Source organism: Coregonus lavaretus (assembly GCF_964263955.1).
Source record: "Coregonus lavaretus genome assembly, chromosome: 4".
Classification (NCBI taxonomy): Eukaryota; Metazoa; Chordata; class Actinopteri; order Salmoniformes; family Salmonidae; genus Coregonus; species Coregonus lavaretus.
Genome location: NC_139991.1, coordinates 19,572,719 through 19,716,897, shown reverse-complemented (window position 1 = coordinate 19,716,897; position 144,179 = coordinate 19,572,719). Strand labels below are relative to the sequence as shown.

Here is a 144,179-nt window from a genome sequence, read left to right as displayed (position 1 = left end):
ACCTTGATAGCAGGACAATAGCGACAGACTCTTCCGCCAGAGGAGAGAATAGGAGGAAGACATGAAAAGATAAAGAAATAAATAACTGAAATAGACTGAGAGAGGAAGGCTGGGTTTTACTACGCTTGTTTTATTATTCATAAAGAGGATGAGGTTTCCTGGATTCAGTCACTGTTGGCTGGAATCCTAAAAGCAAGCACATTCATTCTCAGAGACACACACGCACACACAACCAGACACAGCGCTTCACACCCAGACACAGAGTTCACAGCGCGTGTGTGTGTGCGTGCATGTTTGTGTGTGCGTCCGTTCATGTGTGTGCCATTTCTCCACTTCAAGCAGTGTTCACACCTCCAAACCCTTCTCCCAAAAATTCCATCCCTCCTGTGTTCCTCCATAGGGGTGATAAAACCTGTGGTTTGATACCTCATGTCATCATATTTTAGGGCCTAATACGGACGATAGCCTAATATTTTATTAGCCTCATCCGCCTCTCTGACCCACCAATCAATAGTCAGACAGAGCAGGACAAACGAGCGACAAAGTGTCTGCTGGATATTTTTACAGGACAGATCAGAGAAAACTAATCCGCCCGGCGATAAGCCAGTCCACTGCTAGAGGATGTTATAGTGTACCAGGTGTGTGTGTGTGTGTGTGTGTGTGTGTGTGTGTGTGTGGACACGTTTTACTATACTTGTGAGTAACAGAAGTCCTCACAAGAATAGTAAACCAACTAAAATTCAGAGAAGTGAGGACATTTTGCCACTCGTAAAAAGGCTATTAGACTTAGGGGTTAGGTTTAGGGTTAGAATTACAGGTTAGGGGTTAGTGGTTAAGTTGAAGGTTAGGAGTTAGGGTTAAGGTTAGGGGTTATGGAAAATAGGATTTTGAATGGGAATCAATTGTTGGTCCTCAAAAAGTCGTCACATGTATAGTAAGACATAGCTGTGTGTGTATGTGTGTGTGCCACTGTTTTGTGTTCGTGGTGTGTGTGTGGGATGTCCAGCTCGAAGCCGTGTGGTTATGATGAACCCACAGGCAGCTTCTCATTTGCTCCTCTGCTCTTATGAATCATAACAATGTCCATATGGGCCGTATGGTGCTTTATCCCTTCTAATCACCTCTATTCTCCCTTCCTCCCCCTCTCTTTCTGTCTCCCTATCTCACATTGACACACACTCGGTTCACCTGGTGCACACATTCTGTTTTTATTGCACCCCTCACTCTCTCGAAGTCTCGATATTCATATTATGTAGCATATGGTATTTTCTAACGCATTTCACTCTCTTTTTCTTTATCTTTCTCTCTCACTCTTCCTAACACTCTACATTCTCACTCCATTCCACCCTGGCTAGATCCAGGCGGCACGGCGTGCCCCTTTTCTCCCTGTAATTGAGTGTGTGTGTGTTGGTGTGGTGTGGTGTATGTTGTATTCAGAAGCAGGTGTGTGATTGGTGATGCCACATAGCTGACTGACAAGGAGCTTGCTGTAGTTCCCCCATGCAACACTAGAGCACTCCTTCACCTTTCTCTCTCACCTCTCTCTTTTTCTCCTTCTCTCTTTCCCTTCGATATCTCACTCTCTTTCTCCCACTTCTATCCCCCCACTTTCTCACCCCCTCCCTGTCTCTTCTTCTCTTCCCTCTGTTCAGTGTGATGGAGAGAATGTAAATTAATGTAAATGTTCTGGGGTGTCTCAGAGCTATTCCCAGACACAGAGCTGGGAGATAGATAGCAGCAGTATGTTAATAAAGCAGAGAGGAGCATGTTAGTGTGTAAGTCTTTTGATTGCTTTCTCCATCCTTGTTTATAAGTGAACAAAAGGCTGTTGATATGGAATATCGAGCTCACTGTCTCCCTTTGATTTCATTACAATGATAGGCGCTCCCTGATGTGTAGTAGAAGTGTGTGCATAGAACTGTGTTTTTGCGTGTGCATGTTTTTGCCTGTGTTTGTGTGTGTTTATCAATAGCATTCCTAAAGTGTGTGTGTGCGTGCGTACGTATGTTTGTGCTTGCATATGTATTCACATGTGCTTGAAGCTCATCCCACCTCATCCATCATGCTCGCTCTCTCTCTCTCTCTCTGTCCCTCCCCATTCCCTCATTCTTACTCACATGGTCTTTCTCCCCTTCACCCTTCTCATTTTCTCTCCCTCTCTCATTTTTCTTATCTTCCCCTTCTCATTCGCAGTCTCCCACCGTCTCTTCTCCCCTTTGTTATATTCTCCTTTTCCGTCCCTCTCTCTCATTTTCTCTCTCTGCTCTGTCGTGCTTCTCTAGCCGCAGGGCCTTCTCTGAAGAGGTTTCCTTCTCTTCTCATATCGGTTTCCCATGACCCCCTGGCAGTGAGAGACACTCCAGCCCCCCACCCACTGGGTTGCTTTACTTTCCCAGTAATAACATAATGGCTGTGCCCCCCCCCCCCTTGGCCATCTTGGTTCACTGTAGCGGGCCCCTAATAGCGACTTGGCATGGAGCAGACTGAGACACCTGTGATGGGTATTCACCATGGCCAGACCTCCTACCTCTGGCTTAAATAAACCACAGCATGGAGGGTTGTGTAAAGCATGCACGCACACACACATCCACATGCGTGAACAAACACACACATACACACTAAAATACTATTTCTCTATCTCATCAAAGGACTCCCGTTGTAGGGTAAAGTGGTCTGTTTCATGTTAAATCTCTGTCTGTCTCTGTTGGAGGAGAGATGAGGGTTCAGCCATTGTTCCAGCACCGGTGAATGGTCCTTCTGTCAGCTTTGGTAAGCTTCATTGAGCTTTGAATAGGTTAACCCTGGGGTAATGTTAAAACTATTTGTCCATTAAAGTAACACTCAGTTGTTACTTTTATGTTGCGTGTAAGAGAAGTATACAGTGTACTGCAAAGTGCTCTTTTTTTTATGTACATTATATTTACTCTTTCACAAATTAAATGTATGTGTGCAATAACAAATAATAAATACATACTCATACACAGAAAATACACAAACTATAGGAAGGCACACACATACGTCATCCTCTTTTTTTCCCCCCTGGCTGTCACTCTCTCTCTCCAGAGTAATCCTGTACAGCCAGACAGCTAGGCACAAACAGTGCAACCTCTGCAGAATGTCAACCCCACTGTTAATATTATCTCACTGTGTGTCTCTCTGGAGAGAGGGGGAGGGAGAGGGAGTGAGAGAAAGGAAGACGGTGGAGAAAGATTTGAGATGAAGATGGAGAGATGCAGAGGAGAAGGTCAGAAGAGACAAAGAGGAAATGAGAAAGAGAGGTGGAGAGAGAGAGAATTGTATAGTAAGAGAGACCTTTGGGTTCCTCGAGCACCACTTTTCCTTCCTCTTTCCCCTCCCTTCTTCCTCCTCATTCGTCTCCTCCTCCCTTACACCTGCATCATCTCCTCTTACTATAACCTTTTCTCCTTTATTAGCCCTTTATTAGTGTTGTATACAGCTTTTTTCAGCTGGTAGCTAGCTGTATGGGGTCAGGTCAGCTAAGTGTTATTGATCCTGTTGTTCAGATCAGTTGTTTATCGTTTCTCACTGGCCCTCCCTCTCGCCTCGCCTGGCCAAACACACCCCAGCCATTAAGACACACACCCAGGGAGACTACAATAGGATTACAGTGTTTTATCTATTTTTCTTTCTTTCTTTCGGTATTCCTTGTGAATAGAGCTAAAGACTAGCCATTATTCAGCTACGTGTCGAGGGCTTTAAACAACAACAAATTGCAGTTGTATTTGCTAATCATACGCTCGCATGCATGCACACACGCACGCTCACACATGTGTACACACACACACACACACACACCAGGGTTTCCGTTAGCCGATAAATAAAAATGTTGCCGGCCAAAATGACCGGGAGAAAAAAATACTATTGCAAAATAATGCTTTTTATTCATTGATGGAAATACCAGTCGATGGAAATACATCTGACCGTCATGCTTAAAAATGGCCTGTGTGTATTTTCGTTAGTCATCATGTGTCTTATTTATCCAACACAAATATCACATTCGGACAGCTTACAGAGCATATTTTGAGCAGGATTTTTCCTGCAGCTCCTCAGCTGGTTGCTGCTGGAGTAAAACATGTGCATGATTAAAAATTAACTACTATTTTTACTTCTCAACTAGTAATTGAAGCACGTCTCCCATTCACCATTCAAGTGCAGGCAACAGGCTATCAGCGCGTCACCCACCACTTTACAATGTGAGCTGGAGGCAGTTTGCATTTTGAAAACATATTTAATTGTTTGAAACATGAATGTTTTAGTTTCATATTATGAGGCATGTCTTATCTTGCTTTAAAGTAGCCTATAGGCAAAATCCTATATATATATATGTTTTATACCTAAAGAGCAGCAGTAAAATAAAATAACAGTAGGGAGGCTATATACAGGGGGGTACCAGTGCAGAGTCAATGTGTGGGGGCACCGGCTAGTCGAGGTAATTGAGGTAATATGTACATGTGGGTAGAGTTCTCAGGCACGTGCGCGCTAACTCAACATTATCAGGACAGAGAAACCAGACATGCTCTTTGCTCACATGGAGCACTTCAAACTAAAGACAATGAAAAAGTTTACAAATCTCATAAATGATGGTTATGAAATAAACCAAAACTTGTTTCTCACAAGTGTAGCAGGTTGTTAACTCCGCAAACAACGTTTCCACTCCGAGAATGAGAACGGTAAATGACTGTAATTAATACATGCATTAACAGAAATGAATGTAACCAAATGGCAGGGATTAATTGGCGGCTAAAGAATATGTAATGGGGAATTGATCCAAACATTTAATAAAAGGCAAACAATTCACACAATGAAACAATGAATGTGCAAGAATTGGCGTGAGACAGCTGAGCCATTCTGGAGAGAGACTCGCCTAATACCTTCACCACACACCCCTCCCCTTCTTCTTGTCTCAATATTTAAAATTATACTCAAGACACATGATCTTCACACATATTTTAGATGCTTTTCACTGACAGCCGCAATTCAATAATCAGCTAGGCCTATTGCCACGAACGCTGCCCAAATTGCAGGCTTCCCAAAATCATAGACCTACGAGCTTGTGATTTGAAACAATCCACAGCTATTTTTTAAAAGAAGCTAATGATCCTCGATTCCTCTGTGGCTAAGTCATGCTTTCTGGTGAAGTATTTTAAATTATTTAAATTATTTCTGTATAGACACAAGTAATTATATATTTTGGGAAATGCATTTCCATTTACTTCTCTATTGGACCCACCGCTATGCCATTTATATCCTGTTCTATTGGTTTTCATATCAACAATCCTAGTCATATTAGCAACCCATCCTAGTTGTTGCCGCTTTAGATTCCCCCTCTTTCTAAGTTTCTAACAGAGATTTTCAACTCTGTCACATATGGAACTGCTATCATGTGCGCTGTTTAGAATTGTGTTTTCCCAGGTGCGCTGTTTAGAATGGTGTTTTCCCACTAATTGCATTTTGGCAAATGTTTGAAAATGACGTTTTATTGGCTGCTTCATTACATGAGTTGCATGTTTTGTTAAGGTACATTACCATAACCTAAATATGATTTCTGTCATTCTGAGCACCGTGAGTGGACGCCCTAATGGGTTATGCAGCCAATGCATATGGGTCCGGTACATTTCTCAAATGGCCGGTAAATTAAAATCTTCCTGGTCACATTGTCCGGTGCCACATTTTCCTAACGGAATCCCTGACACGCACACTCTTTCTCTTTTGTTTGATTCTCATTATTCTTCCCCTCCCTAAATGCTCATCTATCAGGGTCTCAGAGTGTCTGTGTGTGTGTGTGTGTGTGTGTGTGTGTGAGAGCGTGGGCGAGTATATAAGGACGTAGTGTTTGCAGAACTAATTAGCTTGAGCCATGGTCGCTAATGAACGCTTTGAGCCCTGAGCCGTGGCCTACCAATGAGGACCACTTTCTCTCTCGAACCCTTCCTCCTCTTCAATCCTTTTCTTCTTCCTCCACTTCTCTGTTGTCATGTCTGATGGGTAGAGGGGGCGGTAGTTGGTGTGTTCATCCAACATGTATTCCCTTGACCCCCCCTCTCCTTCTCTGCCTCCTTGCCCTCTCCTCCTCTCCTCTCTTCTGCCCCTTCACCATTCCTCCTCTTCCTTCTTCCTCCCCCGCTCCCTATTCCCCCAGTGTCCCAACCTCTGTGTGTCACAGCCTTTACCTTTGTTAATGAGGATAGAGAGGACATGAGTAGATGTGGAGAGGAGGCTACAGGGGGGAGAGGAAGATAGAGGGATTGAGGGATGGGATTGGAAGTTAAAGGAGGGGGGAGGGATGGATGAGAAGGGAATGGCATTCTGACAGGGAGGCCCTCTCTGTGTTTCACTCCAGGTGTAGAAAGTCTCTTTGAAGATTCAGTCTCCAGATTCCACTGTATTATCTCTCTCCCTCTCTTCCTCTATAACTGTTTCTCTCCCAAACACTTCCATGCATACTCCTCTGTGTCACACATGCTAGTTCTCTCTCTACTTCTGTCTTCCTCGTTGCTCACCTTATGACACTCACTTCACCAATCCTCTTCCCCTCTCCTCGTTCTCTCCTTCCTCCCCTCTCTCTCTCCCACTGGGCTGAGCAAGTCTATCTAATAAATGAAGAATTTCAACACATTCAAATTCATAAGCCCCAACGGTGCCTCTTTGTGTGTGTCTGCTCTCACCTCTCTGCTGGCAAACTCTCTGCGTGTATGTGTGTGTGCAATCTCACCCACGTCTTTGCTTGTGTGTGTGTGGTTAAAGGTGAGTGCAGGAGATATTTCTCCTTATTAGATTTCCAAAGCTGCCTCTTGGGAATGTGAAGTCATCATTTCCCAACCAAGGCATGTACACATCTGAATATATGAGTACAGTAGCTAGAGTGTATATCTAAATACCCGGCGGCCCCTGTGGCCTTATCTAAGGGCTGGAGAGATTGCAGCTGGAGGGATTGCTTTCTGCTGATGGATGCAGGTGCAGTTATAGTTTTCTAGTGAATGTGTTGCCATAGAGGGAGGCCCACCGCTCAGGATTTGGATGAGGCATACACAGGCACATTTACACACAGCTACAGTGAAGGAAAAAAGTATTTGATTCCCTGCTGATTTTGTATGTTTGCCCACTGACAAAGAAATGATCAGTCTATAATTTTAATAGTAGGTTTATTTGAACAGTGAAAGACAGAATAACAACAAAAAATTCCAGAAAAATGCATGTAAAAAATGTTATAAATTGATTTGCATTTTAATGAGGGAAATAAGTATTTGACCCCTCTGCAAAACATGACTTAGTACTTGGTGGCAAAACCCTTGTTGGCAATCACAGAGGTCAGACGTTTCTTGTAGTTGGCCACCATGTTTGCACACATCTCAGGAGGGATTTTGTCCCACTCCTCTTTGCAGATCTTCTCCAAGTCATTAAGGTTTCGAGGCTGACGTTTGGCAACTCGAACCTTCAGCTCCCTCCACAGATTTTCTGTGGGATTAAGGTCTGGAGACTGGCTAGGCCACTCCAGGACCTTAATGTTCTTCTTCTTGAGCCACTCCTTTGTTGCCTTGGCCGTGTGTTTTGGGTCATTGTCATGCTGGAATACCCATCCACGACCCATTTTCAATGCCCTGGCTGAGGGAAGGAGGTTCTCACCCAAGATTTGACGGTACATGGCCCTGTCCATCATCCCTTTGATGCGGTGAAGTTGTCCTGTCCCCTTAGCAGAAAAACACCCCCAAAGCATAATGTTTCCACCTCCATGTTTGACGGTGGGGATGGTGTTCTTGGGGTCATAGGCAGCATTCTTCCTCCTCCAAACACGGCGAGTTGAGTTGATGCCAAAGAGCTCCATTTTGGTCTCATCTGACCACAACACTTTCACCCAGTTCTCCTCTGAATCATTCAGATGTTCATTGGCAAACTTCAGATGGGCATGTATATGTGCTTTCTTGAGCAGGGGGACCTTGCGGGCGCTGCAGGATTTCAGTCCTTCACGGCGTAGTGTGTTACCAATTGTTTTCTTGGTGACTATGGTCCCAGCTGCCTTGAGATCATTGACAAGATCCTCCCGTGTAGTTCTGGGCTGATTCCTCACCGTTCTCATGATCATTGCAACTCCACGAGGTGAGATCTTGCATGGAGCCCCAGGCCGAGGGAGATTGACAGTTATTTTGTGTTTCTTCCATTTGCGAATAATCGCACCAACTGTTGTCACCTTCTCACCAAGCTGCTTGGCGATGGTCTTGTAGCCCATTCCAGCCTTGTGTAGGTCTACAGTCTTGTCCCTGACATCCTTGGAGAGCTCTTTGGTCTTGGCCATGGTGGAGAGTTTGGAATCTGATTGATTTATTGCTTTTGTGGACAGGTGTCTTTTATACAGGTAACAAGCTGAGATTAGGAGCACTCCCCTTAAGAGTGTGCTCCTAATCTCAGCTCGTTACCTGTATAAAAGACACCTGGGAGCCAGAAATCTTTCTGATTGAGAGGGGGTCAAATACTTATTTCCCTCATTAAAATGCAAATCAATTTATAACATTTTTGACATGTTTTTTTCTGGATTTTGTTGTTGTTATTCTGTCTCTCACTGTTCAAAGGAACCTACCATTACAATTATAGACTGATCATTTCTTTGTCAGTGGGCAAACGTACAAAATCAGCAGGGGATCAAATACTTTTTTCCCTCACTGTAGGCAGAAGCACATGCACATTAGCATGCACCTATGCATTACACACACAATACATACCGGTACACACACACTCACACACAGTAACATCCCATACACATGTAACATGTGTTGAATTCCATGTTGTATAATTACACAAAATCTGAATAGCTCCCATCCCTGATAATGGTGTACATTGCTTTTGTAAGTTCCCTTCTTAATATAGCACATTTCCTTCTCCTTCTGCATGCCCCCTCATAAACATCCCCTGCCCCCCTTACCTCTTCCCTTTCTACTGTACCCATGTGGAAGAGGTAGGTTACAGTAAAATAGTCCCATGAAAATCATAATCTATCCTATGTGTAAAAACACTGATATTTTGTTTATATGGTCACTTACATTATATTATAATGGTCTCCCACCAATATATTGTGATATATAAGCATTTCACTAATTTATTAACTTCTTATCTGATGTTTTGTGACTGTTGTACATGCTAGCTAGTTACTGTACTTTTGTCTGTACATGTCGTCATTGGACTAGCATGGCTATTCATGCCCCCTTTTGTTGTTGATTTGTACTTTGCAGAGGAGTTGGCATATAAGGGCAGCACAGCATTTGTTTATGGAAGATTTTTCCTGTCATTATCAGAGAATAAAAGATCAACACCAACCCTGGTCCTTTGGTCATAAGTAAGCCGATCAAAACACAACGCACCGGTCACACACTCCAGTAACACTAACAACCCACACACGTCCACCGAGACCAAGCCCTCAAAAGTGTTTTTAATATCCTCAAGCAGAGCTAATGTTCCTGATAAGAATGTCCCAGCATAAATACATACATTGTAAAACCAATATAGCTCTCCATTGATCCACTGTATCTATTAAGTTTGTGGAAGAATCAAAATAATCCACTGATATGGGAGGGATTTTACCATGGTAACACACTCCAGGTGTTATTGTAGGCTACATAGAGAGTGTTGATAGTGAACGTGGTCCTGAGGCTAAGCAGTGGTAAGGTATGGAGGTAAAGTATCTCACAAAGACCGAGTTCTGCACTGAGAGACTAGGATAAATAAGGGAGACGGTTGTAACCGCAAGGAGCTTAGGAGACAATCAAGTACAGTGTGTATCACCACCCTCTCTCATGGAGTGTGTGCATCGTCTACAAAATGGAATGGACAGTGGTTATCCTTTCTTAGACAAGAGTGTGTGTTGTGTCTGATGATGTGTGTATGGTTGACGACGGTGTGTGTTAGGGTTGGGCGGTATCCAGATTTTCATACCGTCATACCGTTTCTGTACCATACCAGGGTATACGGTGTTACCGGAAGTGCACACAAGGGGCGCCATTTCTGTTTTGACGCTCAAAACAATTTAGGCAATTTAGGGATGTTGATCCAGGAGGGGATTGAATGTCTCTGCTGTAACCAAGAAGCTTGATCTTGACATCAGCAAACCAGATGCATAGCTGGAGCCCTGAGCTGGATTTAATATATTTGACACATCTTCGATTTCCTATAGTTATACTTAACTTACATTACCAGTCAAAAGTTTGGACACACCGACTCATTCAAGGGTTGTTCTTTAGTTGTACTACTTTCTACATTGTAGAATAATAGTGAAGACATCAAAACTATGAAATAACACATATGGAATCATGTTTCCCAAACTCGGCCCCAGGACCGAGTTTGGGAAACCCTGATCTAGGCTAGACGTAAGATCATGGTACTTGCCTACAGAGCAGCAAAAGGCACTGCCCCTTAATACCTTCAGGCTATGCTCAAACCCTACACCCCAACCCGAGTACTCCGTTCTGCCACCTCTGGTCTTTTGGTCCTCCCACCCCTACGGGAGGGCAGCTCCTGCTCAGCCCAGTCAAAGCTCTTCTCTGTCCTGGCACCCTAATGGTGGAACCAGCTTCCCACTGAAGCCATGACAGCAGAGTCCCTGCCCATCTTCTGAAAACATCTGAAACCCTACTTCTTCAAAGAGTATCTTAAATAATCACACAGCACCCCCCTTGCACCCCCTCCTCACCCCTCCCTTGAAAGTATAATAATTGTATTTGAAAAGCAGCTTGCCCCTTTGTAACTATTCCATAGGTTCTATTGTTCCAGGCAAATTAAACCAAGCCCAGCACTTATCACAAGTGATTTTAGGCTATATATACAAATGTTTCTCTGGTGGATATTTAGACATTTTTTACCAATGACATACTGTTGATGTACCAGATTTGATTAGTAAACCCATAGTCATAAAATTAATTTCGGATTATTTATCCTTTTAGGAACTACATGATGTCCACAAGGCATACCACTGTTCTCTGTGCTCTTCCTGTGTTGCTGCGTGAGGAAGTCTTATGATTTTTTTTAACCATTTAAGGTAGGTTTCTTGTCATTCTGGTTACTGTTGATAATTGTGTCCATTCCCAATTAACCCACCCCTAGCCGCTATACACCTGTGGTTATCTGAGAACATTAGAAGGGTGAGTATGGTGTTAACTTTATCTAGCCAACCATCGGTCAGGGTGGATATATTGCTATTTAACATGTCCGTCTAGTATTCTCATCTAAAGTTCATTTGTGTATTTCAGGTGGAGGATTGTGATGAGCAGAGCTTGGTGATGCACCGGTAGCCTTACTTACAACCGTTAGTGACAACACCGAAAATCAAGTCCACTACAATCCGGTCAAGATCTCAGTAGTCCTGGAGAGTGAAGTTGTGGTGACCGACCTTCACAGACTGGCTGACGTTTAACTGGTAATGTTCGGTCTGATCTATGCTCTACATCTATTATTCCAAAAAACTGTCCAACACTTTCGAGTTCATTCAGAAAATCCATCTTGGTTTAGAAGATGGGAAACCGAAGCCAAGGATAAAGGGTCTGAAGAATGATTTGATTATACATGTGAAGACAAACACTGGCTGAAAACACACTTTGTCCTTGTTTCTACATTACGAATGTGGCTTAAGGCTGGAGTTCTTTTTTTTCCTTCTCCACGAGACATTGGGTTTGATTCAGTAAGAACTGTTATGTTGAGCTGTATCTAGAATACAGTACAAATGATACAATTGTCAAGAGTATTTGGTTTGAAGTAGGAACAGAAAATGTCTGTCATAAATACACATTTACATTTTAGTAATTTAGCAGACACTCTTATCCAGAGCGACTTTCAAAGGCACATCATTAGATTTTTTCCACCTAATCGGCTTTTCGGTTACTGGCCCAACGCTCTTAACCGCTAGGCTACGTGCCACCCCGTGAATGAATGTCTACACCTATATTTTTATGAGTGCCTATAGGGAGGAGAGCCTAGGGGAGAAACTCAATTTCAGTTTCTTGTCTCCATGTCTTTTTCTCAAAACCCATTGGATGATAAGGTCAGAGGGGAGGGACCTCTCACCATCTCATCCAATGGGTTTTGAGAAGGAGGCGAGGCGAGAGGACACAATGAATCAAGGAAATGCAATTGAGATTCTTCCAAGAAGTTGATTTGGGATTCAGAGGATCGACCATATTTCTTTGCTTTGTAATAACCTGTTCTTTTTTTCTTTTTTTTTTGCCAATGGCAGAATCTCAATTGCATTTCCTTGATTCCTTGTGTCCTCTCTCCTCGCTTCCTTCTCAAAATCCATTGGAGGACACGAGGAATCAAGGAGAGAGGCTGCGAGGAATCTAGGAAATGAAATTGAGATTCTCCCAATGAATACTGTCTGTGCTCGTATTACACCGATTCTATGCAAGCTTCTGTAGAACAATAGGAGCATGTCACCATTATATTTTATTCTGCACAGAATCTATTATCTTGATGACCACTGACCTTTTACTGTGGGGGTCAACTTTACTTTTTAGATAATTTTCATGATTACTGATTCATTGACATGTTGTCCATGTTTGTAAAACATGGCACTTGGATAGGCCTACCACTGCCAAGTTGATTTTGGGGCTTACATGTGGGGCAATGTATCAGTGGAGGTCAGGGTTGGGGTCAATTCCATTTCAATTCAGTCAATTCAGGAAGTAAACTCAAAGTCCAATTTTTGTAAATTCTCATAGGAGGCAATGAGGAAATGTTTTATTCATATTGGAATTTCAGTTTACTTTCTTTATTGACTGAATTGAAAAGGAATTGACCCCAACCCAGGTGATGTTCTCATTAAATGTGAACCTTAACACTCTACGCTTGTTCAGGAAACACTGTTTCTTATTTGATATTTTCTTATTGTTACTGAAACAAAACATTGATATTATTCAAGTTCAGAAACATGTTTAAGAAGACATTTCTTAAAAATATAAAAATATAATATTGTTTCCTAATAAACTGTTTTAATTCATTAACACCATGTTTTTGTGCCATCTCCCCATTATGCGTGTGTTTATGTAATTTTGTATGAAATTACTGTATATTGAGTTGCAACAACTTATTAGGATTAGTATATTCGGTTTCCTTAAACCACTTGAGTAGCACATTTTCATGTTTAAGTAAGCTTAACTCATTTGTGTGTAAGTCAACTTCACTCAAAAGGGTTGTTACAATAACATAGTATATTTAAGTAAAGTCAACAACATAATTTAAGTTAGTTTCACTCAATAGTGTTATGTTATATTTACATTGTTTATTTAAGTACAGTTAACAATAAAAAAAATTGTGCTTACTTAAACATTGACAGTACAGCATACTCAAATTATTCATTTTTCAAACTCAAAATGGTTCAATGCATTCGGTTTCCTTAAACCATTTGAGTAAACCAAACTCAGGTTTTACAGTGTGTAGTCAATTAAACACAAACACACATGCACACATGCATACACACCTACCCTTATACCCGCCAGAGAAGAAAACCAATTATGAGCTAAGAGGAGACACCATCAAAGTGAAGTTATGACTGAGAATAAGGCTGATTTCCCTGTCTAGCAGATTAACAGACAACTGGAAAACATACACATATATTTACACATTGTCTACACACACCAAAAACAAACTACTACGCTGGACAGTAGGGTTGGCCCGATAATTACTATACTCAGGGTTTCTTAGTAATGAGATACGAAGCAAACACACGCGCACGCACAAACACTTCTTAGGCTTCATATAAGATATTCCCACAGAAATTAGTTAAAGAGCAGAGGCAGAAACCAATTGGGAGCATACACTATTCATGCCTCTGCAGTCTTCACATCTCCCCTCCTATTTATCCCTACATTTACTTGTTTATTTTTGGTAGGAGAGAGGCAGAGCACAAAGCAGAGGCTGATAAATGCTGGATGTGAATTTCGTCATTAATATTCAAAACTGCCTGTTTTACACAGTCTGAATTAAACTACATCATAAAATGGGGGATGAGGATATGTGGGAGGGCAAAACAAAATACAATATTACATTTTCATTTTAGTCATTTAGCAGACGCTCTTATCCAGAGCGACTTACAGTTAGTGAGTGCATACCTTTTTTCATACTGGCCCCCCGTGGGAAACGAACCCACAACCCTGGCGTTACAAGCGCCATGCTCTACCAACTGAGCTACACAGGGCCTATTAATCAGGAATGCTTTTATATTGCAAAAATAAACTGTCACATACACCACACAAGCATACATATAGACTACAGTATGTATACTACAGGAAAGCAAAGGGACATACAAGCCCAGGTCTCGCATGGATCACATACATGTGTGGTGACCTCAGCTGCATGGGAATAAACAAGACAGCACTGCTGATATGGTCAACATCTAAATGAAGTGTGTGTTTCTGTATGGCTTGACATGTTAGCGTATCAGCTCTTTCCCCTCCTCTAGGTCTCATGGCATGTCAGTCTAATTTAGCCCTGTGTCCTGTACACACTCCCAACACTAGCCTGACCCCTTCTCTACACTCGTAACACCACATACACGCTGCACACGCACACACACACACACACACACACACACACACACACACACACACACACACACACTCCATTCTGCAGCGCAGAACCCTAGTTTCCTTGGATACCAGCATTTTACACACACAAGCATGATGGGTCGTTCCACTACAAAAAGCATAAGAAAGATGATTTCGACACCCACCATCTCAGATTGTTCTGAAATCGGTTCTGTAATTAGTCAAAGATACGATTAGCATTCCTGAAACATTATTTTGTTCTCTGAGAAATTAAGCTAATTGATTGCACCCAAATTGGCCATCCTAATTTATAGGATTCAGATAATATTCAATAAATATAGTACCCAATATCCGATTTGGGCCAAACGTCTTCCTACCTATGAGTAAGACATGAGGAATCCCCCCAAAATTGTCAAAAGCCACCTACGGACCCCCCACACCCCAGACTAATCCCACCCCAACAACCAGTATACAGTATCAGTTCTCTATGTCTGACAAGTAGTATGAAGATGTGGTTTGGAGTATTCCCTGTGAATCTGGTGATGTTCTCCCCTCCTTCAGAGAAATTAGTAATTGAAGTCACTTGCATTGTTTACCATAAAGGAGTGTGAAAGTATCATGTTTTGACCACTCGATTCTGCTGTTCCTGCTATAGCGCCTTACTATTTTAAACATTTTGCTGGTCTCTTGTGTTTATTAAATAGATCGCAACGTTTCCTTTGCCACTTTAGGTAGAGAACCAATAGATTTGGCTCATGATGAAAATAAATTGTGCGCTCACCCTCACAATTCAAGTCCTCCATGAAAGCAATTCAGTTTAACCTTCTCTTACGCTTAATCTGTGTCCAAGTAACGGCCCCTTTGTGTATGGTTTATTCCCTTCAAAAAAGGTCTGGATTAGTTACTGTTAGATCATTCCTGGTGAACAAGCAAACCATTAGGCTACAGCAGTTCTAACGGTTTCAATGTTTTGGTCTTCAATGAGAAAAGTCCCAAACACACACTGTATAGTGTTTTGCAATGTTAACGGTATTGGTTTGGGTTGGGTTTAATGGTAAATATCACTCGTCACAATAAATATAGAGCTGTTTCCTGATACAGTCTTTTTTTACACAAGAGTCCCATGCAATGTACCATTTTGTTAGGGTTGTCACAACATTTTAATCCCTAGCCCATTTCTCCATCAAGTTTTAGGCCTGTAGGAAAAGTCTTCATATGTGACCGACCGTCTCGATTCAGACTTATTGGATAAAAGTAGAGACTCAGAGATAGAAAATGGTTTATCATACACCGCAGTAGAGGAACAATGGGAAAGTAATTCTGCTTTGAAAGTTGATAAACTTTCTCGACTTTTGAGAAAATGTTCCTTGAATGTTTTGGTACACCTACTGGAGAGCTCTTCTTTGTCTACACCCATTCAGCATCGTTCACACCCTCTTAAGCCTTAGATCTACCCATCTCTTTAAGGATTCACATGAGGCCATGTGGTAAACACACGCTATATCAAATAAAATCTAAGTTTATTTGTCACATGCACAGGATACAGAAGGTGTAAACAGTACAGTGAAGTGGTTAGTCCCGTGTAGCTCAGTTGGTAGAGCATGGCGCTTGCAACGCCAGGGTTGTGGGTTTGATTCCCATGGGGGACCAGTATGAAAATAATAATAATAATAATAATAATAATAATATGCCATTTAGCAGACGCTTTTATCCAAAGCGACTTACAGTCATGCGTGCATACATTTTTGTGTATGGGTGGTCCCGGGGATCGAACCCACTACCTTGGCGTTTCAAGCGCCGTGCTCTACCAGCTGAGCTACAGTGGACCACAAATGTATGCACTCACTAACTGTAAGTCGCTCTGGATAAGAGCGTCTGCTAAATGACTTAAATGTAAATGTTACTTGCAATATCCAAAACAGAAAGTGTCCAGATAAAATATATTGTATAAATATTTTATCATTATTAGATGACGTTTACCTGACACACTTGTCTAAATTGATGGGTCAAGTGAAGGAAATGCTATAACCACCCCCCAGCCACATCTAGCTAAGTGGATGGGTCACTATTGTCTAGACATATACACATGTTCATGAAATACAATAGATGGTCTTAATCACCCCCAGACACACCTGGATAATATGATGGGTTATGTAATAATCTGGCCGAAGTCTTTTGTTTAGACATGTAGCTAGCTAGGTAGCTAAACAATGAACCGGCATAATCCCAACTCACACTACTACCAATACAATCATTGTCATAGCTGTAGTATGAATCTGCATGTAGCTAAAGCTAACAAACTAGGTTCAATGTTAGCTAGCTAACATTAGGCAATTACTAGCAATGCAAATGGATTTCTGATTCGAATAATATAACTACACAGATCATACACCTAACGTTAGCTAGCGAGCCAGCATGCTAACATTTGCTAACTAACTAATAGTACGCTTTAACTTGCAATAAAAACTACTTTCTGACAAAATTAGAAACTTATCTGAAAATGTAGCTAGACTCTTACCCGTATACATGGATGAACGCTTCACAGCAGACTGTAACCATTTAACTCAGATTTGTTTGTAGCTACATCTTGTTTGGCCAGCGTTGTGTCAAATCACTCCGGTTCACACTGACCGTGGCGTGTGCAGAAAGTAGCCCATCACTTTTTCCAACTGATCTGTCGATAGCGCCTGCTAAATTCAGGGCATCAATGTTGTTGAGAAAAGTAGCAAAACATTTGTAGTTCTCGATGGCTAATGTTACATCTTTCAAAAACGGTGCGGTAGAAAGGACTGTCAACACATACTGAACAGCTCACGTTAGACAGAAGCTTGCTACATGGCAGACCAATCCAAACTCATCTCCCGGCATGTCCAGCCCATCCATTATCTCAGCTAATTATGACAAGCAGGAAGGTTCCTGTCTTTTTCTGTGGCTAAACCAACTAGGCTCGTAATTTAACAATTGTATTAGTATTTATGGATGGAATACAAGTTTATTATTAAGGCACATGAAAGTTCACATGTTCCAGAAGGCATTTCTGCAAAAAAAAACGCATTTTGATATAAAATAAATGTATCTCCTGTGAAGTAGTAACATGCGACATACGCCTAGTTTCCTGAAAACGAGTCACATATGACAATTGCAACATAGGATCGAATCCCCGAGCTGACAGGGTAAAAATCTGTCATTCTGACCCTGAGCAAGGCAGTTAACCCACTGCTCCCCGGGCGCCGATGACGTGGATGTTGATTAAGGCAGCCCCCCACACCGCTCTGATTCAGAGGGGTTGGGTTAAATGCGGAAGATACATTTCAGTTGAATGCATTCAGTTGTACAACTGACTAGGTATCCCCTTTTCCCTTTCCCTCTCAGAGAGCTACCACTTGTTGGACTATTAAAGGAGTTGGTTGAAGCATTACGTTGCTAAGAGAAGAGAATTGCTTTCATGGTGGTCTGGCTTGAATTGTGAGGATGACCACACAATTTATTTTCATCATGGGAAAAATCTATTGGTTTCTACCCAAAGTTGCAAGGGAAGCGTTGTGATCTATTTAATAAACACTTAAGAGCCCAGCAAAGACTGTAGCAGTATAGCAGGGACAGCGGCATCTAGGTTAAAATCTGGTACTTCCACACTTCTTTATGGTAAATAATGCAAGCGACTTCAATTACTAATTTCTCTGAACAAGGGGGAAAAAAACATCATCAGATTCACATGGAATAAATACATAACATAGTATGAAGAAGCAATGCTCCAAACCGCATCTTTATACTACTTGTCAAACATAGATAACTGATACTGTATGCTGGTAGTTGGGGTGGGATTGGCGTGGGATGTGGGTGGCTTTTTACCATTTCTTTTGATTCGTCATGTCTAGCTCATTGGTAGGACGAAGTTTGGTCGGATGTTGGGTACTATATTTATTGAATATTATCTAAATCCTATCAATTAAAATTGCCAATTTGGGTGCAATCAATTGGCTAATTTCTCCTAAATCAAATTACATTTCAACAAAATAATTTCCGGAATGCCGATCTTACCTGTTTCTAACTACAGAAACGATTTCAGAACAATCTGAGATGGTGTGTGTCATGGCTTACTGAAATTACATGGAATGACTGGAATGAGAGATTATGTGTTTAGGATGTGGGGATGGAGAGCGGGATAGAGAGAGGGAGAGAGAGAGGGTGATGTGTGTCCTCGGATGGAGGGATGATGAAGAGAGAGAAGTGTCCCAGGACGGAGGAGTAATCTGGCCCTGCGATGATGAACACCCCTCTCATACATCATCAGGATGCGACAGGGCCTCTGGACTCTAGTCGATATCATTTGAGTGTGACAGGGACTCCCCTCACATACATTACACACAGACAAGCTCCATAGAGTGCCAGGCAGTGAAACGCTTAGTGGTTTCAATGGCCCAGTTGGTTGGAGGTTGGAGCATGGGCCATTGGGTTGGGGATTGGAGTCAATGATACAATGAGGATAAAATTACTATTATAACTATAATAAAGCTTCAATGAAGCTTCTGGATAAGAGTGTCTGCCCAGACTAAAATAGGCATGTTTTTTTTTTTTACTATTAAAATAGCAGATATTGTGGGGATGTTGAGGTGAATAAAAACCAGCACATACAGTCAGACCATGATTGAACCCTGCTTCAGACCACAGAACAAGACCCCTTAGCTAACTGACCTCCAGGTCTTTAAATGTGGGGAATGAGGGAGTTAAATTTAGCTTGGTTAGCAAATCAGGCCAGTGTCCTCACTGATCTGCTGACAAAGTCCTATTACGGTCAAATAAGGAAATAAAAGAGAAAAAAATACGTAATAAGTTTTTGGCATGAGCTAACACTATGGCTGAACAGACCAGCGTCCTTGACAATTATTCTCTATGACGGTCACCTTGGCATTCTTAAGAGGAGGAAAAACCAGTCTATATCTAAAACATATAGAGAAGAAAATAAACCCAATGTTGCAATTTCCAAGTTTCTCAAATGTTCCTCAAACGCTCCAGTGTAGCAATATCTCAGGTTATTTATAGAGATATTCTTTATTACATTTTATAACTTTACTATATTTGCATAAATATAGGCCTACACTATACATACAGGGTCCTACACTATACATACAGGCTCTCCACTATAGAGTTATCATATGCTAAGATTTTTCTTTAGTGCATTTCCATTCAGCTTGGTGGTACATCCAGGCTCCATAGTGTATTCAGTCACAAGCTGACTATGGTGAGTTTCTATTCAAGGCAAGCTACCACATTTCCATTGAGCTCAATACAGACTGGCAGGCTCCACTATAAAGATATTACTGGTGAGAATCTGATGAGATAGATGCCGTTCAGGCTTTATTACATTTCCATAGAGCGTAATATTGCCGGGCTCCAATATAGTTTTATCTCCTTCTGCATTAGGTGATCCTTCAGGAGGAATTAGCACTTTCATCAATTCTACCCATCGCTGCGCCCAGGAAGAGTTGTGTGATTGGCTACCAGTTGGGGCTGCCTCACTGGAGGCAGGCTGTGATTGGCTAGAGAGGGATGTTCATTGGAAAACACTTGGACACGTGCTGACCCCTAGAAGGTTCCAGAGCATGTGGTGATAAATTAGCAATTTTTCTCTGTCATACACATACTACACACACACACACACACACACACACACACACACACACACACACACTTAGACGCGCTCACACACATGCATGAAGGCTACTGTATATTCGCACGGAAACAAGCATCTTCCACACTAACAGAGGTGTGCGCACCCACCCACACACAAATACGACCTCCTCCCCCACTTTTCAGAATCCTGCCTCGCTTCCAACTAAAATTAAAGAGAGAAAAAAATAAAATAATGCATTGCCTGCAGGCTTCAACTACATGTCTGTATTAACCCCTTATTGAAGCTTTAGAAATGCTTATTGAAGCTCAAATTAAGATCCCAAAACAGCCAAACTGCTTCATTTGCATTCTGGATGAAGCCTCTGTTGTAGGCAGAGCTGAGAGCTGACCTTGATGGAGAAATCCAACCCCATAAGAAGTGAGCTGTATGACTATTTTTTTATTTTAGGAGTGGGGCAGTCCCATTCCATTATTATTTTTTTTAGTTTTCGTATTTGTATTAGATAGGACAGTGAAAGAGAGGGGAGAGTGTGGGTCGGATTCGAACCCACACTTGCACCGGTGGAGGCAGCGGCTTAGACCACTAGACCACCCCAGGCCACTGTATGACTATTTCTTACAAATATTTAGAAAGCTTCTCTATTTAGTGAGCTTTTTTTTACATTAGACTGGAAAATAGCAGAGATAATACAAAGAAAGGAGATTACCCACCACAGAGTGCTGTTTAGATGCTGTCAAAACAGTGTATAGGTATTCTCCATTTATCACAGGATATTTCATATATCCTGAACCTGTCAAATTAACTGGATATGTGTACATTACCTTCAAGCGCAGAGTGAATACATATTAACAGCTGAACATCAAATATGTATTGATGATGCCCTACAGTATCTAGGCCCAGAAAATGTTACGTCTCCAGAAATTGCAAAGCCGAGAGTTCCATTCCCCTAGGTGCCTAAGTGTCCCTAAAAGCCATTCTTAACCATTGGATTACGATTTTCAGTACATACACACGCACGCACATGGACACGCACAGACACACACACACACAGGACCTACTATATTCACAGTGTAGCGCTGCATGAAAATGTGTGTGAGCCTTGGTTAAAATTACCTCTGAGAAGTGAACACAGGTCTATTTCACATTACACAGACTGTAAATGGAACTTAACTGAAGATAAACATGTTTTAGAAATATTGGTCCTAGAGGGTAAAGATGGAACTCTTCCACCTCTAAGCATCTTGGGAACAAAAAAAGGAAAGCACAGAGAGAGTGTAAGAGACTGTGTGGGATTCCAGCAAACGCGTGAGAGACTGGCAGAAATAGAATAATGCACTGCAGAGAAGACTGGGAGAAAGAAGGGAGAAATAGAGATGACGGGTGCTCTGATTTGACAGGATCAGCATACCACCTTCCATCCTCTTTCCTCTGCCTCCTGACTGCTCCTAACTGTCCAGCCATTCAATAAGAAGGTGGGAGTTGGAGCTACACTACCCTACCCCTCTACCCCTCCCCAGCTAGATAGTATTTAGAGGAATCCCCAGGTAACCCCATGGTGCCTATTTTTTATTTTAAAAAATATTTTACCTTTATTTAACTAGGCAAGTCAGTTAAGAACAAATTATTATTTACAATGACGGTCTACACCGGCCAAACCCGGACGACGCTGGGCCAATTGTGCGCCGCCCTATGGAACTCCCAATCACGGCCAGTTGTGATACAGCCTGGAATCGAACCAGGGGGTCTGTAGTGACGCCTCAAGCACTGAGATGCAGTGCCTTAGACCGCTGCGCCACATGTCTGTGGCTGTGAGAGAAAGAAGGATGGAAGAATGGAAAGGAGAGAAGCATGAGGGGAAGAATAGAAGGAGGCGGGGGGAGGTCTGTACTGGACGCTGTCCCAGTGAGAGGTGCTGCAGACCGGGGCTTGAAGGTGACCTCCCTAGGCTCTACTGTGTGTGTGTGTCTGTGTCTGTGTGCATGCATCCCTGTGTGTGAGTGTGTGTATGTCCCTAGCTCTTATCTCCCTCTCTCCACAGTACATCCAGCTGCCTGGGTCCTAGGCTGGAGTCACACACACACTGTCATTAACTTATCATCAAGGCCACAGGGGGTCTTTTACCGGAACTCCCTCTCCTCCTAACCCTCACCACCCATCACCTCCCCTCGCTCTCTTTGCCAACTCCTTGGTTCAGTGAGCAAAACAGCAGGTGTGACGTAAGAGGTTGCATGCTGCCAAGCCCATTGCCCACAAGACTGTTAGGATAAGCTCAATAGGAGAGCAGTAAATTAACCCCTGGTCCTAACACCACTATCACCACTAACAGTTACTGCACTCTTAGAAAAAAATGGTCACAAAAGTATTCTTCGGCTGTCCCTATAGGAAAACCATTTTTGGTTCCATGTAGAACCCTTTTTGGTTCCATGTAGAACCTTTTTGGGTTCCATGTAGAACCCTCTGTAGTAAAGGTTCTCCATGGAACCCAAAAGGGTTCTTCAAAGGGTTCTCCTATGGGTACAGCCAAAGAGCCCTTTAAGGTTCTAGATAGCACCATTTTTTCCTAACAGTGTGGAGCCGAGAGAACGAACCTGACAAAAAAAAAAAAACACACACACACACACACACACACACACACACATATACACACACACACACACACACACACACACACGAATGAAAGGTTAAATCGTTTAGAGCAGCAGCTACACTAAAGTGATTTCTAGAGATGATAGTGATATGAAGGGAATTAAATGTAGATTTCACTGTACCGCCAAACCACTGCAGAGGCTCCCACTGGGCACAGACGTCAGTTTAACGTAACATTTTCTATTTACATTTGGTTGAGTTGTCAACTAACGTGAATTCAACGTGAAATTAAAAAAATGTTTAGTGCTGAACGATTAAACGAAATGTTGGTTATTTTTCGGTTTTAAACAACTAATTGATTGGACATCAGTTCAATTATTTGAATTCCATATTGTTCGTTTTTTTCTGTGAGCTCAATGTGCACCTTGCGCTGCATTTAAAAAAATAGATACATCAGATCATGCCCAAACTCTGTGATGTAGTAGGGAGTTGCTGTTTCCAACAGGCCAATGTTCTACATAGTTTAGCGCAGAAAATAAGATAATTAACTACAATGGCCATAATCAATTGCGCGCCTACTTGTCCGGTCTGTGTTTCTTTTACGCCTGCTACGTAAGAGACAGAAGTGTACGCGATCAAGAGGGATACATAGAAAACAGTTGCTTCACGAGGTATCTTTACCTGAAATACATAATCTAAGTGATTGATAGTTGGTATTCAGCAGTCATAAAAGTATAGTGATTTTGTCAGACAGCATAGGCAGCTGATCTATAGCGATAAGACAATGACTTGGAATAAAATAATAAAGTCATCAAATAAAAGGTTTAGGTTACAAATTGGGTGAAAAAAATACTAAATTCCCTTACTTTGATGACTTTTTGCAAATCCAATCAGTTTTCCACGTTGATCAACGTTATCACATTGAATATTTTGTTGAAATTACATGGAAACGACATTGATTCAACCAGTTTTTGCCCAGTGGGCTGAGGTCTGTGTGTGTGTGTGTGTGTAACGTTGGATCGTGTTACAGTGCTCTCCCTGTCTTATGCTATCGGACCCTGCTTCAGAGGCCTATTAACGGCTGAGATTACATTACTGCAATGTCCTTGAGCCACCACGACCCCTTGCTTCCTGCTTACACAAGCACTTCTCCCGCCGAGAAATGACCAAGATTACCTATGCAAAGTGTGTGGGAGTGTGTAAGTTTTGGGAGTGTGTGTGTGTGCGTGTGTAATGTGTGCGTGTGTGTGTATAGGGGATGAGAGGTGGCTTGTTCTCCAGATTGGGGTTGTCCAGGCCTTATTGTAATAGCTTGACGTAGGGCTAGAGACACAATGGGAGAACATGGGGAAATCCACTTAGCCTGTGACCCAGAAGGAGGGAGATATATATATATATATATATATATATATATATATATATATATATATATATATATATATAGAGAGAGAGAGAGAGAGAGAGAGAGAGAGAGAGAGAGAGAGAGAGAGAGAGAGAGAGAGAGAGAGAGAGAGAGAGAGAGAGAGAGAGAGAGAGAGAGAGGAGAGAGAGAGAGAGAGAGAGAGAGAGAGAGAGAGCTGCACTGAGTATCATCATAGAGGCTAGTCAAGCATGAGCCTAGGCACAGCTCTCCTCTACTGTACATCATATGTATGATGACTAAGCGCATGCAAAAACACTGACGGTAGGCTATTTCCTACAGTCTATCTATGGGGTATATTTATACAGTATAACACCGTGTGACAAAGCTAGGCTAGCATTGGCTTTCATTGGACTGGGAATGCAGGCAGGCAGTGTGATGCAGTACAGTGATACAGGCGGAGGCTGCAGGATGTTGGGGCTATCAGATATAACATGGCTACAGTGCACTGAGCTGTGGGAGCAGCACAGTCGTATTTCTTCTCTGATTGGTGTTTGGTGGGTAAGTGGAGTCTTGCTGTGAGAGCTGAGGATGGGTCTGTGAGCATGCTAGGGGGAGGGGAGGGGAGGAGACACAATGCCCCTGGCAACTCCACCAACCAACCACCACTACCAGTGATATCCATCACCCCCTGGGCATGATTACCAGTGCAGGCATCATACACCACTGGCACAGTGCATGATACTCATACAAACACACACACACACACACACACACACACACACACCTGCACGTTCAAGTACAAAAACACATACATCCCAGAAGTGATGAGGAAGTTCTGCTTGATTCAGCCTACACACACACAGGGTAGGCCCTACACACTCACTGCCCCTGTAGCCGCTCAATTAAAGACACATTTCAAAGGGAACTCCCCAAACTAACCTGACCTGTCCATTCCTTTGAGGCACATGGTAACAAGTATTTCATTGATTTCTTTACTTCTGGCTTGGATGCCTGATTCTACTACAGTGACATAAGAGGAGATTGACTCCTCTCTTAACCTCTTAAGGATCAGACCCTTTTTTTCAATTTTCGCCTAAAATGACATACCCAAATCTAACTGCCTGTAGCTCAGGACCTGAAGCAAGGATATGCATATTCTTGATACCATTTCAAAGGAAACACTTTGAAGTTAGTGGAAATGTGAAATTAATGTAGGAGAATATATCACATTAGATCTGGTAAAAGATAATACAAACAAAACAACATGCGTTTTCTATTAATTATTTTGTTCCATCATCTTTGAAATGCAAGAGAAAGGCCACAACATAATATTGCAGTTTAGGCGCAATTTAGATTTTGGCAACTAGATGGGAGCAGTGTGTGTGCAAAGTTTCAGATTTATCCAGTGAAGCATTGTAATACTGGACTATTTTGTATCAAGTCTGCCCAAATGTGCCGAATTGGTCAATTGATACATTTTCAAGTACATAACTATAGAGAACATACAAAAATGATATGGTAATACAAAATGTAAGTTTACACACTCCCAGGAATGTCATACATGATGGATCATTAGCTTATACACTAACTTTCACATATCTAGATGGCCGGGCGGGGTGGGTGTGGAGCCAGAGACAGCAGGGGTTCAAACTGTAGAACCCAGTTCCTACATTTGAATATAAAAATGGATTCTATCAAACAAAACTATGCTACATTTTATATCTGGGACCCTTAGGATGACAAATCAGAGCAAGATTACTGAATGTAAGTACATTATTTACCTTTAGAGGTGTCACGCCCTGGCTCTGGGGACGCTTGTATGTTGAGCCAGGGTGTGAGTGTTCTTTGTTTATTCTAGTTCATGTATATCTATGTTGGCCAGAGTGGTTCTCAATCAGAGGCAACGAGTGTCAGCTGTTGCTGGTTGTCTCTGATTGGGAACCATATTTAGACAGGCTGTTTTCCCACAGTGTTTGTGGGATCTTGTTCCTGTGTAGGTTTGTGTTTTGCACCTTTGGACGTCACGTATTGATTTGTTGTTTTGTTCGTGTAATCATTTAATAAATAAGTATGTTCACCTTCCACGCTGCGCCTTGGTCCTCCTCCTTCAGCGAACGTGACAGAAGATCCCACCTAGACTGGACCAAGCAGCGTGTCCAGGAGCCAACGCCAGAGGTATCGCTAAAGGACATCAACCTCGACTGGGTCAAGCCGCGGGAGGAGGAGAGAGGCTGGACTTGGAAGCAGAGGAGCGAAAGTCTGGCAAGAGCTATGGAGGCCTGGCCCACGGGGAGGAGAGACCCCCAGAAAATGTTTAGGGGGGGGCTCACGCCGTAGACGACGGGGCAGCAGGAGGCCGCGATAGAGCGGTCCAGCGGGTTTGCAGAGGAGGCCGCCAGGTTAAGGGGGCCACTGGTCACAGAGGGGAGGGAAAGTGTAGAGGCACGGCGAGAGGTACTGGGGTGTGTTACCAGTCCGGTCCGGCCCGTTCCTGAGCCCCGCGTAGGGCCAGTGGTGTGTGTCCCCAGTACGGTCCGGCCTGTTCCTGTTCCTCGCATCGAGCCTGTGGTGCGCGTCGTCAGCCCGGCCCGGCCTGTTCCTGCTCCACGCACCAAGCCTATGGTGCGCATCGTCAGCCCGGTTCGGCCCATTCCTGCTCCCCGCACCAAGCCAGTGGTGCGCGTCGTCAGCCCGGTCCGGCCCGTTCCTGCTCCCCGCACCAAGTCGGTGGTGCGCGTCGCCAGCCCGGTCCGGCCTGTTCCTGCTCCCCACACCAAGCCAGTGGTGTGCGTCGTCAGTCCGGCACAGGCCGTGCCTGTTCCACCGGTGCCTGGTCCGGCACCGGTCAGCTGCTCCACGCCGGAGCTAGAGCAATCCACTCCACCGGTGTTCAGTCCAGCTCTGGCCAGCAGGGCCAGACCGGACCAGGGGTACTTTGGGGGGTTAGAGAGGGAGTGGGAATCATGCCCAGAGCCGGATCCGCCGCCAAGGCGGAGTGCCCACCCGGTCCCTCCCCTGTGGTATTTGGTTGGCGCGGTCGGAGTCCGCGCCTTTGGGAGGGGGGGGGGTACTGTCACGCCCTAGCTCTGGGGACGCTTGTATGTTGAGCCAGGGTGTGAGTGTTGTTTGATTATTCTAGTTCATGTATATCTATGTTGGCCAGAGTGGTTCTCAATCAGAGGCAACGAGTGTCAGCTGTTGCTGGTTGTCTCTGATTGGGAACCATATTTAGACAGGCTGTTTTCCCACAGTGTTTGTGGGATCTTGTTCCTGTGTAGGTTTGTGGTTTGCACCTTTGGACGTCACGTATCGATTTGTTGTTTTGTTCGTGTAATCATTTAATAAATAAGTATGTTCACCTTCCACGCTGCGCCTTGGTCCTCCTCCTTCAGCGAACGTGTCAAGAGGTGAATGTATCACACCAGTTGCCGTGATACGTTTTTTGTTGTTGTGCACTCTCCTCAAACAATAGCATGGTATTTTTTCACTGTAATAGCTACTGTTAATTGGACAGTGCAGTTAGATTAACAAGAATGTAAGCTTTCTGCCCATATAAGACATGTCTATGTCCTGGAAAGTTTGCTGTTACTTACAACAGTCATGCTAATCACATTAGCACAGGTTAGCTCAACAGTCCCGTATACGGGACACCGATCCCTTAGATGTTTAAGAACCCTAACTTGAGGCGGTAACTATAGCCTACTCAGCCAATACTAAAACTAGCCAGCTGTATGCACCATAGAGAATACATACAAGTCACTTCCCGGGCAGTGATGTTGAGTCCAATTCTATTATTATGACATCAAACGGTGGTGAGAAAATAGAAGCAGCTCTATAGTGGGTAATAACACCTTTTATTTAATACATTTTTTATCATGTTATCGAATGGTTTTCATTTGCAGCAAAACTCTCCAAGGACCATGTATAAGACACCCCACTATAAAACCCTCTCCTTACGACGATGATGACTACAATTCAATTACTGAAAGGTGGTGAGCCATTTCAATGTGAATTAATAGATTCAAATGTATTTCATTAGATTATACTGATTGCTTTTGATTGGTTCTGACTGGGGATAATATGACCAACTGGAGAGGGTGAAATCGGGGGTAATTTAATTTCCTAGCTTCAGTAAAGACCTGGGCCCGAGCGCCTTTTAGATCATAATGAATAAGATTTTATGGAAAGGGGGGACCTGATCCTATATTAGCACTCCTACTCTGAGACGTTTTGAGAGTACAGGCCCAGCTCTCATCATATATCATTCCCATCTGACTCTATGATGTTCGTTGGGAAAGACAGGCACGCATCTGAGATATGGAGAAGAAATAGTGGTGATTGTTTTTATGAGCATACAGTGGGGAAAAAAAGTATTTAGTCAGCCACCAATTGTGCAAGTACTCCCACTTAAAAAGATGAGAGAGGCCTGTAAATTTCATCATAGGTACACGTCAACTATGACAGACAAATTGAGATTTTTTTTCTCCAGAAAATCACATTGTAGGATTTTTTATGAATTTATTTGCAAATTATGGTGAAAAATAAGTATTTGGTCACCTACAAACAAGCAAGATTTCTGGCTCTCACAGACCTGTAACTTCTTCTTTAAGAGGCTCCTCTGTCCTCCACTCGTTACCTGTATTAATGGCACCTGTTTGAACTTGTTATCAGTATAAAAGACACCTGTCCACAACCTCAAACAGTCACACTCCAAACTCCACTATGGCCAAGACCAAAGAGCTGTCAAAGGACACCAGAAACAAAATTGTAGACCTGCACCAGGCTGGGAAGACTGAATCTGCAATAGGTAAGCAGCTTGGTTTGAAGAAATCAACTGTGGGAGCAATTATTAGGAAATGGAAGACATACAAGACCACTGATAATCTCCCTCGATCTGGGGCTCCACGCAAGATCTCACCCGTGGGGTCAAAATGATCACAAGAACGGTCAGCAAAAATCCCAGAACCACACGGGGGGACCTAGTGAATGACCTGCAGAGAGCTGGGACCAAAGTAACAAAGCCTACCATCAGTAACACACTACACCGCCAGGGACTCAAATCCTGCAGTGCCAGACGTGTCCCCCTGCTTAAGCCAGTACATGTCCAGGCCCGTCTGAAGTTTGCTAGAGTGCATTTGGATGATCCAGAAGAGGATTGGGAGAATATCATATGGTCAGATGAAACCAAAATATAACTTTTTGGTAAAAACTCAACTCGTCGTGTTTGGAGGACAAAGAATGCTGAGTTGCATCCAAAGAACACCATACCTACTGTGAAGCATGGGGGTGGAAACATCATGCTTTGGGGTTGTTTTTCTGCAAAGGGACCAGGACGACTGATCCGTGTAAAGGAAAGAATGAATGGGGCCATGTATCGTGAGATTTTGAGTGAAAACCTCCTTCCATCAGCAAGGGCATTGAAGATAAAACGTGACTGGGTCTTTCAGCATGACAATGATCCCAAACACACCGCCCGGGCAACGAAGGAGTGGCTTTGCAAGAAGCATTTCAAGGTCCTGGAGAGGCCTAGCCAGTCTCCAGATCTCAACCCCATAGAAAATCTTTGGAGGGAGTCGAAAGTCCGTGTTGCCCAGCGACAGCCCCAAAACATCACTGCTCTAGAGGAGATCTGCATGGAGGAATGGGCCAAAATACCAGCAACAGTGTGTGAAAACCTTGTGAAGACTTACAGAAAACGTTTGACCTGTGTCATTGCCAACAAAGGGTATATAACAAAGTATTGAGAAACTTTTGTTATTGACCAAATACTTATTTTCCACCATAATTTGCAAATAAATAAATTAAAAATCCTACAATGTGATTTTCTGGATTTTTTTCCCTCATTTTGTCTGTCATAGTTGACGTGTACCTATGATGAAAATTACAGGCCTCTCTCATCTTTTTAAGTGGGAGAACTTGCACAATTGGTGGCTGACTAAATACTTTTTTTCCCCACTGTATATACAATGTGTACAAAACATTAGGAACACCTTCCTAATATTGAGTTGCACCCCCTTTTGCCCTCACAACAGCCTCAATTCGTCGGGGCATGGACTCTACAAGGTGTCCAAAGCGTTCCACAAGGATGCTGGCCCATGTTGACTCCAATGCTTCCCACAGTTGTGTCAAGTTGGCTGGATGTCCTTTGGGTGGTGGACCATTCTTGATACACACGGGAAACTGGGGAGCGTGAAAAACCCAGCAGCATTGCAGTTCTTGACACACTCAAACCGGCCTTGCACCTACAACCATACCCCATTCAAAGGCACTTAAATATTTTGTCTTGCCCATTCCCCCTCTGAATGGCACACATACACGATCCATGTCTCAATTGTCTCAAGGCTTAAAAATCCTTATTTAACCTGTCTCCTCCCCTTCATCTACACTGATTGAAGTGGATTTAACAAGTGACATCAATAAGGGATCATATCTTTCACCTGGATTCACCTGGTCAGTCTATGTCATAGAAAGAGCAATGTTTTGTACACTCAATGTATATAAGCACAGTTTATTATGTTTTGTCTGCATGACAATAGATGTTGATCGTTATCAGTATTCTGAACAACAGAGGAGAATTACCTTAATAAGAGAAGAGGGTGATGAATTCTAGACGAATGTCATTTCCATTTATGTGCATAGGAAGCCCCAATGACTGTCACATGAGGACAGAACCAGGTGTCTAAGCTCTAAGGGAGCTGGGATGGGACCGCGACCCCTGGCAGGAGCTTCTCGTCGGTGTACAGCAGCTCAGCACACAGCCTGGATCAATATCAGGAGAGCGTGTGTATTGATTATGTGTGTAAGTGATATGAGAGGGGGGTCGTTATACTGGGGGGTGAGGGGAGGTGGGCCAGGGGCAAGGTAATGGGAATATAGTTGTGATCCTGATGAAGTGTGCTGCAGGTTAAAGAAGGATTTTAAAGCCTTGAGACAATTGAGACATGGATTGTGCATTTGTGCCATTTGTAGTTCTTCAAAGTAAATAAGGCATACTTTTATGACTGCTGAATACCAACTATTAATTACTTAGATCATGTATTTTCAGGTAGCGATACCTTGCGAAGCAACAGCTGCTCTCTATATCACTTCATGATGGGGCATTCTTCTCTCTTCCGTAGCAGGCGTAAAAGAAACACAGACCGAACAAGTAGATGCGCAACGGATTATGGTCATTGTAGGTAATTACCACATTCTATGCGCTAAACTATGTAGAATATTGGCCTTTGGAAACTACAACTCCCTACTACATCACACAGTTCAGGCTGGTTCTGAATTTTTCTCTAGAGAAACTGTGCAATGAAAAAACAATGAAATTGAATTCAAATAATTGAACCGACTTCGGTCAATTAGTTGTTTAAAAACTGAAAAATAACCGTCATTTTGGTTAATCGCTCAGCACTAGCGCCAGGCGCACCAGTTTGAGTGTGTCAAGAACTTCAATGCTGCTGGGTTTTTCAAGCTCAACAGTTTCCCATGTGTATCAAGAATGGTCCACCACCCAAAGGACATCCAGCCAACTTGACACAACTGTGGGAAGCATTGGAGTCGACATGGGCCAGCATCCCTGTGAAACGCTTGACACCTTGTAGAGTCCATGCCCCGACGAATTGAGGCTGTTCTGAGGGCAAAAGGGGGTGCAACTCAATATTAGGAAGGTGTTCCTAATGTTTTGTATACTCAGTGTATGTGATCATATACAAATGTAAGCAAGGTTTGAAATGATTATGTTTTAGTCAAATATAGTTATATCTGTTTGGCCTTCTTGTGGTCAATTTGCAGTCTACAAATTGTAATTATGTTCCAGCCCCCTGACCATCTGCTCATGAAAGAAATTGGCCCGTGGTTGAATCTAGTTGATGATCCCTACTCTACCGTAACCCAACTCAGAGACCTGCTACCTAGCCTGTCATCAGCTGCCATTCATCTGCATTGATTGTGACCTTGCTTCAGGCAGAGATACATGGGGAACATCTGTTTTAACAAAACCCAATTACTCTCCATGGCTTTTAATGGGCCAATTACAGCAGTACGGTGGGGAGCTAGCTACCTCGCTCAGTGCAGCCCTGTGATTGAGATCAGCGCCTTCAAAGTCCCATCAGAGACTCACACAGTGTCCCTTAGGGTCTTGGAAATGGATGTCTTGATCTCCTTTCTTACCACATTGGTAGCTCATTGGGAGCTGCACTCTAGAGAGCATATACTGTCGAGTATGTATTGCTGAGGGAGGAGTGAGGAAGAGGGAAAGGTGAGGGGTGAGTGGGGGAGGGGAGACGTGCCATGTGAAATACTGTAAGGCCTGGTACCTAGCACTATAAGGCCTGGTACCTAGTACCTAGCACTATAGGACTATAGTGTGCTGACCCCTGCAAACTATGAGATTTGGATTGGGATAAATCTTCGGAAGAATACAATCCTGTAAAATTCCCACCCCCACATTCCCACCTGGAATCCCCATACTTCTACACCTGAAATAATCCAAAGACCCCCTCCTCCCAACAAACACAAACCCCTGGCTGATCTCCTCCAGCACAGAGGTCATTGAGATGCAGAACCATCATTGTGGTCATCGAGTCTACCTGCTCACACCATGGCGATTGGGTTGGAGTGTAGGTCGAGAGACAGGAAATCATTGTCTGATTCATCACCTCATTTTCAGGAGATTACATGGTGAGAAAGGCAGGGGTGAAAATCCATGCAGGGAATAGCGGGTTATTTATTCAAGTGCTAAAGGTAGCGCTACGTCCCTAGCCTGTAGATTTCTCCGGCTCTATATGTGAGGATATCTGATGGCAAGCATAGGAGTTCGGACGTTTATTGATCCATGACAAAGTCCAGTGGTCCTTAGGTTTTTTAACAGCAGTACAGACCTTTTGTGATGAAGAGTGTGTTATGGACCAAAGTCATCAAAGGAAAGTGAAAACAGAAACAGTGGATTTATGAGTGAACTAGGCCACACGATCAATGGTTGTAGCCACTACAGAAAATCTATACCGGTCCGGCAAAAAGAAAGCGAGCAGAAAAAAAGAAAGAAAAAAGAAACACCTCCCTTTCCTGAGTGCCATCGCTCATTGTCACCATGCCGATTCCATTTACTGCTGCCCCGGGCAACCGGCATCAGACAATTTTTCACGGGACTACCCAGCACAAAAACATACATTTCATATGACAAAGGCCCCAGATTATTATGGAGCTCCTCTCCATGTTCCTCTCCTCACTCTTCCACCCCTCTTTGTCTGGAGCCCATGTCTGGTGCCTGGGCAATTAGGATTCCCCTCCTAACGTGCCGGATTTACACCGGGGGGTGTCTGGTAGAGGTAGCCAGGGTGTGTGTGTGTGTGTGGCAGCGGGGGGGGGACGACACGGGGAACCTCTAGCTCCTCACTCCAGGGTGCGGATTTAAAAAATAACAATTTTCATCCTTATCACTGTTGAAAATTCCTGGAGTGTAAAATTGAATTGCGTTTTTACTCAGGAAAAGATAAGAAGGACGGGAAATTTCTACAAGGCAATTCCACGTTAACGGAATTACACTCTGACTCAGATCTTTCACTTTAAAATGTATGCCAAACAAAAACCATTTATTTCAAAGTTTAACAAACTATAAAACTATGAACAAGGACTACTTTGAACAATAATAATTATTTAGACATTTTTTTAACACAGAAAATAAATAAATAAACATTTACTGGAAGAACTGTGCAGATGCAAAGTTTGGTAACAGAATTACGGTAAAATCTCCCTTAGTTTTTTATGCGACCACGTTTTCCAAAAACTCTTAAATATCTGCTCCGAATTAAGATTTAAAGATGTCTGAAGAAAGAATGGGGTGTCAGCTACATTATGACATGACACCTTGCGTTATATTAGAATTTATTTGGTTATTGAACTACAGTAGGTGAAGTGGATTTACATCCGGTAAAGGAATTACGGTAACGGAATTATATCATGGGTCTCTGATCTGTACTATACAGAAATTCATAATTATGGATATGAATATAATCATCTTCATTTTCATCAGCTGTCCGGTTGGCTGGTCTCGCAGGTGAAGAAGCCGGATGTGGAGGTCCTGGGCTGGAGTGGTTACAAGTGGTCTGCGGTTGTGAGGCCGGTTGGACGTACTGCCAAATTCTAAAATGACGTTGGAGGCGGCTTATGGTAGAGAAATTAACATTTCATTCTCTCGCAACAGCTCTGGTGGACATTCCTGCAGTCAGCATGCCAATTGCACGCTCCCTCAATACTTTTATTTCAGCTCATGAAACATGGGACCAACATTTGTTGCGTTTATATTAACAATTATATTTAGTTTTGGAGATATTATTTGCCTTCTGTAAGTTTAAGAAAAATTACTGCATCGCAGTGCTAGAGGCGTCACTACAGACCCGGCTTCGATCCCGGGCTGTATCACAACCAGCCGTGATCGGGAGTCCCATAGGGGGGCGCACAATTGGCCCAGCATCGTCCGGGTTAGGGGAGGGTTTGGCCGGGGGGGCTTTACTTGGCTCATTGCGCTCTATCGACTCCTTTTGGCGGGCAGGGCGCCTGCAGGCTGACCTCGGTCGTCAGTTGAACGGTGTTTCCTCCGACACATTGGTGTGTCTGGCTTCCGGGTTAAGCGGGCAGGTGTTAAGAAGCGCGGTTTGGCGGGTCATGTTTCGGAGGACGCATGACTCAACTTTCGCCTCCCGAGCCCATTAGTCTGTTGGCGAGATGCTGTGATGAGACAAGATCAATTTTTTTTTTTTTATATAAACATTACCTTGTGCCTTGTAATTCTGTTACCAAAAACCCCCATATCTTTAAGTTATTTTATAATTTCTCTCCCTCATGAGGAGGAAGGCTAATGAAACTTCATAGAAGTAACAAGTAAAGGCAGGCCTACCAATACTTAGTGTTTTTACTGATATTTAGTTTGTTTACGAATTATTAAGTGAGTTAAACTTGTACTTCTGTTACCAAATTGCAATTGAATTGGTTACAATGGGAAATCTTAGGGGTTGGGTCACCTGCTACTGTCCTCCCGTCCACTGGCAGTGTTTCCCCTACAGTGGCTTGCGAAAATATTCACCCCCCTTGGCATTTTTCCTATTTTGTTGCCTTACAACCTGTAATTAAAATTGATTTTGGGGGGGTTTGTATCATTAGATTTACACAACATGCCTACGACTTTGAAGATGCAAAATATTTTTTTTTGTGGAACAAACAAGAAATAAGACAAAAAAACTGAAAACTTAAGTGTGCATAACTATTCACCCTTTGGGGGACAAAGTCAATACTTTGTAGAGCCACCTTTTGCAGCAATTACAGCTGCAACTCTCTTGGGATATGTCTCTATAAGCTTGGCACATCTAGCCACTGGGATTTTTGCCCATTCTTCAAGGCAAAACTGCTCCAGCCCCTTCAAGTTGGATGGGTTCCGCTGGTGTACAGCAATCTTTAAGTCATACCTCATCCCTATATTGTTATTTATTTTGCTCTTTTGCACCCCAGTATCTCTATTTGCACATAATCTCTTGCACATCTAGCATTCCAGTGTTAATACTATTGTAATTATTCTGCACTATAGCCTATTTATTGCCTTACCTCCATAACTTGCTACATTTGCACACACTGTATATATATTTTCTGTTGTATTTTTGACTTTATGTTTTTTTACCCCATATGTAACTCTGTGTTGTTTTTATTGCACTGCTTTGCTTTATCTTGGCCAGGTCGCAGTTGTAAATGAGAACCTGTTCTCAACTGGTTTACCTGGTTAAATAAAGGTGAAATAAAAAATAAAATAAAAAGATTCTCAATTGTAGAGTTCAGTAGAGCACACTAGAGTAGAGTACAGTACAATGTACTGTACTCTACTGTACAAATCTACTTTACTGTACTCTACTGTACAATGCTGTACTCCATTCTACTCTACTGTGGTGTACTGAACATATCTACTTTACTGTACTCTACTGTGCTGTACTGTACTCTGCTGTGCTGTACTGTGATGTCCAAACTTGTAAAACATAGATGTCTATGATTGGTTCAGACTTGGTCTGGTCCGGATCAGAGCTCATTAGAATAATAAATAGCAAGTGTGTAGAATTACATTTTAGTCATTTAGCAGACACTCTTATCCAGAGCGACTTACAGTTAAGTGCATACATTTTCATACTGGCCCCCCGTGGGAAACGAACCCACAACCCAGGCGTTGCAAACGCCATGCTCTACCACGGTACTACACGGTACTAGAATAATACCCAAATATGCAAAATCACCATTAAGATAATGATATTCATATCCATAATTATGCATTTCTGTATAGTACAGATCAGAGACCCATGATGTAATTCCGTGACCGTAATTCTGTTTCAGGATGTAAATCCACTTCACGTACTGTAGTCCAGTAAGCAGATTTGTATTAGCATTTTACTCATAGCTGACATCCCATTCTTTCTGCAGATATCTTTTTATCTTAATTCGGAGCAGCTAGTTAACAGAAAACGTGGTCGCATAAAAAAACTGACAGAGATTTTACTGTAATTCTATTACAGTTCTTCAATAAATGTGTCTTCATGAAATTTGCTGTGTAAATTGTTCAAAGTTGTCCTTGTGCATAGAGTTGTATGGTTTGTTCAACTTTGAAATCAATAGTTTTTGTTTGTCTACATTTTAAAATCGGAGTCAAAGCATAATTCCGTTACCTACCATAGGCTACAACTCTCTCTCTCAGACACGCATACGCAGGGGCGCACACACACATGGTGCATGCAAACACACACACACAAACAAACACACACTGAGGACAAGTGATAACAGGTCCTCTATCTCTGCAGAACCAGGGGCAAAGTGGGTCCTCATTTTGCATGCAGAGCGGTAGGCCTATAATAGGTGGAGATGAGGATCTGGCAAGGTGCGTTCACCAGCGGCGTTGTGTTGAGGTGTGTTCACACTCCTAATAACAAACAATGGACAGAGTGTCCATTTGTCATTCAAGTCAAGGCTGATTCTTATTCAGTGATTTATTTATTTACATTATTTATTTATTGACTTATTCAAACCCCCTCAGTTATAGCTGTCACGCCCTGGCTCTGGGGACTCTAGTATGTTGAGCCAGGGTGTGAGTTTTAATTTGTTTTTCGTTCTAGTTTTGTAGTTCTATGTTGGCCAGTGTGGTTCTCAATCAGAGGCAACGTGTATCAGCTATTGCTTGTTGTCTCTGATTGGGAACCATACTTAAGCAGCCAGTTTTCCCACAGTGGGTGTGGGATCTTGTTCCGTGTTGGTTTGTGTTTTGCACCTGTGGATGTCAAGTATCGATTTGTTGTTTTGTTCGTGTATCATTTAATAAATAAGTATGTTCACCTTCCACGCTGCGCCTTGGTCCTCTATATCCGACGATCGTGACAGAAGTTCGCACCAACACTGGACCAAGCAGCGTGTCCAGGAGCCAGCGCCAGAGGTATCGCTAAAGGACATCAACCTCGACTGGGCCTGGCCCACGGGGAGGAGAGACCCCCAGAAAATGTTTAGGGGGGGGCTCACGCCGTGGACGACGGGGCAGCAGGAGGCCGCGATAGAGCGGTCCAGCGGGTTTGCAGAGGAGGCCGCCAGGTTAAGGGGGCCACTGGTCACAGAGGAGAGGGAAAGTGTAGAGGCACGGCGAGAGGTACTGGGGTGTGTTACCAGTCCGGTCCGGCCCGTTCCTGATCCCTGCGTAGGGCCAGTGGTGTGTGTCCCCAGTACGGTCCGGCCTGTTCCTGTTCCTCGCATCGAGCCTGTGGTGCGCGTCGTCATCCCGGCCCGGCCTGTTCCTGCTCCACGCACCAAGCCTATGGTGCGCATCGTCAGCCTGGCCCGGCCTGTTCCTGCTCCACGCACCAAGCCTATGGTGCGCATCGTCAGCCCGGTTCGGCCTGTTCCTGCTCCCCACACCAAGCCAGTGGTGTGCGTCGTCAGTCCGGCACAGCCCGTGCCTGTTCCACCGGTGCCTGGTCCGGCACCGGTCAGCTGCTCCACGCCGGAGCTAGAGCAATCCGCTCCACCGGTGTTCAGTCCAGCTCCGGCCAGCAGGGTCAGACCGGACCAGGGGTACTTTGGGGGGTTGGAGAGGGAGTGGGAATCATGCCCGGAGCCGGATCCGCCGCCAAGGCGGAGTGCCCACCCGGTCCCTCCCCTGTGGTGTTTGGTTGGCGCGGCCGGAGTCCGCGCCTTTGGGGGGGGGTACTGTCACGCCCTGGCTCTGGGGACTCTAGTATGTTGAGCCAGGGTGTGAGTTTTCATTTGTTTTTCGTTCTAGTTTTGTAGTTCTATGTTGGCCAGTGTGGTTCTCAATCAGAGGCAACGTGTATCAGCTGTTGCTTGTTGTCTCTGATTGGGAACCATACTTAAGCAGCCAGTTTTCCCACAGTGTTTGTGGGATCTTGTTCCTGTGTAGGTTTGTGTTTTGCACCTTTGGACGTCACGTATCGATTTGTTGTTTTTGTTCGTGTAATCATTATTTAATAAATATGTTCACCTTCCACGCTGCGCCTTGGTCCTCTGTATCCGACGATCGTGACAATAGTCTAAGGCTATCGTTACAGATGCTAGGTATTCTTAAATTCTCTGCAAGTTAAGACACAAAGGAGCAGTAAACAAATAAACATTTCTACAGGCAAAATGTTATGGAACAAGTAGTCTCTCACATACAGATAGATACCTTTAGCCCAGTTAGGCTTGGTGAGCATCTGTAGAAAAACCAATACAATTTTCCTCAGCTTTTCGGTGTGTTCATTCTTAGTGAGATGAACTCCAGGCCTAGTAGAGTCCTGTGATGAGAATAGAGCTGGTTTACGACTCTCAGTGCCATCTCAGCCACCTGCTGTCGCTGCTCTCTGTGATTCAGAGGTGAAGAGGTGTGAGAAACAGATTTTCAGCACACTGAGGATCATCTCAGAGAATAGCTCAATTCTAGGGCCATTTTGAGCAATTACGGACACAGCTGTGAGACAGGTGTACCTTAGAGAGTCAGTGTGCAGTGTTTCTCCTATATTCATTTAGCAGCAGTGGCAACCGCAGCAAAAAATATGATGTACATTTTTTATATATACACTGAGTATACAAAACATTAAAAACACCTGATCTTTCCATGACATACACAGACCAGGTGAATCCAGATGAAAGCTATGATCCCTTACTGATAACACTTAAATCCACTTCAAATCATTGTAGATGATGGGGAGGAGACAGTTTAAAGAAGGTTAAAAAAGTGCTTTAAGTGACTTTGAACGGGGTATGGTAGTAGGTACCAGGTGCACCGGTTTGTGTCAAGAACTGCAACGCTGCTGGGATTTTCACGCTCAACAGTTTCCTGTGTGTATTAAGAACGGTCCACCACCCAAAGGACATCCAGCCAACTTGACACAACTGTGGGAAGCATTGGCGTTAACAAGGGCCAGTATCCCTGTTGAACGCTTTCAACACCTTGTAGAGTCCATGCCCCAACGAATTGAGGCTGTTCTGAGGGCAAAAGGGGGGGGGGGGGGTTCCTAATGAAGGTGTTCCTAATGTTTGGTATATTCAGTGTATATTTCTGTTAAGACGCTCTTTTAAATGGATAGTCGTTGGCTTAATGACTGGAAATATGGGAACAGCTAACATGTCCATATCCCTGTCTGGGGGTGAGTGTTCAGAGAAATAGAGGGAGAGAGAGTGAGAGAGAGAAATAATGTGTTTGTGTGCGTCCGTACTCCATACATGCATGTGTCTGTAGACAGTGTATTAGCACACAACAACATAGGTTGGTGAGGAAATTCCATCCCTTTACAACAGGACAAGGCTACAGCACCTGTTCATCCCCAGACCACCTCCTCTAATTCAGACTGAACCAGATTCTGAACACTCACCCCCAGACAGGGATAAGGACCTGGTGTGAGTCAGACAGCCTGGTCCTCACACATCCCTCATATACCCTGCTGAGTGTGTTACACACAACAGCAGTGTTGGTTTTAGCCGTATAGGCTAGCAGTGGAAATGGTTGGAAAGATAGTCTGTGGTGCTTTGGTTGGTCAGTAGAAAAGCCACAACCACAATATACTACTCCACCATATGAACAATTGGGAAGTTCCAAGGTAATGGAATTGCAGTCACGGAATCACTTAAAATATATGCCAAACAAAAACCATTGATTTCAAAGTTTAACAAACCAACAACTATATGCACAAGCACTACTTTTAACAATGTTCACTGAACCTATTACAAAACTAAATATTTACTTGAATAACTATGCAAATGCAAAGTTTTGTTAACAGAATTTCGGTACAATCTCTCTCCATTTTTTATGTGACCACGTTTTCCAAATATCTGCTCTGAATTAAGATTCAAAGATGTCTGCAGAAAGAAAGGGGATTAGCTATGACATGACAGCTTGACTATTTTGGTTACTGAACTACAGTAAGTGAAGTGAATTAACACCCAGTAACAGAATTGCAGCAACATTTGTTCAGTGTAGTTGCCAGGGGTCTTTACTTCAACATGATTGTGTTTTGATGTATTTATAATAGCTACCTTTTAAGACTTTTTCTGGAAGATGTTTTTCTAAGACCCCTTTTCCATCAGTTTGACAAGAAGTCTTTGTATATTCCTAATTTGTAGAATGGAAAAGGGTTGAAAAATGTATATATGCCTTAATTTCTCAAAAATATAAACTCTTAGCTTTCATTTGACACCCAATTTGACATGCTCCTATGAACTTCACGTTGTTGCTCATGGGTCCTTTTACATGGAAATGACCAATTACTATTATGCCGTATTTTAATCACACATGTAATTTGACCACTACTGAACCATTGACTGATCGCTACTGAGCTTTTACTGCATTGTGTAAGTGAGTGGTTGAGAAAGACAAGCCTAGGTATAGTGAACAAAAACTCACTGGTCTTCTGGAAGGGACCATTGACACTTCACAGGAACTCAGGAAGTGAAGGAAGGTCATCTGAGCTGTCCTTTCTGTGACAGAGCATGCCCACATGGATGTGTGAGGAGAGGGGATAGGTTGATGAGGCCAACCAGCCAATCTCCTGGTCCAGTACCCAGAGCATCTCACCAGCCCCCGCCACCTGTCCTTCACCCTTCCTAAGGGATGTGGAGAAGGGGCCTGACAGATGGTGCTGAGGGGGCAACCAGCACCAGAGTCCTGACTGGTGCTTCCACTATCACCAATCCCCAGCCCCCCCCCCCACCCAAACCCATGAGCCCCAGAGTTTGTCAGTGCCGCCTGCCTGGTCAAACACAGTCCCTCCCCAAAATGGCTCCCCTGTTTCCTTTCCTCTTTGCTCGGTGCATCAGCAGCTGCCTGGTCTGTTAGCAAATGTTGCTAGCTTAGTGCTAGCGACCTGAAAGGACCTCTGCTCATAGAAATGGATAAAGGATTTCTATGCCACTGTCACAAGGCTGGTCCGTCCAATGACCCACACTCTCTTTGTAATTAATACTCAGATGGGAAAGTTTTTTGGGCTATAGCTGTTTCTGCAATGGTCACGAGAAGAGGAATAGCCTATTCTCAAAGGATCTAGTTTTGTTTGAGTGAAATGTCAATTACCATTTCCCCCCAATGGAGGACACTTCAGCTAAGAAGTAAAGCCTACTGATGATATCCAACCCAATTATGCATTCTCCTCACTTATCTGCACTATCTGCACAGGGGGATGGGTAGATAATGAATGGGTGGATAATGGCTACAGTAGTCTCTAAATAATCACACAAGGTTGGCTGTTTGTCATCATGCCTCCCTGATATTAATGTTCAATTAGTTTCAGATAGGAGAGCTGAGCGCTATTGACACTCGCGATCAATCAAAGCCTGTCAGTGACAAATCGCAGCCCTCTCGACTCGCCTCGCCATATCTGGGCAACAAGCCAACCAGCCAACATTACAGCTATGTAGTAGTGTGCTGTACAGGAAAGTGAAGGGGACCAATCGAGGAAGTGATTACTCGGTCTAATGGATGTCTCAACCTGCGGGTCGAAATGCAGCGTCAAAGGAACATTTCATCAGTTTACTCTGAGAGTCGAGAGAGACAGCTCATCATTCAAATCTGATCATATGCACACCGCAAATTATCACTGAGAGGGGAATATGGCCTAAGAGGTGAAGCATATTTCACTAGCGGCGATACCTCACCTGGGTGCTGAATGACAGAGAGGCTGTTTGCTAGCTGCTGTTAGCTACAGTCTCTGAATGATAATAAGCAGCATTGGCTGTCAGCAGTGATCAGAGTGGTCGTTAGCACAGATGTTGGAGGCTGTATGAACAGGTTGGCGAACCCGGGGAGGATGTGACCGCAGTGACATCAGCCATACAGTGAGGGAAAAAAGTATTTGATCCCCTGCCGATTTTGTACGTTTGCCCACTGACAAAGAAATGATCAGTCTATAATTTTAATGGTAGGTTTATTTGAACAGTGAGAGACAGAATAACAACAACAACATCCAGAAAACGCATGTCAAAAATGTTATAAATTGATTTGCATTTTAATGAGGGAAATAAGTATTTGATCCCCTCTCAATCAGGAAGATTTCTGGCTCCCAGGTGTCTTTTATACAGGTAATGAGCTGAGATTAGGAGCACACTCTTAAAAGGGAGTGCTCCTAATCTCAGTTTGTTACCTGTATAAAAGACACCTGTCCACAGAAGCAATCAATCAGATTCCAAACTCTCCACCATGGCCAAGACCGAAGAGCTCTCCAAGGATGTCAGGGACAAGATTGTAGACCTACACAAGGCTGGAATGGGCTACAAGACCATCGCCAAGCAGCTTGGTGAGAAGGTGACAACAGTTGGTGCGATTATTCGCAAATGGAAGAAACACAAAATAACTAACTGTCAATCTCCCTCGGCCTGGGGCTCCATGCAAGATCTCACCTCGTGGAGTTGCAATGATCATGAGAACGGTGAAGAACTAGCCCAGAACTACACGGGAGGATCTTGTCAATGATCTCAAGGCAGCTGGGACCATAGTCACCAAGAAAACAATTGGTAACACACTACGCCGTGAAGGACTGAAATCCTGCAGCGCCCGCAAGGTCCCCCTGCTCAATAAAAGCACATATACAGGGCCGTCTGAAGTTTGCCAATGAACATCTGAATGATTCAGAGGAGAACTGGGTGAAAGTGGTGGTCAGATGAGACCAAAATCAAGCTCTTTGGCATCAACTCAACTCGCCGTGTTTGGAGGAGGAGGAGGAATGCTGCCTATGACCCCAAGAACACCATCCCCACCGTCAAACATGGAGGTGGAATCATTATGCTTTGGGGGTGTTTTTCTGCTAAGGGGACAGGACAACTTCACTGCATCAAAGGGACGATGGACGGGGCCATGTACCGTCAAATCTTGGGTGAGAGCCTCCTTCCCTCAGCCAGGGCATTGAAAATGGGTCGTTGATGGGTATTCCAGCATGACAATGACCCAAAACACACGGCCAAGGCAACAAAGGAGTGGCTCAAGAAGAAGCACATTAAGGTCCTGGAATGGCCAAGCCAGTCTCCAGACCTTAATCCCATAGAAAATCTGTGGAGGGAGCTGAAGGTTCGAGTTGCCAAACATCAGCCTCGAAACCTTAATGACTTGGAGAAGATCTGCAAAGAGGAGTGGAACAAAATCCCTCCTGAGATGTGTGCAAACCTGGTGGCCAACTACAAGAAACGTCTGACCTCTGTGATTGCCAACAAGGGTTTTGCCACCAAGTACTAAGTCATGTTTTGCAGAGGGGTCAAATACTTATTTCCCTCATTAAAATGCAAATCAATTTATAACATTTTTGACATGCGTTTTTCTGGATTTTTTTGTTGTTATTCTGTCTCTCACTGTTCAAATAAACCTACCATTAAAATTATAGACTGATCATGTCTTTGTCAGTGGGCAAACGTACAAAATCAGCAGGGGATCAAATCCTTTTTTCCCTCACTGTATGTCCAGAACGAGCCACTGGTTCAGCCCTGAGGATATACAGTCATGAGATATTAAGTGATGCGATCCTTACTGACGGTATCTCTTACTGTGTGTGTGCCTATAGCTTACAATAGCATACTACACACTCGTAAAGCAAAGGTAGATCCTTTCACAGATCCTATCCAAAGACTGGATCTTACTGCCTTGTGTCCGTTGTAACATACTGACCCGCTTATTTCTTACAGGATCACTTACCCGACTCTAAAGCACCGTGTAGCTCAGTTGGTAGAGCATGGCGCTTGCAACGCCAGGGTTGTGGGTTCGATATTCCATAAGAGCGTCTGCTAAATTACTCAAATGTAAAATGTTATAGATAGGCATGTTTGCCAATTACCATGCATAACTATTTGGTTGTTCATATAAATTCCTGTGTGCTCTCTAAATTAATCAAAACATTAAGAACAGGCTCTTTAAAAGACCATCTAATAAGAGAATAAACACAAACATGTATGATGTAGCCTTCCCCTCCCACCTCGTTCCATCCCCACCTCTTAGCTCATTAGGCTGCTATTACCATTCACGGTAGACCATACAGAAGCACATACGATCACAACAAACATGTCTCATTATCCTGGAAGAGAACACACACTAAACCCGTCTAAAACATGTTTAATGAGCAGCACAATCTAGCCTACAGAGCAGAGCAGATGCCTTAGCAAACACAACCAAAGGGTTTGATTGGGCAATTAGGCTGTGTCGGAATACCCATACTTTTGGTGAGCAAAAATAGAAGGTTAGCCTTAGAAACCTTGTCTGGACCACCCTTGTAGAGCAAGATCGTTTACACTTTAAAGTATGAGCAAAATTAAATTTTATTACTTTGACACCTGGATTTGTTTAATGGGGATGTTTGGCTTTCCATGCTCCTCCATCAAAACTTCTCACACTAAAGTGCCACCAATATGAAACCATTATACTGTGTCTCGCTTTGCACTATAGGTGAACCAAAGTCAACACCTCAACACCATCTGCGCTTTTTGCCTTGGTATAACATTGATCCTGTAAATCAAACATTTTCCACAGCAACCCTGTGTGAAGTCAGAATGTAAATCAAGAGAGAGAGGTTTTTTAATAACCTTGAAGAAACAGGTTTTGTAGAGCTCTCCTGAGAACTCCATGTGAGGCACAGAGGCAGACATGTTAGAAAATGCCAACGTATACTTCGAACCTCGTTAGTCAAAGATCAGCAAACAGTTCCTTCAACTGCTCTGACGGTTCTCCAATAAATCTGCCAGCGGAGTGCCTTGTTCAAACACTGAGCTCTCACAGGTGTTTGAACCTGCTTTTCAGACCTGAAATCACTCTGACTCAGACTCAACTCACATGGGCTAAAAGCACAGTGAAAAGACCAGGGTGGATGACGCTGAAGTTGAATCTGTGATGACGCAGCTCAACAGGGTTTAGCTCACTGCAGTAGCTGAGTATAGCAGGAAAGGCAGCCTGGCACCATCCATGCTTCTCTGAATAACTTTTAGAAGTCAAAGCGGGTTAAGCAAACAAACTGTATGCTTGGAGTTCCTTAAGTCCCATTCCTTTCAAGGCCAAGCACAACATAAATATTACATTTAAAATCAAACTCTTGCCATGCTGAGGACCACACACAATCACACAACCCACACCGACACGTGTGGGCACCCAAACACACACACGGCACACTTTACCACGGTCTAGTAAAAAAAATGTCTTCCCTATATTACATTACATTACTATATCCCAAGGACTCCCCCCTAATTCAATGAATGCCAATGCACCACATTCCCAACGATCACCCCACAGGATCTCTCTTTGAGCATTGCTTCAGTGGATTAGATCAATGCACTCCCAGTCCTTTCTCATGTAATACTCTGCTTTGCCATGTATCCAATGATTGCCACTCAATGAACATTCATATTCGGAGGGGTGAGACACATACGCCAAGGCAGAATCTACAAAGGGAACAGAATCCAATTACCTCAACCAGGGGGTAAGTATCTGGTTGTGGATCTGGAGCTCACACGGCCCAGGTAATTGGGGGGACACTGAGGCGTGCTACACCGGAACCTGAAGTAATTCCTCAACAATTGGATCCCACCTCTCACATCACTACCTCGGTGCTTTACATTTATTCAAGACCGCTGATGTCCATTAACACAGGCTTGGCTCTATCGTGGCTTTATCTAGCAGGCTCCCAGTCTACCTAGCCTCCCCAGAGATCCAAAGTGTCTCGTCTCATGGCCGTCTCGTCTCGCATTGATGATGTCGCCAGGTTGGTGGCTGAGACAGGCTTAGAGGAAGTATCGGTTTTACAGACAGGACGTGACACAAGTCGATACCTCCACAGGCATTCAGGGGACAAAAACACCCATTATGAGCAGAATCATAGGGTATTGCCATAGCAACAACACAGAAATCTAGACCTCATTTGCTAAAATAGACCAAATTAGTACCTTGTCCAAGGCACTGGTTTTATACACACTAATCCACAGTCCATCAGCGCTATTTTTCTTTTCTTATGTGGTGCTCATTGTGGCACTTAGCATCTGAGAGATGCAGCAGTCTGGAAAATTGGAAAACAGCAGCTGGGATTCCTGTCCCGTCAATTAATATTCATGCTCTAGAAAATCAGAGGTGATGAATTTAACACACCTGATCAAATCAATAATTTAGTGGGCAGAGAGAAAGAGAATAAAGAAGAAAACACAAGAATAGGCCTTCATTTTAACCTAGCCAGTCCTCAGAGTGCTGCAATTCCTCAAATATGAGAGCTTCGAGATCTCTTGCATCCCTATTTCTGGCAAAGAACCAAAAATGCCTGTGGTGGAACTCTTGCATGAAGTACCCTTCCTAGGGCAGCCGTCCTCTCCAGTCTCCACAGCTACTCAGAGTATGTGCCACACATTTAGGAAACCAGCCTTAACCAAATGAGAAAGGAAAAAGGGTTCTCCCAAATGACTTCCTGTTGAAAACAGAGAAGGACAAACACTGAAGAGGGTCTCGAAGCCTCAAGACCATTAGTTCAGCATGCCAGAGCCTGAGTGTCTGAGGGTGGGGGGATGGAATTCAATCCGACTCCACATCCAGATGAAGAGTAATGCGATCTGACTCAACACAGAGATTTATTTTGCCCACACAGGATCAGTGATTGGGGCCTCCCACCCACCCTTCCAGGAGTCATTAGAAGGCGTTGGTGCATGGATACATCACTACATCACAGGAGCTGGTGGTGAGAGACTGACGGGGCTGTAGCAAGGGGTGTTTGGAGTATTCCATCAGTATTACTGAGATAAATACTGGGTCTTATTAGGAGTATTCCATACTGTACGTGACAGGAGGGGGGTTGGATCGACTTGCAAAGCATTGACCCATTTGTCCCGGTCCCACTCTCAACTACATGGTAGATGGAGATTGCTACCAGCTCCATACCCAGTGAGTTCTACCCCCCATCAGCATCACCCTCTGTCAGAGGACAAAACAGATGGAGGATATGTTTCCCTCCCTTTCCCCCTTCTACCTCAAAATGCACACAAAACACACGCACGCACTCACACATCCATGCATACTAATGTCATTGTAGCTATCACAATACAAGTTCCTCTTATTAAACACGGGGGGCCCTTTCCTTGCTCTCGTCGGTTTTTCAAAAAGCACTTATGCAGATGGGAGACCCCTCTGGCTTGGTGAGAAAGTCAATGATGCACCATAAGCATTCAAATGCATTCAGTAACTGGCAGTTATACAGCCACTAATGTCTAATGTAAATTTTTTCTGATGTTGGTGGTGCCCACATGCATTTCCAAGCAGCCATATAAGACACACACGCATCAATACACAAGTCAATTAAGCCCCAGTTACAGCTGATGCCACCATTGGGCCAGATGGTATGGGACATCCGCTGCAACAGCCAATCATAAATCACAGCACTTGGGGTGGGGGTGCCGCCAGAAAGGCTCTGTAAGACACTAACCTTGTCTAAGTATAGTTACATAAGATAAATCTCAGATTGATATGTCATTGGATAGGGCTGGGAATTGCCAGGGACCTCACGATACGATATTATCACGATACTTACATTGCCTTCAGAAACTGACTTTTTCCACATTTTGTTGTGTTACTCAAAGTGGAAGAAAGATTCTAACATTTGTAAATAATTAATCAAATAAAAACACTAATACATCGTGGTTAGATAAGTCTTCAACCCCCTGAGTCAATACATGTTAGAATCACCATTGGCAGTGATTACAGCCGTGAGTCTTTCTGGGTAAGTCTCTGAAAGCTTTCCACACCTGGATAGTGCATAATTTGCCCATTATTATTTTCAAAATTCTTCAACCTCTCAAATTAATTGTTGATCATTGCTAGACAACCATTTTCAGGTCTTGCCATAGATTTTCAAGCAGATTTAAGACAAAACTGTAACTTGGCCACTCAGGAACATTCACTGTCTTCTTGGTAAGCAACTCCAGTGTATATTTCGCCTTGTGTTTTAGGTTATTGTCCTGCTGAAAGGTGAATTCATCTCCCAGTGTCTGGTGGAAAGCAGACTGAACCAGGTTTTCCTCTAGGATTTAGCCTGTGCTTAGCTCCATTCCATTTATTTTTAATCCTGAAAAACTCCCCAGTCCTTAACGATTACAAGCATACCCATAACATGATGCAGCCACCACTATGCTTGAAAATATGGAGAGTGGTGTTGTATTGGATTTGCCCCAAACATAACACTTCATATTCAGGACAAAAAGTTAATTGCTTTGCCAAAGTTTTTGCAGTATTACTTTAGTGCCTTGTTGCAAACAGGATGCATGTTTTGGAATATTTTTTATTCTGTACAGGCTTCCTTCTTTTCACTCAGTCAATTAGGTTAGTATTGTGGAGTAACTGCAATGTTGTTGATCCATTCTCAGTTTTCTCCTATCACAGCCATTAAACTCTAACTATTTTAAAGTCGCCATTGGCATCATCGTGAAATCCCTGAGCGGTTTTCTTCCTCTCCGGCAACTGAGTTAATAAGGACACCTGTATCTTTGTAGTGACTGGATTTATTGTTACACCATCCAAAGTGTAATTAATAACTTCACCATACTCAAAGATATTCCATGTCTGCTTCTTTTTTTTAACCAATCTACCAATAGGGGCCCTTCTTTGCGAGGCATTGGAAAACCTCCCTGGTCTTTGTGGTTGAATCTGTGTTTGAAATTCACTGCTCGACTGAGGGACCTTACAGATAAGTGTATGTGTGGGGTACAGAGATGAGGTAGTCATTCAAAAATCATGTTAAACACTATTATTGCACACATAGTGAGTCCATGCAACTTATTATGTGACTTGTTAAGCACATTTTTACTACTGAACTTATTTAGGCTTGCCATAACAAATGGGTTGAATACTTATTGACCCAAGACATTTCAGCTTTTCATTTTTAATTAATTTGTTAAAAATTCTAACACAATTCCACTTTGACATTATGGGGTATTTGTGTGTAGGCCACTGACAAAAAAAATCAATTTAATCCATTTTAAATGTAGGCTTTTTCCACAAAATGTGGGAAAAGTCAAGGGGTGTGAATATGACTTCCTCTGAGCTCAAGTCAAAGGTACAGACATTTAGCAGAGATCTGAAAGGGAGATTGGGAGGAAAGAGAGGTTTGGTCACTCACCCTTTTCTGGTCTTCCAGGCCGTGCATCACAGGTTTCCTCCTCTGGTGCTGCTGTGGGGATGCCTCTGCTCCTGATTCCATTTTCTCTTCCTTCTACAATATCCAACAGTCCCTTCTTTGTTAAAAAATATCCTATGAAATATCCTCTCCAAGAAACAAAGAGAAAAGCTTATTCCAAAGTCCTTCAAACCCCGCACTCTTTCAACCAAAATCACTATTGGTCCAACAACTTTGTGGGAGATAAAAAAACACCCAACAAGCTATCTCATGGGGGTATGTCCTGGGTGGAGCTAGCTCAGTCAGTTATGTCGTCACTCCATGGCTCTCGGCTGCAGTTTTTAGCCCACTGAGGCTGACCCAGACTGGGCATCAGGGGATAGGCAGGGGCCCTAAGATCCGGATTTCCAGAACCATGGTGGCCCTCTCTCCTCAAGCCTTCACCCAGAGCGAAAACCTCTAATCTTCTCCCTGGATATGATCATGGCTCCCTATTCCCACAGGGCCAACATTCCTCCATTGTAAAATCACTGGAAGGGATCCAGTTTCGAACCCCACAGTTTGTAAAAAATAAAATAAAAAAAGAGAATAGGAGAAACCTGCTGTTTCAAATTCACAGGCCCCTGAAGAGTCTGGTATCCTGATTGTGAGCAGGTGCGTGTGTGTGTTTTAGAAAAAGAAAACAGAGTTAAATTGAAGACACTTGCAGAGGTTACAGTGTCAAGAGGGGGTGAATTTTGGAGGCCAAGGCATCTCAAGAGCCCTGTAAAGTCTGCTGGATTAACCTGTGATATAGTCACTAAACTATTCCCTTTGCACAACTGGATGGGTCAAAAAACAAAAGTTTAACCAGGCTGCCAATTAGACAACAGCATGGAACAATATTCTACAGCAGGGATGGGACTGTCCCCTTATATTTAGGAACTCAGTCGGGGTCTCAGAATAGTAGAATACACAATGTGCCATTTCGAAATGAGGTTATTTTTATGTCCGTCACTGACAGTCACTCAATTAGCACGTAAGCAAAAAAATGTATTGGTAAATTAGTCTAGCCAGCTATATAAACATGTAGTAATCATGGTTGAATTGGCTAAATTAGTAGAAATGCATGAGATTTGTTATAAAATTGCAAAATCTTCTCTCAGCCCCATGGCAAAATGTGTAGAATTGCAGAAAACTTGCTTTAAATTGCAGGAAATTAACTATAAAAATTCAAACATTTTCTCTCTGCATGTGTGGGTATGGATGGGGGTACACAGACCCGCGAGCCACTGTGGACACGCCTGATAAATTCAGATGTTTTTGTGGCCCCCACCTCATCAAAATTGCCCATCCCTGTTCTACAGGGATTATGTTACTTGCAAATGTATAGGCTACATGCAATAAATTACTGATGAAAGTTGTAATTCATCTTGAAGAATACACAATAATCTCAGACAATAAAGTGTCAATGATATGAATACTATACTTATACTACATTGGATGTAACTGCATAAATTGCTGACAAGAAATCAAACAAGGTTGGTAGGCTACTAACTGAGGTCTAGGCTGGCTACCTCAGAATGTTATAGAAAATTAAAAAACATAATGCATGACTTTTCAGAATTTCAGGATGAAATGGCAGGTTCTCGGGCTCGAGCTTCATGAAAACCAACAGCGAGAGTTTTATTGGGCAGGTACATAGTGCGTAGCATGAGCCGAATGCAATAGTTATATAGTGTATTAAACTAACGATTGTAGCTAAATCAGTTATGCAAAGCAAGCCCTCAACAATTTCTGCTCATACATTTCCAAATAATAAACACAAAACATGCTAGAAGAAGCATATGGATGACGGTATATCACCCTGCAGAAATCCTGCTAAGGCAGGTGCAGCATTTCCTTTGCTCTGATATGGGGTTTGTTGAAATAGACGTAACCTTACTTAAAATCATAAAAAATATAGTGAATTTAAGTAAAAGGTGAGAAGTAGCTACTCACCCAACACAGCAGCAGCGAATGTAATGTTTCCCTTCAAGGACGAAATGCTCCCTTCGCTACCCTCCCTTCTTTCCCATTCCTTCTTAAAGCCAGTGCACGCTTCACTTTGCTCGGCAAGGTCCCACTCACTCTTCAATCGATTACATTACGTCACTGGCCCGCCCGCACAGCGTTTTCTCCACAAGCTCCCCTGCGCCATCTGTTTCCATGGATACTTACAGAGAATGATTTTGGTGCCATCTAGCGACATCGCATCGAATGTCTCATGCCTATAGCAAATCTGTGCAAATTGTATCTTGTGCAAATTGTATCTCCCAGTCTCCCTCTCTTGAGTCAACGCACAAAATAAAACACCAATCCCAATTAATTGTTCAAAATTACATTGTTGCAATAAGTTTTTAGTATTTTATGGAGATATATGTATTACATACTTTTTACATCTATTTCATTCATTTTTATCTCCAACGAATTGAAACAGCATGTTACCCGTCTGCTAGTCTGCATGCATTTCATGTTTGCATGATATGATAACATTTTACAGAATGGCTACACCGATATGGTACTAGAAACTGTGGTACTATTATATAAGTCTACTGTGGGTCCTTTATATCAGAGGAGGTTGGTGGGAGCAGCTATAGAAGGACGGGCCCATTGTAATGGCTGGAATGGAATTATGGAACGGAGTCAAACATGTTGTTTCAATATGTCTGAGGTGTTTGACTCAGTTCTAGAACTCCATTCCAGCCATTACAATGAGCCCGTCCTGCTATAGTGCATCCCACCAGCCACCTCTGATGTATATTTGTTTTTTCTTCTTCGCCAAAATGTGTGCAAAATAAACAATGGAAAGCTGTTGAAAAAGACGTAGCCTAATTTAATGGTTGCCAAATAATGCAAATGTTGCCTAAACTTAATTGAGTTTATCCCAAGTTTCTGGCAAGATATCCGTGCAGCGTTTAATGTAAACTCGTAGGATCAAGCACTCCGCCTGTAAGTAGTTTCACCGCCGTGGTTGGCTCTATCCGGTGGGGGAAGTGCAAGGTCGGGGCGGGGGGTTGGTTGAGCATGCTATATGCGTAAAACTAGGCGGGACCTCAAATAAACCTATTTTACTCACTTGGGGAATGACTACATGGCTCTCCTTTTAAACCTTTAGTGTGAATTAGCTGATCGTCTGGTTCCGAAATTGCGTGGGGACATTGACAACATTTCTAATTTTTTCCAGATAATAGGATTGTTTTGTCAGCCAATAGCAAAGTACACTTTTATCACCGATGGCTTTAGCTGCTTGACTTCGCAAGGGGGTGCAAAGAAGAATTTGAGAGGGGCACAAATGTAATCTGTGGGTAAGTAACTACATATAGTTGTATTCTTAATTTATCTTAATGGGACTGTGCTTGTCAGTCAGATCTTATTCACCATCTTTAGCTAGCTACCTACTGTACTTTACACAATTTGTTGGAGTCTAGTGAGCATAGAGTTAACCCGCGCCTTACTGTACGTGGCTAGCTGGTCAGCTAGCTATTGCGATCCAAATTGCATGGGATCTCATGTAAATAAAGGTGCATTTGTAGTTTCTAACATTATATTTAATACACCTCTTATGAAGTATTAAGGCGCTTATTTGTGACTTGTAGCTAGCAAAAAACAGTTGTTTTTGGAAGACATAACTATAGCTAGCGAGCCAGTTTATTAGAAACGGGTGTAGTGGTGACATTAACCCGCGCGCGCAACAGTTCATTAGCTGGCTAACAAACTAATTGGAAAGCGTACAATTTGTTCTGCCAGCCTTTATTAACGTGTAACAATTTTTTTTTACACTAATTAATTAATGCTGACTTGCTTTCGTGCACTATAAGCTATGTAAAGCAGCACAAGTCATCCATGTGTGTCACATTTCAATGTTCCGGGTTGTGTCATTGGACTATGTCTGGACATTCCGCGCCAAGATTTTAAAAAAGATTTGCTTGCGCGGGACCGTCCGAATTTCCTTGAGGTCATCTCCCGCTTTATTCTTACTGGTTACTTTCCGCAAATAGGCGTGTCGTTGAAGCCGTTTTGCTTGATCATTCGATAGAGTGCATGTCAGTTACCGCGAAGCGTCAACTGTGATATTTTGATTAGATTCGATTTTTAACATTCATCTAGGTAATCAACCAAGAGGCACGGTATTATTTGGTAAATGTGATTGAATTAGAAGCAAGGCTGCTAGCTATATCATTAGTATGTTAACACCGAACAAATATAATGCAGTTAAGAAAAGGTAACTAACTAAGCCTATAACATTTTGTGAAACGTGGATTAAATGAATCAAATACATTGATCAGCTTGCTAACGTTAACTGTTATTGTTCTAGCTAGACATTGCTTTTTTGTTAGCTAATATCAGTCTTACATCCTGTGTTTGATTGAAATGCAGGTGGAAAATGTCGAGCACTTTACCCGAGTCCCAGAATCTGAGACATAAAACACAAACCACCACCTCTAACCACAAGGTTAGTCATAGCTGGCTACATGTTTCTGTTATTTAAAAAAAATTATCCAGGTTACTATCTTAGTTTTTATATAGTAGTTCATATGCTGTAAAGCAGATTCTGTTTAGGGTATGTTCAAGGGCATATGACTGATCGTTACATAACTAACTCTAACCATGACATCCAGTGATCCTTAAATCATCATTGCTATTTACTTTGTCCAACAGGGTAATGTCTTTGCAGAGCCACAAGCACTGACAAAAACCCCAAGGAAAGCATCTACCCAAGGCACTGTGCTAACAGAGATTCAATCCAACATGGGACCCCTTACGACCCCAACTAAAGGAAGGGAGACTGGGACTGGTGAGCCTTGGACCCCAACTTCCAATTTGAAAATGCTGATCAGCGCTGCCAGCCCTGAGATCAGGAACCGAGAGAAAGAGCTGTGTATGGACCCTGAGGGAGGGGATGCCATGGTAAAATAATACGCACTCACTTACACACACACATATGAATGAGTCTGCAGCTAATACCTTAGAAATGTATTGATTGCCTGTTTGGTATTTTTCCTTTTCACACGTAGGACTCTGAACTTGGAGAGGAAGGGGAGAAACAGATCAGCAGAAAAGAGAAGAGTCTGGGTTTGCTCTGTCACAAGTTCCTGGCCCGCTACCCAGATTACCCCAACCCTGCCCTCAACAACGACATCAGTCTGGATGATGTTGCCACAGAGCTTAGTATGTCCTGTTTTACTCTCTCTCCACTCTCTTTATTCCCATCTCAGAATAGTCAAGCTATATTACCCTTAGATTTTCTAATTTAGTTTTAAAGAATGCAATACATTCAGCATGTATTCCCTAAGCTTAGGCCTATATGTTGGTGATGTAAATAAGCAGTTAAAAACTATAGACAGACAGTATACAAACAAGACCACTTTACTCCTGTTCATTCAACTCACATTCTCTCTTCTCTGTTCGAACAGACGTGGAGCGCAGGCGCATCTATGACATCATGAACGTGCTAGAGAGCCTGCACATGGTCAGCCGACTGGCCAAGAATCGCTACACGTGGCACGGGCGTGCTAACCTGCCACAGACCCTGGCCAGGTTGCGGCAGGTGGGCGAGGAGCACCGCTACGGGCAACAGATGCAGCAGATCCGCCAGCGCAGCCTGGAAAAGGAGTTTGACTCGGACGGCGAGGAGAAGGAGAACGAGGAGGTGGAGGGAGGAGGAGAACAGGGCCAGAAGGAGATGTTCTTTGTGGAGCTTCCTGGGGTGGAGTTTAAAGCAGGTGAGAGGCCAGGATTAACCTAATTTGATTAAGAGATATTAATACAATCGTTTGTAATATGTAGCATGCAATTGATTGAGTCTGTACTGCAAGGCTTTTGTAGAAAAAAAGTTTTCCCTGTAGATATTTCTTGTTTTAGTGGGCTGAACCGAGTGACCATGGTCTTGGCTATGTAATAACCATGCTATTATTCCCCTGTGTTCTCTCCAGCCTCAGTGAACAGCAGGAAGGACAAGTCTCTGAGGGTAATGAGCCAGAAGTTTGTCATGTTGTTCCTGGTGTCCACACCTCGGGTGGTCAGTTTGGAGGTGGCTGCCAGGATCCTCATTGGAGAGGACCAGGTAGCTGATCAGGACAAGAGCAAGTTCAAGAGTGAGTGTTGAGCCCATAAGGGCAAAACCGTCCTTCATGCCTCTGGCACAGCCTGTGGAAGTCTGTGTATAACAGAATTACTAACTAGTAAATGTGTTCTCTCAGCACATTTCTAGCTAGGATACACAAGATTTATCATAAAAGTGTCGTTGGTGCAATAAGTAAGATTCTGCACACTGAGATGCTCCCCCATGTGTGTTAAGACCTTTATCTGGTGATGATGAGTCTAATGTTTGAGTCTGTGTGTTTGCAGCTAAGGTCCGCAGGCTGTATGATATAGCCAACGTGCTGCGGAGCCTGAAGCTGATAGAGAAGGTCCATGTGACAGAGGAGAGAGGGAGGAAGCCAGCCTTCGAGTGGACCGGCCCTGAGGACTTCCCCAATGTGAAGGGTAGGTACTCATCAGAACACACTGTCTTCCAAATAATACTTCACTTGAAGGGGTTGCCATACATAATAACACTATCACTGTCCTCGATTTCTACATGATATAGAGGTACTCTGTGCCATTGAAGCTATGCTGAACCTTTTCTATACAAGTTAGTGGTTTATATGGACTTTGTAAGTCAGTCGCTATGTTACCATTTAACCTGTAATGGTGTCCAACCTGCCTCTCCCAGTTCACCAGATTAAGTATTGTCTTCTTGTGTTTCAAACATAGAGACCACTGCCAAGAGGACACTTGAGTCTCGTGCCTCCGTAGACAACTGTGCCAAAAATCTCTTCTCCTCTCCGGGGAGCAAACGCAGCTTCACCCGCCACCCCTCCCTCATTAAACTGGCCAAGAGCATCCAGGAAGACCGGCGCAAGATCAACTCAGCTCCCACCAGCCCTGTCAAGAGTAAGTCCTGGGAGATATCTAGACATTAGAGTCGGGGAGATGGAGTATTCAGATGTTTTTCCTGAGAGTTGGTGTCTAAATTAGCTTCTGTTTTTCTTTTCAGATGATTCTTCGGCCAGCGAGTTCTTTCCCACCAAAATGGCCCAACTAGCGGCCATCTGTAAGATCCAGCTTGACCAGCAATCAAACAAGTAAGTGCTGCCTGATTCTCATTGCGGTATCGTATCTTTTAGTCTTCTAAATAAACCAGAAATGTGCTACATTTCCTTGTTAACATCAACTCAGACTGTCAGATGTTACAATGAGTCTTGCCTCGTTCCAGGGTTGTTGACAGGACGTCTAAGCTTGCCGTTAATGTGACTGAGGCAGTGCCAGCTCATCAACAGAAAGCTGCTAAAAAGCCAGGAGCTCCCCAGCCGCCAGTATTAACATCCACAGAATCCCGTGCCAGCACTGTCCACCTCACCCCACAGGCACAGTTCACCCCCCAGCCTACTGGGGCAATGTCCTTCCACCCTGCCCAGTGTTCACCCCTCATCCCTGTGCTGCTGCCCCAACACCAGGGAGGCGGACCCTACGCCATCTACATGCACCCCTCTTCCTTCAGGCCACACCCCCTAACCAGGCCTCAGCCAACCAGTCTCGCCGTGCGCTCCATGACCTTCGAGGATCAGATGGGGCGGAGCCCAAGTGATGTCACAGTGCAAGGCAACTCGCCTGCTACAAACAAGCTGCCAACCAGCAGCCCCTCAGCACTAAAACGTGTGTGTTCAGAGAGACCCTCCGAGGGAAGCCCCTCCAAGGCCAAGAGGATTGACCCCAGCACCAGGGTAAGACCTGTTCTTTACACTCTACCTCTGCCTCTACGCAGCTCAGTTGTACCTACTTTGACCAGAATGTGAGGTGACACTAGTAGAGAACTTTGACAATGTCATACAAATAAAGAAGCCTGATACATAGTTATAGCAACAGTCATACGAAGCTAACCCACCTGACTTTCTCTCCTCTCCTCTCCTCCAGGACACGTCTCCTAAGCTGTGTGAGATCCTCCAGGCGCGTCTGAAGGCGCGTCGCGGGGGTCTCCTCTCCAACCGTCCCTCGCCCCGAGCCCTCCACCTGGACCCCGAGTTCGTCAACACCCCTGGGAGCTCAGCGGCCGCCGCAGCCAATCAGACACTGGAGCAGAACCTGGAGACCTTCCTGGAGAAGGAGGAGAAGGTTGCAACCTCAGACAGCGAGGCAGGGCTCACGCCAGTCAGAGCTGTTCCACTGACCCCCCAACACCTACACACAGAGGTAAACACACAACACACACAAGACATATACACAAGGTGAAACAACACACACATAGCTAAAATACCAATACTGGTAATAACAGAAAACACTTGACTTTTGATGCTATGTGTGTATAGTATCTTTGGATGATGTGCATCTTTCCCTTTCGAGAAGATTCAATACGTATCTAGATACATGGGCTCCAATACGATACAGGAACAATTTGTTTTAGTTTGAAACGATTCTCTGCGGTTCGGTTTGATTAGAGAACGAATCGATTCGATGCACAAACATTTGTTGCATAAACACATTCATATCACATTTTTTATTTGTCACCTGCGCCGAAAACAACAGGTGAAGTCTTTACATTTACATTTTAGTCATTTAGCAGACGCTCTTATTCAGAGCGACGTAGTTAGTGAGTGCATACATGCTTGCTTACGAGCCCTTCCCAGCGATGCAAAGTTTACAAAATGATAACACAAGAGGAATAAAATACACAAGAATGGATTACCGGTACCAGATCAAAGTGCAGGGGTACGAGGTAATTGAGGTAGATATGTACATGAAGGCAGGGTAAAGTGACAGGCATCAAGATAGATAATAATAAGAGTAAAATAAGAACAGAGTAGCAGCTGAATATAATGTGTACGTGTTTGTGTTGTCGGGATGAGTGTGTGTGTTATGTATGTGTGCGCGTATGTAATGTACAGTATGTGAATGTGTGTGGGATTTGTGTGAGAGTGTGTATATAGGCTAGTGTGGATGTATAGTCTTGTGAGTGTGCATAAAGTCAGTGCAAGATAGGGTCTGTGCAGATAGATCGGGTGACCATTTAATTGACTATTTAGCAGTCTTATGGCTATTTAGTAGTCTTGGGGGTAGAAGCTGTCTCGGAGCCTATTGGTCCGTGAGCCGATGCTCCGTTACCGTTTGCCAGACGGTAGCAGAGTGAACAGTCTATGGCTTGGGTGGCTGTAGTCTTTGGCAATTTTTCGGGACTTCCTCTGACACCGCCTTATATAGAGGTCCTGGATGGCAGGGAGCTCGGCCCCAGCCTGGGAAGTCTAAATTAAAATCTGCTGCTGATGGAGCTCATGAGCTGGATCTGTCTGAGATTACTTCTGAGTGTGTGTGTGTAAATGATATATGTCTCTGGTGTATGTACTATGTAGGCACCTTAGCTGAGCCATAAGGGAGACTAGGCATCTACCACCCCAGTACCACTATCAGATTGGGGGGGGGGGGGGGCACTAATTAACTTTTTAAACTAATGTATCAAATGAGCTATGACATAGCCAATGAATATATTTCACCCCCATCTCAAAATCGGAATGGTTTCGACCGGGTGGACATTTTTACGGAGTGATCTTCTCTCGCTTCGGCCGTGCAGTGCGCCTCGCAAAAGTGATTGCTGTCCTCGTTATGAAATTAGCAACCTTGCCCTGTATATAAAATAAAATGTCCATATACACTGAGTATACAAAACATTAAGGACTCCTACTCTTTCCATGACATAGACTGATCAGGTGAAAGCTATGATCCCTTATTGATGTCACTTGTTAAATCCACTTCAATCAGTTTAGATGAACCGGAGGAGACCGGTTAAAGAAGGATTTTTAAGCCTTGAGACATGGATTGTGTATGTGTGCCACTCAGAGGGTGAATGGGCAAGACAAAATATTTAAGTGCCTTTGAACGGGCTATGGTAGTAGGTGCCAGGCGCACCAGTTTGTGTGAAGAACTGCAACGCTGCTGGGTTTTTCAAGCTCAACAGTTTCCTGTGTGTATCAAGAATGGTCCACCACCCAAAGGACATCCAGCCAACTTGACACAACTGTGGGATGCATTGGAGTCAACACGGGCCAGCATCCCTGTTGAACGCTTTCAACATCTTGTTGAAAGTCCATGCCCCGACTAATTGAGCCTGTTTTTTTGGGGGTGGGGTTGCAACTCTATTAGGAAGGTGTTCCTAATGTTTGGCATACTGATTGGTTAAAGCAAAACTATTGCTGATGGTGAACCTGAATAATCCAAATTAAATCTATTGTAAGCCCCGTTCAGCAGGTATAGCCAGATGAGAGTTGTCTCTGGTAGCTTACTTTTAATTCCGGTAAAACACAATTTTCAACAGCGCATAGATAACAATAACCTAGCAAATCACATAGGGTGTCACAATCTTAATATCACGCAAGCCATTTTAGCATTTGAATGCTGAAGGTGCCACACAGATTTGCAAGACCAACTCGCGTTGGTCAGCACGTGAAGCTGGGCACAGTGCGCAGTTTGACTAGGCTACTGATATTGCCTGGAGTTGTTCGGCATGCAAAATTACTTGTAGATCAATGACTGTCAACATAGTTACATGCAGTTCGACACAAGATAAGAGGTATTTTCGGAAGGTAGAAAGAATGTATTAAGAGGCCAAAAAAATTATGAACCAGTGATTCGTAACGTTTGAATCGATTTTCTGACCGATGCATGCTACATTTGGATCGGTTTGGGGTCTGCGGACCGACGCACTTGTATCTTAAACATTTGAATCTGGGACTGATGCATATCGGTGAATCGTTACATCCATAATGCTGTGTTAATGACTATTTTCTTTCACTCTCTCTCTCTCTCTCTCTCTCTCACTCTGTTCCAGACTCTGATCCCCACTGGCTACCTGATCCCTATCTCCCAGCAGTCCCTCTTCAGCTACAAAGACCTCCACAACACAGAGAGCAGCAAAGCCTCCACACCCACCTACAACATCTACCACACACCCACTGCAGGTATGCAAACCTTCGTTTTTATATATTTATTTATATATATATATATTATTTATGATTTTCAGTTTCATAAACAGACAGATAATGACAGCAAACAATACATTGAGAATACCCCCCAACTGGAGACAGAAAAAACTGAACACAACATTGCTCTTAAGGAATTGGCACCTTGCTTCATTTATTTTTGACATACTGTACAGTATAAGGATTACGCTCGGCACAAAAAATAATTACTGTGAATCAGGGTGGGTTGCAGGTTGTATGTTGTGTTGCCCATCACAACGTGAAAGATACGCTATAAAGAGCTGCCATATCTTAACGAATGTATTAGATCTGCCAGAGATATCATGTCGAATCCTTTCTGTATGTAGCAAACTGGTGACTTCAGCTAACCAGGTTTTAGAAACAGGTACGTTCTCCTTATTCCAAAAGCTTAACATGTTTATTTTTGCAATAACCATGCCATATTGTACAGTCTTCTGTTCCCAGTGGGTTAAAGTCGTTAGGTGCTGTTACCTGCCTAAAACAGCAGTGTCCGGGGCTGGTATGAGGTTACAGCTGTATACTTCTGAGAAACACTTACAAATATCCTGCCAGAATGTGTGCAGTTTGGGGCATGACCAGAAGAGGTGACCCAGGGTACCCTCAGCAGATTTGCACTTGGGGCATATCGGAGAGACCGAGGGGTAGAACAAGTGTAATTTGGTACAGGAATAGTGTAGTCTGTGAATCACTTTGAATTGAATAAGTTGGTGTCGGAAGTTTGTGAATATCTCAAAGGCAATCGGCCCAACTGTCATCAGTAATCTCCATACCAAGGTCTTCCTCCCAGGTCTCCTTCAAATGTTGTGTGGATACAGAGTGATATGCTGTAAATACTCTTGGAGTCAGGGGCGAGGTTCATGAAAATATACAGTACGCGGGCAGGTGTAATTGCCTCAATGTGGTATATTTAAGCGAACGTAATTTCTTATCTGAAGATATCGAAAGAAGTTAGATGCGGGGAGATCGTACACTTCCCTCAACTGTGCAAATGTGGCAAAAGTATTATTGATGTAGAGGTCTGCGATAGTAGTAATGCCTTTTCTCTTCCAGAATAGAAAAGTATTGTCAGTTAGTGGGGGGTGTGCTCTAGCATTTGCTGCCCAATAATAATGCTGAAAATGTGGCAGACTCAGGCCTTCTAATTCTTTGGGCTTGATTATATGTTTTTTAGAGATACGGTGTACTTTGTATCACCACACAAAAGGCAAGATAATAGAATCCAAGGATTTGAAAGAAGCTTTAGTTAAAAATATAGGCAGATTCTGAAAGCGATAAAGGAATCTGGGGAGTGTAACCATTTTAATAGCATTAACACGGCCTATCATAGATAGAGGCAACACTCTCCAAATGTCAATGTTGCGCTTCAACTTCTCTATCATGGCGAGGTAGTTCAATTTATAAATCAATTTAGTGTCCTTTGGGATGACAACACCTAAATCTTTAATTTTGTCTCTTGTGATTTTAAAAGGTATATGTTTAAGGAACTCTGGGTTTAAGTCGCCTTTAAGAGGCATGAATTCACTTTTATCCCAGTTAATGGTGTACCCAGAGAGTTCTCCACATGATTCGATGAGCTCCAACAGCGGTGGAAGTGACTCTTCGGGGCGTGAGACAAACAAGATGATGTCATCCGCATAGAGCGAGATGCGGTGATCAACCTTGCCCATGTTTAGCGGAGCAATGTCAGGATGGCTGCTGATGCTAATAGCTAGGGGTTCCATAGTAATGGCGAATAGCAACAGACTCAAGGGGCACCCCTGGTGGCAGGAACGTTGAAGTGAAAACGGAGGTGATTTATTGTAATTAGTGAGAACTGAAGCCGTCGGGCACGTATATAGTATTTCAAGGTATACACACCTTTAACATTTATTCACAGTCGGTACACACACTAACGCAAATTTGTCTTTTAGTTAATTTTTTTGTGAGGACCTTGAGTACAGCATACGGTATCAGATGACTTAAACTCAATTAAAATAGGAAATCTGTATCTTATGACAAATTAACATGTCTTCCTTCTCTCCTTCCCAGGCTCTAGACCTCCCCCGATCCAGGAGTTCACCCCCACCAGCCTCCCCCTCCACAGGCCTCCCCCCGCCTCGCCGTTCTCTGCCCAGGGGCACCGCTTCCACAGCCCCAGCCCTGCCATCCTCAACTTCACCCTGCAGAACCTGGGCCTCATCCCTGGGCCTGGCACTGCCCACACCCCGGAGCACCCCAGCTCCATGCCCAGCCCCCTGCCTCCCCACCTGGGCCTGCATCAGAGGGGCGGCATGGTCTTCGTTAAGCCCATGTCCCCCGTGCCAGTCCAACATCAGATGACCGGCCCAGGCGGGCAACCACTCACGCTAATCAGCCTACAGCAGGTGAGATACATGCTTGCATACATACATCCACACAAACACTGTTACACACACACAAACACTGGGTCGCACATACAGCATACATACACACACAGCCAATAAGCTTAACACACACACACACACAAACAGTCAAAGTCAAACCCCTCCCTAATTGCTAATGGTATGCTGCTGGTTCAGTGCTTGGGTAAATAGCCTCACTGTTGATATAAACGAGGTGTGATGTTGATTGTAAACATCTGCGAACTAACTTCTCTGTCGTCATCTTTCTCTCCTCCTCTTCAGATGACCACGCCCAAAGGGACGGCCCTCCCCCAGCACAGTTTCTTCCACACCCCTGTCTCCCTCTCCCCGCTGGCTACCGTGGTAACCACCAGCCACGGACACACGGCGCCGGCGGGCGCTAAAACCGTTTACATCCCTCAGAGGAAGCTGGAGGTCACCACTGAGGACACCTAAAGACTATGCTGCAACACAACCTCTGTGTGTCAACCAGCCCTTCAATGTGTGTCTGTGCATGTCTGCATGGTTTTCTAGGGTCTGACTGTTGTATTTTTAAGGCGTACTGTAGGTTGAGTGATTTTGTGTTTTAGGGTATGTGATGTCTCCAAATGATTTCATCTTAAAACTGGTCCATGGGTTATTCCAGCGTTTCCCAAACTCGGCCCTCAGGACCCCAGGGGGTGCAAGTTTTGTTTTTTGCACTACACAGCTGATTCCAATTATCGAAGCTTGATGATTAGTTGATTATTTGAATCAGCTGTGTAGTGTTAGGGCAAAAACCCCTTGGGGTCCCCAGGACCGTGGTTTATTCAATTTCTACAGGGGAAGACAAAGTATGTGAACGTGGTGTGGAAACTCCATACAGAAACAGCTGCGTGTCACTGTCATCACAGCTAGCTCCAAATATAACTCTGATGGAGAGACCAGCCATGGTAAATACTCTTAACCCTGGGGCTTTTAGACACAATATGCCGGATATTACTATGTAATACTATAATACTACAGCATACTTTTGATACTGGTTTATGTATGGAAATATGATTAGGGATCACCAGTAGGTGTTCAAAACTGGTGATGGGTGCTTTCTCTGTCTAAATACTAAATAGTGAAACAGTCTGTCTTATTTAGGTTTTGAAGGGTTGTTTGCCAAAATGTAATATGCTGGCTGAGTATTTCAACATTTCCCAAAGAGAAGTTGTATTGAAGTCCCATTACATCATCAACGTGCCATAGAGAAGAACAACAACAACTTAACCTCAGTTCACCGGGATTACATTAATATGTGACAGCGGGACTTTAATGACTGAAAGAGAAACATTTGATTGAAAAGTATTGTAGATGAACTGTTATTGTATGTGTAAAATTGTTAAGATTACAATTTTGCACATTGTACATGTTAACTGTTACCCTTAAAAAGCTGAATTGTATGTGATTCAAATGTAAGGGGTGAATGTATGTGATGGATTCCTACCTTAGTCTAATCAGGTAATTGAAATTGGATCTTAATGTATAGGGAATGGACATTAAGCATTACATTCAGCTCAGATGTCCTTGTATATAAAATGGTAAATAAACTATAAATATTGTTAAACCGGTGTCTGTCCTGTTCATGTATGCTTTTCTGTCTCCCACGGTTGATGAATACATGGTCGATGATATGTTGGTGTCCTTTAGCATTAGGCGAGTAGAGTATGAAGATGATAAAGGTGGTTTCATATCCAACAGTAAATACAGTACATGCCTTCAATTCCAACCAATTAAAAACACAAACCCGTCTAGATCTATTTAATTCTGTGTACACACCCCTCTTAAATCATGTGCCATTCCTATTACCATCAGCCAGACACATCATTCATTCCCCTTGGCTACTGTGACCCAGAAGTTTCGGGAAATCTCTATAAATCATGCTTGTGTAAGACCAGGACAAATGGTTGGTGAAAGCTCCAGGGCCCAGCTTAGGACCAGGGGTCTCTGTGGCCTGTGTTGTCAGAGGTGGGGTGGGGGGCTACTGTAGGTCTCGAGTGTTAGTCCGAAGTTATTTTAGGAGGATGCTTTAATTTGAGCGTCACCATTCAACTCTGGGTGATGAGAGAGAGATGGGCTGTATTTAAGGACTCCCCTCGGTGGTGTTGGAGCGGTCGGACTCACAGATTTGAGACTGAACTGGGGGGGAAGAGATTGATACTGATACATCTACAGACTTGTGCAGGTATAGTAGTACAATATTTATGATTTGTGAGTGATATGTTTGATATTGATAAATGTAACCACACACTGGTTGAATCAACGTTGTTTCCACGTCATTTCAATGAAATTACTTTGATCCAACGTGGAATAGACATTGAATTGACTGGGACCGGCTGTATTTACAGTAAAACCGATATCATATACTGGCCAGTGTCCAATCAGTGCCATACTTTTAGAATATTTGGTCCAAGGGTCCATGGATCAGACTGATGATGAACTTGATCAAGCTATCTCTAATTAATTTGAAATGCATGAACATGATTTGAATTCATCCATCACGACTCACTGGATGTTGGAAATGTCCATGTGAGGTAAGTATTAGTGACCCGGCTGCTTCAAGCGGTCCAGGTTGAATACTGGCTTGTGTTCTTCCATGGTCTTAATGGGCTCTATTCCTGGAGTCTTATCACCACATACCAGCCCTATGAGGTGACGGACTACCTCTAAAATGAATGGATTAGAATAGAGGAGAGTCAGGACTGGCTGAGATACCTTATCTCTGCTAGAAGAACAGGCTCGACAACATCACTGTCACTATACTATGATGGGTATCATCAAGGAGAATGCAAATATATAAAAAAAAATTGTTAATGTAGTCTGAACCAATTGCAATGTATGCATAGCCGCTGGAATTAGGGCTGCTGAGGGTGCTGCACCCCCTGATAAATCAGTATTAAAATAACAGCACGCCCACCCCTAAACATCTTCCCGCATGTTTATTTATTGACCACTATGTCATGATAAGTCAGCAATCAACTGATGGTCTTGAGGCCACCCCTGAGTAGATTAAATCTGCAACCTCTATCCCACCCCCCTCTTGATGCAGACTCTCACCCCGAGACTAGGATGCCAAACTGGGGCGGCGGGGCCAAGTGTGCGGCCTGTGAAAAGACTGTGTACCACGCTGAGGAGATCCAATGCAACGGGAGGAGCTTCCACAAGACCTGCTTCATCTGCAGTGAGTTATCCTCAGTCACCCGCCATGTAGGCCTAGACTGACAGAGAAGACAAACTGATGACTCTGATCTGCTTACAGAGTCGTTCCATGTCATTTCAGCAAGCCATGACACCTACCATCTCATATTGTTCTAAAATTGTTTCTGTAGTTAGAAACAGGTAAGATTGGCATCCCTGAAACATTATTTTGTTGAAATTGTATTTTATCTCAGAGAAATGAAGCTAATTGATTGCACCCAAATTGGCCACTTTAATCTATAGGATTCAGATTTTATTCAATAAATATAGTACCCGACATCTGATTTGGACCAAAATCTTCCTGCCAATGAGTAAGACATGAGGAATCCCCAAAAAATGATCAAAAGCCACCCACGGACCCCCCACACCCCATGCCAATCCCACCCCAACAACCAGTATACACTATAATTTCTCTATATTTGACAGGTAATATGAAGCTGCAGCTTGGAGTATTGCTTCTCCATACTATTTAATGTATTCCCTGTGAATCTGGTGATGTTTATTTTCCTCTGTTCAGAGAAATTAGTAATTGAAGTCGCTTGCATTATTTACCGTAAAGTAGTGTGAAAGTACCAGGTCTTGACCACTAGATGCCGCTGTTCCTTCTATACTGCCACACTCCCATTTTGCTGGTCTCTTGTGTTTATTAAATAGATCAAAACATGTAGTTTGCAACTTTGGGTAGAAAACCAATAGATTTGGCTCATGATGAAAATAAATGATGTGGTCATCCTTACAATTCAAGCCAGTCCTCCATGGAAGCAAATCAGTTTCTCCATCTTTTACGCTTAATCTGTGTCAAGGAAACAGTCCCTTTGTGTGTGGTTTAGTTACTGTAAAACAGCTCAAAGAAACTGTGTAGGATGGGTGGGAGGTAAGGTAACACAATGGGTATGTCTGCAAGAACACAAGGAGAGGGTTAGCCTTTTTACCTTTTATTGAATAGATTTTGTATCTTTGGTCTTTGTAGGCTTCCGACGCTGTAACCGGTACTAGATGATGATGATGAGGATGGTGAGAAATGGTGATGTCTTGGCTGCCACACACCACACTCATGCAATACTCACAGTCAATAACGCATCTCTAGTGGTCCGTGCTGGTTTGGTTGAAAGAGGACTAAATGACTGCAGGTGGGGCATTTAAAGTGGTAGCCCCGCCTCTTTCAGTTGGACATGATTGTTCTTAACAAGCTTTGATGGAGGTGTGTGGCATGCAATGAGGGTGGGGGGGGTCCCCTCCAGGTATGAAGGGAGTGGGAGGGGTTTTGTACAGTTACTGTTAGACCATTCCTGGTGAACAAGCAAACCATTAGGCTACAGCACTTCTAATGGATTCAATGTTATAGTCTCTAATGGTCTTCAATGGTAAAAGTCTCAAACACACACTGTATAATGTTTTGCAATTGTAATGGTATTTGGGTTGCATTGGGTTTAATGGTAAATACCACTAATCACAATACATATAGAGCTGTTTCCTGATAATTGTATTGAAAAACATGCAATTCATTATTTTATTATAGTTGTCACAACATTTTAGTCCCTAGCCCATTTCTCCATCAAAGTTTTGGGCTTGTGCCTCCCAAGTGTTGCAGTGGTCTAAGGGTGCTTGAGGCGTCACTACAGACCCGGGTTCGATCCCAGGCTGTGTCACAACCGGCCGTGACCGGGAGTCCCATAGGGCGGCACACAATTGGCCCAGCGTCATCCGGGTCAGGGGAGGGTTTGGCCGGGGTTGTTTTACTTGGCTCATTGTGCTCTAGCAACTCCTTGTGGTGGGCCGGGCGCCTGCAGGCTGACTTCGGTCGTCAGTTGAATGGTGTTTCCTCCGACACATTGGTTAAGCGGACGGGTGTTAAGAAGCGTGGTTTGGTGTGTCATGTTTCTGAGGACGCATGACTCGACCTTCGCCTCTCCTGAGCCCGTTGGGGAGTTGCAGCGATGACACAAGATCGCAATTTGATATCACGGAATTGGGGTGAAAAAGGGGGTTAAAAAATAAAATAAAAAAAGGTTAAAACCACACTATTAATTTTCAGAATGAGACAATGTTGGAAATGTTGGTCACAGATACCTTTAAAAAAAGGTAGGGGCGTGGATCAGAAAACCAGTCATTATCTGGTGTGACCACCATTTGCCTCATGCAGCACGACACATCTCCTTCCGCATAGAGTTGATCAGGCTGTTGATTGTGGCCTGTGGAATGTTGTCCCACTCCTCTTCAATGGCTGTGCGAAGTTGCTGGATATTGGTGAAACTGGAACACGCTATCGTACACGTCAATCCAGAGCATCCCAAACATGCTCAATGGGTGATGACATGTCTGGTGAGTATGTAGGTCATGGAAGAACTGGGACATTTTCAATTTCCAGGAATCGTGTACAGATCCTTGCGACATGGGCCCGTGCATTATCATGCTGAAACATGAGGTGATGGCAGCGGATGAATGGCACGACAATGGGTCCCAGGATCTCGTCACGGTATCTCTGTGCATTCAAATTGCCATTGACAAAATGCAATTGTGTTCGTTGTCCGTAGCTTATGCCTGCCCATACCATAACCAAACTGTCACCCTGGGGCACTCTGTTCACAACGTTGACATCAGCAAAACGCTCATCCACCCGACGCCATCTGCCCGGTACAGTTGAAACCGGAATTCATCCGTGAAGGGCACACTTCTCCAGCATGCCAGTGGCCATCGAAGGTGAGCATTTGCCCACTGAAGTAGGTTACAACACGAACTGCAGTCAGGCCAAGACCCTGGTGAGGACGACGACCACACAGATGAGCTTCCCTGAGACGGTTTGTGACAGTTTGTGCAGAAATTCTTTGGTTGTGCAAACACATTTTCATCAGCTGTCCAGGTGGATGGTCCAGCTGTCCGGGTGGCTGGATGTGGAAGTCCTGGGCTGGCGTGGTTACACGTGGTCTACAGTTGTGAGGCCGGTTGGACGTACTGCCAAATTCTCTAAAACGACGTTGGAGGGAGGCAGCTTATGGGGGGTTACCAGTCTGCTAGTACAGGAGTAGTATAGCCTGTGCACTACCCTTTTTGTTGTTGAAAAATATATATTTTCCCATGCTGCAGACGGTTATATCGGTCCGCTAATACAGGAGTTGTATTTTTTATAAAAACATTTTTATTTAAAACATTTATGGGGGTGCTGCAGCACCCTCAGCACCCCTACTTCCCGCGGCTATGTCTGCCGTCACAGCCTTCACTGTATCAGATTCTCATTAAGGATCCAGCTCAAAGGGTTTTAAAGGAGTAATATGTTGTAGAATGTAAACCAGCCAACACAGGAATACAAAGAAGTTAACAAGATTTGGACAAGCTGGCTTCTGTTTACAGTTCTACAGTTGCCATCTTATTGCGGCTCAGAAGATTAGCCCTGTCCCACCCTTCCTTAACAGTCCAGTCACACCTTGAAACTCAAACAATAATCCTCTTCTTTCATTTGGCTTTGAGGTTGTCTGTTTAATTCTGCCTGGTCAACCAAACAACCAGCAAACCCTTCACTCCGTAGGCAGTGGTCATTATTGCCAGCCAGTCTATCAGTGTTGTGGTGTTTTTAAGATGACTTTTTATCCTTAGATTTGAGCCCTAAATCCAGCTGCCTCTTACACAGAGAACCTCTTAGTTTATGCAGATTATATCTTAGTGGTCACTGGACCATGAGAGATCATGGCAGCAGCAAAGAGAGGGGAGAGGTGGACCCCCTATCAGAGCACACAAAATGGACCCCCTAAAATGTTCATACTCCTCCTAATGCCCCACTCAAATAGCACGTTTCAATCTCACCTAATTACCTGTGAATGGCTGGGGCTGGGCTTTGGACTGGGGGCTGACAATAGGTAGATAGCACCACTGGGAGCACTAAAAGGCCTTTGTAATTATCTGCAATTGAGGAGGGATCTGCTGCTCCATCTTGCTGGGGCTGGCAAATGGGAGAGTCTGTTTGTCCACTATTAGCCTCTGTCCTACACAGTGGTGGAAAAAGTACCCAATTGTCATACTTGAGTAAAAGTAAAGATACCTTAATAGAAAATGACTCAAGTTAAAGTAAAAGTCACCCAGTAAAATTCTACTTGAGTAAAAGTCTAAAAGTATTTGATTTTAAATATACTTAAGTATCAAAAGTAAATATAATTACAAAAATATACTTAAGTATCGGAAGTAAAAGTATAAATCATTTCAAATTCCTTATATTAAGCAAACCAAACGGCACCATTTTCAATTTTTATTTATTTACGGATAGCCAGAGGCACACTCCAACATTCATACATCATTTACAAACGAAGCATGTGTGTTTAGTGAGTCCGCCAGATCAGAGGCAGTAGGGATGACCAGGGATGTTCTGTTGATTGGACCATTTTCATGTCCAGCTAAGCATTCAAAATGTAACGAGGACTTTTGGTTATCCAGGAAAATGTATGGAGTAAAAAGTACATTATTTTGAGTACTTTAAAGTATTTTTACTTAAGTACTTTACACCACTAGTCCTACACAACCCCTCCACTGTAGTCTTCAGAAATAGACCCTGACCAGGGACAGCTGAAAGGGCTGTGTTGATTGACGTGGGTGGGACCATTGTTAGACTCCAGGCCCAGGCTTCTGCGGCCTAGTAATATGAATAATGCCATTATCCACAGCCTGATATAGTCGCTTAATAGGTATCCGGGCATGAAAAAATATATTTTGGTATTAAAATAAAAGAACAAATTTTTTTGCTGTCCAGCCTCTATCCTGACAAACTGACAAAAGTTAGTACATAGCTGTCATGGCCACAACATTCTTTCTCCTGTAAACTGTGGTTAAGTGTAAACAGTGTGTCAATGTGTTCAAGTGTTGGTTTGGTTTTGCTCTTCACCCCAGTGGCCTGCAGGAAAGGACTGGACAGTACAACAGTCGCGGCGCATGAGTCAGAGATCTACTGCAAGTCGTGCTACGGCAAGAAGTATGGGCCAAAAGGCTACGGGTACGGCCAGGGTGCAGGAGCCCTCAGCTCTGACCCCCCTGGACAGAACCTGGACATGCAAACTCAAGAGTAGGTCCCTCTCATTATTCTCTCTGACACCCACACCCCCCATCTCTACCCCTCTCTCTGTTCATCTGAACAACCAATTTAAGGACTCGACACAACTAACGTTGAATAGGCCTACTTAATTAAAAACACGGAGATGTCCATGACACTGCTGCAGTTAAATATCAATGAAAACCTACATCAGTCATATTTTCATTATCAAAGAGACACACAAATACAGCTTTCATAAAAGGCTTCCCAGACTTTTAAATGTTACCAAGGAAACATTTTAATTGACATGTTCAACATATGGCAAAGCCTCTCTGTGAATATGGATGTTCGTTTTGGTCTCTTTGGATATTTATTGTAATTTATTCTTTCCTCTTTATGAAGCTCTAAGCCTCGCCCCACATCCACAAACTCCAACTCCAGTAAGTTTGCACACAGGTTTGGAAGTTCAGATTGCTGCCAAAGATGTTCGAAGGCTGTCTACGCAGCAGAGAAGATCATGGGGGCAGGAAAGGTAAAAGTCCTCTATATAAGCCTTGCTTGCACCCTTTAGACCACAACAATACAAAGATCAGCTAACTCTGATATACGGGTGTATGTGTTTCTTGTTGCAGCCTTGGCATAAAACCTGCTTCCGCTGTTTGCTGTGTGGGAAGAGCCTGGAGTCTACCACAGTGACAGACAAGGATGGGGAACTCTACTGTAAAGGTACATACACGCACACACACAGGACCAAACAAGCTCCCACCATTTACGTGCTGTAAAGACCACACAGCTAGCCTGCCCTACAGAGCTTTCTTAGATCAATTACAGTGAGGAGAACAAGTATTTGATACACTGCCAATTTTGCAGGTTTTCCTACTTACAAAGCATGTAGAGGTCTGTAATTTCTATCATAGGTACACTTCAACTGTGAGAGACGGAATCTAAAACAACAATCCAGAAAATCACATTGCATGATTTTTAAGTAATTAATTTGCATTTTATTGCATGACATAAGTATTTGATCACCTACCAACCAGTAAGAATTCCGGCTCTCACAGACCTGTTAGTTTTTCTTTAAGAAGCCCTCCTGTTCTCCACTCATTACCTGTATTAACTGCACCTGTTTGAACTCGTTACCTGTATAAAAGACACCTGTCCACACACTCAATCAAACAGACTCCAACCTCTCCACAATGGCCAAGACCAGAGAGCTGTGTAAGGACATCAGGGATAAAATTGTAGACCTGCACAAGGCTGGGATGGGCTACAGGACAATAGACAAGCAGCTTGGTGAGAAGGCAACAACTGTTGGCGCAATTATTAGAAAATGGAAGAAGTTCAAGATGACGGTCAATCACCCTCGGTCTGGGGCTCCATGCAAGATCTCACCTCGTGGGGAATCAATGATCATGAGGAAGGTGAGGGATCAGCCCAGAACTACACGGCAGGACCTGGTCAATGACCTGAAGAGAGCTGGGACCACAGTCTCAAAGAAAACCATTAGTAACACACTACGCCGTCATGGATTAAAATCCTGCAGCGCACGCAAGGTCCCCCTGCTCAAGCCAGCGCATGTCCAGGCCCGTCTAAAGTTTGCCAATGACCATCTGGATGATCCAGAGGAGGAATGGGAGAAGGTCATGTGGTCTGATGAGACAAAAATATAGCTTTTTGGTCTAAACTCCACTCGCCGTGTTTGGAGGAAGAAGAAGGATGAGTACAACCCCAAGAACACCATCCCAACCGTGAAGCATGGAGGTGGAAACATCATTCTTTGGGGATGCTTTTCTGCAAAGGGGACAGGACGACTGCACTGTATTGAGGGGAGGATGGATGGGGCCATGTATCACAAGATCTTGGCCAACAACCTCCTTCCCTCAGTAAGAGCATTGAAGATGGGTCGTGGCTGGGTCTTCCAGCATGACAACGACCCGAAACACACAGCCAGGGCAACTAAGGAGTGGCTCCGTAAGAAGCATCTCAAGGTCCTGGAGTGGCCTAGCCAGTCTCCAGACCTGAACCCAATAGAAAATCTTTGGAGGGAGCTGAAAGTCCGTATTGCCCAGCGACAGCCCCGAAACCTGAAGGATCTGGAGAAGGTCTGTATGGAGGAGTGGGCCAAAATGCCTTCTGCAGTGTGTGCAAACCTGGTCAAGACCTACAGGAAACGTATGATCTCTGTAATTGCAAACAAAGGTTTCTGTACCAAATATTAAGTTCTGCTTTTCTGATGTATCAAATACTTATGTTATGCAATAAAATGCAAATTAATTACTTAAAAATCATACAATGTGATTTTCTGGATTTTTGTTTTAGATTCCTTCTCTCACAGTTGAAGTGTACCTATGATAAAAATTACAGACCTCTACATGCTTTGTAAGTAGGAAAGCCTGCAAAATCGGCAGTGTATCAAATACTTGTTCTCCCCACTGTATACAGCCAGGCTTCAGTAGAAACCAGTGGTGGTCGGTGACGTTTAAGATGAGAGAGAATGGCCTTATTTATATTACTGCATATTGGATGACACACATTCATATTCCATTCACCCAGCTCAATGTATCATCGATATGTTTAGGCTACTACATGATACTCAAATTTTCCTTATACCCATCATGAGGTTGCTACAACCTAGCCTATGAATGAAAGTTTACAACGTAAGTGCACAGGTCGAAAGAAATTTGAGTAATCAAGGTGACAGACATTGACACATTCAATACCACCTTGCACACTCGCCTGCATCTAGCTGATCTAGGGTGTAATCATTAGTCCAACAGTTGCAAACAAGTTTCTATTCGACATATTCAGGTATGTTTATCCCCATTTCGTTCTGTTTGCTTCCGTTTAAGAAAAGTTTTTCAACAGAATCGGTGGAATGAATACACCCCTGATCTAACGCAAACACAGTTCACTTTCATAGCAGCCACATACAAACAGCATGATCACTTTGCTTGTTGTAATTACTTCTCGCATCTACGCACTCTCCTCCTCTCACCTTTTCCCTTCGCTTGTGGACTTTAGTGCACAACACATCAGTGACCAGGCAAAAAAAAAACTTTACAAGCCAAACCTTCATATGATAACCGCTAACCACAACACACAGCCTACATCGTTGTCACCATATTAATGTCATAGTCAACATATCTACTAGAACTAACACGTTAGTAAACCAGCTACAATCATGCAGTACAGTGTACAGTCAGCAGCAAGCAGTTTAGCAGTTACACTGGCGGCAATAAATTAATAAAACCAAAAGCTTACCTTGACTTGGAAGAGTTCCAGTGTTGAGGCTAGCTGTCCTCCGGCTACACCATAGCGCTACCCTACAGAGTGCTGTTGAGGCTACTGTAGACCTTCATTGCAAAGCAATGTGTTTTAATCAATTATTTGGTGATGTGAATATATTTAGTATAGTTTTATCTAATAATGATTTTAATGTTTCACTATTTTTATGAAATTCACTGAGGAGGATAGTTCTCCCCTTCCTACACTGAGGAGCCTCCACTGGTAGAAACTCAATGACCCTCAGTCACCGATTAGGCTGTGGATTGCAGATGGAGGGACTAATTTATCATACTCAGGCCCTGATTGATGCACACAATTATCTGTTGCTCTTGTCAACAGGAAGGAACTCAGTACTGTATCTTTCGGTGTTTCATTATTTCTTAGTTGGTTTCTTCCCTCTTTCTTTGTCTTTGCAGTTTGCTACGCCAAAAACTTTGGGCCGAAAGGAAAAGGGCTGGGGAACATGGGAATGGTGGAAGATGGAGAATGAATTCCTCGTAATAGTTTGTGTGTGTGTTTTCTTTTCTTCAAACATAGAGCATTTTGAGCACTTAGTAAAAATGTGTGTTCATTAAATGTTTAACCATTAGCTTGTATACTACATTTCTTAAAACCTCTTTCTCTTGCCTTACCATTGTCAGCTGGATTTGTACCCATAGGATTTGACATAATTGTAACTCCCATCATAGCATTTACTAACACACCAAACGATGGAGAGAGAAGTGATGTCTAGCTTGTATAAACTGCACATTCCTTTCTTGTGTTCAAGGCAATGGATGAATCAGCACTGCTTCATTTGCATAAAAAGGACATTGTTGATCTAAGGGTCATCATATCAAAGCGAGCTATATGTCAAATAACGTGGACCACACACACATACACACCTGGGTACCTATGGATGGTGTATAGCAGGGTTCCCCAAATTTGGCCAACGTGTGTTTTTATTTGCCCCCCCCCAACCAAGTAAACAATTTTATGTCATTGTTGGACATAAAACACGTGATTTCAATTTGGGAAATCTGTTCCTAAGTATTCCCACTTGATGGACACGTGATCGTATACAAATGTAAGCAAGGTTTGAAATATTATATCTGTTTGGGCTTCTTGCGGTTAATTTGCAATCTACAAATTATTTGTCATTATGTTCCAGGCCCCCCCCCCCCCCGACCATCCGCTCACAAAAGAAAATCGTCCCGCGGCTGAATCTAGTTGATGATCCCTGGTGTATAGGATGGGTAGACCTCAAATGGCATGAATGAATTATAACCGGATGCTCTTCAAAATCTATTGAAACTGCAACACAATAAAATATAAGCACACCTCAAAAGAAATAGGAAGCTTTGAGGCAAAAACATTAAGCGCCAAACAAAAGCCAACAAGCCGTTTAGCTAATAATATCTCCCCAGTCCCCACATTAAAAACAAATGAACATGAAAACGAAAACAAACGCGAGGGAAAGAAACACATAATTAAGTCATATTTCTGTTATGTGTTAATGTGCTGCCTGGTGAAGACGGATACACTAACTTGCCTCCAGCTGTGTTTATAATTCATTATTAATAGGATTTAATCTGCGCTCATAAATATGCCTGTGTAATTTAAATAAACAAGGCAACGCTAATTACCAAACACATTTGCGTTAATCTATCCAAACTATAATGTCTGGACTTTTTCTAATTAAAAGTACATATGCTGCTGGAGGCTGATGGTGTGTGTACATGTCATTTTTTAAATGTTTACCTGTAATTAGATGGTGTGAAGTAAAGGAATGTTATCTTGAATGATGTCTTTCTTTGGCTTCAATTAAAAGAGGTCCTGGTATGCATAATTTGTTTCATTAAACTGTCTCCTGTGGTGTGGATAACATAAGTAAATTGGGAGCCTGATTTAGTACAGGATTACCCCAACATGTAAAATAAATACCACATATCAATTATAAAAAGGTAAATAAGAGGATCATTACAGTTGTACAATGTCTTCACTGGGCTATGCAGGATTGATTGGAACATGAAGATACTAATCTCTCCATAAGCAGTCATGGGTACATAAATCAAAGCTCACATACAGTATCTAACTCAAAGGGCATTCTGACACCATAGTAAAAACAAACTTGCATTGCTTTATTCTAACATCCAGTGCAGTGAGTTACAATGGCACATTATTTTATGTGGTTATGCAGAAGAAAAAAAAAGCAACATAGCTTGGATGCTAATGTCATTGCAAACTGTCCAGTGTCATTAAAGCCACACCCTGTAAGATGTGCATACCATCAGTATGACTTCAACACAAATGTAAACAATGAATCAAATGCATCCCATTACATTTTCACAGGAAAATATCACTTGATTTCTATCTGTAGGAATGATATTCCATGAGAACATTACTTTTTCTTACATTTACATTTACATTTTAGTCATTTAGCAGACGCTCTTATCCAGAGCGACTTACAGGAGCTTCTTAGCATGACTTGAAGCTATACATTAGTTTACAAAGTCCTCATATGACAACAAAAACATAACTAATAGGTCTTTCATTTTGGTTTTTGGTTACGATAACATAAGACCGTTGGTCATTAATCGAAATGACTGGAAATCTCAGACTGTTGCTTTAAGTTTGAAATAGAAGAGCATAGTGGATAGGATAGTGGTTGGATGTTGGATTGTTGAGATATGGGTTGAGTTCCGATTCCTTGCCTTCTCCCAATAGTGTGCACTACTTCACCCTTAATGGATGTAAAAGCACTCCATTTGTGTAACAACTGCCAACAGTCCACTGTCCACCATATTTCTTCCACCCATCCATTTCTTCTAAATCCACAAGAGGGAGAGAACGAGCGCACACCTCTGGGAGTGGGAATTGGAAACAGCCATGGATTCAGGTGCGTACCCACTGTCAAGAGAGAGGCTGGATAGAAAATCAGCATACTTAAGAGGTACAGTACTACAGGACCAGTATTAGAAAAAACTGTTCTAGAGAAACTGTATGTACTGTATGCTCCAATAAAAAGAGTTCAGTGACTGAAAGCAATGTGAGGCTTTGCTTAAACTGTCTACAGTATTGGTCCTTCAATCTAAAAACTCACTTACAGCCTCTTGCAAACACTGTAAAACAGACACATTTAAAAGATCATTCTTCATAAAAAAACACATTGATCAAAATAGAACTATATTTATATTCATAAAAACAATGACTAACTTAATATACAATTTAAGCCATATTAAGGCTAATTTGACTTCACACAAATTATACATCTCAGATTCCCCCCCCCCCATTAATATATACCAGCATAAGGCAGCAGTCTGTACAAAGAGCAAACGCATAAAATAAAGTCAGTACAACTTCCTCCGTGCTATTTCCCTTTATAGTGGTGTTTCTTCACAGGCAGTCCAAAATATATAAAAGATTAAAAAATGAATAAGCATCATCCGTTTGGTCCAGAACAACAGTGGACCCAGGTCCTAGCTGCCCTCTGACCCTGTGGGGTCAGACGACGTCGGGGTGGCCGAACATCATGTGGTCTCGGCCGGGTGGGTACTGCTGGGTCCAGTCGACCATGGCGGGTTTGAACAGCCCACAGCAACGCAGCTGGAAGAACGACGCCAGGTTCCGCACCACACCCAAACTATGGAGGGAGAGAGAGAAAAGAGAGAGGAATGGAGAAAGTGAGTGAGAGAAGCACTGGGCTACAATCCTAAATAGTGTGAGGGAATACTGCTTATTGCTTTAGTCACCAAGTAAACTGAATCGGCAGGTTAGCCTGATGAAGACCACTTACTTGTAAGGGTTCTGTCTGAGAGAGATGGATTGTGGGAGTTTCCTCTGACGAAGCATCAGGTTTGCCCTCTCTGCGGTGGTCAGGCCGAAGAACGCAATCTGTTCAGACAGACACAAACACACACACGTCTAACTAAAATAGAAATGCCACTATACCTCCAAATTGTCACTTTGGCTTACAAGTCCCTTGTCGTAAAAAAGAATGATAAAACAACGATAAATAATGCATCCGTTGAATATTTCCTCAAAAAGACAACAGAAATAGCAGCCCAGCTCTCCTCCCAGCCCAGCATCATTAAGGCAGTGAGAGGCGTCTCAGTGTGAGGGGGGCCCAGCAGGGGGGACTGTCCTGGGGAAGGCACAGCAGCAACACATCAATCATGAATAATAAACGCAGCGTTTGATTCTGAGCAAATCAAAATAAATCCACAGCGAAAACAATGGCAACTTGAGCAAAACGAGGAAATCAAATCGTGTTTGTAGCTTGAGAACACAAAGTCATGCGGTAGTTTTCTTTCACAGCTCTGAGACAATAGCGTTTCAAGAAGTGATTCAAATACTACATGCCTACAGTTGTAGCAGTGGAGGTAGCATTGTAGCATCATATAGCTACTACACAAACACAGTTACCTGGTAGAGCTGTATGACCAGTAGTATGGAAGCCCAGGCGGTATGGAAGAAAGCTACACAGAAGATGCCCAGTACCCAGGAAGAACAGTCCACCAGGGCAGAGATAGCACCCCACACACCCTCTTCCTGGTAGTGCAGCGGACAGTGCTTTGACCAGTCTGGCAACACACACACACACGAGAATGTCAGGCAAGAAGATAATGCATGTACTTAAGAATGTACACAAATAAAGTGCTATTGTCTATGTGATTCATTGAGACTGTCACTCACACATGAGACATCCGTAGAACATCCACGCTCCCATCAGGCAGAGAGAGAGGAGGAAGAGAACAAAGAAGTGGTGATTCCTGGCACCTGAAGAAAGTAAGGATGGGTGGGAGAAAGAGAAGACCGAAACTTTGTCATTAAAACGTAAAACTCTGGTGCTGACAAAGTGGCAAATGCTGGCTGTGTATTTGAGTCAGCTATTCTCAGAAGCATACTGTATTTCCAAGTGTTCAAATACTAGTTGACTGCCACTACAACGATTGTATTCCACTACACAACCCTATTAGTGCATACTGAGGCTTAGTGTAGATTATCCTACAAACTATATCTATAATTTAGGGTAGACAGAAATGTATAAGCTATGTGGTTTTAGTTACCTATGCAGCCATTGATCCAGATGGAGTGATGATCCTGTTTTGCCACACAGGCGTCACAGGAGAAGCAGTGATTGGCCCTCATGGGCTTCTTCATCTGCATAACCGAAACAAATCAACCAATCAGCATTTCTTCATATCACCACATTTCCTAAAGTGAAAGCTTGAGCAAACATATTTGTTAATTGGAGGTCTTCAGTATCCTGCTATCTCGCTAATAGCTATGTTTTGAGTAAATGTGTTAGAATGTGACTGGTCTACTTTGTTCCTTGTGGCTTACCATACAGGAAGTGCAGAAGATCCTGGGGTCCAAGCAGCCTGCCTCTGCCAGCAACACCACATTCTGTAGGAGACACAGAAGACCAACAAGATCCATTTGTCATTGAAGTAGATTGGAAGCCATGTCACATGCCAACTACCCCTCTAGCCAGACCAGGGTAAACATTGTGACCTGTCCATAATGTTTTTCTACCAGTCTTTAAAAACAAAACAACAGTGATAGAACACCTTTTTCCGATGTCCTGCTCCTTACCATCCTTTTCTCTTCCTCGGTTGCCTTGACGATGCCGGGGTCAGTCCTACAGGAGCGGAGGTAGTAGTAGACCAGAGCAGTGGCGTTGAAAGTGAACAACACCTGTACCGTGGCACTGGGACCATGTAGGGAGACGGGTTAAGGACATAACATCGCACCACATACAGTAGGTGTATTACAATCTTACCCTGGAGGTCATGTTCTACCTGATAATTCAATTGCACCCACCTGGTGTCCCAGGACTAAATAAGTCCCTGATTAGAGGGGATGAATGAAAAAAAAAGCAACTGACTGAAGTTGAGATTTGAATTTTAGGGGTATGAAACACAGTGAATTACTTTAACATTTACTAAAACTACTTTTAACACCTAAACCATGATACTGGACTGAGATGGACTTGGCGCAAGAGCGCGGCACAGTGGTAGTGCTGCAGCCTCTCAAGCACATATTGCCCACAGTGGCATGGGTAGAAAATACCCCCCGAACCCCATACTTTCGTGCTGTCTCCCCTGTATACACTGTACCCCGCCTACCTGCCATCTGATCAAATACGCAAGGAGGAAGGAGCTCCGGTTCTCCTTCAAAAAAATATTTGAAAAAGAGATGGACTTGGTTAGGCTGGACTAGAATGGGCTGGGCTGGACTGAACTAGACTAGACTGAGATGGACAGTCAATGACAGCGTAGCGTTTAAGTGTTGATTCAGTACAGTGTTACATGCTGGGTTGGAGTGTGAGTGTCAATAGAGGCCCTGTGTTAAAGGATATCAGGCAGGAACCACAGGCACCAGGTGACCAGCATCCAGAAGACTGATGCCATGAGAGATGTAGCTGGAACCAGCGACTGCAGGGCCGGGCTCGCCAACTGCCTGTAAGTGCGCACAAGCACACTTATTATTGTACACGTTATAATATTGTTTCAACTAATAGCAGTCTTGTATGAAAATTTAAAATGAGTTGTGCCATAAGTGCTCCTAGAGTACATTTTCTACTTAATGAGCAGTCATCTAAGCAAACGACTGCCCAGGGAGACTTGACAGAACCAAGCACAGATAGTATGAATAAAAGCAGGCTACTAGAGTCAGTATTTGAGTGCCATCTTGCAGAGGTCCCTAGTAATAACAGAACTCTAGACAAGGGGTGCACTGCAGATCTCTCAATGCATCTCAGTTAACTAGCAGATGAAGAACAGTTGATCAACCCTAACCGCTGTGATGGTGTGCGGTCTTGTCTACTGGATTGACCACGGGCGGCCAACGTGCGTTCTCACCGTTGGGCCAGGTTGGCCACAGCCATCACACAGGCCAGCAGAACCCCTTTCAGCAGCCAGGATTCTGAGCTCAAGTCAGCTATCGCTCCCACACTGCCCAGCACAGCAACGCAGAAGATAAACTGAAGACACACCTAAAGAGAGACAAGGGCAGAGAGAAAGAATCACGTAAAAATACTAATATTAATTTCAACCACAATGCGAGGAAAACTGCAGCGTTGGCATCTCTATTTTAATCCGAGGTTAATTATTGTTATCTTGTTCTCCCTCATGCTGTCACACACACACATAATACTGGAAGTATGGGTCAACATCTCTCATCGGCATTTATTGAGTATATGAAAGTGTAGTGCCCACACCCTGTGTGTGTTGAAGTAACGTAGGCAGAGAGAAAGTGTGTGTGTGGTGTCCATACCCTGTATCGGTTAACTAGGCGCATGCAGCGGGAGTTGGCGCGTATCCTCTCCTGCTTGATGTGGTTGAGCATGTGGATGAGCAGGGGGCTGTGCACCTGGTGGGCCAGGTCTATGGGAGTGTGACCCTGAGGAGATAAATACAGCAGTCACATCATCACACACAATCCTTAGTTAACCTCACACACTATAGTCCTTCTTATATTCACTATACAAATAAATAAGCACGTTCATCTTTCTAATACCCCAACACATGTATCTCAGAGCCTTATATGTTAGTAACATCCTGAGTATGATGCATGCGTCGATTTAGTCTATGAATTTATAACCCCCCCCCCCCATCCCGAGGTCCATCCCGAGGTGTGTAACTGTGTGTGAAGATAACCCATCGCTCTATGGCAGCCATAATAGTGTCCTCCAGGAGCAGACATTAATGATATAATTAATTAGTGTGGGTGTGGGATCAGGCTCTCACGTTGGCGTTCTCGGCATCCACGCTAGCCTCGGCCTCCAGCAGGATGTGGGCGGCGTCTACGTTTCCCGCCAGCACGGCACAGTGCAGCGGAGAGTTCCTGTTCACTTTGTCCACCGCACTCACCGACGCATTGCACTTCATCAGGAAGTTCGTGGGCTCGGGCCTGCATTAAATGATTGGTTTATTGACTTCAGATCTCCCCACCCTAACACTAACCATGACCTTTCTTAGTAGTACATTACCAAAACAGCCCAATAGGCCAGTTACTGAGGACATATGTTATTGTAAGCATACATGGAAAATAAACAAATAATCATTGGGTTGCAGGGAAACGTACCCAATGATTTTCTGTGCAGCTAACATCAGGGGTGTCTGCCCATTTGAGTCAGGAAGGTCAACTTCCTATAAAACAGCAACAACAAAAAAGCTCCATAACTCAACACTCGTGAAAAAAAGGGCATGTTAGATTGAAGAGGGAGAATAAAGGAGAAAGTAAGGATGAGAATAAAAGAGAGAAGGAGAGTGTGAGGCTGAGCGAGAAAGAGAGAGCGCAAGAGAGAAAGAGTCTCACCTGTCCCTTGGCCATGAGGTAGGCTGCTATGGGCATGTGCTGGAAGAGGATTGCCAGATGCAGGCTGCGGTAGCCCTCCCCATCGGCCACAGATGGGTCGGCTCCGTAACGAAGCAGCTGGATCACCATGGAGAGGTGGCCCTGCCTGTCCACAGACAACCATACATAAGTCACCAAACCATATTCATATGTACCCCATAACACAATTCATATACAGTGGGGAGAACAAGTATTTGATACACTGCCGATTTTGCAGGTTTTCCTACTTACAAAGCATGTAGAGGTCTGTAATTTTTATCATAGGTACACTTCAACTGTGAGAGACGGAATCAAAAAAAAAAATCCAGAAAATCACATTGTATGATTTTTAAGTAATTCATTTGCATTTTATTGCATGACATAAGTATTTGATACATCAGAAAAGCAGAACTTAATATTTGGTACAGAAACCTTAGTTTGCAATTACAGAGATCATACGTTTCCTGTAGGTCTTGACCAGGTTTGCACACACTGTAGCAGGGATTTTTGCCCACTCCTCCATACAGACCTTCAGCTCCCCTCCAAAGATTTTCTATTGGGTTCAGGTCTGGAGACTGGCTAGGCCACTCCAGGACCTTGAGATGCTTCTTATGGAGCCACTCCTTAGTTGCCCTGGCTGTGTGTTCCGGGTCGTTGTCATGCTGGAAGACCCAGCCAGCCTTCAATACTCTTACTGAGGGAAGGAGGTTGTTGGCCAAGATCTCGCGATACATGGCCCCATCCATCCTCCCCTCAATACGGTGCAGTCGTCCTGTCCCCTTTGCAGAAAAGCATCCCCAAAGAATGATGTTTCCACCTCCATGCTTAACGGTTGGAATGGTGTTCTTGGGGCTGTACTCATCCTTCTTCTTCCTCCAAACATGGCGAGTGGAGTTTAGACCAAAAAGATCTATTTTTGTCTCATCAGACCACATGACCTTCTCCCATTCCTCCTCTGGATCATCCAGATGGTCATTGGCAAACTTCAGACGGGCCTGGACATGCTCTGGCTTAAGCAGGGGGACCTTGCGTGCGCTGCAGGATTTTAATCCATGACGGCGTAGTGTGTTACTAATGGTTTTCTTTGAGACTGTGGTCCCAGCTCTCTTCAGGTCATTGACCAGGTCCTGCCGTGTAGTTCTAGGCTGATCCCTCACCTTCCTCATGATCATTGATGCCCCACGAGGTGAGATCTTGCATGGAGCCCCAGACCGAGGGTGATTGACCGTCATCTTGAACTTCTTCCATTTTCTAATAATTGCGCCAACAGTTGTTGCCTTCTCACCAAGCTGCTTGCCTATTGTCCTGTAGCCCATCCCAGCCTTGTGCAGGTCTACAATTGTATCCCTGATGTCCTTACACAGCTCTCTGGTCTTGGCCATTGTGGAGAGGTTGGAGTCTGTTTGATTGAGTGTGTGGCCAGGTGTCTTTTATACAGGTAACGAGTTCAAACAGGTGCAGTTAATACAGGTAATGAGTGGAGAACAGGAGGGCTTCGTAAAGAAAAACTAACAGGTCTGTGAGAGCCGGAATTCTTACTGGTTGGTAGGTGATCAAATACTTATGTCATGCAATAAAATGCAAATTAATTACTTAAAAATCATACAATGTGATTTTCTGGATTTTTGTTTTAGATTCCGTCTCTCACAGTTGAAGTGTACCTATGATAAAAATTACAGACCTCTAAATGCTTTCAGACCTCTAAATGCTTTGTAAGTAGGAAAACCTGCAAAATCGGCAGTGTATCAAATACTTGTTCTCCCCACTGTATCTGATTGAAAACCTTCTTAGCACTATGTCGGTACAGATCCGGTCAAATATATTGGCCCCCTAACACTTTTTTCAACATTCATTTTTCCCCATTGGGGATTTTAGAAACTCTTAAAAGAAAGGGCTGTGTTTCGTGTAGGCTTACACTGGTGTGACATTTTGATAACCATGTAAATCTCACTCGGACAAGGTGACTTTTATCAATATATTTGCCTGTATTTACCCCCCAAAAATCATAAAGGACTATAAATGCCATGATGATCTGGACGAGACTGCCGAATCGAGGCAAAGGTAAGAATCTCTGGATTAACTAAATGCTAAATGTAGTAATGAATAAATTGGCTACATTTTTTTATTTTTATTGACAATTCTGTGAAATGAGAACTTGCCTCCAACCAAATTCATTTGAATAATTTAGTCCAGGCCATTTTTGACTTTGAAGTAAAAAATCATAATTTCAGTTTTTTGTATTTTCTTTGTTGTATGCAGTTGTAAATCAAACAAATACACTTGTGAACAATGCGTGTTTTCCATTTAAACTTATCAGAGAAGAAAGAGTAAATCATGTAAGGGTGCCAATATATTTGACCGAAACTGTAAGGGTGGACAGACAGGGAGAGAGGGGGGACCTTGCCTACCAACAAAGCAATTACCTTATGGCCCAATGCAGGGGTGTGGAGTTCAGGTCACCACCTAGCTGGTCTATGACGGCCCCTTTGGATATATAATACCTATGAAAGAGCATTGAAAGGACATCTTAAAACTACAACTACATATGTCTTTGCACAGGAATCTTACGCTTAGCATGGGCTCCTCTTTGGGAATGATGTTGGATTGTTCAGTTTGTAAGAAAAAAGTAAACGCTTAAAATCTAAAACTACAGTGAGATGCCTAAGTCCTAACCAGAAACGTGTTTGATGTAGAGCCCTTACTTGACCACCTCCGCACGGTTGTTGATGGCTGCCCAGTGTAAGAGGGAGACATTCTCCTTGTCAGGCTGCCTCACATCGTAACCAGCCTCCACCAGTTCCTTACATCGGTCCAGGATACCAAACCTAGAATCCAAGCACGGGGGAAAAGATATTGAAAATCGATCCACTCGCACAAAGAATACATCTGTCTATCCATCTATCGATCTCTGGTAAAAGTTTCTGGAAGGCGTACTGGAATATAAGCATGAATCAAAAGGAAAATCTGGCACGCTAAAAGAGGTTACCATTTTCCTAACTTGATGTTGAACTACAACATTCTGTCATGTCATATATATGTACTGACACCAGGGGACAGTATTTAGTCCTGTTCATAAATTGCCATGGCTTTTCTGCATTTGGTAAATGTCGGAAAAGTTATGCTAGTTATTATCATGCATGACTGCAATGACATTTACATGGTCTGGTTGGAAAACAGAGATGTTGAGTTTGAGAGAGAAGTTGTCTGAGGGATGCAGGATTTTCACAGGAATGAAACAAAACGTGGTCCCATGTGGCTCAGTTGGTAGAGCATGGCGCTTGCAATGCCAGGGTTGTGGGTTTGATTCCCATGGGGGACCAGTATGGAAAAAAAGTATGCATTCACTACTGTAATCGCTCTGGGTAAGAGCGTCTGCTAAATGACTAAAATGTAAACAAAATGTCTGTTTAACTCCTCTTCCTATATCACATTAGGGTGGGTGTGTGTAGTCTTGACCTTAGACACCTGAGCTCTCTGTTTACTTACTACAGCAAACAGACTGAGTAAGGAATAGGCATTAGCAAAACTAAGGGGTGCAAACTGATGAGGGCCCAAAAAGGTGACAAATATCTTTTGCACGGAAACACCCGAAAAATCTGTGTAAACTGCAAGATAATGTGCCTATTTACAGAATACCAATATTTGACTAACGATGTGATACCAGGCCAAGTATCACGATACCGTTGATATATTTTTAATTCCGATTTAGCTTATAATTGAATTGATAAGGAATATGCATCCTAACTTTGAAGCATCCATGAGTAGGCTATCTATCCCTTTCCTGTTTTTCCTGTGCCATCCATAGCCAAGGTAAGATGTTGTTAGCTAGCTGGCCAGGTAACATGACTAAACAAGTTCGTTTGTTATCAAATCAAAAACTCGCGACTCGCTAGTAGTTTAAAACAGCACGCAACATGGTTTATAAACTTATATAAAATGGGCGCCAATTCACGTAGAAAGTGGAGAAGTTACAGTAGCTTCGGTAATATAGAGCATAACTTTTGAGTGGTTTGGGCTAGAAACTCACGGTTTTAAGTGATGTAAAAGCGCAAGCATTACTGTCACGGTGCTCCGTTTTCCTATTTGGCAGTGGAACTCAAGAGACTGCGTGAGAGCGAAGTCAGACTGGCTGGTTTGATCTTACAGGGAAAATAAAAAGATAAGTATCCACTTCGCTCGTGTTGCGAGCCGCTCCAATAATTAAACAACTGTAACAGAAACCCCATCACTCTCTGCACACCCCTGCTCATCACGGCTAAATAACATTTAAAAACTGATGGAGATGCGCAGTAACAACGGACAGAGAAGCAGCTGAGTAACCAGTGTAGTTAAGGGATGAAGCTGGCTGCTCACCGCTGTCACACGTGATATTGGATGGACAACTCATTCTGAATGACATCACGCTCTGAACTCTGTTTGATATTCTATTTGTAGGACGCATAGGGTTGCATTATGTGCTTAGTCATTAATTGTGATATGAGAAACACACCATTTGTTGGTATCAAGGAGGGGATTTGATTAAGCCGGCCCGGGCAGGCATAGTTTGCGCCGAGTGAAAGGTGATTGCATTAGTTGGTCCTCTGTAGCTCAGCTGGTAGAGCACGGCGCTTGTAACGCCAGGGTAATCGGTTCGATCCCCGGGACCACCCATACACAAAAAATGTATGCACGCATGACTAAGTCGCTTTGGATAAAAGCGTCTGCTAAGTGGCATATTATTTTATTATTAGTTTTGGAACCGGGCTGCCTTCCATGAGCCGGGTGCCCTGTTCTGGCCGATGGCAAATTCGGCTTAAAACAAAAGTGATGTAGGTTATGCACTAGGATTCTGTTTTTTCACATGCAAAAGTGATTGCTTTTGATAAAAACAGTTTATATGCCTTCCCAGTAAAAACTACACTGAACAAAAATATAAACGCAACATGTAAAATGTTGGTCCCATGTTTCAGGCGCTGAAATAAAACGTCCCAGAATTGTTTTCATACGCACAAACAGCATGATCGTTACACAGGTGCACCTTGTGCGGGGGACAAAAGGCCATTCTAAAATGTGCAGTTGTCACACAACACAATGCCACAGATGTCTCAAGTTTTGAGGGAGTTTGCAATTGGCGTGCTGACTGCAGGAATGTCCACCAGAGCTGTTGCCAGAGAATGGAATGTTCATTTTTAAGCCGCCTCCAATGACGTTTTAGAGAATTTGGCATTACATCCAACCGGCCTCACAACAGCAGACCACGTGTATGGCATCATGTGGGTGAGTGGTTTGCTGATGTCAACATTGTGAACAGAGTGCCCCATGGTGGCAGTGGGGTTTTGGAATGGGCAGGCATAAGCTATGGACAACAAACACAATTGCATTTTATCGATGGCATTTTGAATGCACAGAGATACTATGACAAGATCCTGAGGCCCATTGTCGTGCCTTTCATCCGCCGCCATCGCCTTGTGTTTCAGCATGATAATGCATGGCCCCATGTCGCAAGGATCTGTGCATAATTCCTGGAAGCTGAACATTTCCCAGTTCTTCCATGGCCTGCATACTCAGCAGACATGTCACCATTGACATCACCAGACCCGGGCTTTCGGGGCTTTACCCCCAAATGATTTTGTCCCAGCCCGAGTCTTTTGCCCTGCTGGGATGGTGTAAAACAAGTTTTACATTACACAATGCAATGAATTCTCCAAAACATGAGCCATGGCCTGCCCTGCCTTTTTAGTGCTGCCTAAAACCAGCATTTCTGTGTACGGTGGCATTTTAGGAGGCGGAGTCAAAGTGGTTTTCCAAAGTCATTTTTTATTAGTCCAATTATTTTATTTTTTGGCGGGTGACTGTTCATTCTCTGAGGGAGAGAGCGCAAAGATGAGAAGGAGAACCGGAGGTAAACTTTGTTAGCTTGCTATTACTATAGCACATTTTGTTAGCCCATGATGATGTTATTCAGTTATTGACCTCACAGTAAGCCAGATTCGAGTAACTTACATTTCAACATGTTGACTCAAAAGCTGCACTGACAGATAATGTTAAGCTAACTAACTAATGTGAGGGACTACCCAGTCTAGCTAGCAGTGCTGCTTCATTAGCAACCTAGCAAATGTTATGAACAGGGTTTTAACAGTACAGTTATTGATTAACTATCTGGACACTGAATCGAACTGCTGGAGCTCTGTTCACCACCCGACACTAACTAACCAATTACTGTCTAATCAAGTACTGTCCAAATACGCAAATAATTACTAATAAAGATAGCTAGCTAACTTAAGGCTAACATGATGTTAGCTACTTTTGGTAGGCTGGACACATTACATTTTTAACAACGCTTTTTTCGAATAAAAACGAGTTCATGTCCCAGCTCCTTGCCGTAGTTTTGAAGTAATCGTGAAGAAACAGGCCTTATTTTAGGGCATTTTTCATCCTGCCAGCTCCTATTAGTTCTATTGAGCACCATCGCACCAATTCACCTTCCGAACGTTCTATTCAAAGGCCATTATTCTGCGTCACCATTGCTGACAATGAGTCCTGCCCACGTTAACCTTGTAGGCTTACCTCCGGTAACTTATTATTAAGAAGGTTACGGCTACTTTGTGAGCAAGCTCACTATTCGCCTGGGTACACGTTGTCGATGGCTGGCACATAGAGATCAAACGTTAAACATTTTCTGGTCATGGTTCACCATATATTCTTTTCCAGAAAAAGGTGTAAACTTAAAACGCATGTCCCTGTCCTTTTATTTCAAGATGTGGTCGATTTAAAACATACAGAATACATTTTTTTTATTAAGAAATACACTTTTTTCTTTTGACGATTTGTTGTTTCTAAATGGTTGCTGGGTAATTTGATAGCCGTAGAAATCTGTTCTTTCGTAGAAATCGAATTGAGCGAATGCTGCACAGGTTCACTGAGTTTCAAACCAAATGGACAGGTCTAGCTCATTGATTTGTAGATCTGACGCAGTTGCTACCTCAGATTATGAGCCTAGCAAATGTCTCGAATGAGTTATGTAGTACCTACCGAAGGCCACAGGGAGGAGCAACAGAACTATAAACCCATATCGTTTTTTGCCTTAAACCCTAAACCTACGTATAAACCTAATTTAGCCTTAACCCTAGGTATAACCTATTTGAGCCCTAACCCCTCACAATAGGTATAACCTATTTTAGCCTTAACCATAACCCTAATTCTTAGGTAGGGTAGCCTACAACACTTTTAGAAAACTATTTTAGTAATAATATTATGTTAGTAAATACCATTATAGTACTAAATAGCATTTAGATTTTTTTTAAATCAAAACCTATGTAAGCATTTTTCTGTTGTTGTTATTAGTTATTTTATATTTATTATAGCAAGGCAGAACACTTGATAAACAAGCCACATTTTAGGTTTTATTTTTCAAATGTGGTTTGAACTGGGTGTGACCTAGTAACCTCTATGTGAAAGTCCAGCAATTGGCGTGGGATAGGTGGGGCAGGTTTGAGACTGATCTCAGGAATTAATAAGAAAAACACACTTTATTTCTCAGCTGCCCCACCAATGTCTTTGAGTTATTAACTTTTAATTGCTAATTATGTCCAATAGAAGCCAGCATAAGACCACGAAGCATCAGTTATAGGCTATAGCAGCAATATGATTGACATAAAATAGCATGCAACCAAAGACTATGTCCCATGATTTTCTAAAATGGTCACTGATTACTTTACAGTTAGCTATATGTCTCGTATTAGCCCTGTGTTGCTTTTGGGAGAGCAAAGAAATAGTGACTTTAGCAGGTATTGAACACCGGCCAAATAAACACTAGTCAGATGCCCTAACCTCAACCCTAGCAGACATACATTATACAAAAAAATCATCTTAACATATCATATTGGGAGTAAACAGCCTCGGAATAGAAAAGACAAGAGTGCATCTTCCAGCCCGCCAATAAATTACATCATGCAACCCTTGGGATTAGCAAATTTACCTCAACATGCCCCTCGCTTGCGCGAGAAGGCAGAGTGCGCACTGCCGCTGACGGCACAAACTTTTGGCGGGGCTTGTTGAATTGGCTACTTTTGCGAGAAGGCAGAGCGGGTCGATGCTGGTTGATGAATTTGACAATGAATGTACTAGGAAAATATGTTTTTGTCGACCAGAGGTGACTGAATTAATGTTCAGGCTTATTGATAATCGTTATAGTAATGAAATATCATTTCAAAACATGAGCATAAAAACAGGCAATAATAAACATTAAATCATCATTATATTACTTCACAGTAATCTGTTAAATGCTTTTTCAGCCCTTCCTCTTGCGTTAGCAGTGTGGAAAGTTTTCCTGTGAGGGGAGTGGTGTATCCAGGGAGAAACTAAATAAATCTTCTGAAATGTATTTAGTGGTCTTATACTGCCATCTATTGGAATTATTTAGAAACTGCAGTAGTACTGAATAAAGTGTTATCCTTACTAAAGTATTAATTACTCAGAATTGTAAAATATAACATTTTCTAGTTCATTTTCTCACTTACAACCATAAAATAACAATTTATAGCATAACAAACAATGAAACTGACAAACACCATACATTTAGTTAATTATATTTAAAAAAGATATGTATTTAGATGGGTGACATTATCTGCCAAAGTAACACCCCCCCCCCCCCCCACTGAAAATGAGATTTTTAAAATGTTGTGTGATATATATATATATATATATATATATATACACACACACACACACACACACACACACACACACAGTTGAAGTCGAAAGTTTACATACACCTTAGCCAAATACATTTAAACTCAGTTTTTCACAATTCCTGACATTTAATCCTAGTAAAAATTCCCTGTTTTAGGTCAGTTAGGATCACCACTTTATTTTAAGAATGTGAAATGTCAGAATAATAGTAGAGAATGATTTTATTTCAGCTTTTATTTCTTTCATCACATTCCCAGTGGGTCAGAAGTGTACATACACTCAATTAGTATTTGGTAGCATTGCCTTTAAATGGTTTAACTTGGGTCAAACGTTTCAGGTAGCCTTCCACAAGCTTCCCACAATAAGTTGGGTGAATTTTGGCCCATTCCTCCTGACAGAGCTGGTGTAACTGAGTCAGGTTTGTAGGCCTCCTTGCTCGTACACGTATTTTCAGTTCTGCCCACACATTTTCTATAGGATTGAGGTCAGGGCTTTGTGATGGCCACTCCAATACCTTGACTTTGTTGTCCTTAAGCCATTTTGCCACAACTTTGGAAGTATGCTTGGGGTCATTGTCCATTTGGAAGACCCATTTGCGACCAAGCTTTAACTTCCTGACTGATGTCTTGAGATGTTGCTTCAATATATCCACATAATTTTCCTTCCTCATGATGCCATCTATTTTGTGAAATGCACCAGTCCCTCCTGCAGCAAAGCACCCCCACAGCATGATGCTGCCACCCCCGTGCTTCACGGTTGGGATGGTGTTCTTTGGCTTGCAAGCCACCCCCTTTTTCCTCCAAACATAACGATGGTCATTATGGCCAAACAGTTCTATTTTAGTTTCATCAGACCAGAGGACATTTCTCCAAAAAGTATGATCTTTGTGCAGTTGCAAACCGTAGTCTAGCTTTTTTATGGCGGTTATGGAGCAGTGGCTTCTTCCTTGCTGAGCGGCCTTTCAGGTTATGTCGATATAGGACTAGTTTTACTGTGGATATAGATACTTTTGTACCTGTTTCCTCCAGCATCTTCACAAGGTCCTTTTCTGTTGTTCTGGGATTGATTTGCACTTTTCGCACCAAAGTACGTTCATCTCTAGGAGACAGAACGCGTCTCCTTCCTGAGCGGTATGATGGCTGCGTGGTCCCATGGTGTTTATACCTGCGTATTATTGTTTGTACAGATGAACGTGGTAGTTTGGAAATTGCTCCCAAGGATGAACCAGACTTGTGGAGGTCTACAATGGTTTTTCTGAGGTCTTGGCTGATTTATTTTGATTTTCCCATGATGTCAAGCAAAGAGGCACTGAGTTTGAAGGTAGGCCTTGAAATACATCCACAGGTACACCTCCAATTGACTCAAATGAAGTCAATTAGCCTATCAGAAGCTTCTAAAGCCATGACATCATTTTCTGGAATTTTCCAAGCTGTTTAAAAGGCACAGTCAACTTAGTATATGTAAACTTCTGACCCACTGGAATTGTGATACAGTGAATTATAAGTGAAATAATCTGTCTGTAAACAATTGTTGGAAAAATTACTTGTGTCATTCACAAAGTAGATGTCCTAACCGACTTGCCAAAACTATAGTTTGTTATCAAGAAATTTGTGGAGTGGTTGAAAAACGAGTTTTAATGACTCCAACCTAAGTGTATGTAAACTTCCGACTTCAACTGTATAAACTCAGCAAAAAAAGAAACGTCCCTTTTTCAGGAACCTGTCTTTCAAAGATAGTTTGTAAAAATCTAAATAACTTCACAGATCTTCCCATGCTTGTTCAATGAACCATAAACAATTAATGAAGATGCACCTGTGGAACGGTCGTTAAGACACTAACAGCTTACAGACGGTAGGCAATTAAGGTCACAGTTATGAAAACTTTGGACACTAAAGAGGCCTTTCTACTGACTCTGAAAAACACCAAAAGAAAGATGCCCAGGGTCCCTGCTCATCTGCGTGAATGTGCCTTAGGCATGCTGCAAGGAGGCATGAGGACTGCAGATGTGGCCAGGGCAATAAATTGCAATGTCCGTACTGTGAGACGCCTAAGACAGTGCTACAGGGAGACAGGACGGACAGCTGATCGTCCTCGCAGTGGCAGACCACGTAACAACACCTGCACAGGATCGGTTCATCCGAACATCACACCTGCGGGACAGGATGGCAACAACAACTGCCTGAGTTACACCAGGAACGCACAATCCCTCCATCAGTGCTCAGACTGTCCGCAATAGGCTGAGAGAGGCTGGACTGAGGGCTTGTAGGCCTGCAACAGATATCACCGGCAACAACGTCGCCTATGGGCACAAACCCACCGTCGCTGGACCAGACAGGACTGGCAAAAAGTGCTCTTCACTGACGAGTCGCGGTTTTGTCCCCATGTGGGGAATCATAAGTGGCTTATTTCAGCATGTTTCATGTTATTGATACCATGTCTTGTTTTGAGGTTTTTTGACTGAGCGAGAACATAGCGAGAGGGGAGGCCCACACAAGACAAACATGGCATATTCCTCTCAAGTCAGAGGAAGTAGTCCTTGCTAAACATTACCTCTGAAAAAAAGAAAGGATGCCACTTCTGACATGTCATGTGTGTATAAATTGTTAGACCCTGATATGTTCCCATCACTGAAGGCAATCATACAGGCTGCGCTGACCATCCCAGTTAGCAGCTGTGAGAGATCTTTCAGTACATTAAGATGTCTACATACCTGGCTTAGGAGCCCAATGACCCAAAATAGAATGCATCATGACAAATGAGAAAGATACACATACTAACACACTTGGGAAAGAGTGACCTACAGTTTAATTTAGTTTAATTTCTAATCTTTATGGATGGACAAACATCCTAGTACTGTGTAATATAACTCGCAAACATTGTGAATATTTATTTGGAGAAAGGATTGTATGCTGGTATGTACGTGTGTGTAACATTGTGAAGTGTTGTTACTACAGGGGTGTTGGAGGGGGTGTATTTGTTTTTGTGTAATTAATTAGGTAGAAATATTGTCCTGCTGCTAACTGACCTTGGAATCTGTGATTTATTACCATAAATATTATTAAATCATGTTTTAAGCGTGTTTGGTGCCTGCGTTAGTTATAATACACCACTCTACAGTTATAATACAAGCCTACTGCTAATGTGAGTTTATGCAGTTCCAACATAATCCAAAAGGATGGGAGCCTAAAATCCCAATCCTGCTTTATTGCACGTAACTAGAACATTTTTTCTTGCAAAACATTAGTGGTTTAGGCTGCCACCATTTGGATTATTTTGGAACGGCACAGTGCGCGCAGCATGACTAGCTCACATTAGTTAGCAGTAATGTGACCAACATCAACATAAGGCTTTTTTTTATTGTCAATCAAATATTGGACATGGTTTATGAAAACATTGCAACAAAATTACAAATACTTTTCCCAACAATTTTTCTTCATGGAAAATTACGATATAGTTATGCACTTGTAATTTGTACTTGCTAATAGATTTTTTAAAAATAAATACTGACACCATATTCCATGGGTTTACTGACCACAATCCATTGCATTAATATTAAGAAGTGTTCATTATTTGGTGTCAGGAGAGCACAGCACATGGAAGAAAGCAGTGAGATATGCAACATAGCGTTATGTTTCTGCAAAATGTTCACTGCTAGCGTGCTGGGCGCTTCATTTCGGTTGTGCAGGGATGAAATCTCTCCCCCTCCATTCCAGGTGACTACCTCATGAAGCTGGTTGAGAGAATGCCAAGAGTGTGCAAAGCTGTCATCAAGGCAAAGGGTGGCTACTTTGAATAATCTAAAATATATTTTAAATGTTTAACACTTTTTTGGTTACTACATGATTCAATTTTGATGTCTAAACTATTATTCTACAATGTAGAAAATAGTACAAATAAAGAAAAACCCTTGAATGAGTAGGTGTGTCCAAACTTTTGACTGGTACTGTATATTCTTTTAGCTAGCTAGCAAGCAAGCAAACTAGTGTTGTAAGTTTGTCTCACATGTCGAATATGAAGCAGTGTTGATAAAATGACAGTTCGCAACCACAGGAGTTTGACACGTGACTAGTTTGCATTGAATTGTGGGTCATATCAACCCCGCAAGTGATCAAATAAAATGTTATTGGTCACCTACACATATTTGATCAATGTTGTTCACTCGCTCCCTCAAGCTAAATTGAGGGCCGAGGGGGCAACGTTTGTAAATTGGACCGTCACTTATGCTGGCAATCAAACTGCATCCGGTTTCGACTGGGATTCCCCAGAGGGAAAGTGGCTAGTGCGAGGGCTGAGGGGGGTAATGAAGGCAGAGGGGGTAAAAAGAGCGCGATTGGACCGCAGCCTGGGTAGCCAGGCAAGGTGATAAGCACAGTTGTTCGCGAACTGCAGTCCCGCAAATGATTCGTTCTCGAGTTAGAGTTTGTTGAGCAGAGGCTGTGCATGTTTTGGTTCCACAAAGCTGTGTCCATCATGACATTCAATAATCAATTAATTGCAGTCATTCTTGCACCATGTGATCATGGACCATCTTCCTCAGTGAATTTCATAAAAATAAAAATAGTGAAACATTAAAAATAAGGTTATCATTTTTAGATGAAACTATACTAAATATTTTCACTTCACCAAATAATTAATTAAAACACTATTTTGCAATGAAGGTCTACAATAGCCTCAACAGCACTCTGTAGGGAAATACCATGGGGAGAGAGCAATCTATATTTTGTTGTATTTTTCTTTTCACTTTCACTTAGCTAGCGAATGCAGCTAGCTAGTTTAGCCTAATCAAACAAAGAGGGATGCTATGTTAGCTAGCTGGCAATGGCTATCCAACACTGCAACTATTCCAAGTCAAGGTAAGCAGCTTTTGGTTTTATTAAAATGTATTGCCACCGGGCCCGCCGGTGTAACTGCTAAACTGCTTGCTGACTGTACACTACTGTAGTGCATGATTGCAGCGGGTTTACTAACGCGTTAGTTCTAGTAGCTATGTTGATTATGACGTAAGCTAATATGGTGACAACGATGTAGGCTGTATGTAGCAGTTAGTGGTTATGATAAAGGTTTGGCTTGAAAAGGTTTATTCGCCTGGTCACAGACAGCTGAAAGGGAAAAGGTGAGAGGAGGAGAGCGCGTAGACGCGAGAAGGAATTACACAACGATCAAAGGGATCATGCTGTTTGTATGTGGTTGCTAGTAAAGTGAACTGTGTTTTCGTGTGACCAGGGGTGTATTCATTCTGGCGATTTTGTAGAATTTTTTTTCTTAAACGGAAGCAAACAGAACAAAAATGGGAATAAACATACCTGAATTTGTCCAATAGAAACTCGTTTGCAACTGTTGGACTAATGATTACACTCTAGATCAGCTAGATGCAGCCTTGAGTGTGCAAGGCGGTATTGAATGTGTCAATGTCTGTCACCTTGATTACTCAAATCTTTCTCTACCTGTGCACCTACGTTGTAAACGTTCATTCATAGGCTAGGTTGTAGCAACCTCATGATGGACATAGGGAAAATTTTAGTATCATGTAGTAACCTAAACTTATTGACGTTACATTGAGCTGGGTGAATGAAATATGAACGACAGTCATCCAATATGCTGTAATAGAAATAAGGCCACTGACCGCTACTTGATTAGAGACCACCTGTGGTAAATTCAATTGATTGGACATGATTTGGAAAGGCATACACTGGTCTATAGAAGGTCCCACAGTTGACAGTGCACGTCAGAGCAAAAACCAAGCCATGAGGTCAAAGGAATTGTCTGTAGAGCTCCGAGACAGGATTGTGTCGGGGCATAGATCTGGGGAAGGGTACCAAAACATTTCTGCAGCATTGAAGGTCCCCAAGAACACAGTGGCCTCCATCATTCTTAAATGGAAGAAGTTTGGAACCACTAAGAGACTCTTCCTAGAGCTGGATGCCCGGCCAAAACTGAGCAATCAGGGGAGAAGGGCCTTGGTCAGGGAGGTGACCAAGAACCCGATGGTCACTCTGACAGAACTCTAGAGTTCCTCTGTAGAGATGGGAGAACCTTCCAGAAGGACAACCATCTCTGCAGCACTCCACCAAATCAGGCCTTGATGGTAGGGGCCAGACGGAAGCCACTCCTCAGTAAAAAGGCACATGACAGCCTGCTTGGAGTTTGCCAAAAGGCACATAAAGGTCTCAGACCATGAGAAACAAGATTCTCTGGTCTGATGAAACCAAGATTGAACTCTTTGGCCGGAATGCCAAACATCACATATGGAGGAAACCTGTCACCATCCCTACAGTGAAGTTTGGTGGTGGCAGCATCATGCTGTGGGGATGTTTTTCAGTGGCAGGGACTGGGAGACTAGTCAGGATCGAGGGAAAGATGACAGAGAGATTCTTGATGAAAACCTGCTCCAGAGCACTCAGGACCTCAGACTGGGGCGAAGGTTCACCTTCCAACAGGACAACGAACCTAAGCACACAGCCAAGACAACGCAGGAGTGGCTTCGGGACAAGTCTCTGAATGTCCTTGAGACAATTTGCACATTCGGATCGAAATTACTATTAATATATATCATCACCTCTTTTGAATTTCATATATATATATATATATATATATATATATATATATATATATATATATATATATGTATATATATATATATATATATATATATATATAAGTATATTACCCCCCCCCCCCCATTCCTTTTTCCACGCAACGTCATCATCTCGAATTGTTGAATGAGTTTCCTGTATACAATAGATATTATATTCCTTCTCTTTGAGCCATGTAAATATTGTTCTTCTTTTGTTATTATCAGCTAAGCCATTACAATTATAACTGGCTATACTTATTTCACCATACACCATAATGAGATACAAGTTTCAAGTCTATTCATCATTATATATGTTTGTAAATTTACCAATAAAAAAAAATGCTGCTGAGTAACCCTTCAATTGTTCTCCACTAATTCCCCCGCTAAAGCCCCTCCCCATCCCAAGTTGAGCCGTCATCCCAGTGATCGGCATCCCACCCACGTCCCTCCAGATCCCTAAGGCCCCGAGAGGCCAGGACCCATCCATCGAAAACAGCACACAGTGCTGTTTAAAAAAATAATGCATATCCTATTTTCCATCATTATCAATTAATATGCGTAATAATGTTGGCAGTTCATGCGTAGGATTTTAACATATAACCCGGATTGCCATTGTATTACATTTAATTAATTGACAAGCAATTATTATCCTAGCAAATAATTACTGTGGTCCATCCCATGGCACGGACCATGGCGATACGTTGGCACGAGGATTGTTAGAACATGTCAAATATTAGTCAATTATTGCATTCTATCAATGCTGGCTTTTGCGCGCTGAGACATGAAACAGATAGTGCCTTCAGAAAGTATTCATACCCCTTGACTTAGTCCACATTTTGTTGTGTTACAGCCTGAATTCAAAATTGACTAAAAGTAAAAAAAATTCTCACCCATCTACACACAATACCCATAATGACAAAGTGAAAACATGTGTTTAGAAATATTAGCACATTTATTGAAAATGAAATACAGAAATCTCATTTTACATAAGTATTCACACCTGAGTCAATAGTTTATAGAAACACCGTTGGCAGCGATTACAGATGTGAGTCTTTTTAGGTAAGTCTCTAAGAGCTTTCCACACCTGGATTGTGCAACATTTGCTCATTCTTTTCAAAATTCTTCAAGCTCTGTCAAATTGGTTGTTGGTAATTGCTAGACAACCATTTTTCAGGTCTTTCCATAGATTTACAAGTGGATTTAAGTCAAAACTGTAACTCGGCCACTCCAGTGTATATTTGGCCTTGTGTTTTAGGTTATTGTCCAGCTGAAAGGTGAATTCATCTCCCAGTGTCTGGTGGAAAGCAGAACGAACCAGGTTTTCCTCTTGGATTTTGCCTGTGCTTAGCTCCATACCGTTTCCTTTTCATCCTGAAAAACTCCCCAGTACTTAACTATTACAAGCATACCCATAACATGATGCAGCCACCACTACGCTTGAAAATATGGAGAGCGGTACTCAGTAATGTGTTATTGGATTTGCCCCAAACATAACACTTTGTATTTTTGCAGTATTACTTTAGTTCCTTATTGCAAACATGATGCAAGTTTTGGAATATTTGTATTCTGTACAGGCTTCCTTCTTTTCACTCTGTTATTTAGGTTAGTATTGTGGAATAACTAGAATGTTGATCCATCCTCAGTTCTCCTATCACAGCCATTAAACTCCGTTACTGTTTTAAAGTCACCATTGGCCTCATGGTGAAATCCCAGAGCGGTTTCCTTCCACTCCGGCAACTGAGTTTGGAAGAACACCTGTATCTTTGTAGTGACTGGGTGTATTGATACACCATCCAAAGTGTAATTAATAACATCACCATGCTCAAAGGGATATTCAATGTCTGCTTTTTATTTTATTTTTACCCATCTACCAATTGATGCCCTTCTTTAAGAGGCATTGGAAAACCTCCCTGCTCTTTGTGGTTGGATCGGTGTTTGAAATCCACTGCTCGACTGAGGGACCTTACAGATAATTGTATGTGTGGGGTACAGAGATGAGGTAGTCATTCAAAAATAATGTTAAACCCTTTTATTGCACACAGAGTGAGCTCATGCAACGTATTATGTGACTTATGAGTCCTGTTCAATGACTACAGCTCAGCTTTCAACACCATAGTGCCCTCAAAGCTCATCACTAAGCCAAGGACCCTGGAACAAAACGCCTCCCTCTGCAACTGGATCCTGGACTTCCTGACGGGCCGCCCACAGATGGTAAGGGTAGGCAACAACACATTTGCCACACTGATCCTTAACACGGGGGCTCCTCAGGGGTGCGTGCTTAGTCCCCTCCTGTACTCCCTGTTCACCAACGACTGCGTGGCCAAGCACGGCGCCAACACCATCATTAAGTTTGCCGACGACACAACAGTGGTAGGCCTGATCACCGACAACGATGAGACAGCCTATAGGGAGGTGGTCAGAGACCTGGCAGTTTGGCGCCAGGTCAACAACCTCTCCCTCAACGTGATCAAGACAAAGGAGATGATCGTGGACTACAGGAAAAGGAGGGCCGAGCACGCCCCCATTCACATCGAAGGGGCTGTAGTGGAACAGGTTGAGAGCTTCAAGTTCCTTGGTGTCCACATCACTAACAAACTATCATGGTCCAAACACACCAAGACAGTCGTGAAGAGGGCACGACAACACCTTTTCCCCCTCAGGAGACTGAAAAGATTTGGCATGGGTCCTCAGATCCTCAAAATGTTCTACAGCTGCACCATCGAGATGATCCTGACCGGTTGCATCACCGCCTGGTATGGCAACTGCTCGGCATCCGACCGTAAGGTGCTTCAGAGGGTAGTGCGTACGGCCCAGTACATCACTGGGGCCAAGCTTCCTGCCATCCAGGACCTTTATACCAGGCGGTGTCAGAGGAAGGCCCTAGAAATGGTTAAAGACTCCAGCCACCCTAGACATAGACTGTTCGCTCTGCTACCGCACGGCAAGCAGTACCGGAGCGCCAAGTCTAGGTCCAAAAAGCTCCTTAACAGCTTCTACCCCCAAGCCATAAGACTGCTGAACAGTTAATCAAATGGCTACCCGGACTACTCATTGACCCCCCCCCCACCCCCGTTTTTTTAAAACGCTGCTTCTACTCGCTGTTTATTATCTATGCATAGTCACTTTATCCCCTACCTACATGTACATATTACCTCGACTAACCTGTACCCCTGCACATTGACTCAGCACCGGTACCCCCTGTATATAGGCTCATAATTGCGTAACTTTTTTTTTTTTTTATTCAGTTTCTTTAGTAAATATTTTCTTAACTCTTTTTTTTTTTTTACAACTGCATTGTTGGTTAACCTGTTGTATTCGGCGCATGTGACAAATAACATTTGATTTGATTTGTTAAGCACATTTCTACTCCTGCGCTTATTTAGGCTTGCCATAAAAGGGGTTGAATCCTTATTGAAGACATTTCAGCTTTTCATGTTTCATTCATTTGTAAAACATTCTGTAAACATAATTACACATTGACATTATGGGGTATTTTGTGTAGGCCAGTGACAAAAAATCTCAATGTAATACATTTTAGATTCAGGCTGTAACCCAACAAAATTTGGAAAAGGTCAAGGGGTATGAATACTTTCTGAAGGCACTGTAGATGGGAGGGCATACAGGCTGTCGCCAATTTATTAACGCGTAATTTGCCTAAATGAGTAATGGAAACACTTCAACCACTACATTTTTATTCTACACTGTAGGTTTTTGCAAAATAGTGTTTTTTTAGGTGTGAAGTCATTGCGGTCAACTGTTTTAATCAAAACAAGATAGTTAAATGGAAATGCACCCTAGCAGGAAATTCTCTCATCTACTTTCTATGCGAACTTTCTAATTTCGACAAAAAAAATGACCACTGCACAAGTTAATGGAAACCACTAGTGATTGAAATGACACCCACCCTGTATTCAAGAGCATGTTGTGTTTCAACAGATGGCGGGCACAACACACAAACCTCAGATGATGTAAAGTAGGGTCTAAGCTACAACATGTTTACGCATTTTTGATAATTGATCTTAAAAAAGGTAAATAAATGCAATAATTGCTATAAAAATTTAAAAAACATTAATTTATTATAAAATAATGCCAACCCTGTTTGTAAGCTTTTAAATTATATCAAACAATCTTTTCCAGTGATGAAGACATGGATTTCTCATGGTATGATGGAGTATGCAAAATGGGTCAACTTTGAGCACCTTTATCTCCTGAATGTTTAGGCATTCAGGTCCAAAAAGTCACTTTCTGAAAACTTCTTCCATGGGCAAACATGTATGGAAAGTTTTGTTTAAATAAAAAAAAAGTTATGCTGTCAAAAAGTGATAGAATTAAAAATGAATTTACCCTAAAGTTAATCCCGCGCTTCCTCCAACGCATAGAAGTATTCTGTGGGTTATTACCCACAGGCGCGAAGTAAGCTAAGGCAAGCGGGTGGTTATGTTAGTTTGCCAACTTAAATGATAACGTAGTTAGCTTGCTCAAGTCCGCTAGATAGCTAATATCAGCTAGCTAACGTTAATTTCCGCTATTGAAACATACAGTGGCTTGCGAAAGTATTCATCCCCCCCCCCTCAACCACCCCCCCCCCACCAGTTTCCCAGTCCCTGCCGATGAAAAACAGGGATGGTGTTCTCAGGGTGATGAGAGGTGTTGGGTTTGCGCCAGACATTTTCCTTGATGGCCAAAAAGCTCAATTTTAGTCTCATCTGACCAGAGTACCTTCTTCCATATGCCTTTTGGCGAACACCAAACGTGTTTGCTTATTTTTTTCTTTAAGCAATGGCTTTTTTCTGGCCACTCTTCTGTAAAGCCCAGCTCTGTGGAGTGTACGGCTTAAAGTGGTCCTATGGACAGATACTCCAATCTCCGCTGTGGAGCTTTGCAACTCCTTCAGGGTTATTTTTGGTCTCTTTGTTGCCTCTCTGATGAATACCCTCCTTGCCTGGTCCGTGAGTTTGGTGGGCCGGCCCTCTCTTGGCAGGTTTGTTGCGGTGCCATATTCTTTCCATTTTTTAATAATGGATTTAAAAATGGTGCTCTGTGGGATGTTCAAAGTTTCAGATATTTATTTATAACCCAACCCTGATCTGTACTTCCCCATAACTTTGTCCCTGACCTGTTTGGAGAGCTCCTTGGTCTTCATGGTGCTGCTTGCTTGGTGGTGCCCCTTCCTTAGTGGTGCCCATTGCTTAGTGGTGTTGCAGACTCCAGAACAGAACAGGTGTATATATACTGAGATCATGTGACAGATCATGTGACACTTAGATTGCACACAGGTGGACTTTATTTAACTAATTATGTGACTTCTGAAGGTAATTGGTTGCACCAGATCTTATTTAGGGGCTTCATAGGGGGCTTCAAAGGGGGTGAATACATATGCACGCACCACTTTTCCAGTATGTATTTTTTAGAATTTTTTTAAACAAGTGATTTTTTTCATTTCACTTCACCAATTTGGACTATTTTGTGTATGTCCATTACATGAAATCCAAATAAAAATCAATTTAAATTACAGGTTGTAATGCAACAAAATAGGACTCAACTCTAAATCACACCATCATTTCGAATACAGGTTACTTATCTCGAGTTGCATTCCAAATTTCCCAGTCAGGAAACAAGTTTGTTGCGTGGAGTGCGTGATGACACAGCCGCCAGAGAAGGTAGTAATCACACAGGAAGAAGAACTGTTCGCACACACCACACCACCCCACTCCCCAGTTTTACGGCTCTACATGATTCACGTGGATGAAGAGTGACGTGTTTGCATCCCTGAAAGCTATTCAGTCCTCAGAATTGCCATTTAGCCTGAATGCAAAGTAGTGAAGCATAACAATCTGATCCCTACTGCTTAATGGATCTTCAGGGGTGATTTCAAATGAAATTCTATTACCCATATAGTGCACTACTTTTGACCTGAGCTATGGGGCTGGGAGCAGAACAATTGCACCGTGTGGGCATTAATAGGGTTTCATATGAGACACAACAGTGGTGAATCTTACTGTGTTGCCTTTACAATGTCCCAGCTGCTGCTGTCATCCATATGTGACCGTTTCTTGGGCTGCTGAGTGGGGTCTATCATCTGGTCAGCTCTTGGGCCAAACTGGCCATGGAAAGCAGGCATGAACCCGTGCGCCATCCCACTGCCGTGACCACCGAATCCATGCACCGCAGACCCATGCGAGTGACCCCCGTGTCCATGGCAACTGTCATGGTCGTGACCCTGTAAAATAAAAAAAAGACAGAATGGGCACATTATCAACTATGGATGGGAATTCAGAATTCTGGTGAGTTTGCCTGACTTGCAAATAGATGGTATGCAGTGATTGACATTAAGGGTTGGCCTACTGCCTGGGACAATTGAACTGAGCAGTCACGCAAGTTGAGCCTGCTCTGAGGTTGACCCATTGGGCAGGTGATTTTAAAAAATACAAAATCGTGAAAACAACCTAACTGCAAAGAATTCCAGTAGCCTGATCTTTCTGGTTCCTCCCCAGTGTTTAAGTAAAAGACAGACAATTTATGGCATTTAGGCAATTCCATGGTAACAGAATTGCGGTGAGACTCAGATAAAATGTATGCCAAACAAAAAACATTGATTTCAAAGTTTAACAAACCATACAAGCTCTATGCACAAGGACTACTTATAACAATTTACACCGAAAATTTTACTAAAACCCATTTACTGTATGAACTCTGCAGATGCAAGGTTTGCTAACAGAATTTCGGTAAAATCTCCCTCCATTTTTTTATGTGTCCACGTTTTCCAAAAACTCAGAATATGCTCCGAATTGAGATTCAACAATGTTTGCAGAATGAAATGGGGTGTCAGCTATGACGTAGAGAGATCTGGGGAAGGGTACAAAAACATTTCTGCAGCATTGAAGGTCCCCAAGAACACAGTGGCCTCCATAATTCTTAAATGGAAGAAGTTTGGAACCACCAAGACTCTTCCTTGAGCTGGCCGCCCAGCCAAACTGAGCAATCGGGGGAGAAGGGCCTTGGTCAGGGAGGTGACCAAGAACCCGATGGTCACTGACAGAGCTCCAGAGTTCCTCTGTGGAGATGGGAGAACCTTCCAGAAGGACAACCATCTCTGCAGCACTCCACCAATCAGGCCTTTATGGTAGAGTGGCCAGACAGAAGCCACTCCTCAGTAAAAAAGAACATGACAGCCCGCTTGGAGTTTGGCAAAAGGCACCTAAAGCACTCTCAGACCATGAGAAACAAGATTCTCTGGTCTGATGAAACCAAGATTGAACTATTTGGCCTGAATGCCAAGCGTCACGTCTGGTGGAAACCTGGCACCATCCCTATGGTGAAGCATGGTTGTGGCAGCATCATGCTGTGGGGATGTTATTCTGCGGCAGGGACTGGGAGACTAGTCAGCATCGAGGCAAAGATGAACGGAGCAAAGTACAGAGAGATCCTTGATGAAAACCTGCTCCAGAGCGCTCAGGACCTCAGACTGGGGGCGAAGGTTCACCTTCCAACAGCACAACGACCCTAAGCACACAGCCAAGACAAAGCAGGAGTGGCTTCGGGACAAGTCTCTGAATGTCCTTGAGTGGCCCAGCCAGAGCCCGGACTTGAACCCGATCTAACATCTCTGGAGAGACCTGAAAATAGCTGTGCAGCAACGCTCCCCATCCAACCTGACAGAGCTTGAGAGGATCTGTAGAGAGGAATGGGAGAAACTCCCCAAATACAGGTGTTCCAAGCTTGTAGCGTCATACCCAAGAAGACTCAAGGCTGTAATCGCTGCCAAAGGTGCTTCAACAAAGTACTGAGAAAAGGGTCTGAATACTTCCCATGTTGGTACTTATCGGTCCTTTTACTTGGAAATGACCATTTATGGCAATCGGGCAAGTTGAGCTTGCTCTGAATTTGTATATTCCTTTTTTACTGAGAACCAAAATACAAATAATTCCATTAGTGATCTTTCTGATTCCTCCTGTGTGTGTGTGTGTGTTGGTGAAAGGCATGCATTCTTGCACTTCTGAGTGTAGATTGTCGGGCAAGTGATAATCTTCGGGCAACCAAAAGAAAACACTCCTGACATGGCCGGTGGTAAGTGCCTTTCAGACTTTAATGTCAATCCCTGGTATGCACAATGTACCATCCTCCAAGTCACCAAACCAAGGGTTACTGATCTCAGTGTATTCGCTTGGTATTGTAGCTACTGACATAGGTTCAAAGCCAGTTTGGTTTATAACCCAACATCACTGATTAATTGGTCATCATCTGAGACATGTTTCTAACTGGACCTCTTGGCAAAATGGAATACTGTACAGACTACCCCAAAATTTGCTGCAATATCCATAAAACAAAGCACAAAGGCAAACAAATATCCTAAGTTACTGTACGGCGTTGGACCACAAACAGCAGCGGTGTGGACTCGAGTCGCATGACTTGGTCTCAAGTCACATATGAGATGACTTGAGACTTGACTTGAACTTGGAGCGTCAAGACTCAACTTTGACTTGAGACTTGAAATTAGCTGGCCAGGTTTTGTAACATTTTGTGGCAGTCTCTCCATGGATTACTCTCCACGCAAACAGAGACATTAGCCGCAGCATGCACTTGAAAAAGAACGTGCAACATATTGGCTAGTGAAACTCACACTCAGCTCTCTGGTCGAGTGAGCTAGCGCAGGGGTTCTCAAATTGGGGAGGTTTTGGGGAGTCGCGAGTGTAAAACTGAGTAGAGTGTATATATATATATATATATATATATATATATATATATATATATATATATATATATATATATATATACATATATATATACATATACACACACACACACACAGTGGGGAAAAAAAGTATTTAGTCAGCCACCAATTGAGCAAGTTCTCCCACTTAAAAAGATGAGAGAGGCCTGTAATTTTCATCATAGGTACACGTCAACTATGACAGACAAATTGAGAATTCTTTTTCCAGAAAATCACATTGTAGTATTTTTAATGAATTTATTTGCAAATTATGGTGGAAAATAAGTATTTGGTCACTAACAAAAGTTTCTCAATACTTTGTTATATACCCTTTGTTGGCAATGACACAGGTCAAACGTTTTCTGTAAGTCTTCACAAGGTTTTCACACACTGTTGCTGGTATTTTTGGCCCATTCCTCCATGCAGATCTCCTCTAGAGCAGTGATGTTTTGGGGCTGTCACTGGGCAACACGGACTTTCAACTCCCTCCAAAGACTTTCTATGGGGTTGAGATCTGGAGACTGGCTAGGCCACTCCAGGACCTTGAAATGCTTCTTACGAAGCCACTCCTTCGTTGCCCGGGCGGTGTGTTTGGGATCATTGTCATGCTGAAAGACCCAGCCACGTTTCATCTTCAATGCCCTTGCTGATGGAAGGAGGTTTTCACTCAAAATCTCACGATACATGGCCCCATTCATTCTTTCCTTTACACGGATCAGTCGTCCTGGTCCCTTTGCAGAAAAACAGCCCCAAAGCATGATGTTTCCACCCCCATGCTTCACAGTAGGTATGGTGTTCTTTGGATGCAACTCAGCATTCTTTGTCCTCCAAACACGACGAGTTGAGTTTTTACCAAAAAGTTCTATTTTGGTTTCATCTGACCATATGACATTCTCCCAATCCTCTTCTGGATCATCCACATGCACTCTAGCAAACTTCAGACGGGCCTGGACATGTACTGGCTTAAGCAGGGGGACACGTCTGACACTGCAGGATTTGAGTTCCTGGCGGCGTAGTTTGTTACTGATGGTAGGCTTTGTTACTTTGGTCCCAGCTCTCTGCAGGTCATTCACTAGGTCCCCCTGTGTGGTTCTGGGATTTTTGCTCACCGTTCTTGTGATCATTTTGACCCCACGGGGTGAGATCTTGCGTGGAGCCCCAGATCGAGGGAGATTGTCAGTGGTCTTGTATGTCTTCCATTTCCTAATAATTGCTCCCACAGTTGATTTCTTCAAACCAAGCTGCTTACCTATTGCAGATTCAGTCTTCCCAGCCTGGTGCAGGTCTACAATTTTGTTTCTGGTGTCCTTTGACAGCTCTTTGGTCTTGGCCATAGTGGAGTTTGGAGTGTGACTGTTTCAAATCAAATCAAATTTTATTGGTCACATGCGCCGAATACAACAGGTGCAGACATTACAGTGAAATGCTTACTTACAGCCCTTAACCAACAGTGCATTTATTTTAAACAAAAAAAGTAAGAATAAAACAACAACAAAAAAAGTGTTGAGAAAAAAAGAGCAGAAGTAAAATAAAGTGACAGTAGGGAGGCTATATATACAGGGGGGTACCGTTGCAGAGTCAATGTGCGGGGGCACCGGCTAGTTGAGGTAGTTGAGGTAATATGTACATGTGGGTAGAGTTAAAGTGACTATGCATAAATACTTAACAGAGTAGCAGCAGCGTAAAAAGGATGGGGTGGGGGGGCAGTGCAAATAGTCCGGGTAGCCATGATTAGCTGTTCAGGAGTCTTAGCAGTTGCCATACCAGGCGGTGATGCAACCAGTCAGGATGCTCTCGATGGTGCAGCTGTAGAATTTTTTGAGGATCTGAGGACCCATGCCAAATCTTTTTAGTCTCCTGAGGGGGAATAGGCTTTGTCGTGCCCTCTTCACGACTGTCTTGGTGTGTTTGGACCATGATAGTTCGTTGGTGATGTGGACACCAAGGAACTTGAAGCTCTCAACCTGTTCCACTACAGCCCCGTCGATGAGAATGGGGGCGTGCTCAGTCCTCTTTGAGGTTGTGGACAGGTGTCTTTTATACTGATAACAAGTTCAAACAGGTGCCATTAATACAGGTAACGAGTGGAGGACAGAGGAGCCTCTTAAAGAAGAAGTTACAGGTCTGTGAGAGCCAGAAATCTTGCTTGTTTGTAAGTGACCAAATACTTATTTTCCACCATAATTTGCAAATAAATTCATAAAAAAATCCTACAATGTGATTTTCTGTAGAAAAAAAATCTCAATTTGTCTGTCATAGTTGACGTGTATGTATGATGAAAAAAACAGGCCTCTCTCATCTTTTTAAGTGGGAGAACTTGCACAATTGGTGGCTGACTAAATACTTTTTTCCCCCCACTGTGTGTGTGTGTATATATATATATATATATATATATATATATATATATATTAGTACCAGTCAAAAGTTTGGACACACCTACTCATTCAAGGGTTTTTCTTTATTTTTACTATTTTCTACATTGTAGAATAATAGTGAAGACATCAAAACTATGAAATAACACATTTGGAATCATGTAGTAACCAAAAAAAGTGTTAAACAAATCAAAATATATTTTATATTTGAGATTCTTCAAAGTATCCTCCCTTTGCCTTGATGACAGCTTTGCACACTCTTGGCATTATCTCAACCAGCTTCATGAGGTAGTCACCTGGAATGCATTTCAATAAACAGGTGTGCCTTCTTAAATGTTAATTTGTGGAATTCATTTCCTTCTTAATAAGTTTGAACCAATCAGTTGTGTTGTGACAAGGTAGAGGGGGTATACCGAAGATAGCCCTATTTGGTAAAAGACCAAGTCCATATTATGGCAAGAACAGCTCAAATAAGCAAAGAGAAACAACAGTCCATCATTACTTTAAGACATGAAGGTCAGTCAATCCTCAATTTCAAGAACTTTGAAAGTTTCTTCAAGTGCAGTCGCAAAAACCATCAAGCGCTATGATGAAACAGGCTCTCATGAGGACCGCCACAGGAATGGGAGACCCAGAGTTACCTTTGCTGCAGAGGATACGTTCATTAGAGTTACCAGCCTCAGAAATCGGTAATTAACTGCACCTCAGATTGCACCTCAGAGTTAAAGAAACAGACACATCTCAACATCAACTGTTCAGAGGAGACTGCGTGAATCAGGCCTTCATGGTCGAATTGCTGCAAAGAAACCACGACTAAAGGACACCAATAATAAGAAGAGACTTGCTTGGGCCAAGAAACACAAGCAATGGACATTAGACCGGTGGAAATCTGTCCTTTGGTCTGATGTGTCCAAATTTGAGATTTTTGGTTCCAACCGCCGTGTCTTTGTGACTCGCAGAGTAGGTGAACGTATGATCTCAGCATTTGTGGTTCCCACCGTGAAGCATGGAGGAGGAGGAGATTCTTTGAAGAATCTCAAATATATATTTTCTATATTTGTTTAACACTTTTTTGGTTACTACATGATTCCATATGTGCTATTTAATAGTTTTGATGTCTTCACTATTATTCTACAATGTAGAAAAGAGTAAAAGATAAAAGAAAAACCCTGGAATGAGCAGGTGTGTCCAAACTTTTGACTGGTACTGTATACATACACTGACAAAAATTGTCAAAGATTTTGAGTTACAGTTCATATGAGGAAATCAGTCAATTTAAATAAATAAATTAGGCCCTAATCTATGGATTTCATATGACTGGGAATTCAGTCTGTTGGTCAGATACACTATACAGTGCCTTGCAAAAGTATTCATCCCCCTTGGCGTTTTTCCTATTTTGTTGCATTACAACCTGTAATTTAAATGGATTTTTATTTGGATTTCATGTAATGGACATACACAAAATAGTCCAAATTGGTGAAGTGAAAAAAAATCACTTGTTTCAAATCATTCTAAAAAATAAATAACGGAAAAGTGGTGCGTGCATTTGTATTCACCCCCTTTGCTATGAAGCCCCTAAATAAGAGCTGGTGCAACCAATTACCTTCAGAAGTCACATAATTAGTTAAATAAAGTCCACCTGTGTGCAATCTAAGTGTCACATGATCTGTCACATGATCTCAATATTATACACCTGTTCTGAAAGGCCCCAGAGTCTGCAACACCACTAAGCAAGGGGCACCACCAATCAAGCGGCACAATGAAGACCAAGGAGCTCTCCAAACAGGTCAGGGACAAGGTTGTGGAGAAGTACAGATCAGGGTTGGGTTATAAAAAAAATATCAGAAACGTTGAACTTCCCACGGAGCACCATTAAATCCATTATTAAAAAATCGAAAGAATATGGCACCACAACAAACCTGTCAAGAGAGGGCCGCTCACCAAAACTCACAGACCAGGCAAGGAGGGCATTAATCAGAGAGGCAACAAAGAGACCAAAGATAACCCTGAAGGAGCTGCAAAGCTCCACAGCGGAGATTGGAGTATCTGTCCATAGGATCACTTTAAGCCATACACTCCACAGAGCTGGGCTTTACGGAAGAGTGGCCAGAAAAAAGCCATTGCATAAAGAAAAGAAAAAAAGCAACCACGTTTGGTGTTTGCCAAAAGGCATGTGAGAGACTCCCCAAACATATGGAAGAAGGTACTCTAGTCAGATGAGACTAAAATTGAGCTTGGAATGGCCTAGTCAAAGCTCAGACCTCAATCCAATTGAGAATCTGTGGTATGACTTAAAGATTGCTGTACACCAGCAGAACCCATCCAACTTGTTGGAGTTGGAGCAGTTTTGCCTTGAAAAATGGGCTAAAATCCCAGTGGCTAGATGTGCCAAGCTTATAGAGACATACCCCAAGAGACTTGCAGCTGTAATTGCTGCAAAAGGTGGCTCTAGAAAGTATTGACTTGCTCAAGTTCTGTTTGTCTTATTTCTTGTTTGTTTCACAAAACAAAATATTTTGCATCTTCAAAGTGGTAGGCATGTTGTGTAAATCAAATGATACAATCCCCCCAAAAATCCATTTTAATTCCAGGTTGTAAGGCAACAAAATAGGAAAAATGCCAAGGGGGGGTGAATATTTTCGCAAGCCACTGTATATACAAAAGTATGTGGACACCCCTACAAATTAGTGGATTCTGCTTTTTCAGCCACACCTGTTTCTGAAAGGTGTATAAAATTGAGCACACAGCCATGCAATCTCCATAAACAAACACTGGCAGTAGAATGGCCTTACTGAAGAGCTCAGTGACATTCAACGTGGCACCGTCATAGGATGCCACCTTTCCAACAAGTCAGTTTGTCAAATTTCTGCCCTGCTAGATCTGTCCCGGTCAACTGTAAGTGCTGTTATTGTGAAGTGGAAATGTCTAGAAGCAACAACGGCTCAGCCACGAAGTGGTAGGCCACACAAGCTCACAGAATGGGACCGCCGAGTGCTGAAACACGTAAAAATCGTCTGTCCTCGATTGCAACACTCACTACCGAGTTCCAAAAACTGCCTCTGGAAGCAACGTCAGCACAAGAGCTGTTCGTCGGGAGCTTCATGAAATGGGTTTTCATGGCCAAGCAGCCGCACACAAGCCTAAGATCACCATGCGCAATACCAAGCGTTGGCTGGAGTGGTGTAAAGCTTGCCGCCATTGGACTCTGGAGTAGTGGAAACGCGTTCTATGAAATGATGAATCACGCTTTGCTTCACAAGCCTTAAAATACATGATCTAAGTGATTGATAGTTGGTATTCACAGTCATAAAAGTATGCCTTATTTACTTTGAAGAACTACTAAAATTGTGATTTTGTCAGACAGCATCTCTATAGAGATGAGATAATGACTTGGAATGAAATAATAAAGTCATCAAATAAAACAAATATTTTATTAAAGTAATGTGAATAAATGATGGTTAATAAGTGATAAGCAGTAATAGGCAGTCACTACCATCATGGGACTTTTATTAAATTGTTTTATTCTGTGTTGTTACCGCATTCAACTCACATAATGCATTTAATGTCCCAAGAAAATAATAGAAACCATGATTATTCTTTAATAATGAACCGATCTCAGAAAGCACTAATACGCAGGTATATGCCGTAGACCCACTTTTTTTGGTAGGCATTGCGTATACTCACTTCTTAATACCCACAATGCATATCAAAGTAGGCTAGTGTAGTGGAAGTATACGCCATATCAATGAATAAGGCTGATGGAACAGATTAGAATATGTAGCTTAAAATGTTGATAAACTATTATTTCTTCACATTTTAAGAGCAGCAATGAGCACACGGTAAGACATGCCTGATAATATGAAGTAAAACATCCAGGTTTCAAACAATGAAGGAACAGGAAAAATATAGCGATGCTATTGATAGGCCTAACGGTCTTCTGGTAGATGGAAAGGCTATCCCAAAACCCTTCAATTAAAATGTTAACTAGCTACAAAGTAGCCCATGCCTACCTGGCAGAATGATATCATGATTATTTGCATCAATCCTGTGGCCATTTGTTTTGCAAACTCCCTCTCTTGTGCGCTACAGAAACATTGTTAACCAAACAGTGCTAGGTGCCTGCACAGTTTAATTAAAAGGGTAACTACACTCAAATACATTTCTTAGGTTTTTTCCAGCCCTCAAAAGTGTCCTCCTGGTGTGGTTTAAGCATTGTTGTGGACTTAGAAAAACAACAATATTGGATGTTGTATTAAAGAAAGTGTGACTGAAAAACAATGGGAAAAATCTTAAACCTGTGAATTTCTGTCTCATTTATCTATTTCAATAATAGGAGACAAATTAGAGTATACCCACTTCTCCAGGCACCACTAAAACACTGGCTGTAACATTGCACTGCCTTCAATATTATGGGATGAAGAAGTAACATTCTGGCAAATTAATTACAGTATTTGTGAGGAAGAAAAGGGCTGCCCAGTTGGCAATGAGCATTCTGCAGGCAGGCAGCCCTCCAAAGTGATAGCGTGTGGTGCAGACAGACCATGTTTTCCTTCCGATCCTGAAATCGTCGCTGCATACAGGTAGATAGACCGTATAATTCTGTTTGATCTGGACGCCAGAAAAGTGACATGATATCCCTACTTGATATTGAACGCTAACAATGACTTGCTGATTTGCTGTACAGTTATTGGATCGGGTGCAGCGATAACGTTTTAATAGTAGGGAGAGGATTGCCATAAATATTCAGCTCCAAAAATTGTTTGGTAATCAAGAATATTAACGGTTTACTTTGCAAGCTCACCAGCAATGGGGCATCAAGCAGAGTATGTGAGTAGAGTTGAGCGGTCTGAAATCCCGCTAAAAACCACTCCTCGCTCCATATCCACTAAAAACTGCCACTCCAAATTCGCTCCCTTCATTAAAATCACAATTTAACCAAAACCCAACCCTATTTTTCTGACTACCTGGACCTACCATTTGGTTTTGAAGTACTGAAACCAAACTATATGATTTCAATCAAAAGTTTTTTTATAAACATGAAAAAGTGACTAAGAAGCACTCATCATTTCAAATAGGCTACATGTCGTATTAAACAGCATATAAACACTAAACAGGTCAGGAGCCAAATAGGTAGCCTAAGAAGGAACAAAGATGAATTATTTAGGCTATATTTTTAGCCTATTTCGATTATTTCAAGGATATATTGCCTACAAATAAATAAATTGTGAACCATTTGCGAGTGATAAACACTAGCCTGGCAGGAACATTAAGCACGCAGCATTTAAACAACATTTTCTTGCATTAAATCATTATAGTCTATAAATTGCGCATTTAGACTGACTTGCTTAGAATTACATAAAAATTAAACGAAAAATTCCTTATTAGTGCCTTTCCTTTTAAGTGCCTTTGAATTCACTTTTAGAAACACTAGTTTGGCCAGAGTCTGTGGATTCAGGCTCATGTTATGGTGCCTGGAGAGCAGGCCAGCAGCAGAGAATACCCTCTCCCTGCTTGCAGACCACTGGGGATGGTGAAGTGAGTGCTACTGGAGCGAGCGAGAAGGCCTACACTCCAGCCTAAGGAAACTCGATCCAGTCAAATTGGACACGCTCCGCTCACATACTCTGGCATCAAACAACAATTACTAGCATAGGCCTACTGGTCTTTTGGTATGTAAAAATAGCTTGAAATCATTTACTTATGAAACTTGCATTTGGAATTTGTTGTAAAAATGAATTCTTCCCTAATCAAAATATATTGTAGATAAAGTAATGAAAAGGGCTGTGTGGTAGCTTCAATAATGACAGATTTGTAGTTTAACAAGTCATTGCATGTCAATATTTTTTTTCTTAATACTTGAGATTAAAAAACTTGACTCGACTCGCTCTCAGAATGAACGATTTTGCCTTGACTCGACCAGTTCTTCCTGGGACTCGACTTGAGACACTGACCTAGTGACTAACAATAGTGACTTGATCCCACCTCTGGGAAACAGCCACCAGTTGTCAGACCTAGCTAAACTAGTTATTGCAGCTTTGTTTGTAAGTTAGCGAGCTACCTAATATAGTTTCCCAGTTCTACGGCACACACATCCAGCTACCTAACCAACCTAGCTAGCTATACTGAATAACGCCAGCTGCATAGACGATGACAGTTGTCTGAAACGTTGTTGGTAATCTGACATTACATACCTACTGTTCAGTGCTAGTTTAGTTATTTTAACGTTATTAGCTAGCTAGCTCGCCTTGACGTGCATGACTGCTGCCTCTTCTCAATGGCATTTCCCCAAACTTGCTGCCAGTTCATGAAGCAGCTAACCTTAGGCTAACTAGCTACCTAGCTAGATATGCTGGCTATTTTAGCATCACTCTAAATAGAAAACAATTACTCCCTTCCTCTTCACTCAAGAATCACTGTAAAGTTAAACTTACGCCATTATCTCCCTTCCAATCCATTGTACAGCCAGAAATGTGAAGAGAGGACAACGAAAACGTTTTATTTTCTCTTCTGTTTCTTCTTCTTCTTCTGTGGGGTTTATCGGCGGTTGGCATCCAACGTTATGGTGCATTACCGCCAACTACTGTACTGGAGTGTATCCCCTTCTCCCTCATACTAGATCTCAGCCTCTCTCTTTCTCTCTGATACTGCCCACACTGTAGCAATACATGCTCCACGGTCTCTGTTGCCTGGCAAAAATCACACTTTCCTGTTGAATGCTTTCCTATCACATTTAAGGTCTTATTCAACTGGCTGTGTCCCACCCTTAATCTTGTAAAAATAGCCTCCTCTCTTCTGTCCCTTCCTGCTGCCCCCCCCCCCGACTTTCCTCTGTTCTTGAAATAAATACCTACCCTTAGTATCTCCATTCCACTAATCCTGCCATCTCTGCACCATCACTGTCCATATCAGGCTTTTTGCCTCTGCCTTGCTCATTGAAACTACATCAACATCCCCACTACTAAGTGTTTGTTTAGCCAGTACATCAACTGCCTCGTTCCCCTCCACCCCCGCATGGGCTGGGACCCAAGTAAATCTTATCTGTCTAATCCTGCCATGGATTTGTAGCACCTCATAAAGCAGGTATTGTCTGCTACGTGAGCTAAAGGACTGGAGACTCATTAACCCTGCACATGAATCAGAGCAAATAACTACTCTGTCTGGCTTGACTTCCTCCACCCACTGCAAGGCCAACAGTATGGCCATCAGCTCCACCGTATATACAGCCAGATGATCTGTAATACGTTTCCTGACTGCCACCCAACATTCCTGCACTACAAATGCTGACCCAGTACGTCCTGTCCTTGGATCTTTTGAACCATCTGTGTAAATGGCAACAAAATCCTGATACACAGTATCCAGACATCTCTTAAACAAATCAGATGGATAAACACCCTCCCTATCTTTCTGTAGTCTCTCCAACACTTCTAGATCAACTACTGGAGGCAGGAGTAGCCATGGTGAATTTACAGGAATAGCTACCGTTGGACTAAACTCCCTTCCATATAGTCCCATCTCCTTCGCCTGGGCATTACCCACCCACCCAAAGCTCATGTTCTGTGTTCGCTCATGTTCCCAGCATGCCTGTAAAATCCCTTTTGCAGGATGAGACACCCCATGTCCCAGTAGGTTGACCCAATAATTCATTGCCAGCTGCTGTCTCCTAATCTGCAATGGCATATCCCCCATCTCCACCAGTAGTGCAGCCACTGGGGACACCCGAAACGCCCCACTACATATTCTGAGTCCTTGCCCCTGTATGACATCTAGCCTTTCCAATGAGGTCCGGGCTGCCGAACCATACGCTGTACTGCCATAGTCTATTACAGATCGGATCAATGCAACATACATGGTCCTCAATGAGGAAAGCCCAGCCCCCCATTCCTTTCCCATCAGACAGCACATCACATTTAGCACCTTCTTAGACTTTCCCACCACTCTCTCAATGTGTTCTGCCCAGGTCAGTCTAGTATCAAAATATACCTCAAGGAACCTGAAGGTCCCCACCCTCTCCAAGTTTGTTTGTTTCACAAGAAAAAAATATTTTGCATCTTCAAAGTGGTAGGCATGTTGTGTAAGTCAAATGATACAAACCCCCCCAAAATCAATTTTAATTCCAGGTTGTAAGGCAACAAAATAGGAAAAATGCCAAGGGGGGTGAATACTTTCGCAAGCCACTGTAGGTGTTCTAAAACTTTTGACCAGTAGTGTATATATTTTCGTGATTACTGATCAATTCATTTATACATTTATAATTAGTAGGTTTTGTTATCTGTTTTAACAAAACTTTTTTATTTTTGTACTTATGTATTGTATATTGTTTTTTTGTGGTGTGGTTTTCATATTTATTTATTTATTTATTTTATTTCATATAAGCCCTTGGGCTTCCAACCACTCCTGCACCTTTTTTAATTTGTGTTTTCTTTTATCTGTATTGTTGTCTATCACTTGTTTTATTTGGTGCAAATAAATAAATGAAAATAAACTAAGCCTAAAACATCTGGTTTTCGATGAAAATATTATTTTTCATGAAAGTTACTCTTTCAAATATGATTTGAAACCTAACCCTAAATGTAACCCTAACATTGACCACAATGCCAACTTTATGCCTAATCCTAACCTTAAATTATGACCTAAGAGCAATTTTTTGTTTTCATTCATTTTTATTTTCGTGGCTGTTTTATCTAGTGGAAACCGTACTGAGTCAAATCAGGGAGACCGGCTTCAAACTCCAGTACAGTAGGTGGCGGCGTATGCACCTTTCAGTTGGTTGCTATCTGCCAATACAAATTTAAAGAACAAGAAGGATGAGTCGCGTCAGGCTTTGACAACCGTACTGTTTACCTGCAAGTTAGCTATCCTCGGACGTCCACGTGTAGGTCACTAGTGACACAGATAGAACATTAACATATTTTGTAGTGATGGGGAAACAAAGCTTCAGTCAATTGTGTTGAAAATAGGTTCATTACCCGTCGCTTTGATCAACACGTTGTACAATGGTGGCACTGATGGTCAAAATAATTTAGAACAGCCAAATTATTATAGATGACGTCGCACACGGCATAGCGCGTGCGCACGGTAGCCTTTTTGGCTTCTACCAAACCAATACCAAACTAATCAGGTGGTTGTTCAACAAAACGAAGAGTCATTGATCACGTGTTTCTGATAAAGCGATAGCTACAAGCATCCGCACACTGATTCGAAGTAAACTGCTAGCGAATTCGACGCATGCCTCGGAGTTCCGGTATCAAACGTAACATCACTAGGGTTCAGCAGAAACAGTGGATACCAATGCAAAAAATCTTGGACAGTTGTACCACACAGTTCATGTCTCCTAGATTAATGCTTTCAGACGGAGTCGGGAATCCGAGAGAGCCGCATCTGTTCACTGCAAACAGGTGGTCAGCTCACTGTGCCAACCAGCTGCCATATTCTTGCTGGCATGAAGGGTTAGACTTAAATTAGGTAGCGAAGTTTGTTTAGATTTTGTTGATAAAACAAGTTTACTGGAGAACTGAGACCAAGTAGAGACTTTGGACAGGGTGGATATGGTATAATAAAGGCAGTTTATTCAGAGGTAAAGATATCTGGAATAGCGTGCACGGACCCGTTCGTCAAACTCGTAGGGAGTTTATCAGAAGAGAGCCCCGAAACATTGTGTGCTGACATTTTATACAATAAAATGAAGTAGGTTGAATCTAGTAGTTCTGATCTTCTGATTGGTCCTGATGAGTTGGGCGAGGTCCCCTCCAGGTTAGTATCACTGTTGCATTGGCTCTGAGTCGGGTTCTCTGTCTTCAGATGTTCAGCCTAAGAGAAGGGGATTTTTGTGTGTGTGTGTGTGTGTGTGTGTGTGTTTAACAGTGATGATGTGTGTGTGTGTGTGTGTGTGTGTGTGTGTGTGTGTTATCAGTGATGATGTGTGTGTGTGTGTGTGTGTGTGTTTATCAGTGATGATGTGTGTGTGTGTGTGTGTGGGTGTGTGTGTGGGTGTGTGTGTGTGTCCTCAGAGCAAGAACTCGTGAGTTGGAAGAACTGAGAGACCTATGGCGTGGGTGTTGTCCTTAGCCACCTGCTGACAAGGCTGACAAGATAGGACTCTTTTGTCCATTGTATTGAATACAAAGGCCCAACACAAAATGGGTCATGCACAAGATTTTAGTCAGACCAAGCTATAACATTATATATTTACTACGACAAATCCCTCTCTTCACGTCTCCCCAGAGACGTGACCAAGTAACAGTAAAGAAGGAAAACTTAACAGCGCCGGAAGAAGATGGCTGCCGTTTTACAGCCCTCTAACCAATTGTACTATTATGTGTGTTTTTCCGCGTTATTTGTAATTTATTTTGTACATAATGTTTCTGCCATCGTCTCTTATAACCAAAGAGAGCTTCTGGATATCAGGACAGCGATTACTCACCTCGCGTTGGACGAACACTTTTTCTTCAACGAGGCGTTCGCGAAGGATATTCTACAGACTCCCGACAAGGCCCAGATCCCCGTCATTCGCGTGAGGAAGAGACGGAGATATCGTGGACGCAGATCCGGGTGCCTTGTAAGGATCCGACGGCGAACGAGTAAACTGCCTCTCCCATCAATCCTATTAGCCAACGTTCAAGCTTTGGAGAATAAAATGGACGATTTAAGATTACGGTTATCCTACCAACGGGACATTAAAAACTGTAATATCTTATGTTTCACGGAGTCGTGGCTGAACGACGACAATGATAACATTCAGCTAGCAGGCTATACGCTACATCGGCAGGACAGAACGGCAGACTCGGGTAAGACGAGGGGTGGCGGTCTCTGTATATTTGTAAACAACAGCTGGTGCACAAAATCAAATACTAAGGAAGTCTCAAGGTTTTGCTCGCCTGAGGTAGAGTATCTTATGATAAGCTGTAGACCACACTATTTACCAAGAGAGTTTTCATCTATATTTTTCATAGCAGTCTATTTACCACCACAAACCAATGCTGGCATTAAGATTGCACTGAATGAGTTGTACAAGGCCATTAATCAACAGGAAAACGCTCATCCAGATGCAGCGCTCCTAGTAGCAGGGGACTTTAATGCAGGGAAACTTAAATCCGTTCTACCTAATTTCTACCAGCATGTTAAATGTGCAACCAGAGGGGAAAAAACTCTAGACCACCTTTACTCCACACACAGAGACGCATACAAAGCTCTCCCTCGCCCTCCATTTGGCAAATCTGACCATAACTCTATCCTCCTGATTCCTGCTTATAAGCAAAAACTGAAGCAGGAAGCACCAGTGATTCGGCTAATAAAAAAGTGGTCAGATGACGCAGATGCTAAGCTACAGGACTGTTTTGCTAGCACAGACTGGAACATGTTCCGGGATTCTTCAGACAGCATTGAGGAGTACACCACATCAGTCACTGGCTTCATCAATAAGTGCATCGATGATGTCGTCCCCACAGTGACCGTACGTACATACCCCAACCAGAAGCCATGGATTACAGGAAACATCCGCACTGAGCTAAAGGGTAGAGCTGCCGCTTTCAAGGAACGGGACTCTAACCCGGACGCTTATAAGAAATCCCGCTATGACCTCCGACGAACCATCAAACAGGCAAAGAGTCAATACAGGTCTAAGATTGAATCATACTACACTGGCTCTGACGCTCGTCGGATGTGGCAGGGCTTGAAAACTATTACAGACTACAAAGGGAAGCACAGCCGCGAGCTGCCCAGTGACACAAGCCTACCAGATGAGCTAAACCACTTCTATGCTCGCTTCGAGGCAAGCAACACTGAAGCATGCATGAGAGCACCAGCTGTTCCGGACGACTATGTGATCACGCTCTCCGTAGCCGATGTGAGTAAGACTTTTAAGCAGGTCAACATTCACAAGGCCGCAGGGCCAGACGGATTACCAGGACGTGTACTCCGAGCATGTGCTGACCAACTGGCAAGTGTCTTCACTGACATTTTCAACATGTCCCTGACTGAGTCTGTAATACCAACATGTTTCAAGCAGACCACCATAGTCCCCGTGCCCAAGAACTCTAAGATAACCTGCCTAAATGACTACCGACCCGTGGCACTGACGTCTGTAGCCATGAAGTGCTTTGAAAGACTGGTCATGGCTCACATCAACAGCATAATCCCAGAAACCCTAGACCCACTCCAATTTGCATACCGCCCCAACAGATCCACAGATGATGCAATCTCTATCGCACTCCACACTGCCCTTTCCCACCTGGACAAGAGGAACACCTACGTGAGAATGCTATTCATTGACTACAGCTCAGCATTCAACACCATAGTGCCCTCAAAGCTCATCACTAAGCTAAGGATCCTGGGACTAAACACCTCCCTCTGCAACTGGATCCTGGACTTCCTGACGGGCCGCCCCCAGGTGGTAAGGGTAGGTAACAACACATCTGCCACACTGATCCTCAACACGGGGGCCCCTCAGGGGTGCGTGCTCAGTCCCCTCCTGTACTCTCTGTTCACCCATGACTGCATGGCCAGGCACGACTCCAACACCATCATTAAGTTTGCCGACGACACAACAGTGGTAGGCCTGATCACCGACAACGATGAGACAGCCTATAGGGAGGAGGTCAGAGATCTGGCCGTGTGGTGCCAGGACAACAACCTCTCCCTCAACGTGACCAAGACAAAGGAGATGATTGTGGACTACAGGAAAAAAAAGAGGACTGAGCACGCCCCCATTCTCATCGACGGGGCTGTAGTGGAACAGGTTGAGAGCTTCAAGTTCCTTGGTGTCCACATCACCAACGAACTATCATGGTCCAAACACACCAAGACAGTCGTGAAGAGGGCACGACAAAGCCTATTCCCCCTCAGGAGACTAAAAAGATTTGGCATGGGTCCTCAGATCCTCAAAAAATTCTACAGCTGCACCATCGAGAGCATCCTGACTGGTTGCATCACCGCCTGGTATGGCAACTGCTTGGCCTCTGACCGCAAGGCACTACAGAGGGTAGTGCGTACGGCCCAGTACATCACAGGGGCAAAGCTCCCTGCCATCCAGGACCTCTATACCAGGCGGTGTCAGAGGAAGGCCCTCAAAATTGTCAAAGACTCCAGCCACCCTAGTCATAGACTGTTCTCTCTGCTACCGCACGGCAAGCGGTACCGGAGTGCCAAGTCTAGGTCCAAAAGACTTCTCAACAGCTTCTACCCCCAAGCCATAAGACTCCTGAACAGCTAATCATGGCTACCCGGACTATTTGCACTGCCCCCCCACCCCATACTTTTTACGCTGCTGCTACTCTGTTAAGTATTTATGCATAGTCACTTTAACTCTACCCACATGTACATATTACCTCAACTACCTCAACTAGCCGGTGCCCCCGCACATTGACTATGCAACGGTACCCCCCTGTATATATAGCCTCCCTACTGTCACTTTATTCTATTGTATATATAGCCTCCCTACTGTCACTTTATTTTTACTTCTGCTCTTTTTTTCTCAACACTTTTTTGTTGTTGTTTTATTCTTACTTTTTTGTTTAAAATAAATGCACTGTTGGTTAAGGGCTGTAAGTAAGCATTTCACTGTAATGTCTGCACCTGTTGTATTCGGCGCATGTGACCAATAAAATTTGATTTGATTTGATTTGATTTAATTGGCAAAATAGGGAAAACTTTATCAGAAGATAAAGTTTTGATTCCCCCTCTTCACGTCTCACAAGAGACGTGACAAAAAGCTTAAATGCTGCAATTGGCAAAATAGGGAAAACTTTATCAGAAGATAAAGTTTTACATTCCCCCTCTTCACGTCTCACAAGAGACGTGACAAAAAGCTTAAATGCTGCAATTGGCAAAATAGGGAAAACTTTATCAGAAGATAAAGTTTTACATTCCCCCTCTTCACGTCTCACAAGAGACGTGACAAAAAGCTTAAATGCTATTCATCATCCAGATATCCTTGGTCAGCATCGTCAATAGCAAGCAAAGGAAACATCTGACCGTTATCTGCAGGATTTGGATCAATAGCGGTGGTTATAATCCTGGTTGTCAGCGTCCGTATGCATGGAATGCAACAGCATCCACAAAGCACTAGAATTGCAGCAAAAACAGAGATGGATACAAGTATAGAAGAAACAAGCGTTTTATATTTACCAAACGCATCCATCCAAGAGTCCCACATTGAAGTATCCACCCCTGAGTGGCTCTTCATTTTGCCATTAAGAGTCCTCAAACCTTCTAGAGCAATTGTCAAGCTTCCATCTGCAGCAGTATTATTAGGAATAAAAGTACAACATTGTTCCCCGAACATAGCACACACACCCCCTCTTTCAGCAAGTAACATATCAACAGCAATTCTATTCTGAAAAGCCATTAATGAAGTTGCAGCTAGTTGTCCATGAACAGCCTCAAAACCTTGTTGAGTCCAGTTTTCTAATTTCTGGACATTAATGTATGTAGTTAATTCTATCGACGTTTTTATTAATGGTACAACAGTCAGCACCCAAAATGTACTCATGTTCAAGGACAGTTTCACAGACAACAAAGAGAGAGTGTTCTTATCAGCCTGTTATGTGAAACAATCCATATCAGTACAGTGCTCCTCCTTAATGCATTCCTTCCAAGCTATTCATCACATACAGATCCAATTAAAAATAAAAGGCAACAATTTTATGGTGTCACTCTAAACAGAGTATAATCACCCTTAAGAATAACAGGATATGGAAATTAAATCACAACATTTAATGTTAATAAAAAATAAAAATGATAATTTTAACCCTCTATTCCTCCCCTACACCTAACATGTACTGAGTTGGCTACCAGCCACCCAGGAATCCTTTACCTTCACATCAGGAAGAATAAACAATCACAGTGGTTAGTAAAAACATAAGGTAATAAATGAGCAAGAACTGAAAATAAATGCGTGTATGTATTTTACTAGGCAAAACATGGATCATCCAGCTTGGTCTCAGAGTCAGTAGCAGAGTCACCTGCATCATCCTGGGCCGGTAACAACAGCATCATACCTGACGCCTGCACCACTCCTACCACTGACCTCCTGAGACAGGGGACGATGCAAGCAGCACAACACATTAACAGCAAAAACACAATTACTAGGGTCAGAAATCCAGTAACCACCATAGAAGAGTACTCACCAAACCAGTCACTCAGCCAGGAAATAAGGCAACATCCACAAAGAACAAGTATACCCATAGAGGCCATAACTTCACCCAGAATAGTCACAACAATAGTTTTCCATTTACCAAATATGTTATCAAACCAACCGTTTATGGAGCTATCAATACCAGAGTTCTCAACCAGTTCGTTCGCCAGCGTGGTGATGGTCACTCAAGCGCTTTGGTCACGGGCCCGTCCGGTGCTATATTGTTGGAGATGAAAGTACAGCACATATATCCAAACAGAACACAAACCCCGTCCCGCTCAGCCAAAAGCATATCTAAAGCTATTCTATTCTGCCATGTCATTAAGCTAGTTGCCGCTGTCTGCTCTGCTAATCCCTTTATTGCATCACGAGTGTGGTTTATAAATATTTTGCTGGTTATATTAAGTATAATTTATCCAATCTACATTTTTATTAATTGTTGACCACCAGAAAATACTTGATTCAAACCCAGCTGCGATCTGATTGTGGATCCCATCAATATATATCCTTTCATCAAAGGATCCCGGGAGGAGGTCCTACTTTCTATGTGACAACTCACCAGTCTCTGACACGTTTGATTGTTTGCGTATGTAGGTGAGTTCACAATCAGTTATCACCACACATCCATCAGATGTCAGCACGGGTCTGGTTTTTGGCTCCTATAATCCTCTGGCTGCAACAAAGAGGAGAGATTAGTCATGGTCTCTTTAGGTGTGACATTCTCTGTGTGGGAGCAGGAGCTAAAAGGCCCTACCCTGTATCCTATCCTTACTAGTCCTAGAAAAACAATTTAGAATCCCCTTTGACTTCAAACTGAGGCAACCCAGGTCGGGATGACTTTGTTATCGGGGGAAACAGATAGTGCAAGTTACCATAAGACTCTTTCACCACATTCCCAGGGTGGCTTGCATGGAGGATAAACTTGACAGAGAGTCAAAGCCTGTCAAAGGGAACTGAGTAGTTGTTAACCTTGGTTTGGCTGTCCCACAGGCAAAACAGTCCTCTTTAGACATAGTTTTTTGCCATATACTGAATCCATTCCAACCACAGGTTAAGATTTCTATACCCTGTTTCCACCTGTACTACTTCCTCCAGGTCTATAGTTTTGCACTATCTTTATCACAGCCCCGGTCTCACTACCTCCCTCAGAGAGGTTTACTCTAGAATTTCCCCTTTCCCTACGTCTAGCTGTCTCCTATGCCTTTTCAACTTGTGTTAGGTTAACTACCACTTCTGGCTGAAACAGGAGGGTCCGTGTGTGCTAGGAATATGGCCCCCACAATCAGACAGCTACCTACCGTCGGGAGACCTGTGAATCCCCACCCTTGCCCTGAGAACATGTCAGATGCCAGAGGCCAACCCATTGCTTTACCTTCTATCGAACTCACACAGGGATGATCAGACAGGGTAAGGGAATCTTCGTTAAGGAGCCAACCCCCGAGCCCTAGTGGTAATCGGATCTTTCTCCTAACTCTGTGTTTGTTCGTCAGGTGTAGCTGGTTTTGCCTTTTTACAGTGTGTGACATGCACCTAGATGGATCTCTCAGCTATTCTGCTGGCAAAGGCAGTACTTGGTAGGGCCCTTCCCGCCAGGCCTGCTTCAGTCTCCTGGTTAGATAGAGTGGGTCACCTTCTCCTTTAGTTCACCTGTGGGGCACAAAACCTCTGACATACAGGTGTGGTTAATAAACTATCATACATGTTTTTTTTGTGTTTTTTTTAAGTATTTTGTCCTCTCCTTCGTATATATTTAATATTTAATCCAACCATCCCCCTCTTTGACACATGATTTGGCCATGTGTCAATATTACCACCTACCTATTTTACCCTCAACTTAGTAAAATGAACTATCTTAAAGTCCTCCTCTCATGCCTTTAGAATTTACTAGTGTGGATGATTAAAATAACACCAGAATGTTGAAACAGAGTTCAGAGGCCATTGAAATCATTTATCAAACTGTTTAATCCCATAGTATACTAAACATTACCATTATTCTAAATATTTCATAAATGTTAGTTATCCCAAGTGTTCATTAAGTCCTCATGACATTCATTCTCATAAGAAATCATATATACCCCAAACTCAGCCAAAACCTAAAAAACTCCATAAAATTCACTGTGTGCTTCTCTAAGACCTATCACCCTTGACCTGCTGAAAACCCTCCAAAATTGAAACAACAAGGCTTTATAAACATCATACTAGGTGTGTTGTTTTCTATTTGAAAACCCCAATTAAAGCCAACAACCAAACAGCCAGGTCATGAGGACTCCTGATTTCTCTCTTCCCCTTCTGCCTACAGTTTCTTAACTGGTGCCCTTTCCTTGCACAGTAACTACACGGTTCCTCACATTCTCTAGCAAAATGTCCCATTTTGTCACAATTGTAACACTTCCACTCACTCCTGTCTCCACTATTACTATTTCCTTCTTGTCTGTATTACAAGTACATTTAAAGTAATTCAAAATAGCTTCACACAACAACCCCTCATAAGGAGTGCCCAGCAGGAGTCCAATTCCTATCAGAAAACATACATACGAACATTCAGACACTCCCAATCTCTCCCAGGGGGAAAAAGTTATTCTTCACCCTGGGTGAGATTGTTGTTCCCATAAGGGTTTCTTCATTGTGTTGTCAGGATTGGTTCTCGCTGCTCAAATCAGCTCTTACTTCAGACAATAGTCTGGAAGGAGTGGGGGCTGGAGTGCAATGTGTTAGATGGTGCCAGGGTGCTCCTGATTTACCTCTGACCTGGACTGAGTGTGAAGTAACCTCCTTCACTTCGTACGGTCCAGTCCACCTGGGTTCCAGCCACTTTCTTTTGTGGACTTTCACCCTCACCCAGTCTCCCACTTTTACCTTCAGTGGTGGCGTGTTTCCCGACAGCTCCCCCTCTTGGGCCTTCTGCACCTGAGAAGAGAGTGCTGCAGAAAATTCCGTCAATTCCCTCAATTCTACAGATTGGTATTCAGTTTCATAAGTTTCACTATAACTTCCCATCACCCATTAACGCGTTATAATACATAAAAACACACAACCCAAAAAGCCAATTGGAATTACAATGCTTAATGTATTCAGGCTATCAAAGCGTCCTAGAACACATTCTCAGTTCGACTGCCACCCTTCACACAGCCTTATTTAGGCACTTCATTATGTGAAGTCACAGAAGCAACTGGATCCCTTAGAGATTTTTGTCTCAGGTTAACTGCACCTTTCACACAACCATTTAAATGGAACGTTTTAAATGTGAAATTACAGAGATAGCTGGCATCTCCGAGAATTTAGTACCTCTGGTCAATTTCGGTGATTCTCCCCCACCTAATGATGGGTCAAATCTTATCCACTCATACGTCAAAACACACCTACCACACAACCTATCTAAAATAGGACCTTTTAAATGTGGAAACAACCTATCAGGGATAGTAGTGACGGCCATGGCTATTTCAGTATATATATATATATGTATATAGAATTTCGGGTAAGGTCCGACTATCTTAGTGTACTTAGCCCGTCACTGGCCGAGGCCAGCAATGTATTCTTGGTGCCAACACTGACTTATCTCAGGTGCCCCACCCTCGTACACAAAGAATTTTCAATAATTTATTATTAGGAATTATTTTGCAAAAGGTATTATTGTTTTTCAGTTATTCGAGTTATTATATATTTTCCCAAAAGGTATCAGAATCGCCCTTTTGGAACAATATATTAACAAACTCGAGCGCTCCTAAAATAATTATCAATTTAATCCTAGGAATTATTTTGCAAAAGTTATTATTGTTTTTGAGGTATTCGAGTTATTATATATTTTCCCAAAAGGTATCAAAATCGCCCTTTTGGAACAATATATTAACAAACTCGAGCGCTTCCAAAATAATTATCAATTTATTTTTAGGAACTAAGGAAATACCAACACCACAAGAGGGAAAAAGTACAAGTCAACTTTCAGCGCAGCGGCTGCAGAACAGGCCAAATAAGACTCGGTGGTCCTCTTAAAAGTTATCAACTAGTTAGTCTCATGAAACGGCCAATCTTACACAACATTCAGGTTAACATTTCAACTTTTACATTTTGCATTTACATATCAACATCAACACATGAATTCAGTTTGAGTTCCTCACAGTACATCTAGTTGAGTGCCAAGTCAACCATTGCCCGACTATCTGAACTTGTATTTTTATTTTATTTTAATGATTCTCCACAACCAAGACTCCCAGTCGTTTTAACCATTCAACTGGCGTCTAGTCGGGAGAACCTTTTCTGGACTTGGATTCTCACGGAATTAACTCAACCCGACTATCTGAATCTTTTTATCAAGTCACCAGATCCTTCTCTTGTGGATCAAATAAAAGGGTCCATCTCTTGTGAACCAAAACCTCTGTAATAGGCTCCTCACTAGAGAGCCACAATTCAACAGAAAATAAAAGTCGGTCCTTCTCTTGTGAACCACTGTAACTAGACTTCTTCTCTTAGAGTCACATTTCAACAGTAAAAACCTAAGATTTCAGATATCAACAGTAAAAATAAAAGGGTCCTTCTCTTGTGAACCACAACCTCTGTAACTAGACTCCTCACCTAGAGAGTCACATTTCAACAGTAAAAATAAAAGTCGGTCCTTCTCTTGTGAACCACTGTAACTAGACTCCTCTCTAGAGAGTCACATTTCAACAGTAAAAAGCCTAAGATTTCAGATATCTTTACATATGTGCCTTTTGAGTCATAATAGATATGTTATAAATTTAACAGTAATCCATACTCACGCTCAGTACTACTGATCTTAATTTTGGTTTATCCTATAATACAATATGCAGATTTTGTTTTAACAGGTTCTGCTTACCTTTGTATTGACGGCCGTCTAGATCAGTTTCCTGAGGCGAGCTGGATTCCCGGCTGCTCCTGCGAACAGGTCACCCGTCCTTTCTGATCCGTCTCTTACTTGTCTCTTTTCTCTATCAACTTTTATGGACCGAATTCAGAGTTAGAAAACCATCCTCTGCTACCAATTTTGTTGATAAAACAAGTTTACTGGAGAACTGAGACCAAGTAGAGACTTTGGACAGGGTGGATATGGTATAATAAAGGCAGTTTATTCAGAGGTAAAGATATCTGGAATAGCGTGCACGGACCCGTTCGTCAAACTCGTAGGGAGTTTATCAGAAGAGAGCCCCGAAACATTGTGTGCTGACATTTTATACAATAAAATGAAGTAGGTTGAATCTAGTAGTTCTGATCTTCTGATTGGTCCTGATGAGTTGGGCGAGGTCCCCTCCAGGTTAGTATCACTGTTGCATTGGCTCTGAGTCGGGTTCTCTGTCTTCAGATGTTCAGCCTAAGAGAAGGGGATTTTTGTGTGTGTGTGTGTGTGTGTGTGTTTAACAGTGATGATGTGTGTGTGTGTGTGTGTGTGTGTGTGTGTGTGTGTGTGTGTTATCAGTGATGATGTGTGTGTGTGTGTGTGTGTGTGTGTGTTTATCAGTGATGATGTGTGTGTGTGTGTGTGTGTGTGTGTGTGTGTGTGTGTGTGTGTGTGTGTGTGTGTGGGTGTGTGTGTGTGTCCTCAGAGCAAGAACTCGTGAGTTGGAAGAACTGAGAGACCTATGGCGTGGGTGTTGTCCTTAGCCACCTGCTGACAAGGCTGACAAGATAGGACTCTTTTGTCCATTGTATTGAATACAAAGGCCCAACACAAAATGGGTCATGCACAAGATTTTAGTCAGACCAAGCTATAACATTATATATTTACTACGACAATAACAATAAGCTAACGTTCGTTCCTTAAGGAAACATCGTCATTCGTTTCCGAATGTTTGTGTATATTTGTTCCATTGTCACCAGCTAACGTTAATTATTGGATTTTCCTGATGTCGAGCAAACGATCCTAGCTAACTGCCGTAATTGCCTTCCCTGGGTGGGTAGTAGCTAGCTGAGGAAGATTATATTTGGTGTGAACGTTAGTTAACTAGTGTTATTGTTATGTCGATTGTCGTTTAGCAAGCCAGTGAAGTCTAGTAGCTTGCTACATTGAATCCAGTTTCTGTGGCCTGTAGTGTTACTTGTAACATTCTGGCTAACGTTAGCTAGCAAGATATATTGAGTGTTTTGTTGGTGATTACTGCCGGTATGATAAGGCTAAACAACTGCTCACTAAAGTCTTGAAGTGTGAACTAAATTATGTAAACAAAATAATGATCAATTGTTTGAGGTATTCAGTCTAGACATTTCATAATAGTGATCTTATCCAAGTAGGCTAGCTGTTTTTTTGCAATTCTGTCATACACAATGTCAATGGAAGTATATGTAAAACCTGAGGAGGAGGAGAGGGAGGTCTCTCCTATCATTGCCATAGGTTCAGTTGTCTCTTTAAGCACTGTTAGCATTCCTCATGCAACAACACAAGGACAGTTATTTCCTGTGTTTGAAAAGACTGGAGTAAGTAATGGACAGGCATAAGCTCAATTAACAAACGAGCTCAGTAGCACAGGAACACAAACACCTACTAAACATTTCCAGCGTGCAGCAGAGGCAAGCAATGCTGCAGAGACAATTAGTGATCCACTGCAAAATCAAAAAACTGGTACCTACATCCTCCCTCCGTATTCTCAACCCTCTATTGCAACCGCCATCTACAGTCTTGAGTCATAATAATGCACTGGCAAACAAAGAGCAATCACGGATTGCTCCCCCTGTGCAAGAGGAAATCAGAAAAGCGAATGCTGAGTTGGAGGCTAGGGAAGGCACTAGCATCGAGTCAAATCAGTGCAATTCAGTATCTACCACAGAAGATGACAATAACTCTTATCCTCTCTGCAAGCAAATAGGATTTGACCTGGATTTGAAATCAAAGTCAACTGAAAAGAAAAAACTTGACCCACATGTGTTGACAAATGGCATAATGTATGAAGTTCACAAATGTGCCAAAAAGGCAGATGGAGTTTACAGATATGCGGTCCTAAGTATTTTGGAGTCCAATTTTGATCTTTGTCTGGACAGTGAGCAACAGAAAATAGGCTTCTCTAAGAGAGTAGTTCTAAAACTTAAAAGAGTGGTGGTCCATTTAAGGTGTTTGGCCCGCTTGGCAGAGAAGCTTTCATACCAGGAGCAAGTGTTTACATTACCTGATACCAATAACCCCAAAAAAGTGACCCCAGCTAGAGGTGTAGGCGTACTATCACCAGTGATGTCCAGTGAAACGGACATAGACGTTGAGGGCCGCACCATATCTCTAGTGAAAGATGAATACAACCTCAAAAAGGCGATTGATAGAAAGCGACTCATCATCAAGATGCTGAGAGAAAAATGTGACACTCTGAAAGAGCACAAAGCTCATTTGAAAGAGGCAAAGAAGGAGAGAGGAGTGAAACTTCAGAGAGCTTATATGTAGCGACCCGCACAGACAGCTGTGTGTTATGTGTTAGGCTAGTAGATGGTTGTGTTGTACCTACCAGTACCCAGTGTTCGCGGGGTCCGACATGTCAATCAACCTGCTATCTGCCAATCACGGGAATGCCTGGAATGTTCTGATGCCGGGCATCCTGGCGGTTGGCGGAGTGGCGTGGAGGGGGGTTGGGCAGGGGGATGGAGCATTGGAAGTTAAGACCAGGTTTAGCCTTTGTTCTCTCTCTCTTTACGTCTGGGCTTCACAAGAGAAGGTCACGATTGGCTTGTGGGTTATCTTTCATTTATTTGGCGTGGGCTACGGCCAAACAGTAGCCTGTGTAAAGTTGGTTTAATAAACCGTCCATTCGTAAACTCAATCCTCTGTCTGGACAGTTGTTATTTTATGATCTAGTCAGGTCATCACATTGGTGTCAGAAGTAAAAACGTTGATAAAAGTTAGCCAGCTAGCTAGCTGACTTCTGTGGCTAGCTACCGTAGGTGAGAACGGGGGTTGAAGATGCTTCGAGGGAATCCGAAAGTGAAGGTGGAGGTAGGGGACGATTATGGCCAAGGAGGTGCGTGTGCATGGACGTCGGGGGTTCTGGCTGAGGAGATCGCCAGGGCATCGGAGCCCAGAGGCCGCTTGAGGGAGGACGTTAGAGTGATGGCGGCTGAAGCGGGCATGAGTGCTTCGTCGACTGTGTTTCGCGCGGATTCTGGTGGGCGGACCGAAGGGGTGACGTCGACGCGGCGGGACGAGGAATCTGGGGCTCAGGATGTAAACAAACATGGCGGCGCCCAGTTCCCGGCTGCGTCCGTATCCGTTAAGACCCCGAAGTATTCCGGTAAGGCGGATTGGGAAGCTTTTCATGCTCAGTTTGAACTGTTAGCTCATTTTAGGGGGTGGTCGGATGAAGATAGGGCACTGCAGTTGGCTTTATGCCTCACGGATGAAGCTCTGGCCTGTTTGATATTGATTAGCCCCGAGGACAGACGTGATTATGGTGCTTTAGTGGGAGCACTGAGGAGGCGCTATGGACAGTGTGTACAGCCCGGGCTACTGCGCTCCGAACTGAGTAATAGACGCAGGCAGCCTGGAGAGCCTCTACGGGTGCTAGCTAATGACATTGAGAGCCTCTCTCGGCGGGCATATGCTCACATGCCCCCCTCCGTGCAGAGCGAGCTAGCACGGGACCAGTTCATACAGGCGCTCTCTCCTACGGAGCTGCGCATACAGACCCAGCTGGCTCATCCTGAGTCATTGCAGGTAGCCTTGGAGATGGCTTTGGAGAGGGAGCTGGTGTGGGCTGGGGCTTCAGCTGGGGCTTTGTTGGGGGTGCAGGGAGACAGACCCTCTGTGCGAGCTGGGGGGCAGAGCAGCCCGGAGCCGGAAAAGCCTGCATGGGTGGCTGAAATGACAGAACTCATTCGTGCTGTGTCGCTACAGGCGGCACGAAACACACGCCCTGGTCCCAGGGTCTGCTGGGGTTGTGGCCAGCCAGGCCATCTGCGCCGAGATTGCCCCATGTCCCCCAGAGCTCAGGGAAACGGCTCGGGGTCCGCATAGACCGGGTAGTGCGGACCCCTGGCTTTCTATCCCAACCACCATCTTCTTCAGGAGGAGCCCACCGGCACAGACGGGGAAGCAAGGCTCCACTTCCCCCAGAAGCAGACGAGGGCAAGCGGATGGAGCCTGTTGTTGTGGTGGGCCGGACCTGTGTTGGGGACTTTTGTCATGTCCCTGTCACTGTGGAGGGGGTGCCCTGCTCCGCCCTGGTGGACACTGGGTCCACAGTAACCCTGGTGAGGCCAGATATTGTGCCAGGTTGGACTCAGTGTGAGCCTACAACTGTGCAGCTCCGCACAGTCACAGGTGAGCTGGCACCCATGAAAGGGAAGGGAATAATGACTCTGACAGTAGGGGGCAGGACTGTGCGTCATCCTGTGTGGGTGGCGGCTGTGCAGGACCCTTGTATCCTGGGGTTGGACTTTCTTAGGAGCACAGGCTGCCAGTTAGACCTAAATAGGGGCACACTGAGCTTCCAGGGAGGGCCGGAGGTCACCATGGCCCCTAATGTCACATTCACTCAACCCAACAAACCCTTTACTCCAACAGTTAAAGCAGCAGAGACTCATGGCTGCCCCCCCTCCCCCACATCTGGGTGTGACTTTTCCCCAGCCCCCCTGTCACCTACGGCGTTGCGTTACATTCCCCCAGCTACCTCCACGACACAGTCCTCTGTGAGCCCGGGCCGCTCCCCCCCAGCCCAGCTACCCCAGATGAGGGAGATATGGGGGAGGAACTGTGTTGGTCTTGACCCCGAGCAGCAGGAACGGTTGAGGCAGTTGCTGTTTGAATTCAGAGACAGCTTTGCGCTGAGTGAGGAAGAGGTGGGTCAGACTCATCTGGTGCAGCATGAGATCGACACAGGTGATGCTCGACCTATCAAGATGCGTCCCCGCCGTATCCCGCTGGCACGCCAGGAGGCGGCAGACAAGGCTGTGTTGGAGATGCAGCGGGCAGACTTCATTGAGCCCTCAGACAGCCCCTGGGCGGCGCCAGTCGTCATGGTTCCGAAGAAGGGGGGCAAGCTGAGGTTCTGTGCGGACTACAGGCGGCTGAATGAGGTAACCAGGAAGGACTCATACCCCATACCACGTATCGATGAGTCGCTGGACCTGGTTAGGGGGTCCTCCTGGTTCACCTCACTAGACCTCCGCAGTGGCTACTGGCAGGTGCCCCTCTCCCCAGAGGCCAGAGACAAAACTGCGTTCTCCACTAACAGAGGACACTGGCAGTTCAAGGTCCTGTGCTTTGGCCTGTGCAACGCTCCAGCTACTTTTGAGCGTTTGATGGACAGGGTGCTGGATGGCATCCCCCGACAGCAGTGTCTGGTATACCTCGATGACATCCTGGCCCATGGCAGCTCCTTCCAGTCAGCCCTGGGGACGCTACGGTGCGTGCTGGAGAGGGTGGCTGCCGCAGGTCTGAAGCTCCACCCTGAGAAGTGCCACTTCATGAGGAGAGAGGTGTCCTTCTTGGGCCACCGAGTGGGGAAGGAGGGGATCAGCACCATGGAGGACAAGGTAGCGGCTGTCAGAGACTGGCCCACCCCCACCGACCAGCGTCAGCTGAAGAGCTTCCTGGGCCTGGCCTCGTACTACAGGAGGTTTGTACGGGGCTTCTCAAGCATTGCTGCTCCACTGAACCGCCTGCTGCCGAAGGACAAGGCTTTCACTTGGACAGTGGAGTGTGAGGAGGCGTTCAACACCCTCAAACGTGCACTGATCGAGGCCCCCGTGCTCGCCCTCCCTGACCTCACATTGCCCTTTATCCTGGACACAGACGCGAGCAATGTGGGCATGGGTGGGGTGCTGGCCCAGGTGGGGCCAGAGGGGGAGAGAGCGGTGGCGTACTTCAGCAAAACATTTGACAAACATGAGCGCCGCTACTGTGTCACCCGGCGGGAGCTCTTGGCTGTTGTGGCTTCCGTCAAACACTTCAAGTACTACCTGGGTGGTCTGCCCTTTACTGTAAGGACTGACCACTCTGCTCTCCAGTGGTTCATGTCTTTCAGAGAGCCAGAGGGGCAGGTGGCACGCTGGTTGGAGGAGCTTCAGCCGTATGACTTCACGGTGGTGCACAGGGCAGGGGCACGCCACTCCAACGCCGACGCCATGTCCCGTCGGCCCTGTACTGCAGACGGCTGCCGCCACTGTGAACGGAGAGAGGGACGGGAGAGAGAGCTGTGTGCAGAGGAGGGGGTCTGTGCCACAGTGTGTCGGGCGAGCGGGCCTGTCTGCTGTGAGCTGCAGACTGTCGACGTGGCTGAATGGGGGCAGCAGCAGGGACGGGACACAGACCTACAGCCAGTGCTACAGTGGGTAGAGGCGCAGGTGAGGCCACCATGGGAAGAGGTGACAGCGCTCTCACTCGCGACCAAAGGGTTGTGGTCAAAGTTTGAGCGACTGCGGCTGGCTGATGGCGTGTTACAGCGGGCATGGAAGGAGTCAGCTACGGGGGAGGAGAGGTGGCAGGTGGTGGTCCCAAAAGCATTGCGGGAGGCTGTGCTCCAGAGTACTCATGGGGGGGTGGGGACTGGACACTTTGGGGTCACAAAAACACTGCGCCGCCTCCGTCAGGGCTTTTACTGGGGGCAGCACAAGAGGGATGTGGAAGACTTTTGCCGCCGCTGTGACAACTGCACAGCGAGAAAGGGCCCCCCAGGCCGCTCTCATGCTCAGTTCCCAGTGGGGGCTCCCATGGAGAGGGTGGGAGTGGATGTAGTTGGGCCGTTCCCCACCACAGACAGTGGAAACCGCTGGGTGCTCACGGCCATGGACTATTTCACAAAATGGCCCGAGGCCTATGCTCTGCCTGACCAGGAGGCAGAGACCATCGTCGACGCCCTGACAGCGGGGATGTTCAGCAGGTTTGGAGCTGCAGAGTCCATCCACAGCGACCAAGGCAGAAACTTTGAGTCCCGTGTGTTCGCCACCATGTGTGAGAGGCTGGGTATGCACAAGACCCGCACTACTCCTCTCCATCCTCAAAGTGATGGCCTTGTGGAGCGCTTCAACAAAACGCTTGGACAGCAGCTGGCCATCGTCTCTTCCAAACACCAGCGTGACTGGGACAAGCACCTGCCTATGATCCTCATGGCATGCCGCTCCGCTGTCCAAGACTCCACCTCCTGCACGCCTGCCCTCCTCATGCTGGGGAGAGAGATCCATACCCCTGCGGAGATGGCGTTTGGTCGGCCCCTGGATAGCCCTCATGTTTCCCCGGGGCCGGAGTATGCCCGGAGACTCCAGGACCGCCTGGAGACAGCCCACACCTTCGCCAGAGAGCAGCTGCTGAATGCAGGTGTGAGGCAGAAGAGGAACTATGACGTGCACACCGGGGAAGGCACTTTGTGGCTGGGGAGCTGGTCTGGGTCTACAGCCCGCTAAGGAAAAAAGGCAGATGCCCCAAGTTGGACAGTCACTGGGTGGGACCCTGCAGTGTCCTGGAGAGGGTAGGGGAGGTTGTTTACCGGGTGCAGCTTCCTCCCAGGGGGAGAAAGGTGACACTGCACCGGGACAGGTTAGCCCCATATAGAGGGGCCTCTTCTCCCCAAACCCCAGGAACCCCCACAATTCCCCTCTCTGGCAATGACATTCTCCAGGCACCCACCCCCAGGTGCCGCAGACAAGGCTTCAGACAGCCCACTCCCCCTGTGTCACCGCGTGGTTCCCCAGAGCCACGGACTGTATTACCCGTTCCCGCTTCCTTGTCCCCCATGTCCTTGCCTTCATCCCCTGGTTCCCAGAGGGGCACTCTGCGGCCATCACAGCCACGCAGGCAAAGGAGACCTCCGGGTCGCTTCAGAGACTTTGTTTGTTCCCTCAATGACGAGGGACTTTGTGGTGGGGGGGCTGTGTAGCGACCCGCACAGACAGCTGTGTGTTATGTGTTAGGCTAGTAGATGGTTGTGTTGTACCTACCAGTACCCAGTGTTCGCGGGGTCCGACATGTCAATCAACCTGCTATCTGCCAATCACGGGAATGCCTGGAATGTTCTGATGCCGGGCATCCTGGCGGTTGGCGGAGTGGCGTGGAGGGGGGTTGGGCAGGGGGATGGAGCATTGGAAGTTAAGACCAGGTTTAGCCTTTGTTCTCTCTCTCTTTACGTCTGGGCTTCACAAGAGAAGGTCACGATTGGCTTGTGGGTTATCTTTCATTTATTTGGCGTGGGCTACGGCCAAACAGTAGCCTGTGTAAAGTTGGTTTAATAAACCGTCCATTCGTAAACTCAATCCTCTGTCTGGACAGTTGTTCTTTTATGATCTAGTCAGGTCATCATAATAGTGATCTTATCCAAGTAGGCTAGCTGTTTTTTTGCAATTCTGTCATACACAATGTCAATGGAAGTATATGTAAAACCTGAGGAGGAGGAGAGGGAGGTCTCTCCTATCATTGCCATAGGTTCAGTTGTCTCTTTAAGCACTGTTAGCATTCCTCATGCAACAACACAAGGACAGTTATTTCCTGTGTTTGAAAAGACTGGAGTAAGTAATGGACAGGCACAAGCTCAATTAACAAACGAGCTCAGTAGCACAGGAACACAAACACCTACTAAACATTTCCAGCGTGCAGCAGAGGCAAGCAATGCTGCAGAGACAATTAGTGATCCACTGCAAAATCAAAAAACTGGTACCTACATCCTCCCTCCGTATTCTCAACCCTCTATTGCAACCGCCATCTACAGTCTTGAGTCATAATAATGCACTGGCAAACAAAGAGCAATCACGGATTGCTCCTCCTGTGCAAGAGGAAATCAGAAAAGCGAATGCTGAGTTGGAGGCTAGGGAAGGCACTAGCATCGAGTCAAATCAGTGCAATTCAGTATCTACCACAGAAGATGACAATAACTCTTATCCTCTCTGCAAACAAATAGGATTTGACCTGGATTTGAAATCAAAGTCAACTGAAAAGAAAAAACTTGACCCACATGTGTTGACAAATGGCATAATGTATGAAGTTCACAAATGTGCCAAAAAGGCAGATGGAGTTTACAGATATGCGGTCCTAAGTATTTTGGAGTCCAATTTTGATCTTTGTCTGGACAGTGAGCAACAGAAAATAGGCTTCTCTAAGAGAGTAGTTCTAAAACTTTAAAGAGTGGTGGTCCATTTAAGGTGTTTGGCCCGCTTGGCAGAGAAGCTTTCATACCAGGAGCAAGTGTTTACATTACCTGATACCAATAACCCCAAAAAAGTGACCCCAGCTAGAGGTGTAGGCGTACTATCACCAGTGATGTCCAGTGAAACGGACATAGACGTTGAGGGCCGCACCATATCTCTAGTGAAAGATGAATACAACCTAAAAAAGGCGATTGATAGAAAGCGACTCGTCATCAAGATGCTGAGAGAAAAATGTGACACTCTGAAAGAGCACAAAGCTCATTTGAAAGAGGCAAAGAAGGAGAGAGGAGTGAAACTTCAGAGAGCTTATATGGACAACAAGTTCTTGTTCAGTAGATACAAGAAGATGAAGGAAAAACTATCTAAGATGTCTGTGTGTAACGAGGGACAGAGGGAGAATGTGAGAACTGAAACAGACCCCAGGTTGGTGAAGTTAAAGGAGAAAGTGCGTTTTTGGAAACAAATGTACACAGAAACTAAGGATGAATTGGACTCTTTCCGCACCCAAAAGGTACCAACACTTAAAAATGGCATCTTCAATGATAATATAAGAGAATTGTACCTGGATTTAACTGCCAACAAGGAGATCAACTGCAGCAAAGTATCTGAGGTTGTAGAAGCAGTACTCAACAAAATGCTTGGCATGAAAGCAGAGAGGCTTCCTTCTGCATCAGTGGAAACCAACTTTGTCCTTGAAGCAGATCAGGCTACTCCTTCTTCTGACACTGGTGCAGCTGAATTTGTTCATGAACATGAAAATGCTGAGGTCTGTATGAAGGATGAATATCGTTGTCATTTGGAGATAAGGGAGCAAAGCGCTGGTGTAGAAGTGGATCAGTTGAACATTGTTCGCAAAATGGTCCAGGACATTGTTGTGGCTGCAGTAAAGGATAAAGACATGGGTGGTCATCAGAGGGGCATCTTTGCCAAAATAACACATCTCTTTGATGACGTGTTGTCCTGGAAACAGGGTTTAAACAACTTATTTCTGAATATCAATCAGACATCTTGCCAAAGATGGTTAAGCGGTATGACTTCTATACTCATTCTGAAAAGGCCAAGCTTTCCTGTGTGAATGAGGTCTTCTGTGGATTGCATTTGATCGATAGCTTAGCTCATCAGGCAAAGGCAACTCTTCTATTGTGGGAAAAGATGATTGTTGAAGATGAGGAAGTTGGAGCCAATAGGTTGTCAGACAGCAGTAAAAATGCACTGGAGTCTGGAACAGTGCGCTTGGTGAGGACTGTGAGTGATGCTGTCCAAGCAAAGGATGGTAAGCCTGAGAAATTCAAAGCCTTTTTCACCAGAAAAGGGGTGTTTGATGACGTGCCTCTGGCGCCATTGACGCTCTGTTTCATAATGCTGCTGGAGCGTACAGCATACATGAGGAGTTGGTTGAGTTTACTACTAGGGAGTACTTGGATGATAACAGTTTGCTTGCAAGAGTTGCTGCTGATTTTGAGGTCCAACAGTTCAAAGCCGGATGCAGAGCTCTAGGTCTAATTTCCAAGATCATAATTGATCCCCTCTTCAAATCAATGAGAGACACATTGAAGATGGAAACACGCTACCAAACTCTCATTACCAAGCTCAAAGAATGGAAAGAGGATGGGAGACAGATTGTTGAAGGAACAGCATGCTTGTTTGACGACATAGAGATGCCCAAGGACCTTGTGTTGGAAAGGCTTACTATGTGGACAGATTCAGAGTTTTTTGACTTGACCATCCAGATTGTAGAAGTGATCCTGGCTAGTTTTCTGAAGGTATGTTGTACAATGATGGCTGATCAGCTACAGCATAAAAGCAATCATTTGCCAGATGGCCTCAGAGGAAAGCTGAAGGCTGTCCTAAAGTCAAATGTGAGCTCAGAGAAGGACTTAAGTGTCTTAAATTATTTGATGATGGCAAAGTCAAAGGCAACAAGCATAGCACTTGAGGGAATGTTAATGTTAAAGAAGAACCGCAAATGGGAATGGCTTTCGTCTTTGGACAAACAGAAAAAAGAATCAATGCTGACAGCAGCACAAGAGTCTATGAAGCAGAGAGACATGTTTAGAGAGAGAACAAGACAAATCGAGAGAGGCAATCTCCACACTTCAAAAAACATGGAAGGAGACACGATGGATTCTGGGAATGATGCAACTGCAGAAGAGAAGGAAATACCTGAAAAAACACACAAAACAATTCCAGAAAAATCTGCTGTAACAAAGAGGAAGGAACCTATGCGACTAAGTGATGCATTGATTAGCCGTAAGAGGGCACGTAATGACAGGAATGATGTCAGCGCGACACAGCAGTTGACCACTGAGTTGAAACAGTATGGTGGTTTGTGGGACAGTGTTAAGATTATTGATGAGCAGTTGGCCTCTTTATGTAAGGAAAGCAAATATTCTGCAGTGGTATGCCAACTGCAATTTAGGAGGTTTGTTCTTGGTATGAAAAATGAGAGGGGTATTTTTAATACCTCAGTTGCAGGGAGGAAATTGAGCCTAGATAAGCTTGTGTCAAATTTGAAACAGAAGGTGTCAACAGTTGCCACAGAGGAACCACAGCCTGTGTTAGTAAATGCGTCTGAACAAGGGCCTCAGTCTGTTGACGGGGTGCTTGTAGAACAGAATAGTGTGAGAGATAGAGAACCAAAGCTGAGTAGGGCTTGTGGTTCAAGAAAGGGAGGGAGATGCAAAACTCAGAAGAATTAGGTCATGAATGATGGAGAGGAACAACTCAAAAACTGTAGCAGAACCTCAAAAAAACGAGTGGAAATACAGTCAGGCATGAACAAAAACGTGGTATTGGCTGTTGAAACATTGAATAGTGAAATGCTGGAAAGCATGGACGAACCCACCGCTGCCCAAGAATCTTGCTCCGTTTACTTTCAGTTTGACTTTCCATATGTTGCAAGTGTTCTAAAGAAGGCAGGATCAACAAAGGTGGCCGGTAAACAGGACGACACAGATAGAAAACATATTGTATTTTCAGTCGATGGAAACAACCTGAGTGACACTAGGATCCCAGTTGTGTCTCACTCAGAGCAGCTCCTTGGAAAGCGTGTAAAGCAAGCCCTCGACGTGGACGGCAATATTGAGTTCTTCTCCGGTACAGTTGTGAAAATGAAGGAAGAGAACGGTGTCAATTTGTTCCAAGTGAAATACGATGACCTCTGTATCGATTGGTGGATTGACCTTTGGAAGGAATATGAGCAGAACAATGTCTTGGTTTTGCCCATTGATTTTCAAAGTATTATTGGCAAAAAGGTGGAACAACGTGACGATGGTCAGGAAACATGGCGGGTTGGAGACCTAAGCTCTAGTGCTAAAGGAGACACCCAATATGCAGTCATGCAGTTTGATGGACTTACATTTCTTTTAGTAAGGGTATGCACACTTTTGGAAGATTATTTAGAAAATAGGTTAAGAATTCTGTCATAGAACCTTATATCACTGCTTTAATAAGTGCTGTTCCATATCTCTGTTTAGAATCATTTCATACATCCAGGATCCATGTCAGCCTTAAACTAAATAAGTAATTTTTATATACCAGACAAAATTAAACGCTGTTTCTAATATTATTCGTTTCCTGTTACTTACTCCAGTTCTTTTCTACTATTGGTAAAATCTTTCAAACTTGAATATGCGCTTATTATAAATAGGCTACAGTTTTAGTGTTGGGGAAGCTACTCTGAAAATATAGTTTACTAAGCTAACAATTACTTCACACTGGAATAAATCTTAAGCTATACTAAAAGCTACCCTTAATGGTCATGAACAGTCAAAATCATGTTTTTCATGAAATGTGATGATATTTGGATGAAACCAGATCAAAGTATGAAAAATGACTTGCTTCTATATTGAAAGTTTGAGCATAAAGTTACTGGTCCCCTCCCCCATGTCAAACAATTCGATTCAGGAGGTGGGATTATTAAGGGGATAGGGTGACATCACCCTAACTCATTTTAATACACCAATGGTAACATAATATTCTCTTCCCTGATTTAAGTAAAGACCGCCTTGTAACCAACATAGGAGAAGGTGTGTTTGCAGAGGGGTTGGTTTATATAGCTAGATAGCTACTCTACTGGTGCCCAAATTTCACTGTAGGGAGTCTGCAAATATAAATAAGTTTACACTTATCGTTCAAAACTGACGCAGTTGTCATGTCAACATATCTGTCAGTGCTGCTGTGAATTGCATCAGAAGAGACATGCCAAACGGGAGATGTATAACAAAATTGACATCAGTAACCAGGTTTCCATCCAACCTTTTTATGCGAGTAGTACATGTTGGATAAAAAAATTCACGACAGGCCTGATGGAAACAGAACATATGTCGCTAAACGTGCACTGTTTGATGAAATAATTAAGACACACAAATGACTAGAGGGAGTCCGACCGCAATGGATTTGTTTGTGCTGGGCCGGGCTCAGACTTGCTGTGCTACAATAAATGACAGTGAGTGACTGTGACTAGCACTTGTTGTCTCTCTCTCCTCCCTGCTGAGGCGACTACCACAGAACATCAACAGTGGTGTCCGTGCTGAAGCTGCAACATAATTACAGCCATTTCTGACTGAAAAGTTCTGTTACCGAAATCCCTCATTTGTTTAGGAAAAACATTCCCTCAACGCTTGCTCTCTTTACGTGAGACGTATGCATCGCATGCACGTGACCAATATAGTATAGCGTATAATCACATTCATAAATTGATTATAACAAACACTGAACACCATAACAGCAAAATGGATGCAGAGGATGTGACGCACTCGAAACGGGGGGAGGTTTACTGGTTTACAGGTAAAGGGGAAGTCAGATGTGTGGAATAAATTTGACTAGTTGGAAAATACTGGAGATCTAGAAAAATAAGGTAAGGAGCAAGCGCTGCGTGCATGTTATGTATGCCAAACAATATAATTTCCCCCCCAAAAAACATTTAAAAAAAAAACATTTCTAATGGTACCAGAGAGTCTGTTGTAATGTTTTTTTGTTAAGCATTTATTACAGCAAAGACAAACAGTCACATTCAATTGTGAATGCAATTTCCGAAATGGAACAGTTTATTATTCAAGGGTCTCTTTGTTATTTTATTTAAAAACTAAAATGCTTGATTGCATTTCAAATCATGAATGATTCGTATGCTGTGTGATGACATGAACGAATGAATGATTGATTGATACAGTAGCCTATATAAGTATTGAAATATAAGCCTAAGTAAATTACGGTATTAAGACTAAACAGTATGCGCTATTAGGCCTACAGCTACAAGGCTGCTATAGTAAGCCTACTAATGATAATGACATTACTTATTATTATAATGATGATCATAATAATAATAGTAATAATAACAATAAGAAGGAGATCAAGAAAAAGGAGGATTATTATTATATTATTATAATTTTTCGGACAATTTGGAAAAGTGTAAACACTAAATAGCCTACATTTTCAATAATACCAGAGAGGCTGTTCTAACGGGAAAAAAAGTGTAAAACCTTTATTACAGCATAGCAAAATTGTTTATCCGACATGTGAGTGCGTGAGTCTTGTTGCTCACGGAATCAGTAGGCTATTAAACAAACACTCAAAGCAGGATCTGTCTTATTTCTAAAAGATATACAATTTCAGTAGTACATGTCTTAGAGTGATGGACTGTGCCATCCACACGACCTCCACAATGGATTAGTCCACTCAGACAGGCGCGAAT

At 43.3% G+C, this 144,179-nt stretch overlaps 4 protein-coding genes across 4 annotated transcripts in view; 2 read left to right on the top strand and 2 right to left on the bottom strand.

Moving 5' to 3' along the window:
* Positions 1-49,806, bottom strand: part of LOC311127766 (neuron navigator 2-like) — a gene marked incomplete at its 5' end in the record, with an annotated part of 261,667 nt that extends 211,861 nt beyond the window's left edge. The window contains one exon of the mRNA XM_084159641.1: positions 49,726-49,806. Within this exon, the coding sequence (XP_084015767.1) occupies positions 49,726-49,806 (81 nt within the window). The remainder of the gene's footprint in view (positions 1-49,725) is intronic.
* A 3,217-nt stretch (positions 49,807-53,023) lies between these two features.
* On the top strand, positions 53,024-63,589 carry LOC311127886 (transcription factor E2F8-like; the record flags this gene model as incomplete). Its single annotated transcript, XM_084159784.1, has 14 exons — positions 53,024-53,048; positions 54,121-54,196; positions 54,403-54,651; positions 54,759-54,912; positions 55,158-55,466; positions 55,677-55,838; positions 56,092-56,229; positions 56,500-56,679; positions 56,783-56,870; positions 57,002-57,509; positions 57,700-57,975; positions 60,602-60,731; positions 62,802-63,136; positions 63,416-63,589. The coding sequence occupies exons 2-14, from the start codon at positions 54,128-54,130 to the stop codon at positions 63,587-63,589; spliced, it is 2,772 nt and encodes a 923-aa protein (XP_084015910.1). The 5' UTR covers positions 53,024-53,048; positions 54,121-54,127.
* A 2,637-nt stretch (positions 63,590-66,226) lies between these two features.
* Positions 66,227-75,141, top strand: LOC311128483 (cysteine and glycine-rich protein 3-like; the record flags this gene model as incomplete). The annotated part of the gene is made up of 5 exons (XM_084160651.1): positions 66,227-66,338; positions 71,228-71,399; positions 71,769-71,898; positions 71,999-72,092; positions 75,068-75,141. The coding sequence occupies 5 exons, from the start codon at positions 66,227-66,229 to the stop codon at positions 75,139-75,141; spliced, it is 582 nt and encodes a 193-aa protein (XP_084016777.1).
* Positions 75,142-76,750: 1,609 nt separating this feature from the next.
* Positions 76,751-115,825, bottom strand: LOC311127732 (putative palmitoyltransferase ZDHHC13). The gene is made up of 17 exons (XM_084159600.1): positions 115,731-115,825; positions 104,217-104,437; positions 85,676-85,798; positions 85,397-85,474; positions 82,956-83,100; positions 82,722-82,786; positions 82,385-82,547; positions 81,912-82,037; positions 81,497-81,630; positions 80,995-81,095; positions 80,229-80,353; positions 79,977-80,039; positions 79,700-79,793; positions 79,326-79,409; positions 79,056-79,213; positions 78,427-78,524; positions 76,751-78,273 (listed from the first exon to the last, which is right to left on the bottom strand). Exons 1-17 carry the CDS (start codon positions 115,752-115,754, stop codon positions 78,135-78,137), a joined length of 1,941 nt encoding a protein of 646 aa, XP_084015726.1. The 5' UTR covers positions 115,755-115,825; the 3' UTR covers positions 76,751-78,134.
* Positions 115,826-144,179: the final 28,354 nt, after the last annotated feature.

Bases quoted from the DNA above. Each gene is read 5' to 3' on its own strand.
- LOC311127732 (XM_084159600.1), bottom strand. From the start codon at position 115,754: ATGGATTGGAAGGGAGATAATGGC. The intron at 82,038-82,384 runs GTGAGAGCCTGA...TTATCTCCTCAG, and splicing joins TGGATGCCGAGAACGCCAAC to GGTCACACTCCCATAGACCT. The intron at 78,525-79,055 runs GTAACTGTGTTT...CTGTCTGAACAG, and splicing joins TGGTCATACAGCTCTACCAG to ATTGCGTTCTTCGGCCTGAC.